Source organism: Adiantum capillus-veneris, chromosome 19 (genome assembly GCF_014529385.1).
Source record: "Adiantum capillus-veneris isolate H3 chromosome 19, ASM1452938v2, whole genome shotgun sequence".
NCBI lineage: Eukaryota > Viridiplantae > Streptophyta > Polypodiopsida > Polypodiales > Pteridaceae > Adiantum > Adiantum capillus-veneris.
This window is the reverse complement of record NC_140949.1, coordinates 150782099-150926277: the sequence shown is the minus strand read 5'-3', so window position 1 is coordinate 150926277 and position 144179 is coordinate 150782099. Positions and strand designations below refer to the sequence as shown.

General features: G+C 43.1%; 1 protein-coding gene across 1 annotated transcript; it reads right to left on the bottom strand.

Moving 5' to 3' along the window:
• Window positions 1–62065: 62065 nt before the first annotated feature.
• Window positions 62066–124026, bottom strand: LOC147435075 (uncharacterized). The gene is made up of 8 exons (XM_086491438.1): window positions 121888–124026; window positions 94297–94371; window positions 94038–94109; window positions 93867–93947; window positions 63201–63298; window positions 62975–63100; window positions 62828–62882; window positions 62066–62488 (listed from the first exon to the last, which is right to left on the bottom strand). Exons 1-8 carry the CDS (start codon window positions 123949–123951, stop codon window positions 62318–62320), a joined length of 2742 nt encoding a protein of 913 aa, XP_086347564.1. The 5' UTR covers window positions 123952–124026; the 3' UTR covers window positions 62066–62317.
• Between the last annotated feature and the right edge of the window lie 20153 nt (window positions 124027–144179).

The window sequence follows — 144179 nt, the reverse complement described above, 5'->3', positions numbered from 1 at the left end:
TCGGAGGAGGAATCACTAGCGGCTATTTTAGGGTCTTGGGTGGTGCTACCTTGTGTCCCCGCTGAGGGTCTAGAGCTTATCGTGGATGGGTAATGGGTGTCCGTATGAACAGAGGCACCCTCAATATGCTCGTGTTCTAGCACCCGCCCAGAGCGTAAGTGCATGTGCTTTTGATACCCTAAGGTGTCAAAAAGCTGCTCTAGGAGGCCTTGTGACTAGTTTTTAGCGTGTTTTTTGTTTGTTTTTTTTGCTAGATTTTTTTTAGAGCGTGTCGTGGAATGGGCCGTGTGATAGCTCGAAACGAGCGTATCGGTCAGAGGGTCGTGCCGTGCTTTACAGCCCTCCGTTTGGTCACTCTATGCCCTCGGAATCCCTAAAACTGTCAATTTCCAGTAGGGAACTAGGCCCAAACTAGAAAGTCTAAGGGTGCAAGTGGGAAGAGAAAGGAGGAGAGTGGAGGACTTGTCCCACATGCTCTCATTCTCTCTTGAGGGAGTAGGGTATATATATAAGAGTGAGTCTAGTATATATCATAAGACTGAAGACTGAGGCTTGAGCTTGGGCTTGGGCTTGTTAAGAGTCACGTTTTTTATTTTCGAAAAATTTCGCCGCCCGCTCACTCGCGTTTTTTTATTTTCGAATTTTTATTTTCTTTTTTTTTATTTTCAAATTTTTTTTATTTTATTTTTTTTTGTGAGAAAAAATAAAAAACTTTTTTTTTTTTGTGCAGAAAATACAGAAATTGAAAACGCAGGTATGCAGAAATTGCAGAAATTGCAGGAGAAAACGCAGAAATTGCAGAAATTGCAGGAAAAAACGCAGAAATTGCAGAAAATTAAAAAAACGCAGAAATGCAGAAAATTACAGAAATTGAAGACGGCGAACTTGAAAATGCAGAAATTGCGGAAATTGAAAAACGCAGACAATAGCAGAAATTGGAACTTGACAGCAATTGCAGAAAACGCAAAAAACAGAAATCTCCACACACTCCTTCCCTGCCTTTCCTATGATAGAAATTGCACCACAAGGAAGCGTAAAGTGCTAACCGAGCTTAGTGTAGGGCATATCCCCGGCAGCGGCGCCAAAAATGTGCGCTCCTTGCCGCACTGTCGAAGCAAGGGACTTGCCAATACACCGTATGCGAGCCACAAACGGCTCCAAGCACACAACAAGCCTAAACTAGCAAGCTCAAGAAAACAAAGGGTGTGTCACTCACCGCTCTACGCTCGCCTTCGTGGTGGATTCCTCGCCGCGATGAAGAAGAAGCTGCAGTCGTGCCGTGCTCAACCGCTTCGCCGCCGCCGTGCCTTCGTAATGCTCGATCGCACACACACTCTCCCTCTCTCTCTCTCTCTCTCTCACACACACACACACAAGGAGGTGAAGAAGAAGAAGATGGAGATGGAGCAAGAGCACTCTTCAATTGCACAAATGAGAGAATGAGTAAAAATTAGGTTTAGTTGGCTTTTATAGGAGCTCACCCCATTCACACTTGGGCGCCCATGCTTAACCAACTAATCCCTTGAATGTCCAAGTTAAAGTGCGCCTCTCATCGGCGATCACTCTACCTTTCCCTATTGGTCCGACAAGCCCGGTACCTGACTCTAAATCATACATAATACACGTCCGTCGTAGGTGATGGGGTGTCCGTGAGCCGTGAGGGTTAACAGAGAGTGTGTGTTTGTGTGTGTGTGTGTGTGTGTGTGTGTGTGTGTGTGTGTGTGTGTGTGAGAGAGAGAGAGAGAGAGACAGAGAAAGTGTGTGTGTGTGTGTGTGTGTGTGTGTGTGTGTGTGAGAGAGAGAGAGAGAGACGTACATGCCATCACCGCTACAAGCGGCACCTAAAAATTAATCTTTAATAAAGCACGTCAAATTTTTTTGGCACGCTACTCTCAATGATTTGGAAAGCATTATAAAATAGCCTTGCACCTCCATCCAATGAAAACAACAAATAGATTCTTTGCTCTACCACGTTGAAGATACCCTCCCTACAACAAGTTCATTCCAAGAGGCAAGATCGCATGTTTAAGACTCTTGAGTGACTCTCTAGGGTTTCTTTACTGAGCGGGTGTAGGGAGCAGGGGTGGGGCAAGTAGAGGCCCTTGTAATAGAGAGGGACCCTAGCTGAGCAACCATGGGCTCCCTTATTCTTCTCTCATGCAAGTACCTATGTGAACTCGATAAGATGAAACAAGATAAGCAGTCAGTTCACAACCTATGTGGAAAAGCTTAAAGAATTTACAAGACAACTGAATGAACTGCCCTCAAAAAAGCAAATGCAGGCTTGGTTTTTGAGTGGTTTCAAAAGTAAGAAGATCAGGGAATAGGAGGTACTAGCACCAACATATAAATTCAATAATCTGGTGCAAAGAGCTTTTAAGTTGGAGTGACATTCCAAGAAGGGGAAATCTCATAACGGAAGAAGGGACTCGAGTGATAGTGAGTCCTCACCAGAGGAGTTAGAGTCTAGATCTAGTTCAAGCTTATCTAAGAGTGACTCAAATGATCAGACAAAGAACAAGAGGAAAGGGTCTTGGACAAGGAAAATGGAAGCAATGTCAAAACAAATAGCAAAAATGTCAAAAATTAGGCCAACAATAGAAAAAGTAGAGACCTGGTGCACAAAATGCAAGTCAAAGGAACACAGGTCCAATGAGTGTTGCCAATGTACATACTACAAAGCATTCGGCCATCTATGGAACAAGTCCAAGATTCAAATTCATCATTTTAAGAAAGGCAAGGAAGTCTCAATGATAGAAAGTACCAAAACAGGAGGGAATGATGGGTGCTAGAGACAATTTTGCCATTACTAGCAATGGGCTGGGAAAAGGAAGGTAATACAATACTAATGGTTTTGGAAGGAAAAATTTCAGCTGTTGCACTTGCGAAAAATATGGACGCTTTGCAACCCAATGTCTTGAAAAAATGAAGTCTTATGCATCTGAAGGGAAAGCGGCAGATCCAATTCCGGTGCATGCGATAATCAAGGGCATTGGAGTTGTGACTGAAACAAAACAAATCAAAGAGGTTCATAGATGGGAGAAGTAGAAGAACACCTAAAAAGTGAAGGAGGTCAACGAGTGGCAATAGGAGAGGGATCTCGTAGCCAAGATCATGAAGGATCTGGCTAAGAAGATGCTAGAGTATGCTGAGTGCTCAAAATCCAAGACCAAAGGCTTTCACCAGAGCTTCTAAAGGTTCTGGAGAGGAACCTCTGAGAAAGTGAATCTTCTAAGTATGAAGCTAAAAAGAAATATGAAGAATCACTCAAGGCCTCATAAGAGTGCCTAGAAGAAGAGGTCAAGTAGGCCAGGGTACACTTGATTGAGGCTGAGAAAACATAGATTTGAGGATGAAAATGATTAGTAGTAGCAATCTGATTCTTCACCAAAGGATCAATCAGTCGGAAGGCATACAAGGCCAACAAAGGCATGTCCATGCAACGATATTCATTTGAAGGGGAGATCCTCCAACTCAAAAAGCAGCTCTGGGAATGAGCAGAATGAAATCTATGTTAAGGTATATGAAAGAGTTCATAAGCTAACTATAGAGTTAAATGACATCAGATAGACCTCACTAGAGGTTGCAAAATTTATCAAGAACTAGATAAAGAAAGCATCAAAAGTCATGGCCGTGGATTTATTAGGGATAAAAGATGATAAATTTCAAATCATTCAAATCAACTACAAGCTAAGGAAACAATGGGGACCACTGTCAAGTCTCATACTAGATGGCGGGGCAGGTGTGAACATCCTCAAGAAAAGGGGACTTACGAAATAAAACCAGTTCCATTCAGGATAAGGATGGATGATCAAAGAGTGGTCTAGACCAATGGATTAGTAGATCAGAGTAGGAAAGGAGAAGCTCAAGGCCATCTATCTAGTACTACATGTTCAAGGAGCTTATAGTATGTTATTGGGTCAGCCTTGGCTCACCACTGCAAGAGCCATCCATGATTATGAAGGCCATACATTAACAACTTAGGGACCCAATAGAAGCATTTAGGTAGAAACAAACAACACCAAAGTTGGAAGAAGGCAATGCGACTAGAGACATTGTGCATGATATATGGTATGAAAAAGATCAAGTGGATGCTAGCACTGATGAATATATTTTCTATAGAAAAAATTGACCTGAATGTGGTGCATGTGGATCAAGAGAGAGCAGATCAATAGAGGCAACAATATCCAAAAAAAATTAGTAAGTCTAACCCAGGAGTTAGAGCCTCTTGCATTGCCTTTCCCTTCTCCAATTATTGTTGCATCACCTTCACCTTTCCCAAGTGTGGTCGCGCACCTCGACACACCTACTTGTTCATGATTTACATCACCATCTTCATCAGGAGAGTTTTTTTTAACACAAAGCTCTGTCATGGGCAAAAGAGGAACACCATTGTCTCAAGCCATGAAGACCAACATTAACAAGAAGGCAACAAAACTTGAAGAGCTACTACAAGTAGCGTTATGTGCCTCATCAAAACATCAGTAAGTAGTTTAACCCTCTCTTTGCTCATGTAGTTATTCTCTACTACTCTCCTCCATGTATCTTCATGCTCCACCTAGGAACTTCAACATGGCATATAGCCTTGAGGACTTTACTTTCAAGTATGTATTCAAAAAGAATCTCATAAGGAACAACCTCATAGACCAAGACTATGGTTTTAGTAAATGACCACTATTGCTATCGATCAATCTAAATTTGTTCACTTTTGAGTACCAAAGGCATTTAATTGTTAGCGATGAGCATATGCAATGTACATCTTAGGCCAACTAAAAAGTTCTTTTGACTTTTGTAACAATAAACAAATTGTGATGCAATATATAGACAAGGGAAGGAAATTTTGGAGGTCATGACTCATGTGAGAGCAAAAAAAAGGAAGAAAAGGGGAGGAGGGGAAATAACAAATGAATGCAATCTTTTCATGTTTCTCTTTGTCTCACTTTCAAAATAAAACTAAGGGTGGGTGCATCCCATTTTCATATGACAAATAGATGAATAAAAAGAAGTGATGAAATCATGAGACCCCCACTTTGGAGGTAGTAGTGTTAGAGAGAGAGAGAGAGAAGGAGAGCACGTGCACCCATGCGCACACAAAATTCAGATGGACATTGATAACAAAAACAAATTGGACCCTCAATTGCCCTCAACAATGAAGATCTTCCTATGGAAGCTTTTATGGGGAGCCATGCCTACCATTTTCAAAATACAAGCCACAGGGATTCGCTCTCATAGATGATCAGGTTGCAAAGGGGCTAGCAAGGATCCCCCTAAATTTTTTTTCAAATGTCCATCTACAATAGGCCTTGCGGGTAAAATATGTAAATGGATACAAAAAGCTAGAAGATCCCTTTCTTCAAGAACGATTTACTCATGGGAGGAAAGATTTGAATAAATCAAGCCATCCTCATTTGCACACAAATTGTCCGATTCTGTTACTTTATTCACTTTTGTTACTTCAAGCAAGTCTACAAATCTAGGGATTGACGTGCCTTCAAAAACAACCACTTGGTGGCCTGTTTCAAGGAGATAATTTGAGAAAGCAGGGAAGAAACAACAAGAACTTTGAAGAATGGGCTCAAGCAATCCAAGCCATCACGGTTTTGGTATCAACCAGTCCACAAAATGTATCTAGAATGAGCTAGTCACTTTTGATAACTATTCTAGGTTGGAGATTTAGAGTTAGATGTCAGATGAGATAGAGAATCCGATTCAAACCTTAGACAACATGGAACTCAGATATAGACAATAGTTAAAGTACAAAATCAAAAGCTAGACACAAGAGTTGGAACTGGTATATTCGAATGCCAAAAAAAAGAGTGCAATTGGCACCAGGTGCCAATATAATAGAGTTGAATGATAATAGGATCAATGACTCAATGATTTCAAAGACTCTTTGTAGTCTACAGAGTGACGCTCCTTAAAATGAAGTAGCAGATCCTATTTATAGGTATCTAGATTGGACTCTAATTGATTGTAAAATGCTATTGTGGTATTTACTAGGTTTGACTATGTAACTTGACTATGAGCAAGCACCTGACTAAGGCTCGTTCCCTCCATCTACATTCCTCATCCCTTTTTTGAATTTTGGTGTATTCCAAAATTCTAGATACACATATGATTTCATAATACTTATAAGTGGAATCCTGATTAATCCAATATGAGTTGAGCATTCTCAATCCACCCAATTACATTCTAGCTTAGTCTTCTGTGTCTAATCTCCGACATCAATGCTTTCACTTCCACTAATGTGGAGCCTTCTTTAGTGTTGTCTGTTGAATATTTTGGAGTGGTACCTCAAGTGTCCCAAGTTGACTCATTCCTTGAGCACTTGAGCCAGCATTCTCCTTTTGGATGAGCTTGTATAATGCCTCTTGCTCTACCTACTCCATACTGTCAATCATCTACTTATCCAAAATGGACTGCTTCAAAACTATATGTGTATCTTTAAGTCTGTTCACTTCTACCATCTTCTGATCCGATTGCATCGTGTGAGCATTACAATCTTTGATCAACTTCCACTTATTTGCATTAAGGTTCGAGTTTTGGTTTTTCAATAGTGTTACTTGTTGTTAAAGTGCTTTGATGGCCCTTTTTCCACTTGTTTGCATTAAGGTTCGAGTTTTGGTTTTTCAATAGTGTTACTTGTTGTTAAAGTGCTTTGATGGCCCTTTTTTCCTCCTCTTGTCTACATCCTAGATTGAGAAAAATGACTTTGATGCCCCAATCCTCTTTGTGTTTCTCTTCAAACCTGACAATCTCTCTTTCAAGCTCCAACTCCAAAAGAGTGATGTCAGATTGCTTGACAAAGCTTTGAACATCCATCATCTAACTGATGGAATTGATGATGTTGTTCCACTCCACCTCAACACACCCTTCAGCCACCATTTATGTCTCTATCCAATCAATCCGATAGGTAAGTACACGCATTTTATATGGGCAATGTAACTTTACAAATGTGTCCATAACTAAAGTGCCCACCATTGTGTTCCTTTGCAAAGCCTGCCATCTATTCACTGATCTTTTCAAAATCAAAGATGTTACCACAATGGTTTCTTCAAAAGTAGATTCCTGATCAAAACTCTTTGGCACTTTAGTGGTAGTCTCTAGTGGGGTGTCTGGAAGCAAATGGATTTATTTACTGAAGTCCTAGTGTTTTACCAGCTACAAACTCTATGGTTTTTTGAATAGTAGTTGTAGGAACAGCATGCTTACTATGTGCCTTGAGCTAGTCCCAAAATTCCTTTGTCAAATTTTGCTTTTTGGATGTTGGCTCAAATGTTGTGGCCTCTGTCTGTGCCAAGTCTCTCTTCATGTTGACTATCACAAGAGCAGTCTGGGCTTCTTGGGATTCCAAACCAATAGTCTTGTCCTTGGGTGTGTACCTCCACTAATCTTCAACAAAGCATTCTGAACATTCACATGCACTAGTATGATGGTTGCCTCTCATAGAACAATTGCCAAACGTACCATGATTTGAACAGATGTTGGGTTTGTACCTTCGTTATTTGGGGCATTACTTGTTGAATAGAATTGAACTCAAATTTATCCCTACCTTGGTGTTCATTGTTCATGTCAATAACATATTGAATAGCTTCTTAGATGTTGGGATTGTGGCCTTTGGCCTATACGACAACTGGTGTGAGAACCATCTCTTGTATAGCCAACAGTCTAGTAAGCATGTAAGCATGTGAGGGGACATGGTCTAGCACGTGTAGCAGGTAAGTTTCACAAAATTCCAAAAAGGTATCCCAATCATCCTAGCTTTCCTCAATCTGTGGAGCCACTCTTGACCTTTGGGAGTTTCCCCTTGTCCCTTGGGAAAAGGTACCTATGTGACCCTTAAGAGGTGCACCTAGCCATATGAGCTACTATATAAGTAGCAAGTTCCTATACACACTTTCCAACCTAATCCAACCAATGCATGCACGTTGTTATTCAATTAATCAAGTTATCATTTGGAGTCTAATATCTCTCTCTCTCTCTCTCTCTCTCTGTGTGTGTGTGTGTGTGTGTGTGTGTGTGTGTGTGTGTGTGTGTGTGTGTGTGTACCTACTAGCATAATTATCAAGTATGCAATCATGAATACTAGTCTTGTTGATCCACCCTAACTCAAAAATTGGTATGAAAGCTTTGGCGTGTCCAGTATTCCCTAACCTCTCTCTTAATTACACACTTGATCCCATTCTTTATCAAGTGTTAGTAGCAAATAAGCTACACATTTCCGTTGTGACCCTCATTGATTTTGGTCACGTTCATTGCAAGCCACTACCCTCATCTATGAGAAGAACACATGATTAGTATCATTTAGTGTGTGCACTAGTCTGCATTTTGATTTAGGTTTGATTAGCATGCAATTAGGCACTTGCATTTGGTGATTGGAAGCATAAAAAAAGCCTCAATTTTGCATACTTTGCAATTTCAATTAATCTTGCTCCAAGCTCTCTTTGACAAGTCCCTAAGCTAGCTCTCTTTGACAAGTCCCTAAGCTCCCCAATCTGATAATTTTTTCTTATCCAATTAAATTTCCAAGAATATGTGTGTGTGGGTTGGGGGGGGGGGGGGGGGGGGGGGGGGGGGGGGAATTTTTTATGTGTATCTGCACTTCTGTTGGGTTGGACATAAAAAACGAATTTTAGGCAACCCCCTTGCGCGGAAGCATATTTGGAATAGTGGCATAGCTCACTATTATTAGGTGCATTGATCGTAGGTCATGGGCTCAAGGCTCGTGGATCTTTTGGGAAAAAGAGACATCTCTATACTATCTGATGCACCTGGAGGCCGCTTCCATGTGGCATAAGGAGAGGGATTGGATGGGAGAGTGCAAGACAAGGCAATGAAAGACAGAGAGGGAGGCCTTAACGCGGGATTTTAGAGTAAGAAAAGGGGGTCCCTCCCTCTCTCTCTCTCTCTCTCTCTCTCTCTCTCTCTCTCTCTCACACACACACACACACACATACACACACACACGTGTGCATGCGCATAAGGGGAGCTCCCCGTGTCCATAGGACAGGTCACACACTCGTTTGATTAAATATTTGAGAGTAATTATACATAGACTTATGATGTCCAACCATCACTAAGTGCATGTAATTTTAACCATTAAGTTTGTGCATGGTTTAAGAGTATGCCTGATTTTCCCAACAATCCCCACTATCTAGTGTTATTCACTTTTGATTTGGTGGCTTCATATGCACTTTAGTGGCTTACACAAATTTCAAGTCCTTAGAGTGATATCTCTTTTTTCATGGATTAATTTTACTACGAAAGCTTTACCAGATTATTCTAAGAGATTACACTATAGAGATGGATCTACAAACATTATTAAAGTGTGTATGCCATGCAATTAAGGGGATCTTAGTCCATCGTGGAGCTAGTGTCTACCATTTTACAATTACTTATGCAAAAATAAGAAAAGAATCTAAAAGCGATATGTCAAAATTAGCAAAATTCGCTACAACACCAAGCAATGTAACACTTGGATCATTATCTTCATCATCCTTAACCCAAGTAACCTGTGGTCTGTTGTTTTAAAATAGGCATTCATTATCTGCATAGTGGGTCTATTCGACCATTCATTAATTAATTTGTTTAGAAGATTCTCATACACATTAGCGACCAAATACGGTCTCTCAGTTGCAGCCGATGCACACGCGCATAGGCGATCCGCCCCCTTTCCTCTGCCTCAGGTTCCTGTAACTAAGAGTCGTCTGGAATGACAAATACTGTGAGCACCCTCTGCCAATGCCTTGCAGGCAACACTACTGTGCACCTCCCGCAATGGGGCTCCGACCTTGCGAACTTTACCACATCGTGCTGAGCACCTACGCCTCGTCCCGAGTGCCTTGCGACTCCACCCTTTTACTTTCCAATTCCCATGCAGTGCTATCAAGAAACGCAGTAACGAGCGGGTACCCTTCTTCACCATAGTCTACGCGTGCGCAGCTTCGTCTCGCCATGGCATTCACGATCAAAGAGGGACGAAAGCGAGAGACAACAGATATTTTCTCCTCAGGTGACATGAGGAGAGCCGCAGGATGTGTGTGTGTGTGTGTGTGTGTGTGTGTGTGTGTGTGTGTGTGTGAGAGAGAGAGAGAGAGAGAGAGAGAGAGAGACCTTCAGTGCACGATAGGCCACTGAAACAGATAGAGAAAGAGAGAAAGAGAGTTATCTACGTCTCCTCGCATCGTTGCCACCCTCCCTTGCTCTATCTACTCTTCGTGTACCTGCCTCCATCACCCTCCCGCGAGTCCCTGCAGCACTCGAGCTCGTGCTCCTTACGCCTATGATACAAATGTGCCAAAAATCTACCCCCCTCTCTTATCCTCTGTGCCACATTTCTCCTTTTTTCTTGCTATAGACATGAGAGCATCTCCCTCAGATTCCTATTAATTCACCAACTTCCCAAAATTAAAGGGACATATTCATTACTTTTTCCACACAAATGGAACATTTGACTTAAGGTTTACCTTGACCACAATTGAACATACACTTCTTCCAAAGACTCAATCCTATTGAAATTCACATGTTATTGTTCTTGTAACGAAGCAATCACACCTAAAAACTTAAGGCCATTGAGATTCTTCAAGGTAGTGACTTTCTTCTTGTATTTGTAAAAATCTTGGACACTCTTATAAAGAACTATAATAGCATCATCTTCTTCAACTTTGGCATCGATTCCAATAAATGCAACATAAGAATGTGCATGCTATTAATATGATTCTTAAAACTTGTACCTCTATTCATGACAAAGGGAAAAAACAAAAGCTTCACAACAAATTTTGTGTTCTTCATATGGACGCTAAATAGCTTGTCCCCAACTCTTTCCATACAACCACGGACATGGTCATCCATGGAGTATGATAGCTTGAAGTTATCAATAAGTGATAAGGAAAATGCTTACCTATTCTATTTAAGCCAATTTAAACCAACATCATGCACTGAAGATCGTTGCTATGTTTTATTGACAATATTCAACAATTATTGTGCATAAGATGACACTTCAATTTTACCTGTCAAGTTTAAAAATTGAAACCGTTGCATTTATCTACTTTTAGCCTCAAAGATGCAATTTGATCCTCATGACCGAATTGTTAGACAAGGGGAACTAGAACATAAGAGTCCACCTCCCAACCACCCACTATATAGCATGGCTCTTGGCCCTTTGTTTTAGTTGGACTCCCTTTCCACACTACCTACCCCGGCCTTACCTTTGTCCTGACATTACTCTCCCCTTAAAGAAGAGTTTTTGTCCTCGAAAACAAAAATGGAGAACTTTTTCTTAAGAGCACTAATGTTTTCTCAAGTGGCACCTTCCTCAGGTCAATCTTTCCACTTGATTAAGGCTTGTTGACGTACATGATGACGCGTACGTAAATCATGATAGTCGAGAATGCGTTCAGGTTCACGCGGTAAGGTAGGAGGTTCAATGAAATCAACCAAAATCTACTGGTCAATGATATTGTCGTCCACATGTAACCGCTTACGTAAATGGCTTACATGAAACACCGGATGAATACGAAAATGTGTAGGCAGCAATAATTTGTAGGCACAATCATCTACTCGCTTGAGTATTTTGAAAGGCCCACAATATCGTGGAGATAATTTAGGTGTTGGCTTAGTTTTCAAAATTTCTGAATGTTCTGACACACGTAAAAATACTTCCTCCCCTTCCTCAAAGGTAACTTTCAAAACGAATGGTTTCAAAAGATCTACAATAGCTAGTATGGGAGTTATAGCTAATGCATCCTTGAGCGTATCAAAATTGTGTTATTGAGCGGGTCCTCACTGAAAAGCTTTGCCTTTGCCTTTCAGTTGATCCATCATGGGAACAACAATATTAGCATAGTTCTTAACGAACCTTCGATAAAAACCTGCAAATTCTAAAAAAATGTGTAACTTCTCCAGATTTTTAGGAGAAGGCCACTGCCACATTGTATCCACTTTGGATTGATCCATATATAGCCCATTAGCTGAAATAACATGTCCAAGATAGTGAATTTCTTCTTTCAAAAAATCACACTTAGATTCCTTGGCATATAATTTATTTGTTCTTAACAATTCGAACACCTGCCTCAGATGTTGTAAGTGTTCTTCTTCTGAAGCACTGTAGACTAGAATGTCATCGAGAAAAACGATGACAAATTTGTCCAAATACAGCTTCAAGACACTATCCATAAGTGTCATGAATGTTACGGGCGCATTGGTTAACCCAAAGGGCATAACCAAAAACTCGTAGTGTCCAAAACTTGTTCGGAATGCAGTTTTAGGTATATCAGCCAGTCGAATACAGACTTGGTGATAGCCTGACCACCGCAAGTCTATTTTTGTAAAAATACGAGCATGAGTGAATTTGTCAAACAACTCATCCACGCATGGCAATGGGTACTTGTTTTTAACAGTAATCGCATTTAAGCCACGGTAGTTTACGCACATGCGCATATTGCCATCTTTTCTTCACTAATAGGATAGGAGAATCCCATGGTGAAGAACTAGGTTGGATAAACCCTCTGCTAAGGTAGTCAGCAAGCTGGCGTTCCACCTCAGCAGCTTCATAGTAACTCATACGGTAGTGCGGTTTACTGACAGGTTTACTGCCTACAACCACATTGATGCTATGTTGCACCGATCGTGCTGGCAGTAATCTTGGTGGCAAATCATTAGGAAAAACATTGTGAAATTCCTTTAATAAATTTTGTAACTCACTAGCAACTTTTGCTTATTTGGAAGTAGCCATTGGTGGAAGAGATGAGAGAGAAGCATGCGGCGTTGAGGAATGTTCAACAGATTCAATGTTAAAGAGAAAATGAGACAATGAGTAACACAATAAAACTTGATCTATTTCATTATCAGAAACAAGTTACATAAGCTCAACTGTATATATCAATGGTGAAGAAGGTACACCCTTCTCTCCTAACAACAACACATGTGCGCCATGGGATTCGAACATCAAGCTTTTGTGCTCATAGCTACGCTTCAGTGATGGTCCTAGGCTATGCAACCATTCCCTACCAAGGACCACGTCTGCCCTCTCCATGTTCATAACTTGACAATCCAAGGATGTGGAGTAACCGTGTACTTCCAACGGAACAGCTCGGACTTGAGTATACTAGATTTCGGTATCATGTCCATTCATTTTTTTTTTATTGTGTCCATACTGTGTGCGTGTATTACCATGTGTATTAGCAAGCACGTGATTATGATGTGATCTGGATCATCGTAAATATGTGCTTTCACTATGGCTTCCTCAAGTGTTTTAGGGTCTTGGGTCTTGACGTGCTTCTTAAGCTCTGGTGTCAGACCATGTATAAACCCCCATACTTGCTGAAAGGTATCTAATCCTTCCAACTTGTAGATAACATCCCGATAGTGAGATATATATTCAGGTAATGATGGATATTGGCGCATGCAACACATGTCCCAAGCCGTCCAATTCTGATCTGCCTCATTTGTAGGCAAGAATTCTTTGCGAAACATAGTTTATAAAGCTGCCCAACTGTGTGGTACAATATTCTTCTCCTTGAGAGACATCCACCATTTGTAGGCCTTGCCTTCATGAGTTAAAGTTGTTTGCAGTGCTCTGGCTGCGTCCCGAGTACGCTATAAGGCGTGAATTCCATCCCACTTGCTAAGAAAGATATTCACTGCATCCTTATTGCGGTCTCGATCTTTGCCTTTAAAAGTCGGTGGTTTGGTGTTTTTCAACAACTCATCCACCTCTTTTGTAGTGATGTTAACCCTCACGGCTCACGGACACCCTATCACCTACGATGGACGTTGTATTATTTACTTGTAGAGTCAGGTACGGGCTTGTCGATCCAATAGGAAAAGGGTAAGAGTGATCACCGATAAGAGACGCACTCTAACTGGAACATTCAAGGGATTAGTTGGCTAAGCATGGGCACCCAAGTGTGAATGGGGTGAGCTCATATAAAAGTCAACTAAACCTAAAATTCACTCATTCTCTCATTTGTGCAATTGAAGAGTGCTCTTGCTCCATCTCCATCTTCTTCTTCTTCATCTCCTTGTGTGTGTGTATGTGTGAGAGAGTGAGAGAGGAAGAGAGAGGGAGTGTGTGTGCGATCAAGCATTACGAAGGTACGACAGCGGCGAAGCGATTGAGCGCGGCGTAGCGGCGTCTCCCTCTTCTTCGTGGCGAGGAATCCTCCACGAAGCAAGCATAGAGCAGTGAGTGACACACCGTCGTCATCTTTGAGCTTACTAGTTTAGGCTTGTTGTGTTCTTAGAGCCATTTGTGGCTCGCACACGTTGTATCGGCAAGTTCCTTGCATTGACAGAGGCGGCATATGCGCACATTTTTGGCGCCGCTGCTGGGGATTGCCATACACTAAGCTTGAATGGCACTCTGTGCTTCTTTTGTGGTGTAATTCAATTGTAGGAAAGATAAGGAAGGAGGGTGTGTGTGTTGAGAAGAGGGATTTGGTGATATACTGTGTGTTTTTTTTGTTAATGGAGTTTTCAAAGGTACTGTGTTTATTCTCTGTGTATTAAGGTTGTTAGTTTTCTTTGTTAATGGAGTTTTCAAAGGTACTGTGTTTATTCTCTGTGTACTAAGGTTGTTATTTTTCTGTGTACAGTAAGTAGGAAGTAGATCTGTGAGAGTTAATAGAGTGTGTTAGTGTGTAACAGTAGGTGTATTAGTTAGAAGTAGGTAGATAGAGTGTGTGTGTGCTCTCGCGCAGGCCGCGGCGACCTTATCTTTTTTCTTTTTTTTTTTAAACTTAAAGGTAGGACCGGGATCGGGAATATCTCCCAGACCCAAGCCCAAACCCAAGCCCAAGCTCACGCTCAGGCCTAGGCCTCAATCACCTTTTAAAATTACGAATTTTAGCTTCACACGTAGCTAAAAATTGATTTTTTGAGGACAACGGAACTTCAGATGCCCAAAAATTGTGCTGTAAAGCACACAGCAACCCTCTAAGTGATACGCTTGTTTCAAGCTATCACACACTTTAATCAAAAAATCCAAACATTAAAAAACATTAAAAAAGTAAAAAACACGAGTGAAAACGGACGCTTAAAAAAGGTAAGCGGTTAACCTTCGAGGTTATTGGCCGACGCTTGTAGGGTGCCAAAGGCACATGCATATGCGCTCTGGTCATGTGCTAGACACGGAGCAACTAGAGAGAATTTCGACTCGCGAGTTCTCAGTATCCACCTACTTTAGGTTTTAGGCCCTCGGCGGGGACCCAAGGTAGTATAAACCAAGACCCGAACATAGCGGCTAGTGACTCTTCCTCTGACTACGATGTCATAAAGGGTTTCCCAATGCCTAATCCAGATAGCTCAAGCCAAGACATGTATGCCATGGGTCCACGGTTCGGGCCGAGCATGCTTATCCGCCTGAAGGAAACCTTTAGTAGAGCCACTCGCTCCGAACATGGAGCTAATGATGTAAATGAGGGGGGCGGGGAAGTAAATTCTCCATTCGTGACCAACGTAGACCCTATACCGTTAGAGAATGTGCACGTTAGAGAACGGTCATATTACCCGATGGTAGAAGCCTTGCCGAAGTGCAAGAGGTTGAGCGATATATCCTTGCAACGAGGGAAAAGGAAGTTGAGAGCTTACGTAAGGTGGAGCAATGAAGAGAGTGAAAAGCGAAAGCCCCTATATCAATATCATTGCTAAGAGAGCAATCGAGTGCTTCTGACTTAGCAACCGCTAAGGGCCAATCCTTAGAAAGCAACATTGCATCTAGCTCAAAGGACACCCCTAGCACCTCAATCCTAGATGGAGTGTTCCTAAATGAGAACTGGGAGTACGAACTACAAACGGAAACTCTGACCGACCTATACACAGGTCACATCTATCACGTGGGTTGGTTAGATGTCCTACAATCCACAATGGGTGCTACTAGTGTGGAGGATCAACAACAAAGAGTTTGTACGGTCATCCATAGGTTGATTGAGTTAGAGAGACAGAACAAGGGGATCAACATGCCTTCAACGGGTCTCATGAGATTCTTGGATACAGGAAAGGCTAAACAACCGACCTTATCGCAAATGGAGATGCCCTCCGTAAGTCTGATGGATCCTCCATATGTTGTTTCTCCAGGGGTCTCAGTGCAATCTAAGCCCACAAGTGATAGCTTCACCTTTCCAAGTCTAGCTCATCTTTCCCTTGATGACACCACGGCTACCATGCCTACCCCAATGATGGGCATCCTGAGGAACACGCCATGGACCTCATTTGTTAGTAAAGCACCGCTACATGGTAGCTCAATGCCTGCAACAGTACCTACAAGTGTATACCAATCGTATACACCCATGGGTTCTCGTACTCATGTAGTCCCTACTCCTCCCATTATTTCAACTACCTATGCTCCACAACCACAACACCCAAGTTCTTATTTCCATGGGACTATACCGGCTAGCATTAGCATGTCACATCCGACGTCTGCTATGCCTAGGGCCACACATATGAACTTTGGACCACGACCTGGCACAACATCGTACCCAACGTGGAACCCAAGGGCTTCCTATGGGCCAAACCCGATGCCAATACCTACTCCACATGTAGTCTCTGGAGCGCCTTCACCCACGGTGCCTGCTCACTTAGGTGACTTGGCAACATTTGCTCAAGCTATTGGTCGATCTATTGCTGAGAATATGCGTAACGCGCCTGATAGAGAGCCTAGAAGTAAGGCAGTACAAATAGCCAAGCTCACACAAAAATTTAGTGGAAACGGGGATGTGAGAAAGCATATCGAAGTGTTTGAACAAATATGTGATTCTCTAGGAGAACACAATGACCTGCATAAGAGTAATGCTTTAAGCCTAACCTTAAGTGGGAAGGCAAGGGATTGGTATAGAACCCTAAGGGTGGAAGAAAAAACGATTTACCCTACTCTTAGGAGACTGTTCTTAAAAGAATACATACGAGAGGGAGTACTTTGGGGTGTAGCCTCTCAACTCCAGAAAGCCCAACGAGAGGAAGTAGAGTCGGTGAGAGACTTTATTAGTTGCTTGAAGCATTTGAATTCTTGATGTAATCCAAATGAGCGCTTCAACAATAACCAATTGCTTGATAGATTCATTAGGGGATTACAACATGAGGATATCTACAATGGCCTATTCATTAGAGGTATCACCACTTGGGAAGCAGTCACCACCAATGCAATCCAATTGGAGGATAATTTAATGATTCAAGGAGAAAGAGTGTCTAATGAGCCTAAATCTATTAGCTCGCAAGCATCAGGGCATCAGCCAATGACCCTAAAGCCTATTGCTAAGGAGCCAAAGATATCTGAGATGACTTTAGCGGATCTCACCAAGGCTATTCAAGAGAGTCTTAGAGACAATCGTGCTCCGCAAAACAATCATATGTATCCAAGAAGGGAGCAACAATTGTGCTGAGTATGCTATGGACCACATAGTACCAGTGAATGCCCTACTTTTAGAGTAAAATTCAATGGGAACTGCAATGCATGGGGAAGGTATGGTCATCAAGCTAAGGATTGCATAGTATTTAAGCATGTGATGGCCAATAGACCAACCTTAGCATAGACAGACACACCTCGAGTGCCTGCATTGATGCCGGCCCCACCTCTTGAACAAACAGCACAACACATGGTCCCTAGGGCCCAAAATGTTGTCCAAACAACACCCTTACCACCTCCAGTGCTAGGACCGCAACCACCACAGCCGAGAATCACTTCTGTGAATCAAGTGGGTTGTGATTATGCGTTTGATTATATTGCAATTTAATGTTTATTGCTGACAAAAGGTTTAAAATTCTCTTACAAATAAAATTGTCTGTCCACAACTACATATGCTTTTTAATTGCTTATGAGAATGCAATTATTGTGCCAATGTTGTTTGATTTTGCAGTGACTGTAGGAGGCTAAGGACATTCATCTCAAATGCTCTTCCACCTCAATGACGAGCTTCAACTCAATAGCTTCCGAGGACGGAATCTACATCAGGAAGGGGGGCATGTTAACCCTCACGGCTCACGGACACCCTATCACCTACGACAGACGTTGTATTTATTTAATTGTAGAGTCAGGTACCGAGCTTGTCGGTCCAGTAGGAAAAGGGTAAGAGTGATCGCCGATGAGAGGCGCACTCTAACTCGAACATTCAAGGGATTAGTTGGCTAAGCATGGGCACCCAAGTGTGAATGGGGTGAGCTCATATAAAAGTCAACTAAACCTAAAATTCACTCATTCTCTCAATTGTGCAATTGAAGAGTGCTCTTGCTCCATCTCCATCTTCTTCTTCTTCATCTCCTTGTGTGTGTGTGTGTATGTTTGAGAGAGTGAGAGAGGGAGAGAGAGGGAGTGTGTGTGCGATCGAGCATTACGAAGGCACGATGGCGGCGAAGTAGTTGAGCGCGACGTAGTGGCGTCTCCCTCTTCTTTGCGGCGAGGAATCCTCCACGAAGCAAGCGTAGAGCGGTGAGTGACACACCATCGTCATCTTTGAGCTTACTAGTTTAGGCTTGTTGTGTGCTTGGAGCTATTTGTGGCTCGCACACGGTGTATCGGCAAGTTCCTTGCATTGACACATGCGACATACGCGCACAAGTGAGAGTGTGCAAACCATCGATAGATGGACCTTGTCCATGATCAGAAGGTACTTACCCCTGTGTAGCAACGTTCTCATGCATGTGCGTGTTAGCAGGACCCTTGGACTGCTGTTGCATTAACTGGATCACTAACGTGGATAATTTAGTGACGTTTTCATTTAAAGGTTTAAAATTTCCTTCCATGACTGATATGCGTGTCTAAAGTGCACGAAATTCTTGAATATCGAGCAGTTCATAAGTGTCGTCACCTGTCGTAGTGTCGCGGGTACTCTCCGTGAGAGCATCTGGCCGTGAGCCATCATGGGCAGGATCAGGCATATTTTGTTCGAAATCAAAAGTCATATTGATATCTGAATCCATGGTGACACAGTGCAGTGCAAGGAATAGTAAGAAAAATACTTGATGTACCGCAATTGGTAAATAGCGATAAAGAATCCCGTTGATATCGGTAAGTAGCCTTGCTAATTTCATTCGTGCTCCAATTTCCATTGAGGATGTAATCTTGCTCCGAGTTCCAAGAAAACAATCCGACAGTGTAGGCGTGTTTGCCTTGAGCACCCGTACTACACTGGTCTTTGTATTTTGAATAACTTGAAGACGACTTAAATGAACTTTTGAAAAAATTATATGCAGTATCCATTGCAAAACATGAACTTTTGCTTGGTATTTCTCGGCCTTGCCCTTGCTTGGCCCTGTCAGTATGCCAAACTTCGCCCGAAGATTCACAAGAGGGAGGGGGGGGGGGGTACCCTGTTGTGGGTACCGTCCCTTGTTTGTGAAAAAACTTAGGGTGCCCACTAACCCAAAGGGTTGGGCGCCCACTGAGTATGAAAAAAAACTCAACACAGGCGATGGCGACTCACAGGTAGCGCAAGGTGCGAGCTTTTGCTCACCCCGCCTTGGGTGGTGGTCGAAAGCACCTGCCATAGGCACAAGAAGTGCTCAGAGGGGCCGCGCGATGCCGTCAAGCCCGAGAGGGGGAGCTTTGGTGCAGGAAGAATTTCAGCCCATCTCCTCGCAAGCAGGGTTTCCCATGGAGTCTCTTCATCGTCCTCTTCACAGGGGATGAGCTCCACGGGGTTTCCCATGGAGTCTCTTCATCATCCTCTTCACAGGGGATGAGCTCCACGGTGCTCTTGACCCCAACATGCAAAGTTTTGTGTGGCTCTCAAACAGCACGTCTATCCTTTCTAAAAAATAGGAACCTTGCTCTTGATACCAATGTTAGACAAGGGGAACTAGAACCTAGGATTCCACCTCCCAACCACCCACTATATAGCATGGCTCCTAGCCCATTGCCCTAGTTGGACTCCTTTTCCACATTGCCTAGCCCGGCCTTGCCCTTGTCTAGTGCGGCCTTGCCGTTGTCCTGACACGAATCTAAGAATCTATAGAGTTTGAATAGATTGTGTAGCCTAAGCCAAGATCTAGAAAGCTCCAAAAAATAATTTCGGGATGAATATCCAGATATATAAAATACTAAGTCTCTTTTTTTATATAAAACAAAAAATAGCCCTATTGAAAATGAAATGAAGAGCATCAAGTGCTTAAGATGTCGGTAAATATTTTGGGAGAAACTCTGTGTTAGGTCAAAAAATCCTCTTAGGGTTTTTTAAAACAAGATGGCCAACTCTAAAATTGGTGCGAACACATGAAAAAAAGGCTATGAAGGTTCTCAAAAAGTAGCGTGCAATCAACAAAATGACCTCGTTTTTTCTTATAGCGAGTAGTAGAAGCCAATTTGGGAGGCTTGTCTATGTCAAAAGTTTCTTAGTATACTGACTTTATGGATGCCATCTTTGATCAGTTTTGAGCAAGCATCCTTGATCACTTTTGAGCAAGTCAATTGTACAGGCCTCCTCGTTGCAGGTGTTCTTTTCTATGTGGGCTACCTTGCAGTGCTATGGCTGGTTAAGGCTCTTAGAGCTCTGATATCATGTTAAGCTAGAGTTCATAGGTTAAGCAAGAAGAGACATCAAGGAGAGTAGTAGAGAATAAGTACATGAGCAGAGACGAGAAGATACTATGTTGACATACATATCAAGGGAAGAGATATCTAATTAAATCTGAGAGTACATATATATAGACTTATGATTTCCAATCACCACTAAATGCATGTAATTCTAAGCACTCACTTTGTGCATGGTTTAAGGGGTTGAATCCATAGTATGGATGCAGCTTGACTTCCCCAACATATGCCATATAGAATGATTTAAACCATTTGATGGGATTGACGGTGTGGAACTAGGGTGCGAGCTGAGAGAGGATCTCCATCATCCACATGGCAGGGGTTGTGGGTGCCTAGGTTTACAAAAAACTAAAGAGTAAGTGGCGGGGTGTGCACATTGCTAATGTGTGATTCAGCCTAAGCTTATGTGTACCACCTCTTGTCTACTAGGATGCATAGGTGGCATGGAACCATGTAGTAGCATGTGGAAAATGCACATAAGGGGTGTAGGTACCCATGGGGGCCTTTACTAAAGTAAGTAAGAATCAATCTAATCTTGAAAAGAGAGGGAAGCATTATATCTATCTTTTTTATCTAAATCAAGTGCAATTGGGAGATACTAACTACGCATGTGTATGGCTCTGATACCAATTATAAAGTTTAGGGAGGGTAGATTAGAGAGACATTCATGGCATTCACATGATAAAATGCATAATACTTAAGCACACAATGAAAATAGAGTAGAGCGTAGACACAAAATGTTAAGTATAAAGCTTGATTTACCCCTTGTAATTTTTTGTATTAAAAACGGACATTTGTAAGGGCCCCGTTATGAGGAGAAGCCATCATGCGTGAAGAAAAATCACTCATCGAAAACCAAAATTTTCACGTCCAATCTCGAGCCCAAGCTCGAGACTGGCTTCACCAGAATATTCCTTTTCCCTGGAATATTATGGTCGGACGACGGCTGGAAAGTGGTCGGAAAAAGACCGGTCAGTTGGTCGGTTGGTCGGTTGGCCGGTGGTTGGAAGTCAATGGCCGGTGGCCGGTGGCCAAATTCAAAAGCAGACTTGTCTTCTCAAGGGCAGCACACATGGACGGATTGGAGGGTCCCATTTGGACTTATCTACACAAGGGCGGCTACACATGGCTGCCTCTCATGAGAGAGGGCAGCTCTTTTGGCCTATAAAAGGAGGCCTCCTCTACACACAAAAACGGATTTTGAAGCATTATGGTACATTGTGAATTTGGTGTGAGGTGGTGAGAGTGAAGCAAGGCGGGAGCTCTATTAAGGGTGTAATCCCGTTGTAGCCTACTTCTTGTTTGAAGTACTAAAGCCATTAAGTGGTTGCTTTCCCGTGGATGTAGCCCACATTGGGTGAACCACGTATATCGTGTACTCTCTCTCTCTCTCTCTCTCTCTCTCTCTCTCTCTCTCTCTCTCTCTACTCTACAATCTCTTGTGTGTGAAAATTATCTCTCTCCATCAAGTAATCTACTCAATTATCTACTTAGCTACGTCATATTTCCTAACAACTGGTATCAGAGCAAGGTTTGCTTGTAGCTAAATTATCTCAAGGAAAGGATTCCTTGAATTGAGTGGAGTAATGGCGGAGGAAGGGAAGCTCAAGATCAAGAAGTTCAACGGCAAAAACAACCAACATTGGAAGATGCAGATTGAAAACTATCTCTACCAGAAGGACCTCTATTTTTCACTAGGCGGTCTTGCAAAGAAGCCCGCAACGATGGCAGATTGAAGACTATCTCTACCAGAAGGACCTCTATTTGCCACTAGGCGGTCTTGCAAAAAGCCCGCAATGATGACAGATGAAGAATGGATTGTCCTTGATTGAAAGACACTAGAAACAATCCGATTAAGCTTGGCATCAACGGTGACCTTCAACATTTTGGAGATGAAGACCACAGAGGACTTAATGAAGTCACTTGATGACTTCTATGAGAAACCATCGGCATCCAATAAGGTATTTCTCATGAAGTGCTTGTGCAACATTTCCAAGATTACACCAAAGGTAATTTTGGGTATGTATACTTGGGAGATGATGAAGCTTGTGAAATTGTCGGCAAAGGTACATTTTGTGTCAGAACTACTAACGAAAATGAATGGAAGCTTAAAGATGTTAGGCATGTTCCTTCTCTTCACAAAAATTTAATCTCTACAGGACAATTGGACAATGAAGGTCACAATATTGCATTTAGAAGCAAACGGTGGAAGATCTCAAAGAGATCTTTGTTTGTTTGCCAAAGGAGAAAAGGTTGGTACACTTTACTTGTGTATTGTTAGCACGCAACCTTCAACTTGTGCAGCAACTACAGAAGTCGACAGTGCGGTGTGGCACTATCGGCTTGGGCATACAAGTGCCAAAGGAATGCAAATCCTTCAAACAAAGAAGCTTCTACCAGGTTTCAAAGAAGTGGACTTAGAGTTCTGTGAAGATTGTGTTTATGGTAAACAAAAGAGGGTAAAATTCAAAATTCTAGAAATGAAAGAAAAATCAAAAACTTGAGTTGGTTCATTCTGACGTTTGGGGTCCTGCAAGTACACCATCACTTGGTGGCTCATTGTATTATGTAACATTCATAGACGATACAACTAGGAAAACATGGGTTTATGTAATGAAGAATAAATCCGATGTGTTTTCTATATTTCAAAGGTGGAAAGCCTTTATGGAGAACGAAATAGGTACTAAGGTTAAATGCCTCACATCCGACAATGGAGGCGAATATTGCAGCCAAGCTTTTAAAAGCTTTTGTGCTAGCAATGGCATTCGGAGGCAAAGAACAACCCCAAGGACACCTCAACAAAATGGCATTTCTAAAAGGATGAACAGAAAAATCTAGAGCGAGCACGAAGCATGCGGCTACATGCAGGCCTACCGCTTGAGCTTTGGGCAGAAGTTGTAAGTACGTCTGTGTACTTAATCAATCGGTCACCCTCAATGGCAGTGGATGGGGGAGTTCTAGAAGAGGCATGGACAGGTAAACCAGTGATTTTATGCATTTCTCAAAGTGTTTGGGTGTGAGGCTTTCATGCACATACATAGAAGCATAAGATCAAGGCTAGATGCAAAGTCCAAAAAGTGTTTCTTCATTGGCTATGGAGAAGGTGACTTTGGGTATTGCCTATGGAATCTTGAAGATGGTAAAATCTTAAGGAGTAGGGATGTGATTTTTGACGAACAAAATATGTACAAAGATTACTTGGAAAGAAAACAAACAAAAGAAACAGGTGATGAGTACATGGAGCTTGAGGACGGTGAAGACTCAAAGACTACAAACGGTGACAATGTGCAACAACGTCAACCAAATGAGTAGCTTCAACCTATTCTCCAAAGATCTACAAGAGCAAGTAGACCTCCAGAAAGGTTTGTTCCTTCCTTCAACCATCTCTTGATCTCAGATTCTGGAGAGCCAAAATCATACAAAGAAGCTATGCAACACGAATCCAAAGAAGAATGGATGAAGAGCATGCAAGTGGAGATGGACTCAATACATCACAATCAAACATGGGAGTTGGTTGAGTTGCCTAAAGGTAAGCGGGCACTTTAGAACAAATGGGTGTATCAGTTGAAAGAAGAAGAGGGTGGGAAGAAAAGGTACAAGTTTAGACTTGTGGTAAAGGGTTTTCTCAAAAGAAAGGTATTGACTTCAATGAAATATTTTCTTCTGTTGTAAAAATGAACTCAATTAGGCTTGTCTTAAGCCTTGTGACTGCTCATGATCTAAATCTTGAGCAAATGGATGTTAATACGGCATTCCTAACGATGACTTAGAGGAGGAAATTTACATGCTTCAACCAAAGGGGTATGAAGTAAAAGGTAAGGAGAAAATGGTTTGCAGATTAAAGAAAATCTTGTATGGTTTAAAGCAAGCATCAAGACAATGGTACTTGAAGTTTGATCGATGGATGTTGAATCATGGATTCACAAGATAAAACTCAGATCATTGCGTCTACACGAAGAATTTGGAAGATGGGAAGTTCATCATCCTAATGTTGTATGTTGATAACATGCTAATTGCAAGTGCTAACATGCAGGATATCAAAGGCCTAAAAGAGGAGCTATTTAAATCTTTTTCAATGAAAGATTTAGGTGTTGCAAAGAGGATACTTGGTATGAAGATATCAAGGGAAAGGACGAAGAAGGAAATAAAGCTATCTCAAGAGGATTACATCAAGAAGGTACTAGAAAGGTTTGCAATGCAAAATGCAAAAACGGTTTCTACACCTTTGGCTGGTCACTTTCAACTAACCAAGGATATGTGTCCAAAGACACAAGAGAAGATAGCCCATATGTCTAAAGTTCCATATGCTACAGTGGTAGGTTCTCTTATGTATGCTATGGTCTGGACAAGGCCAGAAATTGCACATGCAATGGGAGTTGTAAGTAGGTTCATGGACAACCCAAGTAAAGAGCATTGGCAAGCTGCAAAGTGGATACTTAGGTATCTAAAAGGGACAACAACAAATGCTTTGTATTTTGGAGGAGCTGATATTTTTTTAGAAGACTATGCTGATGCAGACATGGCAGGTGACAAAGATACTTGAAGGAGCACTATTGGCCATGTCTTCATGGTTGGAGGCATAGCAGTAAGCTGGGCTTCAAAGCTGCAGAAAGTGGTCTCACTTTCTACCATAGAAGCAGAGTATGTAACAATGACGGAGGTAAGCAAAAAAATTATGTCGCTTCACAGATTCTTAGAAGAGCTTGGATTCAAACAAGACAATTGTGTCTTGTACAGTGATAGCCAAAGCGCTATCCATCTTGCAAAGAACTCATCCTTTCATTCAAGGACAAAGAACATTGAGGTGAGATATCACTTCATACGCACTCTTTTGGAAGAGGGACACCTAACCTAGGAAAGGTACATACAAGTGAAAATCCTGCAGACATGTTTACAAAGGTCGTCAACAAGGAGAAGTTGAGCTTTTGCTCATCTTCAATCGGCATTTAAGGATAAAAAGCCAGGATGGAAATCAATCATAGGTTTGGTTTGGAGATCAGTCTCCAAGTGGGAGATTGTTAAGTATGGAGCTTGATTTACCCCTTGTAATTTTTTGTATTAAAAACGCACATTTATAAGGCCCCCGTTATGAGGAGAAGCCATCGTGCGTAAAGAAAAATCACTCGCTGGAAACCAAAATTTTCACGCCCAGTCTTGAGCCCAACCTCGAGACTGGCTTCGCTAGAATATTCCTTTTTACCAAAATAATATGGCCGAACGACGGTCGAAAATTGATCAAAAAAAGACCGGTCGGTTGGTCGGTTGGCCAATGGCCGATAGTCAATGGTCGGTGGCCGGTGGCCGAATTCAAAAATGGACTTGTCTTCTCAAGGGCGGCCACACATGAGCGGATTGGAGCGTCTGATTTGGACTTATCTACACAAGGGCGGCTACACATGGCTGTCTCTCATGAGAGAGGGCAGCTCTTTTGGCCTATAAAAGGAGGCCTCTTCTACACACAAAAACGGATTTTGAAGCATTGTGGTGCATTGTGAATTTGGTGTGAGGTGGTGAGAGTCAAGCAAGGCGGGAGCTCTATTAAGGGTGTAATCCCTTTGTAGCCTACTTCTTGTTTGAAGTACTAAAGCCAATAAGTGGCTGCTTTCCCGTAGATGTAGCCCACATTGGGTGAACCACGTATATCATGTGTACTCTCTCTCTCTCTCTCTCTCTCTCTCTCTCTCTCTCTCTCTCCCCTTCCTTCCTTCTCTACAATCTCTTGTGTGTGAAAATTATCTCTCTCCATTAAGTAATCTACTCAATTATCTACTTAGCTATGTCATATTTCCTAACACAAAATTGATTGTTTCTAGATTGAACTAAAAGTGAGTACAAAGAGTCTCACTATATAAAGTAGGCATCTCATTTGGCATCATCCATGACATCATATGGAAACTCCAAATGTTTTACTTATTTATTATGGATTAGCTTGATGCTAAATAGACTATTTCATTAGCCTCAGATACATCTATATGGCCACTTTCCTTGATAATGGCATACCTAATTGGATTAAGAATTAAGTGTTTTCTTCATATTTTAGGCATGTTTCTCCTTGAGTTTCAATTGCCCTCACACTTCTCACTTCAATTGAGAATTTCACTACTAAAGAGGCCTTTGCACCTACTCCAATTGGAGCCCTTAAACTTTGGAAATTGAGGTGATTAGCACATCTTAATTATGCTTGAAATTATGTGTGTGTTGAAAGAGCTAAGGTGGATTAGTCAATGAGGCATTCATGGCTAATACATGGATTAGCAAGACTAATAGGAGTAGCACAAGATTAATCCACTAGAGAAAGAGTCTTGATGCAAAATAGAGAGTAGATTACTTGCATAAGATATGTGTACAATGGATGCTCTTTAGTGGATCCAAAGATGTAGTATCTCTAACATCATAAGATCTTCCACATAGGATGTTGACTAAGCTTTCCAAATCACATGTGACACATGGATTCACATGGGTTGTCACACATGGTAGTCTACATGGTTAGAGGGTTTCCTTATGGTGCAATTAATCTTGCATCCCAGCAACCCTCATCGTGTTGGTTTTTTTCCCAATCACACAAGAGTCTCCCCTCAAAACACGCATAGGTGGAGCTACACAAAATCACAAAAGAGTATGACACACACATTCTCCCCTAAAACAAAATTCTCCCTTGAACACACGAACACACACGCGCGCGCACACACACAAAGGGTAGATATACAATGAGGTATGGAACACAATAATCCCCCAAACACAAGGTGGGATACACAAATCCTTCCCTGCAACAAAAGTGAGGGTTTGTTTCCACAAAGAGTGCTCACACAAATTTTCACAAAACAAGTTAATTTTGGTAATGTGGAGGATTTTCTCCCCCACAAGATGTTTTTTGTCATTGTTGTTGTTGCTGCCATGTTGTTGTCAATGTTTGTTTGTTGTTGTTCTTCTTCTTCATTTATTTTTGTTGTTCTTTTGATGTAGATGTCCTAGCCATATGTGGTACAACATGATAGATGATTCCATGGTGGTAGATGTGGCATGCATATCTTTGGTGTACATGTAGATGGCCCTTGAGGAAGGTCTTATTGTTGTGAAGACAGTGATACCTATTCCCCTTAAAATGATGGGCATAAGTGCATATTCATAGATGTATACATACATTTCTTCTGGTGTATGAGGCCAAAGTTATGAACAAACTTTAAACGAACAAAGATCATGTGGGTCTTTTACAAATAGGCACACTTTTCTTTTTGTACTTGGCTTGAGAACATCATCAATGCTTGTTAAAATTGATGTGGAGTATTCTTGCAAAATAGTGCTTGTTTGTGTGCGAAGAACCTCTTGATAATGACATTTTATGTGAAGCATTGAAGCACTACTGTGGGAATAGCGGGCCTCTTGGGTGTACATTTTTCAGTATCTTTTCTAGAGAGGAAAAATGGGATCCATGTATAGGAGATGTCAAATGTAAATAAAATGCTTCCAAAAGGGGTGACAACACATTGATAGGGCAAGTGATGTGACGCAACAACGAGTTGGAGCATTGCAAGTGTGCCGACAGGATGAAATGTCACCTGTGATGCACGCCTATAGACCTATAGCGATTTGTGCCTGATTAGCAGTCGGGGTCAAGTTTGATATAGGTGAAAGTTGACCCTATGGGGCTAGAGGGTCATGGCTAGAGGTGCAACAAATCCTACACCCCAACATATGTTTGTATCTATTGTGCTCGGTCGAGTTCATGTGGAGACCTCACACAACCAAACGTGGAGGGTTATGTGGTTATCTCACTAAAAGTGGAAGTCATTGCTCTAGAGGATACATGGTCAAACCCCATGGACTATTTTTGGTAAAACCAACGAATGTCAAAACATCCATGAAATTGGCTTTACAAGCCAAGTCGGGTCCGCATGAGACACATCACTTGCAAGGTTTTTGAAGCCATAGCAAAATACGAAGAATCCTTCAACCTTCACTTTAAAATCAAGTGAGAAGGATCTTGTTCCCACGGCAGCTAAGGAAGAGGAGTCCCTAAGGCCTATAAAGTCCAAGCTCTTTCTTAGGTCCCACTCCCACCGGCTTAAACCCACCTTCCATCTTAGGGCTTCCCTCTATTAAGGGGCATTTTTTGTAGGCTAGCAAAGCCTTGAGACTCGAAGGCACACTTACAAGATCACATCACACGAACATCAAAGCTTCAAATGAATGCACACTTGAAGGATCAAAGGGACTTCAAAGCTTCAAAAGAATTTTGAGCAAGGCAAAGGGTAAAAGAGGCATTCTCACTACTCCTTCATGAAGGGTGATTTCACTTAACAGTGAAGAGGTACTTCATAAAAGAAGTAAAAGGAAAATTCTTACTACCCCATAGTTGAAGAAGTGCTAGACACTTACTCTGACTCTAGTGCAGTAAGTCTTCCTTTTCTACTCAATCGGGTATTGGGACCTCACTCAAGTTCAAGAATATCTTGACCTTCTATAAGACCAACAAACATGGGACTCATATTTATCTGGATCCGAATGAGGAGTATGTGGTTGGAGTCAATGACCACAATGTAGAATTTAAAGAGGAGGTAAGAGCCAACAAATAGGAAACCTTCTACATGGACCAAAGTAGAGTGCAATATGTAAAGATAGGAGATCTTGACACTGTGGAAAATTGGGGCTTGAAAGTTGATATGTTGATTCCAAATATGACCACCATGTAGGGACCATCAATGTTAGAAGGGTATGATCACATTGATGCCAAACCTCTAAAGGACATACCAACTAATAACCCAAGACTAGGAATTTATTACTGGGAGGACAATAATGTAGTATATTTTTTGTGGATAGCGCTAAACTAGGGCAATTAACACCCTTGAAAATCATATACATTTTCAAGATCAGGGAGAAAGGTACAACATACCTTCTTGTACTCCTCTTTAGAGATTTCTATAGCAATAGCTTTATTAGGATGACTCCAAAAGAGGTTGAACAAGCCAAACATCAGGGCTACTCAATCAGAGATATGATCATGAAAAAGGAACTTGATATGGACAAAAAGTTTGGACCAACAGAAATATCTTTTGGTAGCATGGCCAATCAATGGGATAGGGATAATCAATGGGATAGGGATTCTCAGAAACCAACACAGTGATGAGAATTGGGTGAGAGGTGTGAAGACAATTGCAAACCAAGGAAGATTGAGTGACACTAGGACTAGAAGAGGTACAAATGAGTCACCATTACCAAGAAACTAGTTTGAAGGCCTAGATAGAGGACCACCACCTAGAAGAGCTTTAAATTGTACTTGGGTTAAATTTCACTATGTTTATCTATATCCTCACCCATTCTCATGCCTACGTTTACCTATTTGGTTTTGTTTCATTTGTACTCTATGAAACACAATAGGGAGGAAGTACATTTACTTTTACCAAATACTAGGTCCATGGACATTTGCTAGATAGCACATGTTATTTTCCTTTTCCTTTATTTGAAAATATGACTTTCCATAAATATATATAGGGCCTCTTTATTTGAAAAAAGGAAATGATCAATTACTATGCACGACTTCCTCCCATGTCTTTCACTTACGAATGTGGGGGGACCTCCCATTCTTTCTCTCTAGGCTCCCCCCAATTGATGCAATTGTTGTGGGAGGTTTGGAGAGATTCTTCCTCGTAAGCTCTCTCTCTCCTTGCAGAAAACTTATGTTTGCTATTATGGACATCTCTCTCTCTCTCTCTCTCTCTCTCTCTCTCTCTCTCACGCATGTGTGTGTGTGTGTGTGTGTGTGTGTGTGTGTGTGTGTGTGTGTGTGTACACTTGAGGAGAAGCTAAAGGTTCTATTAATGACAACGAGGGTGCCTTCACGAAACTAATGGAAGAAGGTTCTATAAGACCCAAGCTTTTAATCCATTATGCCCATTGGGAGAAGCAGCTTGAATCATGTAATGTCATCAAGGAGTACAAGGCCTTAAAGAAGAAAGAATGTTGGGAGTGCAGCAAGCACAATAACCGTGAAAGGTTGATGGACCGAGTGGCTTTCTCCAATTGTAATCGTGGAAAAAAAAGAATAAGCAGCTTTGTATCTATGTTGAAAATAAATAGTTGAATAAAGCTACATTGAAATACCACTACCCTTTGCCCTTCATTGACCAAATTTTGGATTCATTAGCAGTAAGGTAGATATATGCATTCATGGATTGTTTTTCAAGATATAATCAGGTGGCCATAGTGATGACAATCTTATAACCACTTTTATCACCATTTTTTGGGACTTACGCATATCATGAGCTAGCACATAGGTAAGTGTGCTTGACCACTATAAACTAACTACCATATTAACGTTAGCATGGACCAATATTTGTGTTAGTGTAAGTCAGTGAGATTGGTATACATGTTTGAGTGAATAATTTGTAGCATACATGTTAGTGAGTGATAACGAGCACACTGCACTCCATTAATCTTACACTTTTGCAATGTTAGCCACAGAAACAAGACATGCTTTTTAGAGACCCTCAACTACAAAAGTACAAAACAATTGTTTACTTGTATTACAAAACAATAGTTTTGATTATAGAAGCACTTGTCAGCAAAATCATCAACAATAAAAGTTTTTTGAGCATTGTACTGCTTTTCTTTATCCCAAAAATTAGATAGGTGCTTGTAAAAAACGGGCTTGTCGGTTCTAGGAATGACTACAGTGGGACCAAGACAAAAGCCGCCCATCAAATCTTTTGAAAAAATCAAGAAACACTCTACAAAGCAGGTTAGAACCATGCAATTGCTATGCACAAGTCCATATATACACAATGAAATTATCCAAGCACCACACCCGGAAGCAAAGGGCTCCAGGATGGATAAAAGCCCCCAGCGGCTTTGTTCATACGACACCCCTTTCATGCTCTTTGTTTATGGTGGGATCACCTCACCTTCCCTAAAATGTGACACCAACACTCCATTCAGGTTAAGAATATGAACCCTTGGATCCTTCTCTAGGCAAGGAGGAGCCTGGTTTAAGTCAGGATAGTCAATCCACAAGGGTGGTGGTATGCGATCATATGAATTCCTCTACTGGGAGGACTACTACTTGTCGGTGCACCCTTTTATGTTTCTTCAATGGTGGTAGTTGATGCAAACTAATCAAAGAATTCCTCATTTTCAATTATTATTGATAGGTTCTCTTAAGTAAAGCATGCCAACATTTGCAAAAGTGATTGGGGATGGGACGCACCAAACTGCACCAAACAAATGGCAAACTTTTGATAGCCACACCGACATATGAGGTTTCATCTTAATTAAAGTTTAGCCAATAGGAAGAGGGTGGTAGATACACTCTATAAAAAAGTAGTTGGACAAGGTAGCCTTACACCTCTTAATTTTCTCTTACCTAGAGAGAAGGTAGGGGAGGTGATTAGGGAAAAGGGATGGGTTGTAGGGGGTGGGGGGGAACCATTTTGTCCTTCTTCCACCCCTTTTGGACTTGGATTAAGAAATACACTAGAGATTTGAAATTTTCAAAAAAAGAATCAAAACTCATATTTTCCCTTCTTAAAAGCCCCTTAAACCTATTTTATGGCCAAAAAAATGTTACCCAATTTCTTATTTTTTTCAAAACATCACTTTCCACCCTTCAAAGTCTCCCAACCTATTCTATAGCTAAAAAGTGATTTTCTCTCTCTGTAACCCATTTTCCAAGCTCTCTATTGCAAACACTTGCACCCATTAGTTTAACATTTTCTCTCTACTAGCTTTCTCCCTCTTCCATTGTAGCACCAAGCAAGCTCCTCCCCCTTCTCTCCTCCCTATCCCATCACATATTTTCTTACCAAGCTAGCTCTTCTCTCTTCTCTTGCCCCCATTGCAACACAAAACAAACTCCTCCTTCTACTTCTTTCATTCGCTTGTACTGCATGCAAATTTGTACTCTCCAATGTGGCAAAAGGATGACCTCAAGGGACTTGTATGCCACAACAATAGGAGGTGTAAATGGTGACTCGTCATTGTAAGGGTTCACCTCCAACATAAGGATTGAAACAATCCTTGTAACTTACATTTAGAGCTTGACATCATCTACATTTCTAAGTTTATTATGCTGGAGACAATTAGCCTCTTTATGGATTTCAATGCCCAGGCTTCACACCTCTGTCATAAAATCTAATATCTAACCAACCCAAATGATTTTCTCATATTAAACTGATTATTTAATGTGGGAGAATAGACGGGAACAAGGGTTAGAATATAGACATGTGTTTATGGGTCTATCTCAACACGGAGCCAATGGTAGGGGTCCAAATGAGAGATGATATGTCAAAGAGCAAGGCTAGCCAATGGAGCTTAAATACCTTAGGGTTAGCTTCATTGAAGACCTCCAAAGGTTAGTGTTAAAAAGTCCTTTGACCTTAGGCAAGCTAGGACTATGCTTGAGTGGTTTCTTGACCTTTCTCTCACCCAAAGGGCACCCCTTGCTCAAGAGGCAAGTAGGACACATATCAAGCCCCTAGCTAGGTTGCCCTAAAGGAGTGTCCAAATCCTATTGGTTGATACCTAGAAAGGTCCAATGATAATTTAGTTAATTTAATTAATTTTTTTGCATTTACCAAGTCCTCTCTCTCAAAGGGGAAAGGGGAACGCTTGTCCCAGGGCTACCCTTGTTGCTTGATATGCACCCAGCTTGTGATTGGCTAGGCTTGGAAAGGCCAATGAGCTTTCATCTAGAGCTAGAAGAGGGGGTCGACCCAAGCAAGGAGGCGGCTTGCTTGCAGGATATACTCTCCCACACACACACACTCTCTCTCTCTCTCTCTCTCATTGTGTGAAGTTCAAAGTGTAAGACCTCCATCTCCTTCTCCAAGCTAGTAGGGAAGTTGAGAAACTAAACCAATACTCTTGGCTACTTGGCTATGGAATGAAAATCCAACCAAGAGCCATGTTTCAATGCTTAAGCTTGCCATCTTCATTACTATGCTATTATATATGCTAGCAAGAAGAGTGATGACAAGTGAGGAACTATTTCTTTCTCCTATGAATGTTTCTTCTTTCCCTTCCCTACCCTCATTCCCCGCTAGCTGTTTGCGGGTTGCCGCGACGGACGTCCATAGCATAGCTCTCAAGCATCAACATATTTATCAATACAAGGGAAGCGACTCGGATGAGGCACGGGAACTCACTAGGGTGTCAATCCTAATGAAGTGAACTCGAAGAGATGTAACTTACTAACTCTACAAGCAAATCAAACGCATTACCACCAAGTAATCTGCCTATGTCCTCCTACACCGTTCTTCAGTCATCACGCCCGTTTACCATGCAAATCATATCGGAATCGCACGAAACTTGAAGGGAAGCTATAGGGGATTATCAGGATCATATCCTATCACTGTCACAGCATTCTGGAGAGGTACAACGATCGCAATCGTTTGTCCCAAAGTCAGCAAAAACAGTGAACAGAGGATCCTAATGGGTCTTTTTAGGGTCCCTAAAGCCTCTCCTAGGGTCAAAACAATATAAAACACGCATATAGACACTCAAAACAGCGATTTAAGGCCTCAAACTCGTAGTTGAAAACCTACACCGAATCTTGAATGATTACACTTGAATGAAAGAGCAAGACGAGAGGAACACAATGCAATAATCAAATCTGAGTTTGGATTACTGTAGCTGTAATGGCGAAGATTACAAGTTTGAACAAGAAGGAGCTTTCAAACGTACGTTGTCTTCTCAGTTCTCCATTCAAAAGATTATCTTCAAACTTACAAAAAATGACCTTTATAGATTAGGTCTTTACAAAATGGCTTGTCCGGCCATAAGCCCCTAATCTTAAAACTGGCTCTCTAATATGCAATTGCTCCCATAAGAATAATCATACATCCTTGACAATTTCTCTGCTTAGAGATACTTCTTTACAAAAGAATTTTTACAATGATTTCTCAAAAAAATATGGTCCTTCTGGCCACAGCCGCTTGTTGCTTCGTCCGCCAAACACTCCCCCCTTCCTTATCCTTGCACACCCTCGTGCATGTTCAGTGCTTTGGCCGTTGATGTGGCTCTAAGGAAGCGAGTGTCGCTGAAAAACTTCTTGTTCGCAGGACGGCTTCGAGGGCTTCTTGATGCTGTCTCAATGGATTTTCAGATAAGGTGTGTTGGTATGCCACGTACCTTGCCTTGAGGTCCTTCGCCATGGGATGGAAAATTCTTGAATCCATTTCGAAGAATCGTGTGATGACGAAGGCCTCTTCAAATGTCTGCAAGTAGTGTGATGGCAGGTACATAGCCTTGAGTACATGGCCATCAAGATGTGACGTGGCGGTGAATCTTGTAGATTCCAACAGATGCCTCTGTGTCCTTCCAAGAACAGATTCCATGGATGATCGTCGCCTTCAGTGTCTTTAAACACCTGGATGCAGGTGATGATCATCCGGGCTATCTTTACTACTAACATCTGGCACTCCAAATCAGGGACATCCCGCAGCAAAGTGACTGTTGAGTTCAGTGTGTTGACCATGTAGGCCACCGTAGGGGGTTGCTGTGCTGTCAGAACCGGGTAATTTAGCTTGTGCGGCCTTCACCCCTTCCATGTGGTGAAATCTTTCCAAGTGCGTCTTTGAGGGACGGGGCAGAATGTAGGATCTATTTGTATATGTTGAGGAGCGTTGTGGTAATTTGTTAGATCCTATGGCCTTTTGTCCAACCACTTCTGCCTCCACTTGGGGTGGTCATCGACAAGCACCTGAGCTTCTTCCACTGTGAGTGCAATGCCTTCGTAACCCCCTTCTTTGTTTCATGGCAAGGCTGGCCACATCTTTTCTTTCCACAAAATTTCTTCATGGCATAGCAGAGGAAACGGGAGGTATTCGTGGCCAAATCCTTCCACCTGCTCTTCTGGTTGTAAGTATGCCAGGGCTGTTGACTCTAGTATCTTCTTTTCATAGAGAATATACTCCTTGGTTGGCCCCTCTGGCATGTCCTGAATGCTTTCATTGAGTTCATCTCTTATGTCCAGATCGGGCCCTTCAAATTCCTGCTCTTGTTGCCCTTGGTGTGATGTTCCAGGAAAATCTGGCGCTTGTTGTCCAAGCAGCAGTTGCGGTTGAGTCTGGGATTTGTCTACTTTGATCTGCTGTTGAAAAATCAGATCTTCTTTTTCCTTTAGCAGCATGTCACCGATCTGTTTCTGAATCTGTAGTTCAGCGCTTGCTTGAGCTAGTTGCTGCTCCATTTCTTTTAACTTTAGTTCATTTTCCGCTGTCTGGGCCACCATCCGTGATACGAGCAGTTGTCTTTGAAGCTTTTCTTGCTCTAGCTCTGCTTTTAGCGCTACTATAGTGTTCACTGTTGTGGCATCGTCAGCTGTGGAGACCAATGCCCCAGCAGGTTCCTAATTCGCCATTAAAGTCGTCAGAGTGCCTTTGACAGTGCTGTAGGAACTGCTAAGTCTTTGGAATCTTGCACTCTCGTAGGCAAGCTACTCTGTTGCTTTCTGGACTCTTGCCGTCAGCTCTTGGCACTCTTTCTCTTTGGTGGTCAAGTCTGTCCTAACGTCCACCAAATCTTTGATCAGAGACTGAGCCTGTTGTCGCTCAAGGTCTCTTTCCTCCATTGTGCGATCTAGCTGCGTCCTCAGGCTCTCTAACTCTTCTTGCCTTGATGCTTGCTTTTGTTGGGCTTCCTGTACCTGTCTTTCCTTCTCACTCAGCACCTCATGCTGACACTGAAATTGCCGTTCTAATTCCCGTAGAGTTTGCTTGTAATCAAATCTAGCCACTGCTTGGCAAGCTTCTTGGTATCCGATGGATTCTATAGGCGGTATAACTTCCTTTTGCGAGGTTGAAGGCGGAGGAGTTGGCTGTTTTTTGTTCAATGGAGAAGGGGGAGGAGATTTTGGTGAGGGAGGAGGCGATTTTCTAGGCTCTTCTCCTCGTTGCGAAGCAGATGCTTCCGCTTTTCTTTTCTTTAAAATCATGATTATTCTTTGGCCGGTGAGATCCGCCGCCCATCGCGCTTCCAGATTCCTATCTCTCTGGATCTTCTTAAGCTGTTCCGCCTGATTTTTCTCATTAGCCACGTCTTTCTCCTTCGTTCCTTCAGTGGATTGCGAAGAAACGTCCACTTCCGCAGCCTTCTGTTCTGCTTCTAACCTTTGCTTCTCAGCCCGTAGGCGAGTTGCATTTTCTATCCTTTCTTGCCTTTCCCTTTCGAATCTTCTTTTTTGTGCCTGTTGTGGTTCAGCCGCTCGAGCCTGTCTGTCAGCTCGTAATTTGGTTTGTCTTTCCTCGACTCTTTTTTGAGGTTCTACATATGCTTTTTGCAGGTCCGACTGCGGTACTGCACTTCTCTCCCCTCTTTTTCTCTCGAGCGGCTTTGTTGAATCTTCCTCCTCACTTTCCTCAAACTCTGAAGGCACTTTGTCTTTAGAATCTTGAAACTTTCCTTCGTCATCTGTCTCCGTTTTTTCTTCATCACTTGAACTTTTATTGGTGGCCTTTGTTGAGCACGATGATGTCGCGCCAAGGGTCGTCCTTACGGAGTGAGCAACTAGCTTGGCTTTCTGGATCAAGGCCGTTTGAGAGCTGGCAACTGGCAAATCTTCGATCATTCCCAAAGCCTGGTATGCTATTCTGGTTAGCATCGGCCCTGCACTCATGTAGGTTTTGTTTTTTGCCGAGCTTTTCAAATTTGCTTCAATCAGATTATCCAGAATGTAAGAACCGTAGTCGCAGCGAATGGTTTTATTTTCTGTCGTCGCTAGAGCCATGACTACGGCAATGCATTAGGAAAAATATGGACTCTCCATGGGCCTTGTAAGAATCCCTAATTTTAAGGAAGTATGTTGTGATTAAGGGATACAAAGGAAATGATGGGGGCTATTTTGGTAGGTCATTTTCTAGCCTTCAAGCCTAGAAAAGGTGGGGTAAGTAGTGACTAGGAGGCTACCTTCTCTCTCTAGCTTTTCAGCATCTCCTAGAGAAAAGGGGGTGTCATAAAGAGGGAGAGGGACCCTTGTACAAAAAGAGAACCCCATCTTTCATTTTCTTCTAAAAACTCGGCCAAAAATAAACCCTAGAAATTTGAAATTTATTGAAATTTTCAAAAGTAGTCATTTCCCCCCAAAAAGTGACCCCAAACCTATTCTAATATCAAACAATCATTTTTTGCCTCCAAAATCCCTTTCTCTCTCCATGTCTCCTCTTTGTCTCTCTCACTCCCCTTCCTCAAAGTAGCCATGCCCACCATAGCTAGGACCTGCTGCATCTCTCTCTTCATCTAAATGCTAAATCCTCCTTCTCACTCTTACAGAATTTTGCATCTCCCTCTCCATCTACCTGCTAAACCCTCCCTCTCATTCTCACACACTCTTGGATCTGCCTCTTCATCTACCTGCTAAACACTTCCTCTCACTGTCACATTCCTCTCTCCTCTCTTCTTTCTATCCTTCTACCCTCTTCCATTGTTCACTGTCCTCCCTCAAAAATACCAAGTCTACCGTAAGCCAAGATCTACAGCAGCTACCTCTTCATCTACCTCCTCAATCTTCCATTTCAATGTCAACATCCCCTCCCCTGACCCTAACCATTCCCTCCCACTCAACTTACCCTATCAACCAAGCCCACCCTGATTACAAGCTAATGTAGTTGTCTGCACATCCACCTTTGCCTCTATTGCATCCCACAACACTAATACCCAACTTCTACAAGCTATGGAAAAGACTCTAGCATACCCAACTTCTTGCAAGCTATGGAATGGAATATTTATTTTTCATGTAAGGTGGAGTCACATCACAAACTTTCTAGTTGGAAGGACACAGAAGGGTGCCCCTGGACCACAGGTGGAAACTCCATAGCCATGAGACAGAGATGGATTCCAAGCATAAGAAGGTCAAGTATGTCAAGCAATGGCGATGTTACTTTACACAAGGGCACTGTTTTCAAACCTGAGTGTATTTGAGGCAACATTTGAAGATTTTAGATCTGTACTCTATACATGTCGATCATGTATCCATAATGCCCAAAGCTATCGACATAGCTTTTACTTTGTAATCTCATAAAATCATGTTTGAGGTGGTTTGCAATGGACATGGTTTTTTAACAACAAGTGCTATGGCTTTAATATATGAAATCTTTGATCTTGCAAATTAGTTTCCATGTAGCAATTTCTTTGAAGAATTGATTCTTACTGAGGGGTTTGATGCTTATACAAGTGTGTCACATGAATATGGTAAACTATTGGTGAATACTAGGGGTTCATAACTAATATAAAAAGTATTGAACCAATGTTGAGAATTATGCTAGTGGGGAGGATTACCCATCACTCATAAGCCTGCATCAAGATGGGCCATGTAATTGCATCATGGTAGCATTTCTGAGGCTGCAAAACTATATCAACCAATGCTTCAAAGGTAGGGGCTAGTTGGTTAGTTTAGGAGAGGAGGCCGCAAGGGTGCCTATTCATGCATTGGATGGAAAAGAGGCATGGGATGGGTTTAGAAAACCTTTATTATCTCTCTCTCTCTCTCTCTCTCTCTCTCTCTCTCTCTCTCTCTCTCTCTCTCTCTCTCTCTCTCTCTCTCTTTGCTTTCAGCTAGCTAGCCATGTATGATCAATTATTTTTTGCATAAACTTATAGAGTAGCGTTTTGTATTAATAGAATATTGGCTCCTTTATGGGTAGCTTCTTTAAGAATCAATTATCTCTCTCTGTATCTCTCCTTTTTGTGCATGTTATGGCTATTTGCTTCAGCTCTCTTTCACTAGTAGGCCTTTGTGAGACTAAAAAGTGTCTTGTACAACCAAGAAAAGAATCCCCTTTTTCTTTAGAGACGAGAACTAGAGCATACACACTATGGGGCACTATCCTGAAAATCAAAGGAGGCCTTGCAAAGCGCCATGGTATGAGATAGCTATTATTGCATGGTTGAGTGAAGTTTGAACATCCTGTAGGACCATGTCAACCATGCCAAAGCAAGCTGGCACAGATAGCAGGCAAGGCAAGTGATGCATAGGCCTTGGGAGGCCCAAAAAAAGCCTGCCACAAGGGAGCGCATTTGGGCCTTCCATAGGTCTATGGAAGGCCCAAATGCGCTCCCTTGTGGCAGGGGTTCATAGACCTATGGAAGGCCCAAATGCGCTCCCTTGTGGCAGGCTTTTTTTGGGCCTCCCAAGGCCTATGCACCCCCTGCCTTGCCTCCTACTCTTTGTGCTTGCTTAGTTTTGGGCATGGTGGCCTTGGGCCTACAGGATAACCCCATGAACATCCATCCAAAGAAGCATTTTACAAAACTATAGCTCATATGATATATCTAGAAAAAGAAAAAGCATCCTCTACTACAAATGGATATAGATGGTCACCATGTGCATGATGCATTCTCTGCTATACAAATGGCTCAAAGTATACATGATGCATACTCAATTAGCAAGCAATCCAAGGAGTAACTTGTCTTGGGTTTGATCCATGTATCATGTCATTTATCCATCATAAGAGTGTATCCTCAATAAAGGGGCAAGGCCCTTGAGTTCCAAAAGGGTCTCTCTCTCTCTCTCTCTCTCTCTCTCTCTCTCTCTCTCTCTCCCTCTCTCTCTCTCTCTCTCTCTCTCTATCCCTAGTTATCTATCTATTTATCTATCTTTGTGTTTTAATCTACATGTGTATCTATCTATCTATTTATGTATCTATCTATCAAATTATCTATCCATCTATCTATCTATCTATCTATTAATGCATTTATCTATATCTATTTGTCTGTTTGTCTATTTATCCTCCATCTATCTATGTAGAATATATATATGTATATCCCCTATCTCTATCTTGTTTGTTCGCTCTCTTTTCTTTATTTTGATTTCATAGTCTGTGTTCCTTGGGGATTTCAAAGAACACAAGCTTATGGTTGAACTTACACAAATTCATATCAAATACAACATAATAGCATGCCATTGCATTATTCATGGCAAAGGTAGAACGAAGTGTTTGCACAATGCCAAGAGGGGATTCATGTGTGTGTGCTTGCAAACATGAGGGAATATGATTGCTGTATCTTTCTTGGATTAGGTTTGAGTGTGTTCTTTCAAAAATTTGAAGCCTGTCAAATCTATTGAGATAAACTCTAAGTGCTCATGAACTAAATGTTTGTTCAATGCCAAAGGAGGTTCATGTCTATGCCTGCAACACGGGAAATATGATTGCTCTATCTTGCTTAGATTAGTCTTGAGTATGGGATTCTTCTAAGAATTTAAAGCTTGCCACCATTTTGAGATAAACTTTAAGTGCTCATACAACAGAAAATGAATCAAAACTGACCTTTGAGATTAGATGGCTTACTAGATCTACATGCAGGCACATTGAAAAGGTGTAGTTGCTACCAAAAAATCAATTTACTTGATCAATTCACTTATGAGCACCAAAAATTTGGCAGGAAGCACAATACCCATACAAGATTAGATGAAACAAAAATTGATCACCATCACAACATCATATAGTTGAAGATTAACTAGAGTGGACAAAAATGTAATGAAACAAGAGTGCTTTCTATTCAAGTAGTTTCATTACAAAGTTTGTAGCTTGGCTACAATAACAGCTTGGGATGTTATGTACTAGATCAAATACATTGAATGGAATATAGATTGAGGCAATTGCTATGCTCTTAGCAGATTTCATGTTTCGTTTTTGCGCGTAGATTGATGTAACGGCTCTCAATCTAGTTTCATCCAGTTTTTCCAAGACGTCTACCTGATTGGATAATTCATGACCCATCCATTCTAATTGTTTAGCGACTCGAAGCGTGGGGATAAGGAACTCAAGTGGCAAAATTGCTTGAATTCCGTAAACCATGTTGAATGGAGTCGTTCCGATCGATGTTTTGTAAGCTACTCGATATGCCCATAAAGCTGAATGCAGCTTTTGATCCCAGTCAGCTCTCGATTCTCCAACAATTTTGGTGAGAATTGTCACCAAAATTTTATTCGTACTTTCTTCTTGGCCGTTCGCTTGTGGGTGATAGGGGGAGGACTTCCTGTGAATTACCATGAATTCGTCCAATAGGAATTCGATCACTTCATTGATGAAGTGAGTGCCTCTATCGCTCACGAGCTCAATTGGTAAGCCATATCTTGTGAAAATGTTTTCATACAAAAACTGTGCTGTCGTTTTTGCATCATTTCTGGCTGTTGCTTTAGCTTCGACCCATTTTGTTAGATAATCTGTTGCCACAATAATATATTGAGCATGCGTTTTATATCCCAGAGGCGCTATCAGTCCTACAAAATCTATTCCCAATTTCGCAAACGCTCTTGCCCCCATCATTGGCCTTAAGGGCATATCATCTCGTGCTCTAGGAATTTTTGTTTTCTGGCAATCGTCATATCATTTCACAAACTCTTCAGCGTCCATGAATAGTGTAGGCCACCATATGCCTGCAATAAGAATTGCTTTGGCCATTTTGTCAGCTGAGAAATGTCCACCAGCTTGTCCGCCGTGTGCTTGCTCTAAGATAGGAATGTATTCCTCTTCAGTCGCGCACATTCTCAATTGATTGTCTTTTCCCCTCTTGTAAAGAGTGTCCTCAATCAGTACATAGTTTTCTGCCTCTTTCATGATCGTTTTGATTCGTGATCTACTCATCCCCTCAGGCAGTATCCTGGTGGTGAGGTATTCAACAATATAGTTACTCCATCGGGGTGCTACAGATAATCTGAATAGAGTCGCGTGCTCTATTGGCTTTTGAAGCGTGCATTTAACACAAGTTTTGGCATGCATATGAGCACTATGTCGCATTTTCGGCCAATACATACCCATTCTCATCAATCTTTGATACATCTGTGCATGCCCATTGTGAATCCCCGTTGTTTGTACATGAGCTTGATTTAGGTACAATTCCCGTTCACTCGATTCAACACAAAGCCTAAGGATTTGATCCGATCCTTGTTTGTATAGCCTACCTGCCAACATTACCAATGATCTGGATGCTGCAATGGTAGATGGTTGTCTTGTCACATTCATTGACCCGATAGTCAGCAAAGGAATTACATTCTCGCTCCATCTTGGAACCATTTCTATGTTGAAAAGATATGCATCTGAAAAATCATCATCAACTCCTACAGGGTTTTCTCCATGCATCATTCTAGATAAATGATCCGCTCTTTGGTGTGTAGTTCCTTTCTTGACTACTACCGTGAAGTCAAACTCAAGCAGTATGATGAACCATCGAACAATTCTCCCCGTACTGCGAGGTTTGTTTACTAAGTACAGCAGTGCTTGGTGATCAACGAAGAATACAAATTTATTGGAAAGTAAGTAGTGTCTAAACTTTTTCACCGCATAGACCATACCCAATCCCTCCCTCTCAGTGGTTGTGTAATTCTTCTCTGCATTGTTTAGTTGTCTACTAGAGTAACTTATTGGAAAATCCATGTTGTTCTCTCCAGGTTGTGCAAGTATGCATCCTATTGCATACGTTGATGCATCTACGTGGATGTGAAAGATCTTCTCCCAATCCGGAGCCTTCAAAATTGGAGCAGAAATTAATCTTTGCTTCAATGTTTGAAAAGCTTCCTTGCACTCCTCTGTCCACTCAAATTTAGTTATCACCACGTAAAGTGGTTTTGCAATTATAGCATATGAGTAGATAAATCTGCAATAATATCCACAATGGCCCATAAATGCCTGTATCTCTTTCACCTTTACTGGTCGTGGTAGATCAACAATGACGCTGATCTTCTCCATGTCTGTCGAAATACCATTTTTGGACACTATATGTCCCAATATTTTGCCCTGTCTTACCATGAAGACACATTTCTCCGGATTCAGGCAAATCCGATACAGTCTACATTTTTCGAACACCTTGGTCAAGTGCTCTATATGCTCCAATCTTACAAGGGAGTGAACACACAGGTCATCCATGTAAATTTCTAAGAAATGTTTTAGATATTCTTTAAAAGCATGACCCATCAGCCTTTGAAACATGGCTGGTGTATTTGTTAAGCCAAAAGCCATTACCCGGAATGCAAAAATATCCCATTCAGTTGCGAAAGCCGTTTTGTGCTGATCCTCTGGCTTTATTGCGAGTTGGTTGTAACCCGAAAAGTCATCTAAGAAGCTATAAGCCTCTTTGCCTGCCACCCTTTCTATTACATGATCAGTAATGGGTAGGGGATAGTTGTCTCGAATTGTAGCAGCGTTTACTTTCTTGAGATTGACGCACACTCTTAACTTTCCGTTTTTCTTCGGGACCACCACAATCAGTGAAACCCAATCGGTTTGCTCAGTTTTGTAAATAAACTCTGCCTCCTTAAGTTTATCTATCTCCTCCTTGATCTTTTTCGCAAACGTTTCATTGTAAGTATAGGGACGTTGTCTGTTGGGTTTGGCGTCATTCTTAAGGGGTATTGTGTGTTGACAGATACTTGGATCCACACCCTTAAGATCTTTGTATGACCATGCAAACACATCTCTATACTGTTTAAGAGTAGCTACCAAAAGCTTTTCCTCTTCTTCAGTAAGATCCGTGGCAATATATGCAGATTTTGGATCTTCTCCTGGCTCTGCTAGATCTATTCGTTTGGCTTTCTCAGGACCGTCGTACGATGTACCCGGTTCCTTCAATTCTCTCATTGGTTGTTACACTATGATTTTCCTATCTTGTATGGTATATTTCTTATAGTGGGACGGTGCATCCATCTTGTCAGAATTGGTGTCCTCATTTGTTTCAAAGTCAGTCGTCCATATGTCTTTGAGGGTTCGCTTGAGCTTATTGTACTCTGTTTTTCTCTCTGTTTTGGTCATTCCAGACTTTGTTTTACCCCCTTTCTGCGACTTAGTCGTTTGCTTCTCGTTTCTGTTCTTCTTGTTGTTTTCCCGCAGTTTAGTTTTGATAAACCGGCCAGTGACCTCGTCTTTGACACAATCATCAGCTTTGACAAGCTTTAGATATCCCGTTCTATCATCGACAAGAGGCATCGGATTATGCTTATTCGCCCTTGATTTTTTAGTTCTCTTGGTTTTATATCGCTCCTACCGACTAGGTTTTTGGTTAGGAAACTCGTAAAACCTGTCCTGTCTCGACCTGTATTTCCTATTCGTCTCTGATGCACTTGATCTTTCATCATCAGCCACTATCAGTTGGATTTCATCGTTCAGTGATGGAAGGTCACAGCTTAGTGAATCCATGAATTCCTCCTCTGTTCGATTCCTATCGTTCACTACAGATATCTCATCAATTATTCTTTTACACTCGGTCTCACGTGGTAGTTCTTCTTGTTCCTCGCTCTCTGATCCTGACTCAAGGATGACGCTAGCCATTTGCAACGTTACTAGGTCGTATCCTTCTTCATCACAAAATTTCGTAGGTGTACATTCGTTAACACATATGTCCAAGGTTGACAATATTTGAGTCCACCCGAATGGCTCAAATAAATGTTTAGAAAAAGGTTCTGGGAAATAAGCTTTGTCTTCTACGGATCTTTCCAAAACGCATTCCTCTTTGATTATCTCTCCACAATCAGATGCTCTACACATCCAGACATGCGCTTTTGTTTGCATCCATGCAGGTATTTCTTTTTCATTTACAGTGGTTGAATTAAATTCTTGCACTGGTGTTTTTGCAATGTCTCTATAGCTGTGATCCTTCATGTTGATCTTCGTTATTAGCTCTTTGTGCCTTAGGTAGATTTGGTCGTAACCCCAATCTTGTATCATTTTGAGTTGACGCATAAAAGGTCGTCCCAAAATAATGTCAAAGTTGTTCGTTTTTCCGAAATCCACCACAGCAAAGGTGTGCTCATAGTTAATTCCACACGAAGTTACAACTATTTGGTCCAGGATTCCCAATGGTATCTCTACATACCCATCTGCGAGTTGCAGTTTCAGTCTCGTTTTCCTGAGAGCTAGACGGCCCCACTTCTCCCAGATTTTCTTCGTAGCAATCGCCACTCCCGCTCCACTGTCTAGGATAGCTATCGTTTTTATATCCTGATATTCCACAGGTAGGGTTGTATTCCCCTCCTCGCCTTCACAGTAATCTCTGACCTTGTTTATGGGCACTGGTTGGGCTTTGGGTTGATTTTCCCGTTTGTTTTCTTCTCCCGCAGGGTTTGTCGGAAGAGGAATCTTTACTCCCTTGTGCTCCAAATGTTTCCCCATGTCTTCCCATAAGTGTGGTCTGACTCTCAAGAGTTCGGACAGCGTGACTGTGCATGTTACAGATATCGACAACATATCTTGAAGACTTTTTGAGTCAACCATATGTGGAATAGTTCTTATCTGGGATGGAACTAACCTTATCTCCGATTGTGCCTCATGTTTACCAATAAATGAAGGCAGGGTTTTCAAGGATTGGGCTTTGCTTTCCACCGAAATCTCAGTTCCCGCATTCCCATACAGTGATTGTATATGGACTGGATAAAATCCGTTATCCAGGTTAATCTCAGGAATTGGAGCAGACTGTAAGGTCGCGCTCCCGTTCTTTCTGTTTCTAATGGTTTCCCATAAGTGTTGTGGCCATTGTTCTTCAACTTCTGGAATTGGCATTATCGTCATTGACTTAGCGTCATCAGTCGTGTTTGGCACCACTCGATGATTCAGTGACAATATTGTTTCAGGCCTGGGTTCGTTTACTTGTTTTGGATCATCGGTTTTTAGTTTTTCTCGCTCTTTATGAATCAACACTTCTTATTCTGGGGTTCTAACTATCTTAGGTTCAATCAATGCGTGGGCTGTCTCAATGAGGTGTTTACACATTTCCAAACGCTTCGTTTCCACTTTTGGTTGAGGATAAGTTAACCATCTTTGCTCTAAAGTTTGGTTTGTTTTTAGCCTTTCTTCATACGCTTGTAATAGAGCATCTAACGGCTCTAGCACTTTGTCAACCAAGACCGATCCTCCTGAGGACGCTTTCCTCGGCTTGTTGTTAACCTCAGCAGCTTTACTCTCTCGCTCTTGTTTGAGTTGCTCCTTCGTTTCATGCAATTCGTTTTGCAGGGCAATTTGGTTGTTCACCCTTCTTGTTTTCATCCTGTTTCGTTTCGCCTTCCAGGATTTCCATTGGGCTCTCACGGATAAGCTCTCATTTTCTGTGGGTATCGGCAACTCGACCTTTTCCCCCATAGACTCGTTTTTTCTTAAGTCCTTGGCTTGGGCTCTGGTTATCGCATTGATCTGGATCATTGGATCAGTTTTCGATCCACTGCTTGCACTCGGTATCACCCCCACTATATTCATAGTTGCTTTTCCCTTGTTGTCCGGATTTTTTAGGCAATCTGGCAATATGTGATTCACACCACATCCATCACAAAACCCAAAAATTTTCACTCTTTCGCCTTTGAAAGGACAGTTACGCTCCCAATGATCCGTACTTCCACAGCTATAGCACTGTCCAATTGGTGTTTGATTTTGAGGAGGTGGTCCCATAGGTTGTCCTGCTCTATTAGGATATCCTCTTGGTTTGTAATTCTGGTTCGCAATGAACATGAACGTTCTTTCGTCTACCAAATATTGATCTCTCAAAGGTTGTGCTACATACGTTGGTGGTGCCATACCCTCGCTATTTTCCCATGATTGATATGCTTTGTCTGCGTACATTTGTGATTCAGATTCTGTTGCGTAATGCTCATTCGGTTCCTCATAATAAGAAACTTGAAGTGTACTATTTGTTCCTGGTGATGCTTCACAAGGTTAAGCATACCTAACGATGGCCCTACTCTCCTGTGGTAATGGAGGTTGTTGACCCAACACAAGTTGAGGTCTGTCTGCTCCTGCTACCAGATTCATATTCGGTCCAACTTGATATCTTGGAGGAGGTGGTTGGGATGGTCCTGTTGGAGGCCCATACGGTCTTTCCCTCACATAGTTTTTGTTATAAAAACACTCTTCCGTGCTATGATTCGTCCATTCGCAACTGGTGCTTTCGGCTGTTGTGTGCACCACGGCGTTGGATGATCCCCCCCACATGTGTCACACTTCCTCGTCTGAGACTGTCTCATCACCAGATTTGATCTTATATGTTGTTGCATTCTCTTCGTTACCTCCTTTATCAATTGATCAGCTGTCGGCATCAAGGTTGCCTGGGCATCTTTCTTGGTAGAGGGTTCGCTTTTAATTGACGAAGAGCCACTGGTTACTGAATCAGTATCCTCTGACACTTCCCCATATGCTTTGCAGTTATCGACAAGATACAACGCTTCCCTTGTAACCTATTGAAACGTACTACAGGCCTTCAGGTGAAGGTCCTTTTTCAAGGTTTCATTCCTAAGTCCTTCAACGAAGAGCACAGACAATCTCTCGTCCTGCGGTAATTCCCTCCTGGGGCACCTTTCAATGTATTGCTTGAATCTCAAGGTTTCTTCCTTCACTTTTTCATTCTCCCTTTGTTTAAAAGCGTATATCTGAGATACAGTATTATGCTTTATACCCCGTTTTGAGAATTCTTCTGCGAACTCGCGCAATACATGTTCAATATTCGGACAAGTTTCAGGGTTTAAAGGTTGAAACCACGTTAAGGCCGTCCCTTCCAAGGTCAGCCCGAATCCCTCATATTGAGTATGGAAATCAGTGATCTGTTCTGCTCTTAAGACTTGCTTGAAGAGCGATACATGGGCATATGGATCCCCCGATCCGCTATACTTCTTTGGCATGCACTTCGCTACTTGGGATGGCCTGATCCGTCTATGGTCTACGATCAATCTCATTGCTCCCATGTCTCGACTTAATCGTTCTCGTGCATCGGGGAGGTCATAGGTTGCTCTCGTTGGCTCCCCCGCCCCAAATCTACTACTAGGAGGCAAATGTGATGGGATGGTTACAATTGTCGGACCTACAGCCGTGTGTGTAGAGATAGGAACCGCACTACCTCGATTAGTAGCCATAGATTCTCTGGAATGTAACGTTCCCATGGGGCTTGGCATCGAATAATGAGGTCGACTGAAAGAATCAGCTACATGAATCCTCCCTCCTCCTGTGGTCAACAGTTCTGGCACGACAGTTGTAGCGGCTAGTCTTAGAGGGCTTGGAGTGACATAGTACTGGTGAAGTGATCCCCCAAAGTACGTATATCCTTCCAATTCTTTATTATCGATTGTTGCATATCATCTTCCATACTTGTCGTATGCTGCAATTTTCGTTTCCGCTCCCTCTGTGTAGGTGAAGACATAAAGTCTTTTCCGCTCAGTCATCTCCCCGACGTAGGGTTCCTCGCATCTATAATAGAGATCTTGCTCTCCATTATTATACTTGTATAACCCCAAGTATACATTATCCGTGTTGATTCTCAACGTTTCGTTTTCTCTCCTTAATCTCGCATTAGGTAAGCTCATTGTTGGAGCCCTTTCCTCATGTTCCTCGTCTATTTTGGCTTTTGTGCCCATCAATCCCTACTTGTCTACAATGTTAGGATTCAGGACTACCAAGTACATGATACCCTCGTCATCTAGGTACATGTCTCCACTATAGCTCACAGGCACTAAGTCCATGAACTCACTTGATCTCTCTTCTATTTTCACACAGTAGCGGTCCATACCATCTTTGTATATCTTGGCACCTTGCTTGTTGTCATATTGATACTTGATGAACAATAGCTATAGTGTGGCCGAGGGGTCCGATGGTCCTGCTGCCATGTTTTCTCTCCCGTTTAGTTTTATTTGTCCCAAGTGTTCTGTGAAATACTCGGAAGATCTCTCTGAAGAAGTATCGGAGATGACTTCTTCAAGGATCGGTTCTAACGGGTGCACTATCCCTTGGTTTACACTCTCCTCCATTGATGCAACACTCGTTTGATCCGCTAAATTTAGGTGTCTGGTGTTGATTTGTTTTCCTGATCTCAAAAACATGAAGAAAGTGAGATTTACTGACTGAATCCAAACCTCTTACCTAGAGATGGAAAGATCTTCCAATTCCAGCGACTGCATGGACTGTTACTTGACCGATCTCTGCAAATGAATACACTGGAGATCACTGTATCATTCCAACTGTCAGCAAATTCAACACTTCAAAATGATCTCAACACAATTTTGCTTGCAGATTATTGACAGTATGTCCAATTTGAGTTTTGACAACTCCTGGTATCTTGTATAACCTAGGTCTATGAGCAGGTCAAAATTGAGCTGGATCTGGGCTAGAGGTACACCGATCGCGATCGTACTTCTGAGCCCAAATCAGCTGAAACTTCACCAGCTTATTCACTAGGCTATTTTAAGACTACCTGCCAGACACTTTTGTATTTAGACTAAAAAAAGTCAAGTTTTTACCAATTCTTGATTGGATGTGCTTGTTTTCCCAAATTTATCAGTTTGACTGGATTTTGATGTTTGATTTTGGATTTGAGAGATACATGGGGTTGTCCTGTGTACATGCTATCCCTCTGTATGGTTCCTTCCCAGTTTTGATGTGTTTTGGTCTACTGAAAGTCACTTTCTAAGTCCGTTTAGCAATTTTTGACTTGGATCTGTGTTTCGATGGTTTGACAGGTATTTTGAGGTTTCTGGCTCTAGGTCCTTTAAACTTTTATGTTTATATACACCTGGGGATCCCACATATGAAATCTGATCCAATTCTGGCACTTAGGTACACCAATCGCGATCGTATTTCTGAGCCCAAATCAAACCAAACTTGGCATGCTTGTAGACACTAATGTTTTAAGGCTATCCCCAAAGTCTTTTTGCATTTGGATCACCAAAAGTCAAGATTTTGCACTTTCTGGGTCTGTCAGGGTAGTTTTACCCAAGTGGCCTGATTTTCTTGGTTTTTGATGTTTTTGGGTGTAGTTGCTTTAGACAAAGTTGTTTAGAATCTTATCAAGAAGGCACATGTCAAATTTGGTTCAATTCTGGCACTTAGGTACACCAATCGCGATCATAGTACTTGGGCCAAATCTGATGAAATTTTGTGTGCTCCCTCTGACAAGTGTTTCCTAGTGTTCTGTGCTACCACTTTGTGATTTGAATCAATATCAATCCTGTTTGGTCATATTTTCAGAATTTCAGAGTCTTATGGCTTTTTTGGCGAAAGTTATGGTTTTCTAGTTTCTCGACTCTAACTTTTTCCCCAAATCTGATTGGAATGTGATTTGCTTATCCTATTCCTAAGTACATAACTGAAAAAACATAAGAAAATGAATCAAACAAAACAAACACAACGGATTTCGGGTGAGATTTCAGTACTCAATCGAATTAGAGAAATTGAAGAGCAAAAATGCTTTAACACATTCACTCACAGCTCCCTAAATCTCCTAAGAGAGGATCTAGCCGGTCCACTGGCTCTAGACTCCAATAGGCTTTAAACCCTTGTCTAGCAGCCTAACTAAGGTGTAAAATGGATTTGTGGATTGATCTTTTTTAAGGAGTCTAACTGTGCACTCGGTCACTCATCACCTAAGGTGCATTCCCCAGCAGCGGCGCCAATGTTTGCGGGTCGCCGCGACGGACGTCCATAGCATAGCTCTCAAGCATCAACATATTTATCAATACAGAGGAAGCGACTCGGATGAGGCATGGGAACTCACTAGGGTGTCAATCCTAATGAAGTGAACTCGAAGAGATGCAACTTACTAACTCTACAAGCAAATCAAGCGCATTACCGCCAAGTAATCTGCCTATGTCCTCCTACACCGTTCTTCAGTCATCACGCTCGTTTACCATGCAAATCATATCGGAATCACACGAAACTTGAAGGGAAGCTACAGGGGATTATCATGATCATATCATATCACTGTCACAGCATTCTGGAGAGGTACAACGATCGCAATCGTTCGTCCCAAAGTCAGTAAAAACAGCAAACAGAGGATCCTAATGGGTCGTTTTAGGGTCCCTAAAGCCTCTCATAGGGTCAAAACAATATAAAACACGCATATAGACACTCAAAACAACGATTTAAGGCCTCAAACTCGTAGTTAAAAACCTACACCGAATCTTGAATGATTACACTTGAATGAAAGAGCAAGACGAGAGGAACACAATGCAATAATCAAATCTGAGTTTGGATTACCGTAGCCGCAATGGCGAAGATTACAAGTTTGAACAAGAAGGAGCTTTCAAACGTACGTTGTCTTCTCAGTTCTCCATTCAAAAGATTATCTTCAAACTTACAAAAAATGACCTTTATAGATTAGGTCTTTACAAAATGGCTTGTCCGGCCATAAGCCCCTAATCTTAAAACTGGCTCTCTAATATACAATTGCTCCCATAAGAATAATCATACATCCTTGACAATTTCTCGGCTTAGAGATACTTCTTTACAAAAGAATTTTCACAATGATTTCTCAGAAAAATATGGTCCTTCTGGCCACGGCCGCTTGTTGCTTCGTCCGCCAAACACTAGCTCTCTCCACCTTTGAAGGTGTTTGAGGCCTTGGGACTGAGGCTGGGGATAGTTAACGCTTTTTGCAAAGTCTATGTTATTCTCATTATGCATGAAGTTTCCATCTTCATTGCATCACCTAGGTCACAAGGAACACAAAGATTGTATTGTGCCAAGTCTCTCTTGATGGGAGAACCTATAATACAAAAGCCTATTGAAGGGGGGACCGGCTCCACATAAATCCGGTCCTCAACTGTTGTCAAGTTCTCTAAACTCTCTCTCTCTTGCACAAGTATTGTTCATGCCAAGTTAATTAAGTACTATGATTATGTTGCTACTGTCAATTAAGTTCACCCTCTATGTTCTCAAAGTAGCCTCTCAAAAATGCTTTCTTTAATTCTCCTAATTCTGCTATTCTCGAAGTTCATAGGCCATTTCCATTACAGCTCTGTCATCAAAAGTAGGCAAAGCTTCTCACATCATTGGGTGTGATGTCTTGTTGGTGCTTTTGGTGCACCATCTAGTGCTACTTAGCATGGCATTGAGTCTCACAATGTAAGTAAGTTAAATTATCTATGGAGAGTTGTCAAAGCTTCTCCCTCTAATTTCTTCTTTGTATAGTTGTCATTGAATGATATCAAATTCTACTTTATCCCAATGTGCTCATAAAATTTTGTGTTTACTTATAGAGCCAGCTTGTATTGATGGGACATGAGCAAGCAACCGCATCCAAAGATAAAAAACAGTCTATTCTTGGTCCTTGAGGAACCTTACAATACCATGTTAAATGCTTTTGATAAGCATAGTAGGATTTGTGTAGAATCTTGAGCCAATAGCTACTCTTTGAGATCTCCTAGAGAAGCCCTTCATAACAACGTACTACAATCTTCCCTAGTGTCATAGATACACAAAGACTCAAGTGTATCTCAATTTCTAGCTTAAGAAGACAAATACTCATAATAGAAGCCTGGCAACAATAACATTTTCTCCCTTTGTAAATTTTTGCATGAGATTGAAAACCTCGATAAACTCTTTTGTATTTATACCCATTTTGGTGCAATATAAGCCTGATTTATTGAAAAAATGGTGTCGTGTTGAATGAGATAATTTAATTTAGAATACTAGAGTTTCATACAAATTTGAGAAACATTGTTGACCTTTATGGGTATTCCAATTTTTTAGTATTGGTTGCCTCTAAGATGTTTCATAATCTCAAGTCTTGATCACTCCACCATGAAGAAATTCAAGCAAATATCTTCAGCTAGAGATTAGTGGTTATTCTTATTAATGCGAATAATAAATTAAAAAGATGGCAGTATTTGGGGATGTTGTTGAACATATCATGGTTCATTAGCAACATTTAGAGTTTGATGGTTATTCTTATTAATGTGAGTCATAACCTTTGTGAAGATGACATTATTTGGGGATGTTGTTGAATATATCATGGTTCGTTAGCAACATTGAGAAGTTAAGAAATCTAAGTTCTTGCTTTCAAACATGACCTATGGGCACTTGTTGTTGCGCGGTTACTTGCAAGTGTGGGGAGCCCTACATTTTGAGAAAACTTTGCTCTACTTCGAGGCCCAAGCTTTTCCTGCTCTCCCTCATGCCTTCATAGTGTACTCGAGACAAGGGTGGTGCTCGCACATTGGTATAGATGTTTCTTCAAAGAGGTGGGACAATGGTATCATGCATGCAGACTCCAATCTGCCTTCATCATTGAGCTTACTGCTTGAAATTTCCAAATATTTTCTACATCACATAAAATCAACTCGAGAATTGCTAGCAAGAGTACCCCTTTGTGGGTAAAATCATGGTAACGCGACATGCTTTTGGTGCTAGTTAGCATATTCAAATTACCACATCTAAAAAACCTTGGGCACACGATAAAATTTTTACAAAAATAATATCAAAATTTATCTGAGTTTTTACATTTGGATTCCTTCTTTCAGGATCTTTCTAATGATATCATGTGTCATAGATCTTAGAGATCTAACTCGTCTTATTGTACTAGCTAGCATATGTCAAAACTGTGATAATTATTAGCACTGTCTGGGACAACTTAAACCATGTCACTTTAACATTCTTTCACCCTTGTATATGTCAGATAACATAAATAATATATTATGTTAACGTGTTTCCACCCAACATTATGGAAGTGACAATATGCAAAAAAATGCATCCTTCGTGTGAGAAGTACTAGAGATATCTCTCTTTCATGCCTATGTAAAAGTTCCATTGTTAATATATGCCTTATGTAATTACCCAGTGCATGATGTACTAGAGGACCTCTCTTTCATGCCTAGGTAAAACTCTTATTGTATGCACTTTTCTTAATTCACTAGACATCCTTTCTTATTTGTCTTGAGCTTGTTTAGACTATGTAACATTTGGGTTGAAGAAGGGTATTGGTTTACCTATGCAAATTTATTCTCTTGCAAACTTGCTTCTCAATGTTTGCATGCTTTAGGGAGAGTTCATAAACAGTTTGATGTGCTCAGTTCAATTACGTAATATTTGCATGAGTTTCAATGGGATCATAGCCCATTCATCCCTTCAATGTAACCTCATTGCCATCCTTAGGTAATAGCTCCATATTTTGATCAATTTCTATTCTAGCCTATCTTTATAGGCCATTAGCCTTTGGTTTCATGAGTTTTATAATCAAGTACTACCCATCCTACTACAGTTCTTAGAAGGTGTCACAATGCTCACACTACCTCTGCTTAGATACTATAGATCATGCATTAGTATACACCTTTAGGGCCATTCAACTCTCCTAGGAGTTCTTGGAATTTATGCAAGGGACTAGGTTTACTACATATTGATCTTCCTTGCCAACTTCTTTTTGAGGACATAGTAAAAAACGTGTAAACCAGGACACATCTATAAATCTAGACATCATTTATAGATAAACGTGAACTATAGCATGTCTAAACATGTAAACCCAAACATGTGTAGACCTGAGCATGTGTATGAAAACATATAAACCTAGGAAAACATTATACATCATGAAATGCACCAAATTAGTTATAATTTATTTGTAGACACATAATAACCCCAATCACACACCAAAATATGATTTAGTCCTAAATAGAGCATAAGCAAAAGCATGCTCTCTAATGAACTTGTCGATATGATTAGCATCTATTAAAGACAGTCTCACTCACTACACTTTTTCAAAGTCTTTGAGAAGTAAATTCAAAGTGGGCAGCTCATGGAACCCAAGTAATCTCAGGATACTTGTTTTTATTGCACATCCTACACCTTTGTAGTTAAATGCATTGTCTATGACAATGGTAGTAATATTTTTCGACCCACCAGCTTTTTGAATTTCACGCTCATATATGCCTGCTAGAAAAGTTTTTTTATGTCAAGGATATATCTATTGCTTCAATGAAAATGGATCCCCTCGGACAATCAGCATCACATTTATCAAGGGCCTTTATTTTAACAATTCATCCAACCATCAAGAGCAATTGTACATCCATATTGTGGCACGTACTCAAGAACTATGTGCTTCAAAATACTCTCTAATGAAGATTTCACTTTATCTAGATATTATGTACATGTCTTGTTGTAATCAAATGCCACAAATGTTTTCTTCGTTGTGCTCCTCAAAGCATCCTTGAAAATAGGATTATGGATTACATTAAAGGGGATTTCGGAATTGACAAAAGCTTGGGTCCACTTGAGATGTAACTCAAGAAACCATTGCTTATCAAATGCTTGATGCAAAGCAAAACCACTATGTGCCTGTTGACCACCAACCAATGCTACACCACATCCTTTTAAATGACAATTAGAATGTATGGTGTTTGATTCACCAAACGCTTGATTGTATGCAGTAGTAGTGAGGGAGCATTGTTCACCCCCTTGTATATGCGCGGGGTGGCTTACTTCATCTTCAAAAGTCATCTCCACATCCCTCTCAGTCAGTGAACTAATTACTTTTGGACCGACCTTCTTTTTTCCTTTGCCAAGTATTCTCTTTGCCTTAAGCGCCTATCCAAGAAATTTTTTTGAATACCTTCAGGAGGGTTTTTGCAAACTATTCCAGATATTTTGAACACATGTTCTTTTATCCTGTGTGCATTCTCGCTAAAATTATGGCCACAAGATTTACACATCAACCTCCATGAGATCTTTTCTGCTATTAATTCATCTATGTAGCTCCACTCATATCCTTTCACCATATTGTAAAGGGGTTTGTAAACATCAACAAAACTATATATCAACATCATATCTCAAATTGGTTTCAATCTATACAAATCATTTATACGCTACTAAAAAATCAAATCATTACCATTACAACCTTATTTAAAAATCAACAACCATTTACAATACATAGGTATTAACAATTCTATTATTTCTTAAATTTTAAATCTTCATTCTTGAGTCTTAATTTATAATATATTGTTATTTAAATCTAAAAATTCACCTTTGGTGTGATATGTCACTCTGCACATGACAAGGAATCACCTAATTTATATCTACATAGCCCTCAAGTGTGAGTAAACTCTAGACATGGCAAGCAATCTCCTAAACCTACTTAAACCTTCAAGTGTGAGTCAAGTTCTACACATGACAGATAATTTCTTTACCTTACCTAAATCACTTCCAAATGTGAGTCAAACTCTACACAAAGCAAGAGATTACTATTCTACCTACTAAATCACCTCCAATGTGAGTATTGCTCTACACTTGGCAGGAAACCACAAACTAAGTCTACCTAAGTTACTTTAAGTGTGAGCATGGCTCTACACAAAGAAGTAACTATTAATTTAAGTTAAATCAAATCACTTTCAAGTGCGAATTTTTCATGCACATGGTAAGCAATCACTAAATTTACTCGAACTAACTTACTTCCAGGTGTGAGTAAAAGTCTACACAAGATGTATTAACTAAATTTTATATTCATTACTTTATTTTTAAATATCACGCTCTAAAATGAATTTTAAACTTTTTATTATTTACTAAAATAAACTTTATTTCTAATTAAGAGCTCAATGAACAAAAAGATTTTTTTATAATCCCTTTTAAGGTTTTAGAGTTCACCTTTGGATTGAACTCAAGGCAAACCTTTCAAAAAAGATACCCGCAATGGTAAAAGGCTCGCGGATAACTCTAATATAGTACAATTTATTTCAAACAAAACAAACTATATTTCGATCGAATTGCTAGGAAATTATACAAAACGATGCTTTTGCTCATGTAGTACCGTGTAATGTGTCCATAACTTACAATGCAACTTAGAACCTAGTACACTTGCATATAAGTCCATTTGGAGGGTCAAAACAGTCCCCAAAAAGGTGCATATGAGTTATGCACATGATCCTCTCCAGTTGGGCTGATTTAAGAGTCTCTCATACCTCACAGATGATGTAAGCAAGATATCTCCTCCTTCTCCTCTATAAGGAGCTCATTTGTACTCATTTAATGATGAATTAAGAAGCTACATTATGCACATTTCAATTATAAATGGCTCACTTGTGTTTCCGCCATAACTCTATAGAATGGACTAGCTTTAGGCATCCTTGTCACTTCTACTAATAATTGATATTGTCTTCTTATACAAATTCCAATCATTGCTATCATTTTAGACCACTTACATCAACAATGTATGCAATATTTATGAGCTAGACACTTCCAAGGTTCCCTTCCTTTGGTAAAACCTCTCCTAGCGCACATACCAGTCACCATCACCCTCTTGCACACATGGCAAAGAAGTCATTATGGCTATGGTTTTCAAACATTGCAAGTGAAATTGAAGGGCATCTTATGAAGAAGGGTCTTTGGGGGGCTTATCAAGCCTACACCACAAGAGGAGATATCACACTTGCATAGACACATACACATATTCATATTTGCATACACGATTAAGTAATGGCCTCCTGAAAAAAGGAGCTAAAATCAAGGGTATTACTCTTCTTGAAAAATATTCTCTTGGACTAGCATTGGTTGAATACCCCTAGCAGTGGCAAGATCCCTAACATCAAAGAACTTATAGGTTGAGTTGAGGACCATGACTCGTTGCCACTATTAATGTCATCCATACCAACTACAACAAAAGGGCATATACAAACATGCATATCAATTGCACATGTTGGTACTTGCAAAATAGGTTTAGATTATAGATCTTATGATCGTAAAAAAGAGTAGAGAGGGAAGAAAGCAAGGCTGGGTGCAACACTATTATGGATAGGAAGATTTTTTTAGAAATCCAAATTAATACCTTTTTTATAGCCACAAAAGTAAAAAGAAGATATCTCAAAACGCATAAATTGAAAGATCTAAAGTGTCGGCGCGGTATAACCAAGCAAGGCTATTGAACCTATACAAGGTTAGTTCACTTACTCTTACTTTGATACCTTCTGAAAATTTTGTTTATCCAAGTTCAAGAACATCTTACAGTCCATGTTTTTTAAGAAAGGTTTCAAAAGAAAAAGCCAAAAAGAAAAAAAAGAGAAAAAGTGGCATGTGCTTCAATAGGCTTTCTTCAAGCCGTACAACTATCAAGGAAACATATGTATGAGTCTGTATTTTGATTGTGTAAAAAAGGCTTGTTAGTGAGCACTTGCTTTATCACTAAGGTCTAAGCTTTTTCTTGAACATGTCAGGTGGATACTACCTCTATTCAAATAGTTGTATTACCTTAAGAGATTTCCATAGCTATTACAATTTTATCTTGGTGGGGATTGGCTTAACATAAGGACTGGTTATATATGTTTCCAGTGTTTCAAACAATAGGAGAAAAAGCAAAGCTTTTTAACATTCCTCCGAAGGCTTACTACAATTTTATGATTCTGTAGCAAAACATTCCTCTGAATGGGGAGTGTCATGCATGTTATCTAAGCCCTTCTCATTTGAGAATTGTAAATCGGCAATACCATACACATAATGTCAAGGTTGCTCGTTCTAGGCTAGTATGAAAAATGAATTAAAAAGGGAAAGTTCTTACTCAAAAATCGTGGACAAATGTGAGGTGCTTGGATTGGACATTTTTGGCATGTTAAATCATGCCCTGAGGAGAAGCGAGAAGGTATTTTGTCTTGTGCTTCTATTGAGGAATTGAATGGGTATCTTCATTAAATGGCCACATTGGTTTTGTTTACACTTTATTTTAAAGTGCCTTCATAAGGCTTCTCCTTGTTATACATTGTGGACTGGACAAAACATATATGGTTGAATGTCGACCCAACTTGAGATTTCCAACACCTCAAGTGGGTGGAGCGCTAGGAGGTCATCTTCCTCCAAGATTTGGAATTCGAGGAGGTTTTGTTAGGGTGTGAACTTCTCCTATTTCTATGTTCCCTCCCTCTGGTTTTAGTGTGACCCTACGGATATGGTCATTCCTTTGCCCTTTTGTGAGCTTGCTTGTTCCCAGTTGTGGGACAAGTTTACTACCTCTTGAAGCTTGTCAATACAACTTGTTGGATAGGTTTGCAACCTTCTATGGGCGGTTTTCTTCATGTTTTACGGCACATTTGTCAAGATCCTTTGGATGAGAAGTTTGCATGCAGAGTCGATAGTTGGTGGGCACATCTAGTTCCTACTCATGCAGTCAACAATATTTGGATGCTTCTGCCCAATCCAATCAACAATTTTTGGATGCTTCTTCCATATATTCCTTTAGAGAGCTCCGACCTTGGGGACACTCCCTTGAGTGCAGATCTAGCTACAACTAGCAGGTGTCATGGATTTTTTTCCCTAACAGTGTTTTGCTAGCTTTCTAGTATATGTTGTCGGTATATTCTCTTCAACACAAGTACAAAGGACAATTTTGGTGAAGATTTTAAGGGAGCAAGTTACAACAATGGGAGTATATGTGCTCTCCCAAGTCCATATGCAGTTTGGCATATTATATTGGATTGTACCTACAAGTTTGATTTTAGCAGATGCAAAGAGGTGGCAGACATTTGGTTTGATCTCAAGGAGTTTGCTTAAGTAGCTAGATTATTTTTGGACCTCGACTGCTTCTTTGGCAAACATGATCCTCAACGCCCTTTCAGGTCTTCCTAACCTTAGCAATCCGAGTTTACCAATGGTGTGATTCTCTTGGAGTCTCGAGTTCCTTGAGATTCAATTTATGCTATTCAGTTATAGAGGAAGCAGGGTTCAATCTAGGTGCTCTACGATTTCTTTCTGGTGGTACTTATTCTCTATTCCCAAGATTGAGCAAGAAGCAAGCTTTCTATCTTGGGGGAATTCTCGGCTTTAGCTCCAAAGCTTCTAGCAACAATGTTTGCTCTGCTCCGACGTGGGGTTGTTGCCTTAGAGTGTATTTTTGAGTGGGCTTTCAGGTTATTTAGTCGACATCGGAGTGCCATACACAATGTCTTCTAGTCCTTGTTTCCTTGCCCATTTCTTGTGGTTGTGGATGGTGTGCTTTAGCCCATAGTGCAATTAGTACCGAAGCGGATGTTTTCTTGAGCCATTTCGACGATCGCTTCGTCTTTCAGATTTGTGGTGTGACGACTGCTCTTCTTAATACATCCAAGCAGTAGTTACTATGTTTTGTCTTCCAAATTGATCCCTAGAGATTGTACCATTCAAGGCAAACCTACTTTCCTTATCCTTAGACTAGACTGTTGCTACGTATAGATGGATAATGGTCCTTCTTGGACTAGGAACCAATTACCATTACCTCACGCATTCTTCAGAATGGAGAGATGGTCTTCTCAATTCTCCCGAATTTGGCTCTAGGTTCCACATGTATTTTTCTTTCGCATTCACCTACCTCTACTAATCCAATCACACAAATAGAAACAATTGGAGAGTTATGGAAAACATTCATGGTCCCAATGTTCTCCCTTCAAGTCAAGATGTGGAACCAGATTGGGAGTCAGGTCCCTGTACTACTACATTACAATTTTAGTGATTTCATATGTATCAAACAGGATTGGCATCTATAAAGACGTTTTCTGTAACACCTTGTTCTTCTCCTATAGAGCTTGGGTACAAGGTCTCTTATTCTTGCAATATTAGCTACAATTGCAACATTGATGTGTATTCTTTCTATTGCATGTTTGTTCCCAACGCACTTTGAGAGTGGCGTGATATTCTCTGAAGATGTGTTCCAAAGAGTTGACGATCGATGATAGTTCTCTCAATTCTAATGAAATTCTTCGGATAGAGTATGCAATTCATCATTATTTTTGGTGCTTGGTGCACTACATTGATTCTTCACCATCATACATTTACCATTGCTCACTCCAACTTCCTCATCCCTCTTCCTTTCCAAAAGCTGAAAGGGGGTGTTGAGCACCAACTGTTTAAGAGCAGCACCACGTATTTGGCAAGCAGTAATTGTTGTGCATGAAGATCCTAACGGTGCAACATCTCCTCAAGGCAGCCTTTCACAAGCTTGCTAATCATGCACTAACAATGTTTCTCATTCAAGATCCAAACCCGCATCTAGACCTGGTGAGGAGCTGATGCACACGAGTTCTATGCTTTCAAAGCATGTAGAAGGTGGTAACCGTATGGCCACTTGAGTTAGTGGTCTTGTGCACAGTAACAATTGGCAGAGGTAATAGCAACATCACTTGAGTGTACCTCAAGTCTAGCAGCATCACTTGAGTGTACCTCCAGTCTATCCAGTCAAGCATGCCAGTTTTTCGATGGATCACCCTTGCTCACTTGTAAAAGCCACTTGTTATCAACATGGAGAACCTTTCCTAGATCTCTCTCATTCTCTGATGTCTTCTCTTCTCTACAGGTGATGGGTTCATGTATGAGGCATTGCAAGTGTTCTAGATCAGAGTCGAGATGTCCATCGATCGCAGGCGAGTTTGTCTTCATTGCATTTTCTGCGGTCGCACCTGGCAAAATGCTACCAATACCTGACCCAGAAAAATGTGAGTATGACTAGGATTGCTGCCACCATGATAGGGGGAAGCGTACATGTAACATGAAATGTTTGCAACTGGTCAAGAGCTGGCAGGGCGTTGGTGTGGAGAGCTTCTAATTCACACGTTTGTAAAGCTACCCTCATATGTCCACCAGTCTACAGGCATTGAGAGTCATTTTCAGCTCAACAGAGCGTGTAATACTGTGCACACGTGCGTCCAGGGGAGGTTCTATGTTATTTCTCATTATCGGTAGCATGAGAGAGAGAGAGAGAGAGAGAGAGAGAGGCCATGGGGCAGGACAGCTCTTATACAAAATTTAGAAAGCACAGCTACATTGTGGGCTACACATATTACTGCTTGGAAAGAACCGGACAATAGGGTCACTAAATTCCTGCCAACGAGACTGCATCTGTATTGTCGAATTGACAGCCCATACACACAATTGAGCCCTTACAAATAAATCCAATGCATACCCACCTGCTTGAATCTTCTGAGAAGGACCTGTCCCTAAAAACACGCTCAGATTTACAGAAGTTAAGAATCATGTCCTTCCAATCTCAGCTTCAGCCATGCTAGTGTACTGGGCTCATAATTTACAGCCACACCATCGAGGGCGGTCTTGAGCACCGTAAAAGCACGAGGCAAGCACCCTACCTCATGAAGAGATCATCATAACTGCCTCTTTGGTCCCTGTATCATTGTGTGTTCTGTGATCAAGATGAATTTCTCAAGTTTTCTAGTTGCAGCCAGGGAAGATTGGCAATTCCACTCCGAAGAGTGACACTTGTGGCAGCTGTTGGCATGGCAAAAACTCTCCGCTCCTCCAGCGGCAATTGGTACTCGTAAGAACTCTTCGCTATTTCCTCTGCACCATAATAGACCGTCTGCAACAAGAGAACAAAGACATTCATGCTAGCTGAAGGCAAACGAGCAACGGTTCAAATCTGTGCAACATAACTTTAGCTTGCAGGCTCTGAAAGCTCCTCCCGAAGAACACCCTCGAAAACCTTGCTATATCTCTCTACAGCTTTTGTCAAACTCTCTCTCTACAACAGAGCTGATTTTTTCTGGAAGTGAAATACTGTTTTTTCATCTCTTGACAAAAAGCGCTCGCTTTCGCATTTCCCCAAACCCCACTTGCTTTTTGCTTTTTCTTGAAAACCACTAGTCATCAAAAGCACTCAGTAAAACTTTCCTTGCACACAATCCACAAGTATGAATACCTCTTTGTCGCGTAAAACTAATCCCTCTTCATTAGGAGGTTCCAATGCTTCAATGCTGCAGGATTCCATAATCAAATGTGAAATTTAAGAAAAACACACAACATTTCTGCAGTGACCAAATTTTGCGAGGCATCAAGGCGTCCTTACCTAAAGGAAAGTTGGCCAGGTTTTTTCCCTTTAATCACCATGCCTTTGATCTGCTCACCCTCCGTAAAAAATGTGGCAAGGGAGGTGACATAACCCCTTGAAATGCTTGAGATATGTATAAAACCTCTGATAGAATCAATCATACAACCAGTGAGAAAAGGGTTTTCACCTACTCCAAACCAAAGGAACCCCTACCATGCAGGACCCTTGGCAAAGACCTACGCACCTGATCCTTGTGCCAATAACTTCGACCTGCATCCCGTAAGGATACAACCTCGTGATGACCAAGTCATGCACAGTTCCAAGTAGTAAGTTCTCGCTCATCTGGTCAATCAAACAAGAACCAGACAATATGTTAAAATTCCTAAATATATTTACATGTTAGTGTCAACTGGCACTTTTACAGAAACCTCAATAGGCTGGCTTGAAGATGGGTAAAATAATCCAAAATTTACAATAGGCCACTTATAGCATATGATGAGATAACAAAATTATATAACCCCTGCGCCATTTCAAATGCACCCTAGTTTCAGAGCATTTTTAGAAACATTTTCTAGCCATTGAATTTTGAAATAGAACATTTGCAAGCAAGCAGTCTTTTCATGACAACATAACATTATGCAGTTGTGAATCAATAAGGAAACCCTATTTAGAGTCGACTTTGAAACCCAATTTCATACTGCAATTTTCAAGCTTTTCCATTGTCCAACAATTATTTCAAACGTGTTGAATGAAACTATGGCTGCTTGCCACTGCCTTTCTGCTGACAGTGTCAGTGGCTGCTTCACAACTACTGGCGCAAGGTCACCCTTGCTGCTTGCTATCTCCAACAAGGTTCTCACCTGCAGTGCGTTTAAGCCCTAAATTCAGAGCACTACGCCAGTGTACCTGCCTTTGCAAGTGCTGCCCACAGATGCCCCGTGCACCAGTTCTTGATTTGGTTGTGGGCAAAAGTGCATAGTCATTGTTAAGCTGGTAGCAGCTCTTTCCCCAACACAACCTCCTTACCCGGGTGTTATTGGGAGAGGGTTGGGGGGGGGGGGGGGGGGGCGGAAAGAGAGTCATCTTCTGGGACTTCCCAGCCCCGTCGGCATCCCTCCTTCGGGTCATTTTCCATGATGGCCACCACACCAGTTGCATGCACTGCTACGGTTGCTCCTGAACCATTCACCTGGACTTGTGATCTTACGACACAGGATATTGGCAGTATCGAGACTTCTACTCTAACATTACCTTGGACAAACTCTTGTTGGCCGCATAGTGGGGCACTCTCTTTCGCTGCCAGTGCGTGGCTGCAGTGTGAGGGTAAGAAACAGGCAAGGGCAGACACAGGAGCTAGGAGCCTGGGAAGTATAATAGCCTATGTGGGGCTATATAAGGGAGGTTGGGTGGATAATCCATAAGAGACAAGCAAGGGCCGACACGTGAGCTAAGGGCTTAGGGCCTAGGAAAGGGGCCTTCTATAGCCTATGTGGGGCTACATAAGCAAGGATGGGTGGATAATCCATAGGCCATTCCCTCTCATGCAGTCTGCACTTGGGAGGCTCCAAGAGTAGTATTCTTGAGCTCCGTATGCTGGGCCCCGGTATCTTCTTCGCCAAGCTTTTGGATGAGTGCTACGAGTCTCTCTCACCTATTCTCTCATAGACCCGTTTGTTGGTACTGAAGCGCTGGACTCCAGAAGTTGATATGAATGAGTTTAATCGCCAACAACAGATTCCTCATTCTCCAGTCACCCTGTCTTTTCCCTCTCTCCATGCCCACCTGTCAAGTTGCATTCTTAGCAAAGGCGCAACAGGGGGCGAAGACCGGAGAGGAAGACCTAAAAAGATACAATGGCAGCATCTCCTAAAATTTAGGGAACTCCTATTTTGGACCTGAAAATGTGTTCGCGTCATCCGCTCTGGAATGACAAGAGGAACATTTTATTGCTCTGCTGCAAAGTCAATTGATGCACCAGTTGAGATATTTTTAGCCGGGAATGCCCAAAGTCAGAAAGTGTGCCTTGTGGCACTCCGTGAGCATTCTGCTACTCTTGGCCAGAGAGGGGCGCCTAAAGTGAGAGAGGAGACTCATTTGCAGCTTTGTCACAGGTTAAGACCTATGGAGTGCTTCCTTTCCCTCTTATGTACAGTGCGGTGCAAGAGTGATGCCCTACACGCTACCCACTGCTCTCTCTCTCCCCTATGAGCAGTATGTTATGCCCCTCTAGTGGGCTTTTCATTTGACCCATGTACTATTATGTGGGTTCATGCGCGATTGCCGAGGCAAGAGCCTCTTGCATAGGTACTGGACTAGCTAGCGGCTAATACCCCGCAGGTACAGGTGAATTTGGAGAGGTTTCACGTGCGAAATCCCGTCCGATTCACAAGGCAAGTAGCCCTACAGGTGCGGGAGCTCGAGGACTTGCTACAGATGCGACCAGCACACGAAACGGAGCCCGAAACAGTGAATTACAGCCTGCTGTGTATTTTTGCAGGTTTAGGGTTTCGGCCCTAAACGGACCCTAATACCCCAAGGAGGTTCAGAGACGCGAGTGGACCACTGTACAGGTGATCTGGGGTATTTTTGGGGCAGAAAACAGAGAATTCAGCGTTCTGCAGATTCTCGCCAGGTTTTGCAACGTGTCCGTATGCGTCGGGAAAGTCATCTAATGCGTGGGGATACTGACTGTGAAGGGTACTAGTACAGTTATGCTGTCGAAATCGGGCCAAAACAGATGAAATTCAGCCTAGATTATGCGGGGCAGCTTGTAGGGAACCGCAGCTTTTATTCCCTCTTTTAAAGAATAAAGAAATACCGAAAGGGGCGCCTATTTAGGGGCCAATCTGGTGTCGATCTTTTCATACAAGTGCAATCTAGCAACCTGTATCTCTTTCCCCTTTGTTATGTCTTGAAAGTACAGGTAAAGTGGGCGACAAATTAAATGGGTGAAAGAAAATAAAGTTTAAGTGTAAGGTCTACCGCTGGTGATTCATACTGCAGAATCAATGGAAACACCTGTAAACTTGACGGAGACCATGCAGTCTCCAAAACCTGAGCCTAAGGTGCAAGAACAGGTGGCTGAAACGCCAGTCTTTCAAGCTGTACCAGTTCAGCCAGCCACCTTTCAGCAATCTATAGCTGGTTCTAATGGGCAGGGAAGCAACCTACAGGCTATGCAACAAGTCTTCCCACCACCTTCAGTACACCCTGGCTATTTTGGAGGTGGATCAGTATTCCCGAGCATGGCTGGTCATGCCCCTAGAAATCAGTTTTACACGCCAGGAACAGTGTTCGGGGGGGCTCAAACGATGATGCCTAACCCCATGTATGGTGGCATGGGCATGCAACCAGAGTTTCAAAGCACTCAGGGCCAATTTGGGATGCCACAGGCAAATTTTGGCATGGCTGGAACTACAAATCAACAGCCAAATATGGCATCTCCAAGTCAACTTAATAGCGGCCAAGGAACACAAATAAACCCTAACAGTGTTCCCATGTTTCAGTCACTTCCATATGACAAATTAACGCCGCTGGAGAAGCCAACTCCGTACAAAGAAGGTGGCAAAGGTGTGACATTTACGACCTTTACAGCGTTTGATGACAGGAAGAAGGCTCTCTCATTCCTCCAGCAATTTGACAAGGCCAATGCAAGAGGAAACTTTACAGAGGCTTCAAAGGTCCGCAAGGCAGCCACCTTCTTGACAGGGAATGCGGGACAATGGTGGACAACTTTATTGCTTCAAGGGCAAGCTCCGTCCACATGGATTTACTTCAAGCAGATTTTTGCATCAGCATGGTTATCTGATGACTTTGAAGCAGATGTCATGACAAAATGGCACCAGCTTAATGCTGCTACTTGCAAGAATCTGGATGACTTCAACCGGAAGTTTTGGAAAGCTCTACTTCCAGTAACTTCTTACAGGTTTGTGCCATTGACAGAACAAATTGAAAAATATTGTTGTGGCCCACCCAAAGGATTGAGAAAGTACTGCACGAAGACCAAAGTTACCACTTTGACGCAACTCATCGAGGTAGCAAAGACTGGCAATGGTTTGCTCAAGGGAGAAGATTGTGAATTCAATACTGGCGTCAAGGAAGGATCAGCCAAGAAAAATTCAGCGAAGAAGTACGTTCTCAATGAGGTTCCTAGAGCGACTCAGGAGCCAACCAAAGCATGGAAAGGCAAAGCCACGGCTGAACCAGCAAAGGGACCAGCAAAGAAATGGAAAATACCTTTTCCTCGCACGTCGGAAGAGCAAAGGAAGGTCCTAAGGTCAGAGAACAAATGCTTTATCTGTGAGCAGCCTGGCCACATTGCTCAGAATTGTCCTCAAAAGAAAAGGCCAACTGATTCTGAAGACAAGGAAGACAAGAAAGGAAAGAGGCCCATGGCTGGTCTAGTGCCAGATATGATGGGCCACAAGCCATATTCAGATGCAAGTGAGCTTTGCAGAGCATGGAGAAAGGTTAGGCAGTGCTTATCTTCTTTGATCCAGGTGCCAAAGCCAACTTCATTACCCCAAAATTGGCTTCAAAGTTGGGAATCACACCTGAAGAGATGGGGTATACAGCAGAGGCAGGTTTGGCATGTCCTGGCCATACAGAGGCTGTGAAAACCATCATCAGAAAGTTGCGCCCACATATCCAGTCCTATGTAGATGCTAAAGAATTTTACATCATGCCACTGGATGGATGTGATGTGTTGCTAGGCATTCCTTGGTTGTTTCGTGTACAGGGAATCATGGATGCCTACAACAAAAAGATCATTGTACAGAGCAGGGAAAAGACTCACATTCTGGATGTAAAGCTTAAAGGGGAGTATATTCCCACTGTATCAGCTTCTGCTATTACTTCTATGATAAAAAAGCATCTTTCTGCGTACTTGGTTTTTGCACGTGAAGTGTCAGATTGTGATGAATCAAATTTATCTGTGTTAGATAAAGAAAGGTCAATGTTTTTACAACAATATAGTGATTGTTTTTCCGATTCATTACCGTCTCAATTACCGCCAGAGAGACCCGAGGACCATGCGATAGATTTGGTGCCAGGCAGTAGCCCACCAAATAGGCCTCCGTACAGGGTTAGTGCGGCTCAGCAGAAAGAGATAATGAGCCAAGTACAGGAGCTGTTAGAAAGGGGCTGATTCAGCCCAGTTCATCTCCATTCTGTTCTCCAGTGCTGGTGGTGCAGAAAAAGGATGGCTCATGGCGTATGTGCATCGACTACCGTGCACTGAACAAGAATACCATCAAGAATAGGTTCCCTGTACCTAGAATTGAGGATATTCTGGAGAAATTAGGAGCAGCTATGTTTGGTAGGATAGATCTAAAAAGTGGGTACCATCAGATCCGCATTAGATCAGAGGATGTGCACGAGACTGCTTTTAGAACAAAGTTTGGCCTTTACGAATTTTTAGTGATGCCCTTTGGTCTCACAAATGCTCTTGCTACGTTCAATAGGATGATGGACAGAATTTTCCGTCCACACCAGCAGTTTGTTGGTACATCTTTAACGACATGATAGTCTACTCAAAGAATGAAGAGGAGCATAGGCATCACTTAGCCATTGTGTTCAAAGAGCTACGCAGCCATAGGTTGCTCATCAATGCAAAGAAAATTGATTTTTTTTTTGAAAGAGATTCACTTTCTGGGACACATTGTCTCCAAGGATGGTGTCAGAATGGATCCTGCTAAAGTTGAAGCGATCAAGTTATGGCCAGATTTGAAGACGGTGCACGATGTCCGAAGCTTCTTGGGACTATGCTCCTAGGTTTATCCGAAATTTCGTTGAGATTGCTTCACCTTTACATGCTCTTCAAAAGAAGGCAGTCACCTTCAAATGGACACAAAAAGAGATTTCAGCTTTTAATCTCTTAAAGGAAAAGATGACTTCAGACCCAGTCATTGTGTTGCCAGATCTTAGGAAGTCATTTGTGGTCCAGTGTGACGCCTGTAGTAGTAGCATTGGTGCAGTGCTAATGCAAGATGGCAGGGTAGTAGCCTATGAGAGTAGAATCTTGCAAGGGCAAGAAAAGACTATGCAAGTCTATGAAAAAAAACTGCAGGCCGTGATTCATGCGCTCTTAAGTTGGAAACACTACTTGCTAGGTGCAGATTTCGTTGTCCAAACGGATCATCAGACCTTGCGATACTTCTTGACACAGGCAAAGTTATCTGAGAAGCATATGCGACGGGCAAATATCTTGTCCATGTGGAAGGCAAGAAGAACGTTGTGGCTGATGCCTTGTCAAGGAAGCCACAAATTTCAGTTGTCAATTCCTTATCATCATGAGCTCGATGATATGAGGGAACAGTATGCAAAATATGAAGATTTTGCAAGGGTCTTCGAGCAGATAATGGATGGACAACGTCATAAACACTATCTTCTCAAGGATGGCTTTATGATGATGCATGGTAGATTGTGTGTCACAAAGCCATTGCGACGCAAGGTTATGGAAGAGAGTCATGTCCCACCGTATGCAGGGCATCGTGGTATTGATGCTACACTTAAAGCGGTTGAGACATTCTTCTACTGGCCTACATTGAGAAGAGATGTGGATGCCTTTGTGCGAGAATGCCTAATATGCCAGAAGGTTAAGATATTTGAAGCATACAAAGGACAAGATATTTGAAGCAGATAAGTATGTTCAGGACATGGATGAAATGTACAAGAAGGTCAAAGTGGCCTTAGAAAAGACTCAAGCAAAGCAAAAGAAAGCAATTGATCGTCACCGTCGTGAAGTGGTATTTTCACTTGGTGATTGGGTGCTTCTACGCTTTGAAAAGTCAAGGTTAAAGAAGATGAAGGGCACGGAAAGACTGTTTCCAAAGCTCAGCATGCGTTACTATGGGCCTTTTCAAATATGCGACATAATCAATGATGTTGCATATAGGCTGAAATTGCCTGAGAGTTGGAAGATTCACAATGCGTTTCATGTGAGTCTTCTCAAACCCTATGTGGGTGATGTGCCAGAAGATATGCCAGCTGAAGATCAGCCGAGAGTCGAGAAACTTCACGAGATCTTGGTCCCGAAACAGATTTTAGCACATACAGAAAGAAAAGTGAAAGGCAAGGTTGCTAGGCGTTACTTGGTGAAGTTCAGAAACTATCCACCAATAGATGCTAAGTGGATGGAAGAAGGTGAACTTGCAGAGTCACCAACTGTGTAATCACTTTACCTTGAAGCCTTTGATTTGCAACCTACCTTGACCCCTTGAGTTTCAGAGCTACATGGATTGTAATTGTGACAATGGCTTCTGAAAGAAATGATGTACATATTATTTAAAGTGAGCTCAAATGAAGTACATGTTACATGAATGTTAGAGCTGTATAGATTGTCAGTTTGGCAATTGCTCTTATGCAATGTCCAAAAGTTAGGTTAGTGCTATAGAAGTGAGTATTTCTTGTCAATTTGTCAAGGATACAGTAATTGCTTCTATTAAAGAGTACATGTGTAACTGCATTCTTAAACTGTCGATTTGGGTATGCTCGAAAGTGTTACTGGATCCAACGTATACTAAAAGACAGTGGCAAAATGCATGGCTACCATTTTGTCATTGAAAAGTTATTGACTCAAAGCAATGGCAGAGTGCCAAGCTACCACTATGTCATTGAGAAAAGGTTCACACGCAAGCAATACATGTGTCAACGAGGTGTTGAATACACCAGGGTTGACAATGAGCATGTATGTGTCGTACATGTGTCGACAGGTGTGCGCACACCCGAGTGTTGACTGTGAGCATGTACGACATAGATGCAAACGAGGACGTTTAACTGCCCTACATTGCATAGCTAGTGTGGAACTGTTCAGAGGGAGTCGAGGCCTGAGGGCAAGAGAGCACTAAGGTTGGACAAGGACTATGGTTAGCCAAAGTGGCGTCATTGACTAGCCAAAGTGGAATCCTTTGCTACATAGGCTACATTTCAGTTCTTGGTGTGGCTATAGTGTACAAAGAGGGTTAGATGACCTAAAAAGATACAATGGCAACATCTCCTAAAATTTAGGGAACTGCTATTTTGGACCTGAAAATGTGTTCCCGTTAGCTCTGGAATGACAAGAGCAACATTTTATTGCTCTGCTGCAAAGTCAACTGATGCACCAGTTGAGATATTTTTAGCCGAGAATGCCCAAAGTCGAAAAGTGTGCCATGTGGCACTCCGTGAGCATTCTGCTACTCTTGGCCAGAGAGGGTCGCCTAAAATGAGAGAGGAGACTCATTTGCAGCTTTGTTACAGGTTAAGAGCTACGGAGTGCTTCCTTTTCCTCTTATGTACAGTGCGGTGCCAGGAGTGATGCCCTGCACGCTATGCAATGCTCTTTCTCTCCCCTATGAGCAGTATGTTATGCCCCTCTAGTGGGATTTCCATTTAACCAATGTACAGTCATGTGGGTTCATGCGCGATTGCCGAGGCAAGAGCCTCTTACACAGGTACTAGTTTAGCTAGCAGCTAATCCCCCACAGGTACAAGTGAATTTGGAGAGGTTTCACGTGTGAAATCCCGTCCAATTCAAAGGGCAAGTAGCCCTACAGGTGCGGGAGCTCAACGACTTGCTACGGATGCGACCGGCAAGCGAAACGGAGCCCGAAACAGTGAATTACAGCCTGCTGTGTATTTTTGCAGGTTTAGGGTTTCGGCCCTAAACGGACCCTAATACCCCCAGGAGGTTCGGGGACATGAGGGCACCACTGTACAGGTGATCTGGCGCATTTTCGGGGCAGAAAACAGAGAATTCAGCGTGCTGCAGATTCTCGCCAGGTTTTGCAACGTGTCCGTATGCATCGGGAAAGTCATCCAATGCGTGGGGATCCTGACTGTGGAGGGTCCTAGTACACTTATGCTGCCGAAATCGGGCCAGAACAGATGAAATTCGGCCTAGATTATGCGGGGCAGCTTGTAGGGAACCACAGCTTTTATTCCCTCTTTTAAAGAAAAAAGAAATACCGAAAGGGGCGCCTATTTAAGGGCCAATCTGGTGTCGGTCTTTTCATACAGGTGCAATCTAGCAACCTCTATCCCTTTCACCTTTGTTATGTCTTGAAAGTACAGGTAACGTGGGCGACAAATTAAATGGGTGAAAGCAAATAAAGTTTAAGTGTAAGGTCTACCGCCGTTTTTGGATCATACAAGCCGGTTTCAGAAAGCCTTAGGATATCGGTGTGTGTGTGCCTTAGGATACCGGTGTGTGTGTGTGTGTGTGTGTGTGTGTGTGTGTGTGTGTGTGAGAGAGAGAGAGAGAGAGAGAGAGAGAGAGAGAGAGAGAGATGAAATGAAATGAAATGATATGATATATTAATGTCTTCAAAGGGCCAAAATGACCTATGAGACCAATCTGTTACATACTTATTAATCTGATACCATGTGTACAAAAAAAGAGATACTAAATTGAATCTAGAAGTGTTACTAGCTAGAATTATGTGGGGTATGTGTGATCACTGATACAATGGGTGATGAATCCATCCTCAACTGTGCTGTGTATGTCGAGATAGTATGGCTCGAACCCTCTGTTGTAGTCTTCCTTGATGTTGTGAAGCTCCTCTCCTCAATCGTGGGTGTCTCGATCTCCCTAGCTGCAATGCTCAGTCAATGAGAGGACCGTGGGTATGAGTATGAGTTGAGCTTTGCAATGGTGGCTGCTCCTCTATCGTTCCGGTGTCTGGTGTGAAGAAAACAGTGTCTCTGGGATTGTCTCTCTTCACATCTCCTCAGTAAACTATCTCTGTGTCTGTGTAACTCAAGTAGATACAGTCCAAGACATCTCTGGTCCTGATTATAACAAGACGGGCACCTCATGCCAATAGAAAAGAACAGACTTGTAGCACTTCAATAACAATTGAAACTAAAAGAGAAAGAGCACACGCAACACGGAGTGGCGGAATTCCACCCCAGAAAGAATTGGCCCCAAACCTTGGCGCCTCTTTCGGTATTTCTTTATATTACTTGAAGTCAGTACAATGCCGGTACTCGCGCTCTACGCCTTCTCACTGAAGCGTGCCAAAGACTGAGCCCTCTGCACTTATTTAAAGGCCCTTCGCCTTGAAAACCAATTTACATAAAAATCTTGAAACTCAAAAGCACTAGCGCCAAAAGCTGCCAGGCATTTGGAGAAAATCGGTATCGTTGCCACGTCAGCACTCTCAACGCGTTTGCGAAAATCCGTAATATTGTTGCCACGTCAGCACTATTAGCGCGAATTGCAGAAATCCGTACTATTGCCGCCACATCAACAACTCCACGCAAATCTTTGTGTGCGTGTCCTGCTTTATTTCTTTCTTAAGTCCCATGGGCCCCATCGGAAGGGGTCCCAATAGTTGGTAGGAACTCTTCTTTAAAAATAGGCCACTCGGCAAGACTTTGTAAGTTGGTAAAATTTCTTCTTCCTATGTTGCTTCTGCTTCTTAGGGATTACGCCCCTCGGTCGAGATCTGCAAGTTGACTCCGTTCTTCAGTGGCTTGACACATCAGCAGTTTGTGACATCCCTACTTCTTGAAAGAAAGTAATCGTCCGCGATTACAGCATATCTGCAAAAACAACTCAAGTTAGCTGGGAAGAAAATTCCAGGGACATTCTGAGGGACAATCAGTTTGCTCTTGTTGTTAAGGAGTTGGCTTCTCCTTTCAGCTCTTTTAATCAAGGAGTTGACTTCTCTTTTTGTCCAAATCGGAACTCTTGATATTCCGGCATAGTAAAATTAGCCATCACACCCAGACCGCACTTATCTTCCACGGGTGTCTTGATGCACTAGAATTACATACCCAGGCAATCTCATCCAATTAGGAATATTCAGTGGTCGGCAAATCATAATGCAACATAAATGCTCACATATGCATGTTACAAGACATAAAAACATAAAGATGAACACTCCCCCCGCAAATACCCATCCAGGTCCCGACCATGAGCTGTTCAACGACTCCTTGCCCACTCCTCCCGCAAATAATCTAAAAAGGTCAGAGCCATGAGATATAGAGGCCTTTTACAACCAAACGCCCTCAAGACAGCAGTCTACGTCGTTTGGAGGTGTTGAGAGTAACGACTGCTCAAACTTCTTAATACTCCCCCCATAAATAACCATCCACCTCCGTGCCATGAGTAGAAACAACACTTTTCAATCATTCAATACTCCCCCCGTAAATAACCACAAGCGTCCGGGCCATGAGTATGAATGAGCAAGCATTCTCAAACATCATTTGTCACTACTCCAATCGGGAGTAAAAAATCACCAATCATTGAAACCAATATTAAAACCAGAGTCAGACAATTCAAACCGGCACCTAGACAAGTTTAAAACAGATACCATCCATCTCAAACAAATTCCAAACAGGATCACCAAATAAGTTCTCAAACGAATTCTCAAACTTAAAAAGCAATCTCGACATCAGTCGAGCTCGAAAAGTCGACTGACTTTCCATCAAGAAACCTGCACCAAAAATTAGGGTTAGGTTCCTTCCATAAGGTCGTAGCAGACCACAAAATGGTCCATCAGCTTTGGACAGAGTGTTCCTCTGGCAACGATGGTAGTCCCAAGACATAGCAATCACATTGGACCTCTAAGGTCATCAGCTCGAGAAGAGACACCTACTGAGAGATGTAAAGAAATTTTCAGTTATAACCGGCTAGGGTTTCCATGGCAAGCATTTCAAGATACCCACTCTGCCAAAAGTTGCACACCGAAGGAAGATGTCAGAAACCATATAACTTCGGGCAAAAAATTTCTTGAAAGCTTGCCAAGTCCTTCGAGTGTGTGGCTTGGTAGCTATAGACTTCCAGCACTGCATGGCATTGCCTCTGAGAAAACCAACAGCTCGAAACAAATACTGGATCCTTCTCTTGCAAGTGATCTTTATCGCTTATTCCCTTTAAGACATGAGCGGTGAAGACGGGAGCGCGCCTGATGCACAATGAAGGAAGGGTGGGAGTGGTTAATAAGTCCGCGGTCGGTACCTGAGGATACTTCAAATAAGATTCCAATAAACTATGGAAGCGCCGATTTGCTCTGTCTATTCTTTTGTAGGATCGGTATGCTTTCAGAAAAGCACACGCCTGATGCTCTGATACCACTGTCACAAGACGGGCACAACGTGCCAATAGAAATGAACAGACTGAACAGACTTTTAGCACTTCAAAAACAACTAAAACTAATAGAGAGAGAGGGCACACGCGACACAGAGTGGCGGAATTCCACCCCAGAAAGTATTGGCCCCAAACCTTGGCGCCTCTTTCGGTATTTCTTTATATTACTTGAAGTCAATACAATGCCGGTACTTGCGCTCTGCACCTTCTCTGAAGCGTGCCAAAGACTGAGCCCTCTGCACTTACTTAAAGACCCTTGGCCTTGAAAAGCAATTAATATGAAAAGCTTGAAACTCAAAAGCAACAGGCTCAACAGCACTAGCGCGAAAAGCTGTGAACGCGTTTTGCGAAAATCCGTACTGCTGCCACGTCAACATTGTCAGCAGGAAATTGCGGAAATTCGTATTGTTGCTGCCACGTCAGCACGATGAGCGCGAATTGCAAAAATCTGTATTGTTGTTGCCACGTCATCAGCTCGTAGCAAATCTGTGTGTGTGTGTGTGTGTGTGTGTGTATGTGTGTGTGTCCTGCTTTATTTATTCTTTAAGTCCCATGGGCCCCATCAGACGAGATCCCAAAAGTTGGTAGAAACTCTTCTTTTAAAATAGGCCACTCGGCAAGACTTTGTAAGTTGGTAAAACTTCTTCTTCTTATGTTGCTTCTCCTTCTTAGGGTTTAAGCCCCTCAATCGAGATCTCCAAGTTGGCTCCGTTCTTTAGTGGCTTGACACGTCAGCAATTTATGACACTAATAGCTCATGACTCTGGAGAGGGTCCGAAGCCTTCTCTGAATAGAGAGTGGAAGCAACCCCATATCTTGTAATACATTGTGCACTAACATATATAATGCATCTCCGTCTCTAGCTCTATATATGGCATAGGCGACATCCTGTTAGCTACTTGTATTACTATGAATCTACCAATCTCAATCTCAAGCTGGTGTGCAGATGTCTGTATCCAACCAATGGCTGTTAGACTTGCACCACTCTGCTTCTTCACAGGTATAGGGCATGCATGTACGGCTAGTGTGCCTCTGGGCTGGCCACCCTTTGCATATGCATTTAGAGTGCATCACTGTCCAGCCGCCCACTCTGGGCCGGCCGTCCACTTTGTCCGGGTGCCCTCATATATTTCATTTTTTTGTTAGGTAGTGGGGATTTTTATCGGGCCTTGCCCTACCTCCCCTTGGGCACCTATATATGGGGCCATGGGGGTATCCACTTCCACATCTCATCGCATGGAGACCATCTAATGTATTGACAGGGTCTTCTACTCATGGTAGTCATGGGGGGCTGATCACCCCCTCTTCACCATCACTGGCGTTTGTGTCTACTGTCTCTCTCCTCTCCTCTCTCACGCTTCCGCACACGTGCACTCACATGGTATCAGTCGCTCGCCAATGTTGAGGGGACCATCAACAAGAGGTTCTTCTCCCAAGGGCTGAATCACCCAGCGTTTTTGCAATAGCCAGAAGATCAGCCAACGTTTCTGCAAATCTGCCAACAAGAGGGGGGGCGCCAACATGTGGACAGCTTCCATCGCGAAGGAATGCTTTCGCACCTGCGTTTTTGCAAAACACCATCAGATCTACTGTTTCTATTGCCAACGCTACACTTTATGGCATTTTGTCACCGGAAAACCCCTCCAATCCATCAGCGTTTATGTTCCCTCTTGCACTTTTGCGTTTTTTGGGATCTGCTGCGTTTTCAGCATGGAGGGGCAGTGCTCAGCTTCCAACCCAGTGGATCTTGCTTTCCCACACGGGTTCGGATCCAGTGTGTCGCCATCAAAAATCCTCTCCATTTCCACCAGATTTTAGCCATATACCACTGCTGTTTTCTCTGTTTTCAGCCCACCAAGGGTTGTGACATTGATTCGCCACCCTCCCCTACCCTCTGCATCACTCCAGACCATGCCGGGAGCGTACAAGCACGCTGAAAATCGCTGGAGGCAGCGTTTTCATCACCTCGTAGTTGCGGTTTTGGGTGGACAGCAGCCACATGGCTTGTGTTTTTCACAGAGGATGATCCTGCCACGACACCATCCGGTGGTGGTCCATGCGGTCTCTCAGTGACTATTGCAGTACACCGTATCTTCAACATCGGCTTGATCATCTACGGGCGTACGATCCTTGGGAGATCCATTCTTTCCAGCCATCGTTCGGCGGTTGCGCACTCTAGAGGGGTCGTGACTTGTAGTTTACTATGGACACACCTATGCACTCATCAGAGGAGTTCACACGAGATTTGGCCATGCCCATGCCATATGGGATCACAGCATTCCCAGAAAGGACACCACCATCTTGGGTGGACCAACACTTACAACTTGACCTCGACACGTCAGATCACTTGCTTACACGGGAGCATCTACATGGACTTAAGGAGAGGATCTCAGATCTCTTCTTGCACAGGTTCATTGCTTGGATCTACAGACTGGAGAGGGACTTCAGTGCTTTGGACTCTCTTGGAGAGTTCACACGCGAGATGCAGAAGATTAGGCATCCCGTGACTACATTGAGAGTCACCAGGAGCTTGGTTTGGATGGTAGTGCAATTGCTCTTCTATGCTCCTATTGTCACAAGACGAGCACCACGTGCCAATAGAAAAGAACAAACTTAACAGACTTCAATAACAACTGAACTGAAAGAGAGACGACACGCGACACGCAGTGGCGGAATTCCACCCGAGAGTATTGGCCCCAAACCTTGCCACCCCTTTCGATATTTCTTTATATTGCATCAACACAGTACAAGCCAGTACTCCAAACTCTGCACCTTCTCCAAGAAGCATGCCAGAGAATGAGCCTTCAAAGTTCAAAATCAAAAGCATCTGGTCCAAAAGCAATGCCCAAAGATCTGCCAGCGTAATTTACGGAAATCCGTCAACCTCTGCCACGTCATCATGTCAACGCAAAACGCAAAAACCGGACGACCTACCACGTCAATACTGGCAGCGTAATTTCTAGGGCGTCTGTACTGTGGCCACGTCATCAATTGTGTGTATGTGAATTGGTCCTGCTTTATTTTAATTCCTTTATGTCACTTAGGACCCCATCGAACAGGGTCCCCATAAGTAGGTAGGACTTATTCTTCTGTTACTTGTTCTTCTTAGGGTTTAGGCCCCTCGGCCAGCATCTAGAAGTTGGCTCCATTCTTCAGGGCTTTGACACGTCAACAGTTTGTGACATCACCCTGTCACAAAGTGATGACGTGGCGGACAGCAGAAACCCTAATTTCTGCCAGAAACCCTAAAATTCCTGCAAACCCTAATTTTCGGAAATTGCGGAGACTGAAATTAAATAAATAAAAAAATTTTGGAAAATGATGAGCGACGCAAATTTCGCTTTTTCTCTACTTAAATGAGAAAGAGAGAGAATGCTTTTGCTTTCATGTTTTGACTCTCTGTGAGAGAGAGAGAGAGAGCAATTGCTTTTGATTTGAAGCTTTTGGGGCTCTGCTTTTGGGCATCCCTTGTAACCTTTAAATTACTGGTGAGGGCCTCACTTCTCAGGGCATCTGGACGCAGAGTCTGAGAGTGAAACCCTAACCGCTCTCTTGTACTTTGATGATTGATTAATACAAAAAGAAATACCGAAAGGGGCGCCAGTCTTTGGGGCCAATATCTCTAGGCACGGAACTCCGCCTGGCCAGTGCAAATCTATTGTGATCTGTGAATTGTTTTGAAGTGGTTATTTGGTGCTGTCGCGGTTGATTCTTGACTTGTAGTGTCCAAGTCTGTTACAGTGGTATCAGAGCACGGCCGATTTCTCCTCTACAGGAAATCCGATCTCCGAAATTTTTTTTCCGCGGCACCTATGGCTTCAGGCAATGATCAGTCGACTCCCTCTGCATCTGGAGATGCGGGCTGGGATCACAACGAAGATTCAGGCAGAGAGTATGGCCCGCCTTGGCCTACTTAGGCGGAGCGGCGAGAGATAGAGCGTCGCCAGTTGATCAGCGATGCAACAATGATGATGCTCAATTTTGCCAAGGACCCGAAGATGGAAAAATATATGAACCAGACCTCTTTGGAAGAGGTACAGATGGAGTGGCAGAGAACCACAACACCACTCCCGAAACCCGCTCTCAAGAAACCTTCTGCCTCCAAGAAATATACGGAGAAGGAACTGGAGAATGTGGTTGATGCACGGATTGCTCAGCTTTTTGACACGCAAAAGAAAGCCAAAAAGCACGGCAAAAAGCAGAAGAAAGGCACTGACTTCCCGGGATATTTAGGTCGTTGGTCGACATTTGACAAGGCAAAGAAATTGAAGAAGCGCGTCAAGTTTGAAGACCTACCCAGTTCTTCTTCTTCTTCTTCTGACAGTTCTTCTAGCTCCTCGGATTCGAGCGAAGAAGACAGAAAAGGTAAAAAGCGAAGCAAGAAGCAACGCTTTGGAAAGGGCAAGAGAAAGGCAAAGAAGGCTAAATCTCGCCCAGAGACTCACAGTTCTATTGAGGACTCGTCTACAGACAGCTCAGGTTCAGATGACGGAAAGTTTTATACAAGAAGAATTTTTACAAAGCCAACTAGTATGACTTTCTCGAAGATAATAGCAAGAAAGTCCGAGAGTTTAAGGAAGGTGGCCACTCGATCAAGTTTGATACTTTTCAGGATACTCAGATGCTTCGAAGGCTTTGTCTTTTATACAGCAGTTTGACATCGCTTTCGGGGGAGGACGCTATTCAGAGCACTCCAAGATTCGGAGAGATGCCTCTTACTTTAAGGGGAATGCTCGTACTTGGTGGTCCACGCTTCTATTAAGCAAGATTGTGCCAGTTACATGGCTGAAATTCAAGAGGCTTTTTATTTCTTCTTGGTTGACTCAAGAGTTTGAGCGAGATATACGAGCTGCTTGGAACCATCTCCAGATGACCAAGAGCGATACAGTGAATTCTTATTGTGAAAGATTCTGGAGCTCTTTTCTACCCGCCTCTTCATTCAAGAAGATCTCGTTCAGAGAACAGATTGAGCGGTTTACCTTGGGTCTACCTACAGAGATCCGAGATCACTGCTTGGAAAACGGCTAGATGTATGCTCAAGGCTAAGAGTTTGCCTCATAAGCTATGGATGGAGGCAGTTGCTTGTGCAGCACATGTTTTGAACAGGTGTCCTACTCGTGCCTTGAAGACCATTACTCCATATGAAGCTTGGTATGACAGAAAACCTTCAGTCAGTTATCTTCGTGTTTTTGGTTGTCTTGCTTATGCTCACATCCCTCAGCAGTTACGTGGGAAGCTTGATGATAAGGCAATCAAATGTATATTTGTGGGGTACAATAGTGGAAGTAAAGGTTATAGATCTATTCAGGAGTTGATGAGTCATGCGAAGCGGGGCTTTGCCATTCACTCTGGCAGTCTGACCTACCGCACAGATGAGGCCATGACACAACGAGCCGAACAGACTTCTGGGAATGAAAGTAGAATGAAAAAGAGCAACCCAGAGAAAAAAAAGGATGCACGACCCAAGCTTACTCCTGAGGAGAGAGCTCGCTTCATCAGAGAGGGGAAGTGCTTTGGATGCGGGGAACATGGACATATTTCCGCAAAGTGCCCTGATAAGGTACAGAAAGAACAGAATGATAAAGACGATGACAGGTCTGAGAGTTCGAGAGCAGCTGAGGAATGTGGCAGAAAAGGCAGATAGAAAAGCAGAACTAGTACCACATGGCATGGGACCTGCACCGAATCTAATGAATGAAAGTACAAACTTTGCCGCTTTCGGGGCAAAGCGAAGGATCAGGAAGCTTTTTTGAAGGAGCCAAGGCCAACTTCTTTTCACTTGGAATTGGCGGCTCGATTTGGAACTACGCCCGACAGACTGACGCCATAGGCGGAGGTAGTTCGACTGGCACCCGGATGGGATGTTGCCATTACACCGAGCATTGGCAAACTTCGTTTGCAATGACAGGGGTATTCAGGGCACGTGAGTGACGTTCTACTCGGGATCCCTTGGTACCACAAGAACTACGCCGTGGTTGACTATCGGGCCGAGAAAGCGACTTTGATAAATAAAGGGCTTAGAGATTGTACTTGATGAACTTCAGTTTTCTTACTCATTCTTTTGGGAGAACTGAACGATGGATAAAAGTTGAATATGTTTTGACCTGAAGAAAAGAACGCCAAGATTTTTTTTCTCTACGCTCATGCCGATTGCTTTTGAGAGGGCCTGAAGATCATACCATTGATCTGATATCTGGAAGCACGCCACCGAATCGGCCACCTTATCGTGTGAGCCGAGTACAGAATGAAAAGATTATGAACCCAGTGAAAGACCTCTTGGAAAAGGGTCTTGTCCAGCCTAGTACTTCACCGTATTGCTCTCCAGTGTTGTTGGTTTTTGAAGAAAGACGCATCTTGGAGAATGTGCATTGATTATAGCACTCTCAACGAAATCACCATCAAGAATAGATTTCTGATTCCTAGGATCGATGATATACTCGACAAGTTACAGGGATCCTCGTGCTTTAGCAGGATTGACTTGAAGAGTGGATATCATCAGATCAAAATAGCGTCAAGACATGTCTACAAGGCAGCTTTTCGGACGACTTTTGGGTTATTTGAGTTTTTGGTGATGCCTTTTGGCTTAACCAATGCTCCTGCGACATTTAACCGGATGATGGAGAAATGGATTTCATTTTTTTTTTATCTCTCGAGAATACAGAATGATCACGATGATTTTCCGATTACATGGCACGCTTGAGACGATTGTCTCCGACAGAGACCCCAGATTTATGAGTTTGTTTTGGAAGGCAATTTGGGAGAACATTGACACGCGGTTGCAGTTCTCGTCATCGTTCCACTTGCAGACTGACAGGCAATCTGAGATTGCCAATTCAGTGATTTTAGATTTATTGAAGTCTTGTATCTCGCATCAGAAGACTCAATGGGAAAAGAACTTACCTTTGGTGGAATTTGCCTACAATAACACGATACACTCTTCGACGGGGAAGACGCCATGTGAGATTGTTGAAACTGCTGCGAAGGTTCCATCCTTCTTGAGCAAGAAAGATTAGAAATTTGAAGCGGATGAATATTCGCGAGATTTGGATACAGCTTTTGCCAAGGTTCGCGAGACTTTGCAGGAGTCTCAAGAACGACAGAAAAAGGCAACGGATCGCCATCGTCGCGACTGGAAACTGAAGGAGGATGATTGGGTGCTCTTACTTTTGAGAAGGCACGCCTAAGAAAGAAAAAAGGAAAGGAGAGGCTTTTTCCAAAGCTTAATATGTGATACTACGGACCTTTCCAGATTACTGACAAGATAAATGATGTCTCCTTCCGATTGAAACTACCAGATACTTGGAGGATTCACAATGCATTGCATGTGAGTCTCTTGAACCCTGTTAAGGGTGATGTGCCTAATGATGGGGAGCCTGATGAGCAACCCAAAGTGGAAGAAAACGAGCAGATCCTTGTTCCTGAACAGATTTTGGCACATAATGATACGAAGAAAGGTAAAGTCCGAAGGCGGGTTCTTGGTTAAGTTCAAGAACTTTCCTGCATTTGATGCGAAGTGGATGGAGGAGGAGGAGGACCTAGCAGATACTCCTCGGATTGTGAAACTTTACCTCGATGTTTTGGTTTAGCATAGTCTACTCCAAACGGAACCCAGAAACTCAGCTTGGCCGAAGATCTGGTGCAGTGGGATGCACAAGAGGGGAGTTACTCCGCTCCTTTGTCAACAGATGCCTCGATTTTGAAACTAAAGTCACTGATGTCTCTTTGAGCTTCAGGGATACTGAGAGCTGACAGTATTCTGCTGGATGACTTTATCAAATGGAATTCCTGATTATGATACTGATTTGTTCTCGACTTCTTGTGAGTGCAGAAACTGATAGCCGAAATGACTGCAGCATTTTGGTCTACTTGATCTCGAATAGACATGGTTGCAATAGGGGTTAGTCAATCGGACATCGATGAGGTCCCGATTGGACCTAGATGTGATTGCTAGCTACATTGCTGATAAATCATGGTCTAAGATCCGAATGAATGTTGAATGTCATGTGATGTCCTGTGATGTCTGGTGATGTCCAGTGATGTCGTGTGATGTGACTGTCGATTTTGTACATGTGCTAGATGTGTGTTCCTAGTACGTAGGTACTAACAGTTAGTGTCTGCTAAGACGGTTTATGGCTTTTGTGGGTTTTGCAGGCGTAATCGCGGTCGATTACAATGCTTTCAAGAGGGGGGTATGTCACAAAGTGATGACGTGGCGGACAGCAAAAACCCTAATTTCTGCCAGAAACCCTAAAATTCCTGCAAACCCTAATTTCCAAAAATTGCGGAGATTGAAATTAAAAAAAATTAAAAAATTTTGGAAAATGATGAGCGACGCAAATTTCGCTTTTTCTCTACTTAAATGAGAAAGAGAGAGAATGCTTTTGCTTTCATGTTTTGACTCTCTGTGAGAGAGAGAGAGAGCAATTGCTTTTGATTTGAAGCTTTTGGGGCTCTGCTTTTGGGCATCCCTTGTAACCTTTAAATTAGTGGTGAGGGCCTCACTTCTCAGGGCATCTGGACGCAGAGTCTGAGAGTGAAACCCTAACCGCTCTCTTGTACTTTGATGATTGATTAATACAAAAAGAAATACCGAAAGGGGCGCCAGTCTTTGGGGCCAATATCTCTAGGCACGGAACTCCGCCTGGCCAGTGCAAATCTATTGTGATATGTGAATTGTTTTGAAGTGGTTATTTGGTGCTGTCGCGGTTGATTCTTGACTTGGAGTGTCCAAGTCTGTTACACACCCCTTCTTGAAAGAGAGTAATCGTCCGCGATTACAGCATATCTGCAAAACAACTCAAGTTAGCTCAAAAAAATTCTGAGCGTCATTCCGAGGGACAATCAGTTTGCTCTTTTTGTTAAGGAGTTAGCTTCTCCTTTCGGCTCTTTTGATCAAGGAGTTAGCTTCTCCTTTTGTCAAGATCGGAACTCTTGATATTCCGGCGTAGTAAAATTAGCCATCACACCCAGACCAGACTGATCTTCCACGGGTGTCTTGATGCACTAAAATTACATACCCAAGCAATCTCATCCAATTAGGAATATTCAGTGGTTGGCACATCACAATGCAACACAAATGCTCACATATGCATGTTACAAGACATAGAAACATAAAGTCACCGATGAACACTCCTCCCGCATAACCTAACAAGGTCCGGGCCAAGAGATATTCAATGACTCCCTCATCACTCCTCCCGCAAATAACCTAAAAAGGTCCGGGCCATGAGATATAGAGGCCTTTTACAACCAAACACCCCCCCCAGACCACAGCCTGCGCCGTTTGGAGGTGCTGAGAGTAACCATTGCTCACGCTTCTTAATGCCCCCCCCCCCCCCCCCCCCCGTAAATAACCATGCAGGTTCGGGCCATGAGTAACAACAACAATACTCCCCACGTAAATAACCACAAGGGTCCGGGCCATGAGTAACAACAACAATACTCTCCCCGTAAATAATCACAAGGGTCCGGGCCATCATCCATGAGTATAAACAACACTTTTCAATCATTCAATACTCCCCCCGCAAATAACCACAAGGGCCTGGGCCATGAGTATGAACAAGCATTCTCAAACATCATTTCTCGCCCTCCACCCGGGAGTAAAATCAACAATCATTGAAACCAATATTAAAACCAGAGTCAAAACATTTCAAATCGGCACCAAGACAGGTTTAAAACAGATACCATCCATTTCAAACAAATTTCAAACAGGATCAACAAACAAGTTCTCAAACAGAACTCAAACAAAATTCAAACTTAAAGTGCAATCTGGATATTGGGCGAGCTTTGAAAAGTCGACTAACTTTCCATCCTGAAACCTGCACCAAAAACTAGGGTTAGGTTCATTCCATAAGGTCGTAGTCGAGCACGGTCCATTAGCTCCTGGACAGACACTGTTTTCTATGGCAGCCATGGCAGTCTCAAGATAGCAATCGCACTAGACCTCCGAGATTATCAACAAGAGATACCTGCTGAGAGATGTCTAGAAATTTCAAGTTATAATCTGCTAGGGTTTCCATGGCAAGCATTTCAGAATACCCCACTCTGCCAGAACTTGCATTTCAAAGGAAGATGTCAGAAACCATGTAAGTTCGGGCAAAAAAAAAATTGATAGCTTGCCAAGTCCTTGGAAGTGTGCGGCTTGGTAGCTATAGACATCAACATCTGCATGGCACTGCCTCTGAGAAAAACAACAGCTCGAAACAAATCTGGGATCCTTCTCTTGCAAGTGATCTTTATGGCTTATGCCCTGTAGGACACGAGCGGTGAAGACGGGAGTGCGCGCGATGCGCAATTAAGTAAGGGTTGGAGTGGCTAATAAGTCCGGAGTCGGAGCACGAAGCTAGAATTTCCAATGAACTACGGAAGTGCGATCTTACTCTGTCTGCTCTTTGGTAGGACCGGTATGCTTTCAGAAAAGCACACGCATGATGCTCTGATACCACTATCACGAGACGAGCACCACGTGCCAATAGAAAAGAACAAATTGAACGGACTTTTAGCACTTCAATAACAACTGAATTGAAAGAGAGAGACATGCGACACGGAGTGGCGGAATTCCACCCCAGAGAGTATTGGCCCCAAACCTTGGCGCCCCTTTCGGTATTTCTTTATATTGCATCAACACAGTACAAGCCGGTACTCCAGACTCTGCCCCTTCTCCATGAAGCATGCCAGAGAATGAGCCATGGCCTCATATTTAAAGGCCCTAGACCCCAAAGCAGTTTACATGAAAAGCCTTCAAACTCAAAAGCATCTGGTCCAAAAGCAATGCCCAAAAATCTGCCAACGTAATTTACGAAAATCCGTACAACCTGCCATGTCATCATGTCAACGCAAAACGCGGAAATCCGTATGTCACGCACATGAGCACTGTCGGCTTAATTTCTGGGGCGTCCGTATTGCTGCCACGTAGTCAATTGCATGTATGTGGGTTAGTTTTGCTTTCTTTTAATTCCTTTATGTCACTTAGGGCCCTATCGGACGGGGTCTCTTTAAGTCGGTAGGACTTCTTCTTCTATTACTTGTTCTTCTTAGGGTTTAGGCCCCTCGGCCAGCATCTGCAAGTTGGCTCCATTCTTTAGGGCTTTGACACGTCAGCAGTTTGTGACACCTATTGCTACCTTCTAAGTTGCTTACACTCACCCTCGATAACCTTACAGCAGACTCATCCCCCAACCTGGGCAGTAGGCCACTCCCAGCTCATTCACATTGAGAGCCACACCGAGATGCGGTTTGGTGGCATTGTTGGCGCGGATTTTGTTTTGTTGACACCAGAGGATTGGAGGCAGGAGATACAAACAAGACGGCACAGACAAATTGGTCTTGCCTTTCCTCTTCTCAAAGGATCTTCATAACGCAGACTGCTCGGTCTTGCTTCCCTACTTCTACAGGATGATCACGGTGTCGACAGCTTGGTCTCACAACACCTCTTCTCAGAGGCCCTTCACAACGCAAATAGTTGAGTCTGGCTTTCCCCTCATCTTAGATTATCCTAACTACTAAGAGGACACCATCCGGTGTTGGTCCATGCGGTCTCTTGATGACTGCTGCAACTTACGGTAGCTTCTACAGTGTAGACTGTTTAGTTTGGCTTTCCTTGATTCAGAGGACGTTAACAACGCACATTGCTACATCTAGCCTTCCTAGAGTTTTTCACAACTAAGCCACCTCGCCACACTGGGTTACAGGTTCATGCATTGACGAGCTTTTTGTTTTGTTTTAGGAGTCGGGTTGGGCACTCTTGGCCACTCCCCTTATACACCAAAAAAGTGCACAAGAAGAACGACCAAGACTATGCACCCAGGCTCCTAGGGTAGACGCTTTTGTCACTAGTTTTCTCTGGACTACGTGAGGCCAAAATTATCTACACTCTTAGAGCCGAGCCGAGCCCTTGAGAGACCCATCTTATTGACTAGTCATGGGCGTGACAACGACCAAGTACCTTTGTTCAGAGGCCCACGTACTGCGGGACTTGCTTCGGTCTTCCCTTTGGAGTTGCCTCCTCCAGGTAACTTATTGCTCACCTCACTAAACTACCCTTGTAACTCGACGGTTTTCCCCTAGGAAATGCCGTACCCGCTTGGTACCTGAGGTTGGTGGTCTCCCTTTGCACCTCCCAACCCCTCTTAGGTGAGATTGACCCCCCAGGGAGGCAAGGCACTTGGGCGCTCTTGTAGCTCATTTGGCTTCGCTTGGGGAGAATGACGTCATTTCCCACAAAAGGGATCAGATATAAAGAATAAAGCATAGGAAGAGGGGCATTATTCCCCCATCCGCCTATGCAGAGCACCCAAGTACCCGAGTATAACCTCACCGAGGAACTTTGCCACAGACACGTGCCCTACGGCTCCATTCCTCGAGTGTGGATCACAGCGTACCCAGAAGGGCAGCCTCTTCTCGCGAGCCTCCCCACCAAGGAGGATAACGATCCTTTCTTCAGGGTCCAACAGCGGGTCGAAATCGTTGAAGGTGGAGTTGAATCAATTTAGCCAACACCCCCTAGAATCATCAATCCCCCAACAAGACACCAGCAAATGCGAAAGCGAACGACCCTCTAGCTAGGAGCAGAGTGAGCAAATATTGTATCCGCGCCTCCAACTATCAGCCAATTTTAGTCCGCCTACTCTCGCGAGAGCCAATACTCTCTCTTCTTTCCTATTCATGATAGTGCTCCTATTGAGCTGCAGCGGATATCCATGTGTTTGTTCAAAGCCGGCCGTCTTATAGGGCTCCAATGCCAGGCACGAATGCCTCTAATCCCACTTGTCCCAGCGTGGTAGCAAACTAAGCGAACTGTGGGTCATTCTCATGACCGTTCTTGGGTTTCTCCAAACGTTTTGACTACAAACACCACAGATCCTATTGGGCAAGACACTTGCAGGTCTATTGGCAATTCTTTCACGACAAGGAGTTGTTTTCACACAGTTCGGGACCTTGACGCAATATCTTCACCATGTATCAACGGAATATAGAAGTTTGCTACGCTGCTCGTGACGGCACTTTACCACAAAGATTTCTCGGCCACAGGAACTCTTGATGCGCACACGACGGTTCCATTGAATCGTTCGTAATTCAATTATAAAATTCATTCAAGAGCTGTCTTTGCTCGAAAATCATCGTCTTAATTCTGTTCTTTGTTCAGAAATAGCTGATTCTTTCATTAGTTCTATTCAAAACTCAAAATCATCTTCCAAAAAGTCTTATTTCCTAAATTCATAAAGAAAAATAATGGTGGTTCATCTATAATTTTCTATCTAAAATCTGTCCTCGAACGAGTATCGCCTCGTCCTGCTGTCCTTTCAATCTGTCAGTCGTCCTGATTCTTGTGCCTTTTTGGGGCACCGTGTAGCGATATGTCCTTGTTCTCCTCATTCAAAACACTTTCCTGCTTTGAAATATTCATCTATATGGTCTTCTATCAGTGAAGGTCGTCTATCTCTTTGTCAATTCTTTCCACTACGACTTGTTGAAGGTTCTTCTGATGGGTAAGTTGTTGGGTGCAACGGAATGATTGTTGCGCTTTGCTCAAGATGAGTGCTCCAAATTGTGCTCAAGGTTCCTTTTAGTTCTTATGGAAGGGAGAGCCTTCCGTTCTTAATGGAAAGTGCTATGATCACAAACAAAGTGAATGGACACTGTGCGTGCAAGTGAATGAGACTGAGAGATAGAGAGAGAAGAGAGAGACGACACCAGAGACGTAAAACCCTCCTCCGAAGGCCCCACTCTCGTCGGCGAGAGTGGTCTACTTATGATTGCACAAAGTGGTACAATGACGATGCAATGGACTGATGCAATCTGGGACTATGCCGATGACAATGACGGTGATGACGACGACGACTTTAGGGCTGAAATCTGTGGTCTTCTATCTGCTGAATTTCGGGGTTGTTTCGGTGGCTGAAAATGACTGTTTTGGCTGCGTTTTTATGGGCTGAAAATGGGGGATATCTGCAACCAACTAGGGCTGAATCTGCTACCGTCTTCAAAGCTGAAAACTCTGCTGCATCTGCTGCGGTAAGGGCTGAAAACCAAAAACGCTGATGGCTGTGGTAGCGTTAGTAAAACACTGGCCTCCTGCTGCACATAGGGCTGAAAATAGAAAACGCTGCCGGCCTTCCTAGCGTTAGTGAAATGCTAAGGTTCTGAGGATGATGGCGATGCCAAACTGGAAACGCTAGGGTTAACTGTTGATGGCTATCAAGTAGGACTGAAAACGCCAAGTGGGGGAAAAGTCTGGCGATGAAGGGAATCTGCAAACGCCAAGGTCCTGCGGGGGTTCTTGCTGAGAAGGTGCCTGTTGAGCAGGAAGCTCTTGCTACCTCTTCTGCCATTGAGTGCTAACTTGGGTTTGCTTATATATTTTCTTAGCAAAATTGCCCTACCTACTTTTGTTGGGAAGTCACTTAAAAATAATAAGTGAAAAATACCAAAAATAGGGAAAATAGGCTAAATGCACTGGAAAATTCCCCTGACTGAATCTGATGGGATTCTGAAGGGAATACTGATGATCATGCTGTGTGCAACCAGAGGATATGCATCTATGCTAAGTGATTGGGCATGCACGGTCTACGAATAGACTCACAAAAGTGCTAGATCACTTCTAAATCTAGACTAACTGAACCTTGACCATGCTGTAGCTTGTCCACGGACACATAGGGTTGGATGTGTCACATGACATAAGTCAAGTTACCCGAATGTATAGTAAATCCCCGCTTCGCATGTCCCATCAACTGTTGTACAGACTCGGACTTCCTTTCAAGACAAAAGTCTCGAATTTCTTTGGGAAGTCCACAACAAAACCGCTCAATCTGCTCCTTAAAACTGATCTTCTTAAAGAATGAAAGAGGTAGAAAAGTTTCCCAAAATATTTCACAGTAAGATCCAAAGATTCAATCTTGATCATCCAAATATGGTTCCAATCAGTAATCACGTCTCGTTCGTGTTCTTGTGTGAGCCATGAAGAAATAAAGAGTTTCTTAAATTTCAACCACTTTGTCGGCACTTGTTTCCTTAACAACAAAGTGGACCACCAAGTCCATGCATTGCCTTTCAAAAAGGATGAGGCCCGTCTGATCTTGGAGTGCTCTGTATAGCGGCCTCCGGAAAATGCTATGTCAAACCATCGGACAAAGGCTAAAGCCTTGGGAGCATCTCGAAACCTTGAAAAGTGCTCAAAATTTAGTAAATGTCCTCCCTCTTTGAATTCTTTGGGCTTTTTGCCCTTATCGTCGAACAAATTGATTGGCACTGTAAAAGTGCTTTCTTTTTGCATTAAACATATGATTTTTCCGTCGTTTCTTTCCCTTTCTATCCTTATCACTCGAGTCAGAAGAAGATGAGTTGTCCGAGCTGTCAGAAGAAGACGAGGACGAACTGGGCAATCCTTCGAAGCGTACACACTTCTTTTGCTTTCTTGCGGTTTCAAAAGTGGATTTTTGACCCAAGTAACCGGGGAAATTAGTTCCCTAGTTACATTTCTTCAGTTGCTTTTCTGACGGCTTCTTCGTGTCCAGAAGCTGATTGATTGGGCCTCGACCGCATCACGGAGTTCCTTCTTCAGTAAACATTTTCGGAGTAAGAGGCTTCTTGATTGCCAATTTGATTGGTGGCTCGATGAATTTCAACCACTAAGTATGCACTTCAACCATCAACTATTGGGTCAAAAATTTTGCAAATTGGGGATCTTTAGCAAACTGAAGCATCTGCTTTGTGCACTCGTCTACCTGCTATTGACGCTGCATCTCCAAGAGTTCATACTGTGTGCGCCGGGTGGCCCGTACTCATCTTTTGCTAAGTCGCTTGAATTTTTCGTATTGCCTCCTTTTAAATCAACGGTGGCAAAGGATGGCAAAGGAGGTCAACTGATTCTTTTCGAAATCCATAGGTGTTGCAAGGAGAAGGATCAGATTTCTCGGTAGAAGAGAAATCGGTTGTGCTCTGATACCACTGTAACAAACTTGGACACCCTAAGTCTAGAATCTGTCGTGACACGAGAGACATAGCTACAAGGACTGGCCATTTTCATGTCCCCGTTCCCCATTCCCATCCCAATTCCTTGTTCCGGATCCATGTTCCATGTTTAGGACGTGCTTATCCGTAACAGGGAATGGTATTTCATGCATGTTGTCGTTCCCCGTTCCGATTTCCCATTCCGGGTAACTATGACGAGAGAGAATCACTTCAAATACTTCACAACTTTAAAATCACAATTCAATTTGGTCGACACAGCCTAGAGAGATCCTCCCCAAAGACCGGCGCCCCTTACAGTATTTCTTTTATATTAATCTTTGAGAAAAGTACAACTCCATGCAGGTGCTGGCTCTCGTACTCTGTGTCCAGATGCTCTGAGAAGTGAGACCCTTGGGTTTCTTTTATTCTTACAAGGGATGTCAATAGCAAAGCCCAAAAGCAATTAAAACTCAAAAGCAATTGGTTCTTAAAAGCAATGATCCCAAAAGCAACTTGTTCCAAAAAGCAGTTGCCCCAAAATTTGCTAGCAAAAAAGCACCAACGCAATTTGCAAAAGTCCGTTCAGGCTGCCACATCAGCACTGTCAGTGCAAATCTCAGAAATCTGTTTTGTCTTGCCAAATCAGCGTCCGTACAGTTTGCCTGCTTGTGTGTCCGAGCAGAACTGCCACGTCATCAATTTGTGACATCACATCTTCGGCTTCATGCGGTTGTTCAACATCAGGTACTGAGAGGGGGTGTTAGACTTACACCACTCTGCTCCTTCACAAGTCTAGGGCATGCATGTACGGTTAGTGTGCCTCCCGGCTCGCCACCCTATGCATATGCATTTAGAGTGCATCATTGTCCATCATTGTCCGGCCACCCACTCTGGGCCGATCTCCCACTTCGTCTAGGCGCCCTCATATATTTCATTTATTTGGTTTGTCGTGGGGATTTTTATCAGGCCTTGCCCTACCTCCTTTTGGGCACCTATATTTGGGGCCACGGGGGTACCCACTTCCACATCTCATCATACGGAGATCATTTGACGTATTGACAGGGTCTTCTACTCACGGTAGTCATAGGGGACGATCTTCACCATCTCTTGCATTTGTGTCTACTATCTCTCTCGCTCCTCTCCTCTCTCATGCTTCCGCACACGCGCACTCTCACAATGGTACACCATAACCCATGAGATAGATGTGTACTTCTCCTGATGTGTGGGGTCAGTATGCAACATCCTTATATACGGTCCCTGGACAAACACCCTTTCCAGATCCTCTTGAGCCATGCCCATCTACGAGTACCTTCTTTACCACTGAGATGGTAAAGACGGCCATTGACATGATGAGGACCAAAAGAGCATATGATCATGATGGTCTAGTAGCAGAGCACTTTATACATGCTAGAGATATGCTAGTAGAGGTTCTTGCAGTTCTATTTAACTGTGTCATGTGTGAGGGTCTACCTTAGACTTGGAGATTGTCTACAATAGTGCCTATCTTCAAGGCAGGTGATCCTACGGAGCCAAGAAACTACCATACTATTATGATTGGACATGCATTGGCACGTTTATGCCTCTATCCTTGAGCAGCACTCGAGGAGATGGGCAGAGAGTGAGGGCATACGGGTAGCGGGACAGGCCGGTTTTGGGAGAGGCTTCTCCATTCTTGACCATATTCTGACACTCAGAGCCATAATTGAGGAGGGTAGGGCACATGGGAGACGGATTTATTATAGCTTTGTGTATTTCCGCAAAGCATTTGACATGGTGCCCAGAGCGAGATTGATGCGTAGACTACAGGAGATGAGAGTGCCCATTGAGTTGATTTTGGGGATCATGGCTCTATACAGATCAATGGTGGGACATGTACTCACTCCAAAGGGGAGTGAAACAAGGTTGCCGAGAGAGAGAGAGAGAGAGAGATGAAGAAATGTAATGTTATATTGACGTCTTCAAGAGGCCAAGGTGATCTATGAGAGCAAAAAGTTACAATTGGTGAATCTGATACAATGCCTGAGTACAGAAAGTACAAAGAACTGAAAAAACTGAAGCTGAAACGAAATAGGCGGGGAAGGGTGATGGGGTGGGGGCTGATATAACGGGTTAGCTGATACAAAGCTAATACAAAGATGCATACAAATCACTAGTGATACAAATGAGAGAGAGGAGCTCGGATGTAAGATCTGCTCCATCGGAGTCAGAGGAGCCAATGCCTGCTGCAGTGCTGTTCAGAAAGGTACCGATCCTACTCCCTCCGTCCTGTGTGCGCAGTTGCTATCTCATCTACCCGTCTGATGGTCCACTGCCTATGTCGTGGGCCTGGTATCCAAATCTGTCATCATGCTTGGGCCCTCTCCACCTCCCTAAGAGTGAAACCCCCTACATGCACGATGCTGTGTCACTAGAGGTCTCAGAGCTGCTGATGTGGTAATGGTGGTAGTGTGAGTACTCCGACGCTGTCTGACCTCTTGTGTGTCACCCCCACTATGGAAGCCATATGAGAATACATTGAAGGTATAGAGATTGTGGGGACGTAGTCTGTGTCAGAGAGAGGCTAGAGCTGTATTAGTAAAGCCAAGACAATCGATAACAAAAACCAGTTTACTCTTTTTAATGTCACAAGGGAACGCACTTTGGAATGCACAGAACCAGTTCCCTTGTGAAAACACAGGTACGGAACGTCTAAAAGAGAGAAGTGAGGAACAGGTTCCCCATTCAGGAAAAGTAATTCCTCCATCCCAAGCCTTCATTCCTTGTGTTCCCGTTGCTATGCAAGCCAGGTTGAGCAAAAATTGATCGGCTTCAAAGCACCGACACCCACAGGTACTGTAAATAAGTGCATTGTACTTCTAATAACTAGAGAGCTTACAAGCAAAAGAAGTATACCCAAAGTTTAGCTTCACTTATGATGACATTTGAAGAGTACTCCTCTGCCTGTAATATTGCCACCCTCAGTGTCTTTCCAATCTGAATAAAACCACAAAGTAAATGATAATTTGATATATCACACAAACACACTCAGCCAACCAAGTGAATGAAACTGAAGAATTGGCATACATAGTCTTGCAGCGCAGCACTGCTCTCTGGCCTTCTGAGAAGCTCTGATCTGGGAAGAAAAGCTCGCACACCCTATGTTGGACAGTGTAAAAATCTCTTGAAATATAGCCAGAACAAACAAAAGGACTACACATTGCATAAGTCAACTGAAAAATGGAGAGCCAAGATTGCAGTCCAAGCAGACGATAGCTTTGACCTTAATTCAAAACTATCCAATGCTAACAGGCAGGTAATCATCAATCCAGAGCTGTCACAATACCTCCACATAACCCTGGAGACCTCCATCATTGCTCTGATTGATCTCCATCTGAATGGGCTCCCCAGTTCTCATTATCTGTATTTAATGTAACCAAAAAAGTTAGAAAACATCAGCAATTTAATATTAGCCAGATGACTCATCTGCAAGCAAAATAACTGCTTGAACACACGAATAAGCCATAAGATTGCAGTTTTTGTATGTTCTGCAATAGCGCATATGCAGTATTATCCTTCACACGGAGAGAAGTCCCCAGGGTAAAGATCTTGGAATTTTACAAATTATCCCAAGCCTTGGCAAATATTCTCACTTTCACTTAGGCCTAGTAATTTTGATGTATGTAAACCCAAAAAAACAGAAACCCATCACTAGCCACCTGGCCACTAAAAAATTTAGTACAATTTACGTTGACATACAATATGACATTGCATAATCTCAACTTTTGGGAACATGCAACCAAGAGTATCGAATTACAACCAAGCATATGTTTACATGTAGCTCAGAGCATGTAGAAGCCATGTCTATCATTATCGACGATTGGAAAAGTAATGCGTAATTGTGTGCTCCAAAGTGCTAACCTTTATGCAGATGTCTCCGATGCACAACAAGCATTATCGTAACCACTCATCTCAGCGTTTAACCAGCCCTTTAGCCTTCAAACCACCCCACCCCCTCTTCCCCTCCTAGAGCAGCTCACATGTCACAAGTTGGTGACATGGCATGCCCAACCTGAGGAAATGGCCCAGAGGACAAGGGGTTAGAGTTTAAACAAAAGAACTTGAAGATATGGCCAAGAGGCCTAGAGAGTGGTTTACGGTTTTCAAAACCTAACCCGACCAACTTATGGAGTACCAGCCAAGGAGTCTCAATCCTAAAAAGTCATAAGCGTAGAGGGTGCTGCAGATTTCCATAATATGCTGACGTTGCAGGCTGCACAGAATTCCATAATTTGCGATTGCAAATTTTGGGCAATTTTGCACATGCTTGGCAACACATGCTTTTGGGGGTCAGTGCTTTTGGACAAGAGATTTTGGGCATCCCTTGTTCTGTATATAAGGGCCCAAAGGGCAAGTCTTTGGAGAGAATCTAGACGTAGAGCCTAGGAGAGAACAAGACCCTCTTGAGCTGTTGTGAGCAATAATAAAAAAATACCGGAAAAAACAGTCTTTGGGGCCAGTTGTCATAAACTTCTAACGTGTCAAGCCACTAAAGACCAAGAGAGTTGGGAGGAGAAGAAATAGAAGCGCAAAGAAGGTTGACCAACTTACAAATCCTCGCCGAGTGGCCCAAATAATAAATGGGTTAGGATTGAAAATCCTAACCCTCGACAATTTAACGTAACCGACTGAGGCTCTGCCGCGGCCTGGAAACTACAGATGATCGCGAGAAGTCGACGTACGGAGATTGCTTTTTTGTACTAGGAGCGATAGGTGAAGCTTGTGATTACGCTCTACAAGTTGCAGGTACTCCATCGCAGAGGAGGAGCAAAAAGGCTTCAACCTGCGCTAGGGGATTCTGCAAACGAAATCCGGAACGGTCTTCGAAGCTTTATGCTCCGAGTACAGACAGAAAAGGAATTGAGAGCTCGTCTCTCAGATTTCCCTAACAAGAAGGAAGCGACCATCAAGTCTAAGAGCTTGAACGCAGGGGTTTTCTCTAGTTCTTGTGCTTGTTAAAAGATTCTCCCTGATTAAAGATTCTCTTTGGAGAGGGGGGAGCAGTCCATCTTCTGGTCCCCAAAATTGTGTCGACCTTCTCCTTCGTCTCTTTTGATCAATATTCCATCTAATTTCAGCTTATTGATTATTCGTATGCATCCCATTTGAGACAATTTCGCCCTCAAGGAAGCCCATTCCAAGGGCTGAGCTAGGAGATCACATATGCCGAGGTCGAAGGATGTTTATGTTGTATGGTTATGGAGGGTGAGTGTAAACAACTCTAAAGGTAGCAAGCTTAGTGATCACGACTCAGAGAGAGAGAGAGAGAGAGAGAGAGAGAGAGAGAGAGAGAGCAATTGTACTGCCAACCAACTTATCAAGAGGTCAAAACCTGTATGATCCCTAAACTCACCAAGGAAGTCATTGGAATTAAAGCTCCACTCCAACCTCTAAATCAAGGTCAAGAGATTGCTTCTCCATAGGTAATGTACCTATCATACCAAGGTCCAATACTAAGCCTCTATCCACCGAGTGTCTTCTCTGAAAAGTCAAAGTTCCATTAGGCCATGAGCACTGCCATCTCTCTCGCAAATCCAATTGTAAGGTATGAACGAATCAAAGCACAAGTCGTACCCCTCTAGAGTCGCAAATAGCGATGTTGAATTGAGATGAAAGGGGCTCTACGCTCGAAGGCAAGATCAAGCAGAAGTAGAGGCTACCAAAAGCTACAGCAATCACCGAGAGACCGCACATACCACCACCAAACGGTGTCTTGCCAATGGGTTGCCTTAGGAGAGGCAAAGAGGTGCATATCCAGCCTGCTGTCCACGCAAAAACACACCTCCTAGGAGCTGAAAACCCTGTTGATAGCAGAATTTAGTGTGCTCTTATGCACCCGGCACGGATTGAAGTGGTTCAGAAGATCTCTATGTGCACAACAGTCGAATGGCTCGAAACAAAGAAAATTCACCGTAGAGGCTAGAAAGCATTACCATAATGCCATCATTGACGTGGAACAGTTAGCGGTGTAGTCTGAGATCCAAAAGGCAAAATCAGCAAACAATGAGAGGCTATTGCACCCCCCCCCCCTCTTCCTGTGGGTCGGGCTGCCCCATGACTGCAACACAGGCAAGCACCAAGATCCGCAATCAAAAAAAATCTCCCCTTGATGAGGGTGAACCAACAAAGAAAATGAGCTTGGGTATTCCAAGCGCGTATTTATTTGTCTTTCCATACCGTACCAATATTCAATACTTTACATACTCGTCGTTATTTATTCGCATACATACATGCACCCATGTATCTAGGGTTGTGTACATATGATGTATGCATAAATGTACGTGAGTGTAGTATATACATGCATGTATGTATGTATACATGCATTTACATGTATGCAAGCATGCCTAAGTAGACATGTACATCTATTTGTATTCAATACCGAAAGAGTTTTTCATACTCGTATGATTACCCATACTACACAACGATTATTAACGTTTTTTTCATGCGAAGGGAGGGGGGGGGGGGGGGGGGGGGGTAGGACCAATACGTACGTATGGATCCGTACCGTACCGTACATAACGTACATTGTACGTACGAAACGTTCCGTACGCACGTCGTTTTTTTTATTAAAAAAATTGGGGATTTATCCACCCGTTTGTATTCGCTTGAGACCCAGACGTTCATGCTTGCCCTAAATTAGCCTACCTTAGGCCTGAATTCCGAAACGCCTAAATTTTTAAGAACCAGAGTAAAGAGAAACTGTTACAGAGAGTGAGAAAAAGCTCTGCACAGGCTTACACAATTAAAGTGTTCATTGTCTTGTAACTGTCCAGTTGTCTTAACTCATAATTGTCTTGCTCTTTTGATGTCATGACTCATGATAGCAGTCTATAAGTGATGAGTCTAATAGGTAAACAGGTACACCGTACAAGTTCAAACTTCAGTGCCCGCAGGCGCATATCGCATGTCAGGTATGTGATTCTTGAGTCTCTAGCTGTTGTATATAGAATTTAGACATAATCAAAGCTGTAAAACATCAAATTGACAAATTCTATAGCTTCGTCTCTGAAACTGACAGTTATTTTTTGTGGTTTCTATTCTATTTTACCAATGCCACATATTTTTCCGTACATAAAAAATTTTACCCATACGAGACTACGTACAGTACGTACTTCCACGTACCGTACAACACGTATGGTTCCACCTGGGGGGGGGGGGGGGGGGGGGGGAGGGGAAGCGGATGATTTTGGAGGTATTGCCTAGGTTCACCACTTGATTAGAGTATCTTTATCCCTAGATATATCCGGTGGTTTGATATGGGATTTTTTCCCATAATCTCATTTGTATATCTTTCAAGGTTTTTCCTATACTTCGTGTATATAGATGTAAGGTGCAACGGAAGTGAATGTTCAACTTTGCTCAAGAGAGTGCTCCGAACTGTGCTTAAAGGGTTCCTTTTACTTATGGAAGGGAGAGCCTTCCGTTCTTTAATGAGAGAGTGGACACAAACAAAGTGGATAAACACTGTGAATGAAGGTGCATGAGACTGAGAGATAGAGAGAGAAGAATACGACACCAAAATGCTGTCAAACCCTACTCCGAGGCCCCACTCTCTATGGCGAGTGGTCTACTTATGATTGCACAAATCTCTACAATGCTTTGGACTTGCCGACGACGATGAGGACGACGACGAGACAGCCTGAAATCTGAAAACGCTAAGGGCTGAAATCTGCAAATCTTTATCTACTGAATTCTGACTCTATGTCGACGATGACGACGATGCAACGACAACCCGCTGAAACCGCAAATGCTGAAATCTGCGTTTTCCGGGCTGAAACTGCAAACTTCGCGGGATCTAACCGTGCGGCGAGGATCTGCTGCGGGAAGGTGAGATCTGCGAGGTTCGGGGGTTCTACTGCGGAAACAGACTGCTGAAAACTTAAAACGCTGAGTCTAGGGCTGATTCCGTCGCGAAGATCTGCAAAAATGTTGAGGTTGATCTGCAAACCAAAAACGCGAGGGCTGAAAATGGGTCCTGCTGCAAACACGCTGTGGATCTGCCGGTGCAAACCACTAGCGCTAGTGTTGATCTGTCCTTTGCTGTCGCTAGGCTGATGTAGATGAAAAAACACTGGCTGATCTGGGTTCTTGTCCAAAAACGCTAGCTCTATTGCTGTGATGCAAAAACGCTAGAAAAACTTGGTGTCCTGCTGAGAAGTTACCTGTGAGCAAGCACTCATGTTGCCTCTTCTGCTAGAAAGTGCTAGCGCTAGGTTTGTATATATACAAACTTAGCAAAATTGCCCTACTTAGTTTCCAACAAAAGTCACTTAAAAATAAAAAGTGAAAAAAATGTCAAAAATGGGAAAAATAGGTTTAATACACAGAAACTGATCCTAATGGAATCTGATGGGAATGTTGATGATCATGCTATGTGCAACCAGAGGATATGCATTCTAATCTAAGTGTCTAGACATGCACGGTCTGCGAACAGACTCACAAAAGTGCCAGATCACTCCCTATTCTAGATTGACTTGACTAAACTGAACCCTTGTCATGTTGTAGCTTGTCCACGGACACATAGGGTTGGATGTGTCACGTGACATCCCCTCCTTTTCAAAGTGAGGTACAAGTACCGAATTGTATGGCGTCGAGGGAGATCGTCAATAGCATCCGGAATCCTGGAAAGGACTCTTCGCCGGCACACTCTGATGTATGGATCATGCGATACTTGAACTTCATAAATGTCTGCAACGCTTGATTCTTTGGGCCGCGCCGATAGCGACACAAAGTCTTATGTGGCTCCTTCAATGCTTCCACTTCTTCTATGGACGTAGGTCCACCTTCTTTAAGAATCTCCGAGGTTGAAAATTCCTGAAACCACTTCCAACACAAAAACATGAACATACCCATTCCATGTAAAGTGACTGGAAAAATACTATTCCTTCGAAAAAACTGTGCACGCAATGTAAATGAACAAATAGACGGAGTGCCAACCCGTTCACCACACACACGCAAACAATGAGATCGAATCTTGTGTGTTTGATCTAAATCAATCAACTGTGGCAAAACACAATGGAAATGCCTATGCTTGATGCTCAATCCTTCTTGAGCTCTTTCTACGACTTTGTCATGCCAAGGGAGAGACATGGAATGTGACTTCCTTGAATGCATACTTTTCAGCTTTTCATGAGAAATCCGCATACATCCGTGCTCATCCATGAGTGAATCATGCTCACGTACAATATGTCATGCCTATGAAAAGGAATCACATAAGGACGGTGACTAAAATACAAGAAACGATCACGAATGAAACACTCAAACAATGCGTGCTGACCAATCATTCGAATGTACTTCCTGTGAGGGTTCTTTGGACCTAGGCTCGAGAGACAAGATCGGTTCTTCGTGCGGGATTGAGTGTGCGTGTGGGGGTGTTGTGGACCTCGACTCGAGAGCCAAGATGATTCTTCGTGATTGATCGAATCTGCAACGAGGTTAGCTTCGCTAAAAAAAGCATCAACTAAACCATCATCCTTGTAAACTTTGATCATACAAACCATCATGCTCGAGAGAAATCACATTGCGATCATCATGCAAATCATCATGCTTGTCATTGTCATTCAAATCATCATGCTTATCATTATCAAGCAATTCATTATGCTTATCATCATGCAAATCCTGTGTGTCATACTTTGGAGAAGACGAGACTAAGAGAGTCTCCTTCTCCTCATTCTGTGCAAACTGCACCTGCACAATAGAAAAAAGTCGCCACAACTCTTTCATGTGTTGGTCACCCTTCTCTTGTCTTGCATTGTTCTCGCGATCAAATGCTACTTGTCTTTCTTTGTTCTCGCGATCAAATTTTGCTTCTCTTTCGTCGCGCTCACGCGCTATGGCTGCCATTTTGCCTTGGTACTTACGCTCTATGGCTGTCATTATTTCGTCGCTTTCTAACTTCCGGCCCATCATCATCTTGTCGAAAGCTGCCATAGGATCTGGTGCAATCTTTGGCGTAGATGGGGAAGGGTGGGAAAAACCTCCTGGTGAGAAAAACTCTTCTTCGCCACTCCCATGCTCACCACCTTCATGCGAAGTATCCATTCTGCTTCGGGTGATGACCATCCACTGAAGTCTTGGGTTCTTAAGTTCACTAGGAACTGTGGTTCTTGTGGGTCTTGGGTTGTTGGGTTCTTGAGGTTCTCGAGGGTCTTGAGGTGCTTGGGGTTCTTGAGGTTCTTCTTTCGCTTGCAGTCTGTGTCAGAGACAGATCTTCTTTTCACCCGAGTTCTGTTCTTTTCCGCGGGCGCACCCCTTAGCGGCCTTGCGCTCACACCAAGGTTGCTTTCTCCCACCTCACGTCGATTGGCCGGCCGCTAAGTGCACGGTCCGCTCTCAACGAGTGAAAAGAGGCACAAGGGGAGGCTGGACAAGCCCTTCTTTCTTGGGTTTCCTGTCACTCTTCAAAAACACGAATGGGAATGACACGCCCAAGAGGTCTTGGGTTACGTGCAACCGCAACAAGCAAAAAAAAAAATTGTGGTTCTTTCCTTGAGTGATACAGAAACTGGCCAAAGCTCTGATACCAATGTAAGGTGGAGCGGGAGTGAATATTGAACTTTGCTCAAGATGAGTGCTCCGAACTGTGCTCAAGGGTTCCTTTTACTTACGGAAGGGAGAGCCTTCCGTTCTTTAATGAGAGAGTGCAATGGACACAAACAAAGTGAATAAACACTGTGAATGAAGGTGCATGAGACTGAGAGATAGAGAAAAGAATACGACACCAGAATGTTGTCAAACCCTCCTCCGAAGGCCCCACTCTCTATGGCGAGAGTGGTCTACTTATGATTGCACAAATCTCTACAATGCTTTGAACTTGCCGACGACGTCGACGACAATGAGGACGATGACGAGACGGGCTGAAATCTGAAAACGCCAAGGGCTGAAATCTGCAAATCTTTATCTGCTGAATTTTGACTCTATGTCGACGATGATGACGACGCAACGAGGACGCGTTGAAAACGCAGATGCTGAAATCTGCGTTCTCCGGGCTGAATCTGCAAACTTCGCGGGATCTAACCATGCGGCGAGGATCCGCTACGGGAAGGTGAGATCTACGAGGTTCGGGGGTTCTACTGCGGAAACTGACTGCTGAAAACTGAAATCGCTGAGTCTAGGGCTGATTCCATCGCGAAGATCTGCAAAAATGTTGAGGTTGATCTGCAAACCAAAAACGCTAGGGCTGAAAATGGGTCCTGCTGCAAACACGTTGTGGATCTGCCGGTGCAAACAACTAACGCTAGTGTTGATCTGTCCTTTGCTGTCACCAGGTTGATGCAAATGCAAAAACCAGGTTGATGCAAATGCAAAAACGCTGGCTGATCTGGGTTCTTGTCCAAAAACGCTAGCTCTTCTGTTGTGATGCAAAGACGCTAGAGAAACTTGGAGTCCTGCTGAGAAGTTGCCTATGAGCAAGCGCTCCTGTTGCCTCTTCTCCTAGAAAGTGCTAGCGCTAGGTTTCTATATATACAAACTTAGCAAAATTACCCTACCTAGTTTCCAACAAAAGTCGCTTAAAAATAATAAGTGAAAAATGTCAAAAATATGGAAAATAGGTTTGATGCAATAAAAACTGATCCGGATGGAATCTGATGCGAATGTTGATGATCATGTTGTGTGCAACCAGAGGATATGCATTTAAATTAAGTGTCTGGACATGCACGGTCTGCAAACAGACTCACAAAAGTGCCAGATCACTTCTTATTCTAGACTGACTTGACTGAACTGAACCTTGGCCATGTTGTAGCTTGTCCACAGACACATAGGGTTGGATGTGTCACGTGACAATAGACCTATGTTCAAGTTTACGTAATGGCCCCACTTCTATTGGGGGAAAAAAAGGGGGGGGGGGGGGGGGAGAGAGAGAGAGAGAGAGAGAGAGAGAACTCGGGACATGGAGAAAAAATGTCCGAGAGAGAATGAAGGGCTACATGCCCATGCTAAGCATGACAAAGGGAGAGCAACCCCAAATGTGGGGACGTCCTATTACATTCTCAGTCAGCCAGCCTACATAAAACCCCATAACACCATGAGAAGGAAAATGGGAAAAACCTCGAAGTGTGGGGAAGGGACAAAAAGATGTCCAACATGCCAAAGTTGCATGGCCCAGATCACGTGCAACTAGGATGCCATGCAAGTGGATGGCCAGCCCAGGAGCACACTAGCCATACAAGTATGCCTTAACCCTAGATGATGCAACAAATTGGTGCAACTCTACCATGACATTAGAGATTCTTCAGTGGAGTTTTCGGCTTCTTGATTGCAAATGTCGGTTGGTCTATTTTCCTTGTAGGTCTTTTTTTTGTCACAAAAAGTGGTATATTGTGTACAAAGTGACCGTTGCGGATTCTCAAAGACCTATCACCCAAAGGATGTACACGAGAGGGGGTGTAAAGTGACTACGATGTGTACATCAAGGTGACACATATGAAGAATGCAAAATGAACCACTCAAGAGCTGTGTAGTGCCATGTAATGTGTCCATGGTCCAAACTAAAAGAGCAAAGGATCTCGCCCATGGCTTGAGAAAAGAGTATCTAGATTCTACACCTCTCCGCCGCCTTGGAGGAGCCTACTAGGGTATTCCACTAAATGCGAAGAGTCTGCAACAGCTCAATCCAAATAGCTGTCAAAGTGGTCAATGTTGGGGAGGACTATGACCCAAAAATGTGAGCACAACCAGCCTTCCACATGATCCATTAAAGTGATGCTATAGATTGTAGTAAAAATCGTCTCTCTCTGAGAGAAGTCCGATTGAAGGACAATATCTAGAATCATCTGTAGAGTGCCCAATCTATATCCCAATGATGTAAGCATGAGGGTCGGATCTACCGGGGAGCCCTGAAAAAAGAGTGTGTGACCCCAAAAATCGCAAAAGCCATGCACCTACCCCCACGTCACAAATCCATCATGAACTCCCACTCTGATCAGCAACAAACCGCTCTCCACACTCGCTGAGGATGTCGACATCCCAAAAAAATTAGCCTCAAGGACGCATGTTGCAAAGTACATCTCTAGCAAGTCAGAGCATGACAAGTAATCTCAGCCCAAGTGCCAACAAGCAATCCTACTTGTGCATCATCCACATGTAGGCAGCTGCTCCCACTGCATGACCAAAACTCTCACTCAAAGGCTAGAGAGATGCAATGATCTCACCATACCTCTAACTGACATGGACGGTGAGTTGGTGTAAGGTGCAACGGAAGTGAATGTTGAACTTTGCTCAAGATGAGTGCTCCGAACTGTGCTAAAGGGTTCTTTTTCACTTACGAAAGGGAGAGCCTTCCGCTCCTTTAGTGAGAGAGTGCAAGTGTTCACAAACAAAGTGGACAAACATTGTGAATGAAGGTGCTCAGACTGAGAGATAGAGAGAGAGAGAAGAATACGACACCAGAATGTTGTCGAACCCTCCTCCGAAGGCCCCACTCTCTATGGCAAGAGCGGTCTACTATTGATTGCACAATTGACTTGCCGACGATGTCAAGACGATGAGGACGATGACGAGACGGGGCTGAAAACTTAAAAACGCTAAAGGCTGAAATCTGCAAACCTTGTATCTGCTGAATTCCGACTTTATGTTGTTGACGACGACGGTGCGACGACGACGCGGTGAAAACACAGATGCTGAAATCTGCGTTTTCCGGGCTGAATCTGCAAACTTCGGTGGATCTGACCGTGCGGCGAGAATCTGTGTTGCAGGAAGGAGAATCAATCACGACAGCACCAAATAACCACTTCAAAACAATTCACAGTTCACAATAGATTTGCACTAGCCCGGCGGAGTTCCGTGCCTAGAGATATCGGCCCCAAAGACCGGCACCCCTTTTGGTATTTCTTTATGTATTAATCAGTGTTCAAAGTACAAGAGTGGGTCGTGTCTCACTCTCAGACTTTGCGTCCAGATGCTCTGTAGAGTGGGAGCCCGACTCACATGTTTATTTTACAAGGGATGCCAAAAGCAGAGCCCCAAAAGCTTAAAATCAAAAGCCTCAAAAATAAAGCAAAGGCTCTTTCTCTCACAAGCTCTCTTAAGCTTCAGCAAATAAAGCAAAAACTCTCTCTCTCTCTCTCTCTCTCTCTCTCTCTCTCTCTCTCTCTCTCTCTCTCTCTCTCTCTCTCTCTCTGTCTCTCTCTCTCTCATAATTTGCGTAGATTCAAAAGCTGGCCACGCAAATTCAGCAAAAAAGCAGCTCCGCAATTTCCGAAAAATTCGGTACAGTGCCACGTCATCATGTCAGCACTTTTTTCGGGATTTCAGTCTGCTGCCCTTTTAGGGTTAGGGTTAGGGTTAGGGTTTTTGTTGTTTTTAGGATTTCTGGCAAATTTATGGTTTGCAGGTTTTAGGGTTAGGGTTTCCAGAAATAGGGTTTTTAGCAGCAATCAGGGATAGGGTTTCCATGCTCTCGGACAGACACGTCATCACTTTGTAACATACACTCCTCTTGAAAGCATTGTAATCGCCCTTGATTACGCCTGCAAAACAGACAAAGGCCATAAACCGTCTTAGCAGACACTGACTGTTAGTACCTACGTACAAGGAACACACATCTAGCACATGTACCAATCAACAGTCACATCACACGACATCTGTAACAAACTTGGACACTCCAAGTCAAGAATCAACCGCGACAGCACCAAATAACCACTTCAAAACAATTCACAGATCACAATAGATTTGCACTGGCCCGGCGGAGTTCCGTGCCTAGAGATATTGGCCCCAAAGACTGGCGCCCCTTTCGGTATTTCTTTTTGTATTAATCAATCATCAAAGTACAAGAGAGCGGTTAGGGTTTCACTCTCAGACTCTGCGTCCAGATGCTCTGAGAAGTGAGGCCCTCACCACTAATTTAAAGGTTACAAGGGATGCCCAAAAGCAGAGCCCCAAAAGCTTTTAAAATCAAAAGCATCAGTTCTCTCTCTCTCTTAGAGAGTCTTTTCTCTTTTTTTTTTTAGAAAAAAGCAAAAGCAAAATTCGCGTCGCTCATCATTTTCCAAAAAAAAAAATTATTTTTTTTTAAATTTTTTTTTTAATAATCCGCCTCCGCGATTTCCGGAATTTAGGGTTTTTGGCAAAAATTAGGGTTTGCAGGAATTTTAGGGTTTCTGGCAGAAATTAGGGTTTTTGCTGTCCGCCACGTCATCACTTTGTGACATACCCCCCTCTTGAAAGCATTGTAATCGACCGCGATTACGCCTGCAAAACCGACAAAAGCCATAAACCGTCTTAGCAGACACTGACTGTTAGTACCTACGTACTAGGAACACACATCTAGCACATGTACAAAATCGACAGTCACATCACATGACATCACAGGACATCACCAGACATCACAGGACATCACATGACATTCAACATTCATTCGGATCTTAGACCATGATTTATCGGCAATGTAGCTAGCAATCACATCTAGGTCCAATCGGGACCTCATCGATGTCCGATTGACTAACCCCTATTGCAACCATGTCTATTCGAGATCAATCAGACCAAAATGCTGCAGTCATTTCGTCTATCAGTTCCTGTACTCACAAGAAGTCAAGAACAAATCAGTATCATAATCAGGAATTCCATTTCATAAAGTCATCCAGCAGAATACTGTCAGCTCTCAGTATCCCTGAAGCTCAAAGAGACATCAGTGACTTTAGTATCAAAATCGAGGCATCTGTTGACAAAGGAGTGGAGCGACTCCCCTCTTGTGCATCCCACTGCACCAGATCTTCGGCCAAGCTGAGTTTTTGGGTTCCGTTTGGAGTAGACTATGCTAAACCAAAACATCGAGGTAAAGTTTCACAATCCGAGGAGTATCTGCTAGGTCCTCCTCCTCCATCCACTTCGCATCAAATGCAGGAAAGTTCTTGAACTTGACCAAGAACCGCCTTCGGACTTTACCTTTCTTCGTATCATTATGTGCCAAAATCTGTTCAGGAACAAGGATCTGCTCGTTTTCTTCCACTTTGGGTTGCTCATCAGGCTCCCCATCATTAGGCACATCACCCTTAACAGGGTTCAAGAGACTCACATGCAATGCATTGTGAATCCTCCAAGTATCTGGCAGTTTCAATCGGAAGGAGACATCATTTATCTTGTCAGTAATCTGGAAAGGTCCGTAGTATCACATATTAAGCTTTGGAAAAAGCCTCTCCTTTCCTTTTTTCTTTCTTAGGCGTGCCTTCTCAAAAGTAAGAGCACCCAATCATCCTCCTTCAGTTTCCAGTCGCGACGATGGCGATCCGCTGCCTTTTTCTGTCGTTCTTGAGACTTCTGTAAAGTCTCGTGAACCTTGGCAAAAGCCGTATCCAAATCTCGCGAATATTCATCCGCTTCAAATTTCTAATCTTTCGTGCTCAGGAAGGATGGAACCTTCGCAGCAGTTTCAACAATCTCTCATGGCGTCTTCCCCGTCGAAGAGTGTATCGTGTTATTGTAGGCAAATTCCACCAAAGGTAAGTTCTTTTCCCATTGAGTCTTCTGATGCGAGATACAAGACTTCAATAAATCTAAAATCACTGAATTGGCAATCTCAAATTGCCCGTCAGTCTGCAAGTGGAACGATGACGAGAACTGCAACCGCGTCCCAATGTTCTCCCAAATTGCCTTCCAAAACAAACTCATAAATCTGGGGTCTCTGTCGGAGACAATCGTCTCAGGCGTGCCATGTAATCGGAAAATCATCGTGATCATTCTGTATTCTCGGGAGATAAAAAAAAAATGAAATCCATTTCAATATTTTCCCAAGGGGGGGTGGGTGGGTATGGGTAAAGGCTGTAACAATCCCTGTGCCTTATGCCTGTCAAACTTGACCTTCTAGCATACCAAGCAACTGCGCACAAACTCTTCCACATCCTTTTTCAGTCTCCGCCAAAAGAAATCTCTCTCTACCCCTTTCATGGTGGTAGCAATGCTGCGGTGACCCGTAAAAGGTGGACAGTGGCAATCAGTCATAACCTTTTCCCTCAACGGCTGTGTAACGCACAACATAGTCTTTTTCATCAAGTAGCCTTCTCGAAGGGAGTATCCAGCTACTGTCTCCCCATCCCGTATCCGTGTGAAAATATCTGCAAAATCTGTATCTGTGGCACACTGATCGACCATATCCTCGAAGCTCCTATGATGTATCGCGGAAATAGCCAGAACCAACGGTTTCCGAGACAAAGCATCTGCCACCACATTCTTCTGTCCCTGCACATGGACAATCTGGAAGTGAAACTGTGACAAGATGTTCGCCCACCGCATCTGCTTTTCCGAAAGCTGCTTCTATGACAAGAAGTAGCGCAAACTCTGATGGTCTGTAAAGACAATAAAATCCGCTCCGAGTAGGTAATGCCGCCACTGAGTAAGAGCATGGATAACCGCCAAAAGCTCTTTCTCATAAATCTGTGCTGTCATCTCCGGCTTAGAGAACAAACGGCTCTCGTAAGCTATGACATGGCCTTCTTGCATCAAGACCGCACCCAGACTACGACCACAAGCATCACAATATACTTCGAATGACTTTTGCAAGTCCGGCAAAGTCAAAATAGGTTCCGTAGTCAATTTCTCTTTCAATGTCTGAAAGGCAGTCACCTCTGTGGGTCCCCACGAAAAAGGTACTCCTTTCTGTGTCAAGATATGCAAAGGGGAAGCAACCTCAAACTTTCGTATGAACCGCCTGTAGTACGAACACAGTCCCAAGAAGGTTCTAACTTCATGGACATTCCTCAAATCGGGCCAATCACGGATAGTCTCTATCTTGGCCGGGTCCATTTGCACTCCTGTTGTGTTGCTGACACAATGTGTCCCAAAAAGTGTATTCATGGTAGGAAAAAATTCACTTTTCTTTGCATTAATCACTAGCGTGTGATCTCGTAATGCCTAAAAGACTTGAAGCAGATGATCTCTGTGTTCTGCCTCATTCTTCTAGAAAACAATGATGTCGTCAAAGAAAGTGCCAACAAATAGCCTGTACTCTCGAAAAATCCTGTCCATCATCCGGTTAAATGTCGCAGGAGCATTGGTTAAGCCAAAAGGCATCACCAAAAACTCAAATAACCCAAAAGTCGTCCGAAAAGCTGTCTTGTAGACATCTCCTGGCGCTATCCTGATCTGATGATATCCACTCTTCAAGTCAATCCTGCTAAAGCACGAGGATCCCTGTAACCTGTCGAGTATATCATCGATCCTAGGAATCGGAAATCTGTTCTTGATGGTGATTTCGTTGAGAATGCTATAATCGATGCACATTCTCCAAGATCTGTCTTTCTTCAAAATCAACAACACCGGAGAGCAATACGGTGAAGTACTAAGTTGGACAAGACCCTTTTCCAAGAGGTCTTTCACTGAGTTCATAATCTTTTCATTCTGTACTCGGCTCACACAATAAGGTGGCCGATTCGGTGGTGTGCTTCCAGATATCAGATCAATGGTATGATCTTCAGGCCCTCTCAAAAGCAATCGGCATGAGCGTGGAGAAAAAAAAATCTTGGCGTTCTTTTCTTCAGGTCAAAACATATTCAACTTTTATCCATGGTTCAGTTCTCCCAAAAGAATGAGTAAGAAAACTGAAGTTCATCAAGTACAATCTCTAAGCCCTTCATTTATCAAAGTCACTTTCTCGGCCCGGTAGTAAACCACGGCGTAGTTCTTGTGGTACCAAGGGATCCCGAGTAGAACGTCACTCACGTGCCCTGAACACCCCTGTCATTGCAAACGAAGTTTGCCAATGCTCGGTGTAATGGCAACATCCCATCCGGGTGCCAGTCGAACTACCTCCGCCAGTGGCGTCAGTCTGTCGGGCGCAGTTCTAAGTCGAGCCGCCAATTCCAAGTGAAAAGAAGTTGGCCTTGGCTTCTTCAAAAGAGCTTCCTGATCCTTCGCTTTGCCCCGAAAGCGGCAAAGTTTGTACTTTCATTCATTAGATTCGGTGCAGGTCCCACGCCATGTGGTACCAGTTCTGCTTTTCTATCTGCCTTTTCTGCCACATTCCTCAGCTGCTCTCGAACTCTCAGACCTGTCGTCGTCTTTATCATGCTGTTCTTTCTGTGCCTTATCAGGGCACTTTGCGGAAATATGTCCATGTTTCCCGCATCCAAAGCACTTCCCCTCTCTGATGAAGCGAGCTCTCTCCTCAGGAGTAAGCTTGGGTCGTGCATCCTTTTTTTTTCTCTGGGTTGCTCTTTTTCATTCTACTTTCATTCCCAGAAGTCTGTTCGGCTCGTTGTGTCATGGCCTCATCTGTGCGGTAGGTCAGACTGCCAGAGTGAATGGCAAAGCCGCGCTTCGCATGACTCATCAACTCCTGAATAGAAGCCGACTTCTGTTCCAAGCAGTGATTTCGGATCTCTGTAGGTAGACCCAAGGTAAACCGCTTAATCTGTTCTCTGAACGAGATCTTCTTGAATGAAGAGGCGGGTAGAAAAGAGCTCCAGAATCTTTCACAATAAGAATTCACTGTATCGCTCTTGGTCATCCGGAGATGGTTCCAAGCAGCTCGTATATCTCGCTCAAACTCTTGAGTCAACCAAGAAGAAATAAAAAAGCCTCTTGAATTTCAGCCATGTAACTGGCACAGTCTTGCTTAATAGAAGCGTGGACCACCAAGTACGAGCATTCCCCTCAGAGTAAGAGGCAGCTCTCCGAATCTTGGAGTGCTCTGAATAGCGTCCTCCCGCGAAAGCGATGTCAAACTGCTGTATAAGAGACAAAGCCTTCGAAGCATCTGAGTATCCTGAAAAGTATCAAACTTGATCGAGTGGCCACCTTCCTTAAACTCTCGGACTTTCTTGCTGTTATCTTCGAGAAAGTCATACTGGTTGGCTTTGTAAAAATTCTTCTTGTTCGCATAAAACTTTCCGTCATCGGAATCTGAGCTGTCTGTAGACGAGTCCTCAGTAGAACTGTCAGTCTCTGGGCGAGATGTAGCCTTCTTTGCCTTTTTCTTGCCCGTTCCGAAGCTTTGTGTCTTGCTTCGCTTTTTGCTTTTTTTTCTGTCTTCTTCGCTCTAATCCGAGGAGCTAGAAGAACTGTCAGAAGAAGAAGAAGAAGAACTGGGTACTCCTTCAAATCGAACACGCTTCTTCCGTTTCTTTACTTTGTCGAATGTCGACTGACGACCCAAATATCCCGGGAAGTCAGTACCTTTGTTCTGCTTTTTGCCGTGCTTTTTGCCTTTCTTTTGCACGTCGAAAAGTTGAGCAATCCGTGCATCAACCACGTTCTCCAGTTCCTTCTCCGTATATTTCTTGGAGGTAGAAGGTTTCTTGAGAGCGGGTTTCGGGAGTGGTGTTGTGGTTCTCTGCCACTCCATCTGTACCTCTTTCAAAGAGGCCTGGTTCATATATTTTGCCATCTTCGGGTCCTTGGCAAAATTGAGCATCATCTTTGTTGCATCACCAATCAATTGACGACGCTCCATCTCTCTTTGCTCCGCCTGAGTAGGCCGAGGCGGGCCATACTCTCTGTCTGAATCTTCGTTGTGATCCCAGCCCGCATCTCCAGATGCAGAGGGAGTCGACTGATCATTGCCTGAAGCCATAGGTGCCGCGGAAAAAAAAATTCGGAGATCGGATTTCCCGTAGAAGAGAAATCGGCCGTGCTCTGATACCATTGTAACAAACTTGGACACTCCAAGTCAAGAATCAACCGCGACAGCACCAAATAACCACTTCAAAACAATTCACAGATCACAATAGATTTGCACTGGCCCGGCGGAGTTCCGTGCCTAGAGATATTGGCCCCAAAGACTGGCGCCCCTTTCGGTATTTCTTTTTGTATTAATCAATCATCAAAGTACAAGAGAGCGGTTAGGGTTTCACTCTCAGACTCTGCGTCCAGATGCTCTGAGAAGTGAGGCCCTCACCACTAATTTAAAGGTTACAAGGGATGCCCAAAAGCAGAGCCCCAAAAGCTTTTAAAATCAAAAGCATCAATTCTCTCTCTCTCTTAGAGAGTCTTTTCTCTTTTTTTTTTATAAAAAAAAAAGCAAAAGCAAAATTCGCGTCGCTCATCATTTTCCAAAAAAAAAAATTATTTTTTTTTATTTTTTTTTTTAATAATCCGCCTCCGCGATTTCCGGAATTTAGGGTTTTTGGCAAAAATTAGGGTTTGCAGGAATTTTAGGGTTTCTGGCAGAAATTAGGGTTTTTGCTGTCCGCCACGTCATCACTTTGTGACAACATCACTAGACATCACATGACATTCAACATTCATTCGGATCTTAGACCATGGTTTATCGGCAATGTAGCTAGCAATCGCATCTAGATCCAATCGGGACCTCATCGATGTCCGATTGACTAACCCGTATTGCAATCATCATGTCTATTCGGGATCAATCAGACCAAAATGCTGCAGACATTTCGTCTATCAGTTCCTGCACTTAAAATAGTCAAGAACAAGACAGTACCATAATCAAGAATTCCATTTCATAAAGTCGTCCAGCAGAATATTGTCAGCTCTCAGTATCCCTGAAGCTCAAAGAGACATCAATGACTTTAGTATCAAAATCAAGGCATCTGTTGACAAAGGAGCAGTGACTCCCCTCTTGTGCATCCCACTACACCAGATCTCCGGCCAAGCTGAATTCTAGTTCCATTTGGAGTAGACTATGCTAAACCAAAAGCATCGAGGTAAAGTTTCACAATCTGAGTAATATCTGCTAAGTCCTCCTCCTCCATCCACTTCGCATCCAATGCGGGATAGTTCTTGAACTTAACCAAGAACCGCCTTCGGACTTCACCTTAAATCTTCGTATCCTTATGTGCCAAAATCTGTTCATGAACAAGGATCTCCTCGTTTTCTTCCACTTCGGGTTGCTCATCAGGCTCCCCCAGCATCAGGCACATCACCTTTAAAAGGTTTCAAGAGACTCACATGAAATGCATTGTGAATCCTCCAAGTATCGGGCAGTTTCAATCGGAAGGAGACATCATTTATCTTTTCAGTGATCTGGAAAGGTCCGTAGTATCACATACTAAGCTTTGGAAAAAGCCTCTCCTTTCCGGTGGAACGATGACGAGAACTGCAACCGCGTGGCAATGTTCTCCCAAATTGCCTTCCAAAACAAACTCGTAAATTTGGGGTCCCTAACGGAGACTATTGTCTTAGCCATGCCATGTAATCTGAAGATCTGGGCCACAAACAGTCTCGCTAAGTGATCCGGCTTGACTGTTTTCTTCCTTGGAATGAAATGAGCCTGTTTGCTAAATCTGTCAATAACAGTCCAAATACCATCGTGACCACTCGGTGTTTTCGGGAGATCAAAAATGAAATCCATTGCAATACTTTCCCAGGGGCGGGTGGGTATGGATAAAGGCTGTAACAATCCCTGTGCTTTATGCCTGTTTGACCTGACCTTTTGGCATACTAAGCAATTGCGTACAAACTCTTTCACATCCTTCTTGAGTCTCCGCCAAAAGTATCTCTCTACCCCTTTCATGGTGGTAGCAATGCCGCGGTGACCCGTAAAAGGTGGACAGTGGCATTCAGAATAACCTTTTCGCTCAACGGTTGTGTAACGCACAACATGGTTTTTCTCATCAAGTAGCCATCCCGAATGGAATATCTCGGTATTGTCTCCCCATCCCATATCTGTGTGAAAACGTATACAAAATCTGTATCTGTGGCATACTGATCGACCATATCCTCAAAGCAACTATGATGTATAGAGGAAATAGCCAGAACCAACGGCTTCCAGACAAAGCATTTGCCACCACATTCTTTTGTCCCTGCACATGGACAATCTAGAAGTGAAACTGTGACAAGATGTTCGCCCACCGCATCTGCTTTTCCGAAAGTTGCTTCTATGACAAGAAGTAGCGCAAACTCTGATGGTCTGTAAAGACAAAAATCCGCTCCGAGTAGGTAATGCCGCCACTGAGTAAGAGCATCGATAACCGGCAAAAGCTCTTTCTCATAAATTTGTGTTGTCATTTCTAGCCTTGAGAACAATCGGCTCTCGTAAGCAATGACATGGCCTTCTTGCATTAAGACCGCACCCAGACTACGACCACAAGCATCACAATATACTTCAAATGACTTCTGTAAGTCTGGCAAAGTCAAAACTGGTCCCGTAGTCAATTTCTCTTTCAATGTCTAACAGGTAGTCACCTCTGTGGGTCCCCACGAGAAAGGGACTCCTTTCTATGTCAACATATGCAAAGGGAAAGCAACCTCTGCAAACTTCCGAATGAACCGCCTGTAGTACGAACACAGTCCCAAGAAGCTTCTAACTTCATAGACATTCTTCAAATCGGGCCAATCACAGATAGTGTCTATCTTGGCCGGATCCATTTGCACTCTTGCTGCTGAGACAATGTGTCCCAAAAAGTGAATCTCTGAAGAAGATGATCTCTGTGTTTTGCCTCATTCTTAGAGAAAACAATGATATCGTCAAAAAAGTGCCAACAAATAGCCTGTACTCTCGAAAAATCCTGTCGATCATCCGGTTAAATGTTGCAGGAGCATTGGTTAAGTCAAAAGGCATCACCAAAAACTCAAATAACCCAAAAGTCGTCCGAAAAGCTGTCTTGTAGACGTCTCCCAGCGCGATTCTGATTTGATGATATCCACTCTTCAAATTAATCCTGCTCAAGCAGAGGATTCCTGTAACCTGTCGAGTATATCATTGATCCTAGGAATTGGAAATCTATTCTTGATGGTGATTTCGTTGAGAGCTCTATAATCGATGCACATTCTCCAAGATCCGTCTTTCTTCAAAACCAACAACTCTGGAGAGCAATACCGTGAAGTACTAGGCTGGACAAGACCCTTTTCCAAGAGGTCTTTCACTTGGTTCATAGTCTCTTCATTCCGTGCTCGGCTCCCACGGTAAGGTGGCCGGTTCGGTGGTGTGCTTCCAGGTATCAGATCAATGGTATGATCTTCAGGCCCTCTAAAAAGCAATCGGCATGAGTGTGGAGAAAAATCTTGGCGTTCTTTTGTTCAGGTCAAAACATATTCGATCTTTATCCATCGTTCAATTTTCTCCCAAAAGAATGAGTAAAGAAACTGAAGTTCATTGATACAATCTCTGAGCCCTTCATTTGTCAAAGTCGATTTCTTGGCCAAGTAGTCAACCACGACGTAGTTCTTGTGGTACCAAGGGATTTCGAGTAGAACGTCACTCGCATGCCCTGAACACCCATGTCATTGCAAACGACGTTTGCCAATGCTCCGTGTAATGGCAACATCCCGTCCGGGTGCCACTCGAACTACCCCCGCTTGTGGCCTCAGCCTGTTGAGCGTAGTTGAAAATCGAGCCGCCAATTCCAAGTGAAAAGAAGTTGGCATTGGCTCCTTCAAAAGAGCTTCCTAATCCTTCACTTTGCCCCAAAAAAAAAAAACGGCAAAGTTTGTACTTTCATTCATTTGATTCGGTTCAGGTCCCACGCCATGTGGTACCAGTTCTGCTTTTTATCTGCCTTTTCTGCCACGTCTCTCAGCTGCTTTAGAACTTTCTGGCCTTTCTTCATCTTGTTCATTCGGTGCCTTGTTGGGGCATTTCGCGGAGATATGTCCATGTTCCCCGCATCCAAAGCACTTCCCCTCCCTGATGAAGCAAGCTCTCTCCTCAGGAGTAAGCTTGGGTCGTGCATCCTTCTTTTCTGAGTTGCTCTTTCATTCTACTTTCATTTGTTGAAGTCTGTTCGGCTCGTTGTGTCATGATCTCATCGGTGGGGTAGGTCAGACTGCCAGAGTGAATGGCAAAACCCCGCTTCGCATGACTCATCAACTCTTGAATAGAAGCAGATTTCTGTTCCAAACAGTGATCTTGGATCTCTGTAGGTAGACCCAGGTAAACAGCTCAATCTGCTCTGTGAATGAGATCTTCTTGAATGAAGAGGTGGGTAGAAAAGAGCTCCAGAATCTCTCGCAATAAGTATCCACTATATCTCTCTTGGTCATCCGAAGATGGTTCCAAGCAGCTTGTATATCGCGTTCATACTCTTGAGTCAACCAAGAAGAAATAAAAAGCTTCTTAAATTTCATCCATTTAACTCGCGCAGTCTTGTTTAAAAGAAGTGTGGACCACCAAGTTCGAGCATTCCCCGTAAAATAAGAGGCAGGTCTCCGAATCTTGGAGTGCTTTGAGTAGCGTCCTCCCGCGAAAGCGATGTCAAACTGCTGTATAAAAGACAAAGCCTTCGAAGCATCTTTGTATTCTGAAAAAGTGTCAAATTTGATCGACTGTCCACCTTCCTTAAACTCTCGAACTTTCCTACTTTTATCTTCCAGAAAGTCATACTGGTTGGCTTTATAAAAATTCTTCTTGTTCGCATAAAAGTTGCCATCATCAGAGTCTGAACTCTGTAGACGAGTCCTCTGTAGAATTGTCACTCACTGGGCGAGATTTAGACTTCTTTGCCTTTTTCTTGCCCTTTCCGAAGCGTTGTTTCTTGCTTCGCTTTTTGCCTTTTCTGTCTTCTTCGCTCGAATCCGAAGAGCTAGAAGAACTGTCAGAAGAAGAAGAAGAAGAACTAGGTACTCCTTCAAATCGAACACGCTTCTTCTGTTTCTTTGCCTTATCAAATGTCTACTGACGACCCAAATAACCCGGGAAATTAGTGCCTTTCTTTTGCTTTTTGCCGCACTTTTTAGCTTTATTCTGCGCATCAAAAAGCTGAGCAATCCGTGCATCAACCACCTCTTCTAATTCCTTCTCTGAATATTTCTTGTGAGCAGAAGATTTCTTGAGAGCGGGTTTCGGGAGTGGGGTTGTGCTTTTCTGCCACTGCTCGTAAACTTCCTGGAAAGAAGTCTCGCTCTCATATATTTTGTCAATTTCGGGTCCTTCGCAAAACTGAGTATCATCTTTATTGCATCGCCGATCAATTGACGACGCTTCATCTCTCGTTGCTCCGCCTGAGTAGGCCGAGGCGGGCCATACTCTCTGCCGGAATCTTCGTTGTGATCCCTGCCCGGATCTCCGGATGTAGAGGGAGTTGACTGATCCTTGCGTGAAGCCATAGGTGCCGCGGAAAAAAAATTGGGGATCGGATTTCCCGTAGAAGAGAAATTGACCGTGCTCTGATACCACTGTAATTGACTTGGACACTCCAAGTCAAGAATCAATCACGACAGCACCAAATAACCACTTCAAAACAATTCACAGTTCACAATAGATTTGCACTGGCCCCGCGGAGTTTCGTGCCTAGAGATATTGGCCCCAGAGACTGGAGCCCCCTTTCGGTATTTCTTTATGTATTAATCAGTGTTCAAAGTACAAGAATGGGTCGGGTCTCACTCTCAGACTCTTAGTCCGGATGCTCTGCAGAGTGAGAGCCCGACTCACATGTTTATTTTACAAGGGATGCCAAAAGCGGAGCCCCAAAAGCTTAAAATCAAAAGCCTGAAAAATAAAGCAAGGGCTCTTTCTCTCACAAGCTCTCTTGAGCTTCAACAAATAAAGCAAAAACTTCCTCTCTCTCTTTCTCATAATTTGCGTAGATTCAAAAGCTGGCCACGCAAATTCAGCCAAAAAGCAGCTCCGTACTTTGCGGAAAATTCCGTACGGTGCCACGTCATCATGTCAGCGCTTTTTCCGAGATTTCAGCCTGCTGCCCTTTTAGGGTTAGGGTTAGGGTTAGGGTTAGGGTTAGGGTTTCTACTGTTTTTAGTATTTCTGGCAGATTTTAGGATTTCCAGAATTAGGGTTTTCAACAACATTCAGGGTTAGGGTTTCCGCATGCTCTCAGGCAAACACGTCATCACTTTGTGACAGAACCTGCAAAACGCTAGGGGTGCTTGCTGATCCCAAAAACGCTAGGGCTGATCTGGAGACAGCTGCAAAAACGCTATGCTTCTGCTTGATCCTGATGTTGCCGGTGCTTGAGGTGCTTGTCGTGCTTGACGACAAGCAACTAAGGTGCTTGAGGTGATTCATGACTAAGGTTCTTGAGGTGTTTCAGAGTCAAACTTGACTCCTACATAGGAGGGGACGAGCCCTAAGAGTAGGGGATGAGAGAGAACACACGCGCACTCTCTCAAGGTAAGCCCGAGACTCAAGAGGCATTAAGGACACATGTCAAGCACCTACCCATGTTGCCTTGATGTTGTGCCTAAAGCCTATTGGATGGCATTTAAAGGGGTCCAATGAGAATTTATTTTAATTAATTAATTATTCAAGCCCTCTCTCTCAAAGAGGAAAGGAGGACACTTGTCCAAATGCTACCTCTATTGTTGCTGCAACTGCAAAACGTTGGCTGATCTGCAATGCTGAAAACACTAGGCTTTGGGTGCTTGCTGATCCCAAAAACGCTAGGGCTGATATGGAGACTACAGCAAAAACGCTATGCTTCTGCTTGGTCCTGATGTCACCAGGCTGCTGCAATTGCAAAACGTTGGCTTATCTACAATGCTGAAAACGCTCGGCTTTGTCTTGGCTGAAAATGCTAGGTGATCATGCCGGGGGGTCTTGCTGAGAAGGTGCACTAATGCCGGATGTCTGGTCCCTGTTGCCTCTTCTGCCAAAAAGTGCTAGTGCTAGGTTTTCTTATATAGATCCTTACTCATTTTGCCCTACCCAGTTTCCCAACAAAAGTCACTTAAAAATAATAAGTGAAAATTGGCTAAAATAGGGAAAATAGGTCTATGCACTGTAAAAATGCTCCCGATGGGTTCTGACTGAAAATCTAATGGTCATGTTGTGTGCAACCAGAGGATATGCATCTACTCTAAGTGTCTAGACATGCATGGTCTACGAACAAACTCACAAAAGTGCCAGAACACTTCCTAAGCTAGACTGACTGAACTAAACTGAATTGATCCCTAGTCATGAAGTAGCTTGTCCACGTACACATAGGGTAATTGTGCACGTGACAGTTCGGTATCGTGCATAGTAACAGGGGACGGAGCCTAGGGATGGTGGACGGACGAGACCGGGATGGGGATGGGTGGGGACGGACGGCAAACGGCTTGCCAAGTGGGAATGCAGTCAAAACATCCCGGTGACACAGCAGGGGGACGGCAGGGAACGGCAGGGGTTGGCACAGAACTTTTTTGTGGCTAGTTTCTCTCCAACAGCCATATGTTTGAACTTTGAAGCACCCCAATGGCTATAATAGCCACCCTTTGGGTCCTCATTTCTCGATGTCTTATTAGCACATTTGCGTCTATATGACTAATGTTCTTTGGTCTATTCAGTGTAAATTTGTGGTCAAAGTGATGCTCTATGTGTATGGCATGTGTGTAGGTCAAAAAATGCCAAAAAAAACTCTTCTTTTTTTTTTGCCGTTCCGACCACCGTCCCCGTTTCCTGACTTTTGCCGTCCCGTCCCCGTCCTTGTCCCTGTTCCCAACCCCAACCCGCCGTCCCATGTAACTATGGTATCGTGTCCTCAAGATGATCCTCCTCCGAAGGGATAGAGTGTACTCAAGATAGGAAAGAGGTGCCCAATTAGCCTCTAAAGAAGGCCATTGTCACTCAACAGAAACCCAATCCAACTCAACCAGTGGTCGTCCCGGCCAAATCCACACCCTCCAAAACAGTGACTCGTTTGCTCTGAAAACAAAGTCAGCACAAAAGCGCCTCCCCACCAAGCCCACCGATCTAACAAGCTCCCAATTAGCATCTAATCGGTGATCGAGATAGACCTTACCCTCACAAGCGAGTCTAATGTGATAGCCATGATGGCCAATCTCTGCAATGTCAAAACACCTATGTCCCATGCTTCACAACGATTGGGTGTCTTGAGTGAGGATGAAAAAACACCCACTAGCCTTGATGAGAGGGTAAAAAAGTATGACCCCCAATGAGGCCATGCTAGTCAACAAGAATAGCCACATCAATCTCTCGCATGTGTGTTGCAACCCCTCTCCTAATCCCATAGGTAGCTCCAATGTCTTTGCACCAACCAAGGAAGCTTTGACCCATAAAGTAAGGATGCTATCAAACCATCCTCCCATCTAGCCCGATCAATGTGGGTCCTCTCTCCTAGTTTTCGCCCCCTCTACATATGTGCCATATGCATTCCAAATAAGTGGTTGCTTTCTTACTCCTCCCAACAACAAGGTATGTGTCGAATCAAAGCAGGACGCAGATCCATCCAAATCCTCAGCAAGCAACACATAAATGGAGACAAATGTGATATCCAAAGGTGCATCTGTAAAATTGAAACAAATGGTCGAGCACCAAGCGCCATCACTATCCATGTCACGAGCGCATTGCACTGGAGCCACATGGACAAGCTACTGCTATAGTTTAGCATCAGTCTTAGTTAGCTTAGGATCTAGTATGGCACTTTGTGAGAAGGATGTGCATGATGAAGCAGGTCATAGTTGCATACCCTCACTTGCACAGCATAGTCCCTTAGACATTTAGGCATATGAACAGTCAATTAAGTCATCTATTAATATATGGTAAATCACGAAAGCACCTATACAAGCAACCCCTTGGTCCCCATTGGGAGCATCATAAGATCAGTACCCAATACCCAACAATATCCTAGCGTTTTCCTTCAGCATCCATCCGTGTTTCCATCACCAACACCTTCGGCATCAGCAGACCCGCCCAAGTGTTTTGCATTTTCAGCCCTTAGCCACATAGAACCAAGCATCTACAGCAAGATCCCATCAGCACCTCAACGTCTAGGACTATTGTAATAGCATTGTGCGATCTGAAGCAAATACCTCTCTAGCGATAGAGAGAGGGGCCCTTGGAGCGGTTTGGGACCCATCTAGTGTTAAGTCTTCTCTCTCTCTCTATCACTCACAGAACCTTCACTCACAGTACCATTCTCTCCTCTCTAGTCTTTACACATCTTAATGAAGTAAAAGGAACTCTCTCATTCAGAAAAAGGGACCTTGAGTACGCATTGAGCGCTCATCTTGAGCATTCACCGTAAATCATTGCCGCTGCGCATTACAATCCATGAACGCAAAACGAGGAGAGGCACATGACAAAGCATGGTATAAAATTTGCTTCCAAGGCTCACCCCTACGAAACAATCCTTTACCTTCTTACTCCACTCGCTTTGCCATTCAGCTCTTAGATTGTATATCCCTATGGTGTGCCTTAGCATCCCTAGTAATTTTCCCTATGGTCTATGCCCATATTGTATTCCGAGTTTTTTTCAATGCCAATTTGTCTGTGATGCCTACAAGCTTTTTGTAATGCCTTTCGGCTCTCGGGTAACTTTGCTTATGTAATACAAAGGATCAAGCCCTCCAAACGAAAAAAAAACATTACTGCCATGCTAGGGAGAATTCTGTCTTTGACCAAGGGATTAGAATGGACCACCTTTCTAGAGAAAGAGTATCTGCACCTGGCTGGACAATGAAAATGATCAGACGCACAAACTTTCTTAGTAGAACTCTAGAGAAACTTGACATGTAGCAAAAGACCTTTGGTCTCAGTAGAATCTTCGGTAAGAATAATGTGTTCGCCAAGTAGAACATTTCATGATTTTAAAGATCCTGAAATCCATTTGAATGCTCTACTCTATCCTTAGTAATACATGATGGGGTGACAAAAAGACCACATTCTGAATGGCAAAATATTGGTTTAACCTTTTTTCCAAAAAACTTTAGCATGTAGAATTGACCTTGAGAAGTCACCCAGACAGTTCGTATTAAGTACTACGAACAAGCACAAAGTTTCCTTGTCAGCTCAGTGACCTCTCGAACCTAGCATCTCTAAGAACCCCATTCAAGTGCGAACAAAAAGCACCTTTACCTCTAATGTAAGAGTGAAAATAGTCCCTAGTGACTAAACCCCAAAGAAGAACTAATCCTTCCTATTCAGGGTAAGGTGTGGCCTGGATGTGCAGCCAGTCTTACCATGCCCTCTCTAACTGAAGTACCTCAGGGATGGCAGTGGCGAGACGGTCTGGCTTTCAGACAAAGAAGCATATTCACAACCACGTCGCAAAAACGAAGGCTGACTATTCCATTCAGATGAGGCAAAGCAGCAAACCTGTTCAACTCGTACAAATGCAAGACTCCGTGCCAATCTTCTACAAGTCAGAACGGGTCTGCCTTCCACCAGTGCTCTGCTTTGGACTTCAGCAACAACAATGGTACCCATGTTGACATTCTCACCACGATAAATGCCATCATTGGCTGCTTTGTCTTCAACCAGTAAAACTTTCCCCTGAGGCAGTGCCTCAGAACCTTCAACATTCTCACTGCTGTCATCATCTGGAATTTTGAAGAAAGAATCGGCTCCAATCTCTGTAAATGGTTGGAAGTCTCTCATAGTCATAATTGCAGGAACCCTGCCTCCAATTTCTAAGCTCAATTCATCTTCATCTGCGTAAGTGACCACACCCAGAACAATATCTCCCTCCTGGGGCTCATAGTACTCTGAAGTCCGTACCAATTGTCCAGGGCCATCGTGAATCATTCCAAAAGCTTGTCGGGACAGCCCCTGATTAGACTCAACATTCCTGTTGAGAGGGATCGATGGAGAAGCTGCCATAGCAGTACTGAGCGGTTCTGCTGCTGGCTGACCTGGCGAGAAGGTAGCACTTGATTCGAAGGGCCTAGTTTGTGGAAAAGCCGAAGTGCCACTTCCATTAATGACATTTGAAGGTCTTCCTGGAGAGGAAATCATAGGATAACTAGGACCAGGTGGCCTGCTTGCCTCCGTACTACTTCTTTGAAAGATAAATGGCTTCTCCCCCTTACCTTCATCCAATGGCCTGCTTTCCTCAATTGGTTTGCTTGTAGAAGAAGTGGGCTCGTTAGTCACTAGCCTTGAATCACTACTGGCAGGTCTAGTCTGTGGAAATAGAGATCCACTTGCATCAGCGGGGGCTTCAAATGGTCTTGTTGATGGGAAAAGGGGCTTGCTGGAGGTTTCTTCAAATGGTCTTGTGGATGGAGACAAGACCCTAGCATCAGAACTATCTCCTGTGGACCTTAACTGGGGTGATAAGGTTCTTCCACCAAAGCTTGGCTCCTCGGTATGGGTGGCAGGAGTAGAAAATGCACTTCCCAAAGGTGGAGGGGAAGGAGAACCATCTGAAGCCAATGGCCTTCCATCAGAAGATGATGACAAGGAGCCAACAGACGTTGATGGCTGGTCTGCTGTGCCTGTAGGTGAAAATTCTTCAACACCTACTGGCTGAATGGGTCTGGCAGCTGCCTGTGACAAAGCATCCTCCTTGTCGATGGGTGTTGTCGTCGTCGACTCTGTTGGCTGTGGCTGTGGCTGTGGCTTTGGCTTTCTGGGAGGCATAGGCGAGAATATTCTCTTCGGAGTGGTATTGACATTTGGATCCAATGAAGGAGGTACATAGTCACGAGGTACATGTGCAGGCTGTATAGGCCTTGGTATGGTGAATAACGGCTTGCTACCTTCAAAGAGATGCTTGTTGGGTTTCGGGTTGAACGGTGGCCTGGAAGGGTCCTTCTCTCTGAGTTTGGCCTCCTCCTCTGCTCTCTTTTCATTCAAGCTTTCTAGGAACATGAGGAAGCTACTGGTGGGCTTCTCCTGTTTGGGTACGTAGTCGACACCAACATACTCATCGTAGTAGTCTTCAAAGGGACCACCAAAAGGAATGCGGGGAGGGGGCGGAGGCTCATAGCGTATCATGGTATTAGCAGCATAAACCTGATAATCAAATTCAGGGCCAAAATCAGGCCCTGAGTCTGCAGCGGGACTGGGACTGGGGCTGGCGCTACCATTAGAATCTGTAGAGCTTGCATCCAAAAGAGGCTGTGTTTCAACAAGCGGATTGCTGAACGTTGCGCTGACATTTGCATCAGCTACTGCATTTGCTTGCCCTGTGAAGTTACCTTGAGAGAGAATCACTCCACTGAATCGTGCAGTCGAGGACGTGAGCTTAACCGAGAGTAGAGAGAAGTCGCTACGCAGACTACAGTCGCGAGGGCAGGACAGGATAAGAGTTGGGCGCAGCACAGCCCTTCTTCTGCCCCGCAGACCATTGCAGCAACAAACTCTGTCTTCGGAAGACGGTGTTGGATATAGGAGGTGTGAAGTGCATAGAGGACGCAATATGTACGAGGTCGCCATGGCCACACAGGCTTGAACCTGGAGGATAGGTGTGGAAGCTTGTCCTCCCTGTGTGTAAAGGATCTCCTCGAGGTTTAGCCTAGGTTTAAGTAGCACCTTATCTTTCACATGAAGATATATTTTACTCCCTCACCCTTAACAATGGTTAAAATGGATAAACAGTTTAAAGAACTCAGGTAGACATTATAGTTAGCACATAGTTGTTATCTAGATGTTTGAGACAAGTCCTATTTAATGAAGCCTCCTCGCTTGCTAGCCAAAATAGCCCAATTCTGAGCTTTTCCGACCAGCACTCGTGTTCATGGTTGCACCAGTCAACTCTATTCTTACCAACTATAGATGCCACTCATCGAGAAACTACGACACAATTGTGGTAGGTCCTAGTGCTCAACATATAGCTCTCTAGCATGCCAGCCTTCCTCCTCAATCCCTATCAAATAGGTGACCATAGCTAGGTTGGTAAGGTGCTTGAATACCAATTGATGCCACGTTCGAAAGAGGTGTGGTGTACGTGAGTGGGTGTGTCCTCTTGCTGTTAAATGAAAAAGAACAAAAAAAAAAATCAAATTATTTGTGTCCTCTCTTGGATTACTAAAGTAAAATTGCATGTAAATTTTTTCTACAGGTTTAATAAAAATATGAAGTTTCTTTTATGAGAGAGAAAGAAAGAGGAAAGAGAGAGGAGAGAGTGTTTTCCCTAAAGGTCAAGCCGCTTGTGCGTAGCAAGTTGCCTAACCCAAAATTGGGCATACAAGCAATCTTCATTGATTACTATGATAATCAAATTAGGTCTCCCTAATCTTAGAAAAATTAAAATTCTCTCAAAACATATCAAGTGCATAAGTGAAGGGTGAGTTTATGAAATGAAAAGACAGATGAAAGTGGAAAGTCAACAGACATATGAAGGTGGAAAGTCAAAAGACGCATGAAGATGGAAGTCAAAAGAGGTATGAAGATAGAAAATCAAAATACCTTTTGTGTCCATATAAATAGGTGTTTCTCTTCTCCTTTATTTTTCTTTTAGCGTTTTCTTCTCTTCTCTCTCTCTCTCTCTCTCTCTCTCTCTCTCTCTCTCTCAATGTTGCATCCGTCTTTTATAGCTAACAATATTGCAAGTCTACATGCTTCGTCGTTGCCGGTGGCTATGTGCTAGTCTATGTTATTAATGATGGAATCTTTGAATTAGGAATACCTTTTAATTTTTTTGAAGCCATTAGTAATACTCCGATAATCAATGAAGTAACATGCCATGCAAGCAATCTTGACTAAAAATTGGGCATCGTTTTATTTGGAAGGCACCTACAGTGGAATAAACATGCTACACATGCACTCACACCGATGCCAAACGCTTAGTTCACAATGCCACAACAATGACTTCTCTCTCTCTCACACACACACACACACATACTTGCTCGACCAACTTTTTTTACTCTTTCACTCATTTTTTAAGAGACATGCACTCACCTCCCTCTCTCACACAAATACACATGCTCCATCTCCTGCTCACACTCTCACATTAGCGTTTTGTCATACCTCGTTCTCTGTGCCAACTCACATTCTGAAAATGGAATGTTGGAAACCTCCTCTACACTCTAATTACGCACAAGTTCCTCTCAACTTTCATTCTCTCTCTCCTCTGTCATAAAATCTAATATCTAACCAACCCAAATGATTTTCTCATATTAAACTGATCATTTAATGTGGGAGAATAAATGGGAACTAGTATGCCTTGATTGCTTCATTATGTATATGATTGCCCTCAAGGTACGTAATAGGTTATTGCATCTCGAGAGAGGCTCTTTTCGCTTTGAAAATCGTTCAAAGCTTCTTTGCCATTCCGATGTTTAGCAGGATACACTCAAGTGAGCACATGGTTTAAACATTGATGGGTTGTAGGCTTTCCTACTCTACTACACGTTATGGAGTCTAGAGTGCTTCTTGCTCCAAATACACAGGAGGCACTCATGGAGCCTACAAGAATAGTTTGAGAGTGGCAGACAATTACAACTCAAGGATCGAGAGTCCCAAGACTACACCGCATATAGTTTCGATACTACAAGGGCTCTTAGGAGAGACACACCTAGATGATACACACCCCGGTCCACCTGTTTTGTCCCATAGCCTGACCTCGCATCTATCTCTCAAGTGAACTTGTTCTCTTTAAAGGTTACCTACAAAGGCCGTGTTCACCCTCCTCATCCAAGGATCTTTTCATCAGAAGACAATCGTGCCTTGTTGTTTGGTCCACATCTCTCATGAAAAGGATAATTTAATTCCTTGGTTTGTGCTTGCCACCTATTGTGTCCTGCTTAGAACCTAAATAAACAAAAGCTAGGTTGATAATCAGATCAAGAACACCAGCGTCTTGCATGATGCCACTTGCTTCAAAATGTAAGCAGGCGAAAGAATAGTTGACTGAAGTTGGAGAGATGCACTCGCTAAAAAAAACCTAGATCTTTATTTGATTCACTCTAGATATGGTGTGAATTAAAGAAAAGGAACAATGTTGTACCTTTTGCCTCATATCATCTCTTATTGTGGAGGCGGCGTAGCATCTCTCCTCAAACTCAAAACTTTTACCAAAAGCTCCACGACCTCGCAAGACAAATGAAATTTGACAACGAATATGTGGAGGAGAAAATTTGTAAACATTAAATTTAACAAATGGAAGAAGATGCATTTCGTGCATTGGGATGCTTATGCCCAATTTAAAAATAAAAAAAACCATACATACGTATGGTGTGGAGTTGGCACCATTCTCCACATGTATAATAATACCGTAGGGAATGTGCCCTTCCCCCGCCACTTTTATCCCCTCTAGTGTTGAAGAGGGACTTATGCTTCTCTGCCAGTGTTGGAAGGACTTTCTTATCTCAAAAATCTTGCAAATGCACGAGGGAGAACTCATTACCGTTGATATAGTTGGCTGCGATATTCTGATTGTCACACCGTGGTCCACTCTCTAAGTGTCCCTTCGTTCGACGTCTAAGAATTTCTTCAATCCTTATCACGTTCATCTACAAACTTTTCAATAAATCTGATGTGGATCGACTGTCAAATGTTCCTTTCGTTGTTCCACCACCAAGTCGATAGTACTTGCGTTGATGATATAATGTGTTCCTCAACAAATGAGATGTTCCTCTCATTTTCTTGCATGGGATATTCCCAAGGAAGATTTAGATTATTTGGGATGAAATCAAGCATGTCTTTTATTGCTGCTTTTGCACTTCTCTCCTCTCTTTGGGTGAAGCTGCAAAGAATCCTAGACCATAGTCGATTCGCATCTGCTGAAAACATCCTAGAGATTTCTAGCCCTACTCCTATTGTGTGTATCTCGTAATCAGTACATTCCAAGAGACTATTTGTGCTTTCTCAAGTGCACCACATTGGGCATACACATCGACCAAGGCAGTGTCGAGCACGACATCTCTTTTCAATGGCATCCAAGTAACAAGATCATCGTGAATTTTTCTGTCCATATTAGCATCTTGCATAGAGCCACATGCCTTTAAGATATAAGCATAGGTGATTGCGTATGGAGAGAGCCCTCGCTACGCATCTGCTAAAAACATCGCACAGTTTCCTAGCCATGTCCTTGTTGGGCATATCCTGCAACCAATGCATTCCACAAGACGACATTCCTCACAATAAGATTGTCAAAGACTTGTTGCGCATTGACAGGTGTACCGCACTTGACATACATACTGACTAGCATTTTCCCAAGTATGCGTTCTTTTCAAGTAACCCACTATCGCAAGTATCAGCATGAATTCGATACAAAACCTTCTGCTTAACACAGTCTTTAAGTGAGCTCACAAAAGATTTACTCTTTCTCTTGCTCTCCATTTTTGTTTTTGTAGCCTTTTTTGCTGATTGCTTGGCGGTGTTGCGAGAGAAAATGAATGTGTGTGGACCAAGGCATTACCAAGCACGACATTTTTTGCAACAGCCCTTGGCTGACAATAGAAGATCGAATATTTAATCCCATATCAACATGTTGGTTAGAGCCGCATGCCTTCAAGATGCATGCATAGGTGATTGCATGTGGACAGGGGCCCTCACTTTGCATCCGCTAAAAACAGCCTAGAGCATTCTCGCCTTGCTCGTCTTGTGCATATCCTACAATCAGTGCATTCCAAGAGACGCCGCTCTAAACAATAAGCTCCTCAAGGACGTTTTGTGCTTTCTCAAGTGCACCACATTTGGTATACATGCCAAGGTAGTACCAAGTATCTTGGCTTTTTCCAACAGCCTCTGGCTAACAATATCACTGTGAACTCTTTTGCCCATACCAACATTTGGCTTAATGCCACATGCCTTCAAGATACAAGCGTAGGTGATTGCATTTGGGGAGCTGCCCTCTCTTTGCATCTGCTGAAAATAGCCCAGCGCTTCCTATCCCTACCTCTGTTGGTGGACATATCCCACGATCAGAGCATTCCAAGAGACGGTATTCCAGACAGGAAGCTCATCGAGTACTTTTTGTGCTTTATGAAGTACACTGCATGATGTGTGTGGACCAAGGCATTACCAGGCATGATATTTTTTGTAAGAGCCCTTCGTTGACAATATAAGATCGAATATTTAAGCTCATATCAGCATGTTGGGTAGAGCTACATGCCTTCAAGGTGCATGCGTAGGTGATTGCATCTGGACAGAGGCCCTCACTTTGCATCTGCTGAAAACGGCCTAGAGCTTTCTCACCCTGCTCCTCTTGTGCATATCCTTCAATTAGTGCAGTCCAAGAGACGCGGCTCTGAACAGTAAGCTCCTCAAGCACTTTTTGTGCTTTCTCAAGTGTACCACATTTGGCATACATGCCAAGGCAGTGTCAAGTACCTCATTTTTTTCCCACAGCCCCTAGCTAACAATATCATCGTGAATTCTCTTGCCCATATCAGCATCTTGCATAATTCCATATGCCTTCAAGATACAAGCATATGTGATTGCATTTGGAGAGCTACTCTCTCTTTGCATCTGCTGAAAACAACCTAGCGCTCTTCCTGGGCCACTACAAGAGGTACTTCACATTAGCGACGCTCGCAGTGCGACGTTCAAAAGTGAAAATTCACAGCGTCGCTAGTTCATTTGTAACATAGCGACGCTCATAGCGACGACCATAGCGACGTCGACATGGGTAAAAAATAAACCGAGAGCACCCAAAAACTCAGATCTCAGATCTGAGTTTTGGGTGCTCAAGCAAAGAGGTAACCCGCGCTCTCCCTCTCTCTCTCTTTCTTCTCCACACACACATATACGAGGAGAGGAAGGAGAGCCAGGTATGCTCCATCCCTCTCCTCTCTCTCATGTTCCCTTCCCCTCTTTCTCTCTCTCTCCCTCTCTTTCACACACACACATTGTGTTTTTGAGAGAGAGAGAGAGAGGGAGAGGAGAAAACAAAGAGAAAGAGAGAGAGAGAGAGAGAGAGAATAAAAAATCAAAGAGAGAGAGAGAGGGGGAGAAAATGAAAGGGAGAGGTAAGGGGAGAAAACAAAGAGAGAAAGAGATTATGTTAAAATTTAAATTAGATTAGGTTAGATTACATTCAGATTTATGTTTATGTTGAGTTTAAAATTAAGTTAGATTTAGATTTACGTTAGATTAGATTTAAGGTTATTTAGGTTAGATTAGATTAAATTTAAATTTATTTTGAATTAGATTAGATTTATGTTTATTTTGAGTTTATGATTAGATTAGATTAGATTTAAGTTTATTTTGAGTTAGATTTACGTTAGATTAGATTAGACTTAAGTTTATTTTGAGTTTAAGATTAAATTAGATCTAAATTTATATTCGATGGACTATATTTTTTAAGATTTATGTTAGATTTTAGTGCATGTCAATGAAGGTGCGCTTTGCCTAAAGAGCAAACACTAGATACACAACAATATGTATATTCCCATCAGAATCTGACACCTATTAACTCACACACTAACCATATTCAATTAGCCACGAATCACCACATGTTCAATTAGGTTAGATTTTGGATTGAGTTTTTATATTAGAGTTTATCTTCGAGATTACGGTGAAAAAATTAGAGTTAGACGAACGGTGATCCCTCTCTTCCTCTCTACGGATGCCACCTTAAGCTAGAAAGCTTTCAACGGCATGATACTCAGATTGGAGACCAACATGTAATGTATTAAGTAATCCCTCGAACAAAGATCTACTGTGAAAAGATGTTAAGATGCTGTGAAATGCTACAGGTAGAGAAGAGGCAAAGGGGTTTTGTCCACTACATGCACTATCATGTAGACGTGGGTGTGTAGATTTCTTGTACCCACAAATATAGGCATTGACCAATAAAGATGAGATTATAACTCGGTGGTTCTGATCTCCGTGCACCTCTAAACCGAGGTGTGCGGGGATTGGACATGACTAGAGAATGTAGGTAGTTTACAGTGTGAACAAAGAGAGAGAGAGAGAGAGAGAGAGAGAGAGAGAGAGAGAGAGAGATAAGACGGAATTTGTTGTCTAGGTTATAAGGTTTCTACCCTATTATGAGTAGTGACGAGGATGTGGGGTCGTCCAACCGAAACATCTATCTCTCAACGAGGATCTTATGTCCTTGTAATCAATGCAAGCATGTTGTGCGATGGACAAGATGCGTTTCTTTGCAACACGTTCGCGAATTTGGCGAGTTCGATCCATCTATTATAGATTGATTTGTTGCCAATTATAACTCGTCGGACTCTGACACTGGCCAACAGGCAGCAATCTTGCAACCCAATAGACGTATTCGCAGGCGCTTTGGTCAAGTAGCATATGTGAGGCCACAAGATGTAGCCTCTGATAGCTCGGGGAATGATCATGCAGAACACATTCCCAACGAGGCAATGTTTGAGCCTGAGATCGATGAAATGATTGCGACGATCATGGATTCAGAAAGGCTTATCTATGATTATATGAAAAGTGAAGCCGATACGCCATTGTATGATTGAGCACGTGTGTCTAGATTGAAGGCGCTTTTGGTTCTTCTCAATATGCAGACAAAGTTTGGATGGAGTGACACTAGCGTTACAACGCTTTTCAAGTGATCTATGACAATGTGTTTACTTTAATAAAAAACTCTAGATGTATAATGATCTGATAGATTTTTACACAATTGTATCGTATTTTTTTCGTTATGTAGATTGCTCAAAGAGCACATACTGCCAGTTGATAATGTGATGCCAGATTCTAGAGAGGAAGCAAGAAAGATCTTGTGAAACTTGGGGATGGATTACAATTCGATCCACGCTTGTCCTAACGACTGCATTCTTTTCAGAGGGGAATACATAGACATGGAGAAGTGTCCGAAATGTGATTTCGAGAGATATCGAGTAGATCTCCACGGAACAAAAATTCCACAAAAGGTTTTGCGACATTTTCCTTTGCTTCCTCGCATCAAGCATTTCTTCGAATGTAAGTCCATGGCCGCCCTAGCATCATGGCATGAGGAGAATAAATCTTCGGATGGTGTGCTACGGATTCCTGCAGATTGCATAGCCTGGAAACATATAGATGAAACATGGTCGAATTTTGCCAGGGAAGCTCAAAATTTGCGCCTAGGCCTGGCTATGGATGGCGTAAATCCATTTGGTCAAAGATCAACATCTTACAGTGTATGGCCTGGCCCGTTGTCATCGTCAACTACAACATTCCCCTGTGGTTGACTATGAAGAAGGGGCACCTATGGCTAAGCTTGATTGTGCCGGGGCGGTATAAAGTGAAGAATATGGATGTGTATCGTCGTCCACTATTGGAAGAGCTACAACAATTGTGGATTGGCATAGAAGTGGTGGATATGAGCCGACACACAGGTTGACGGAATGCTTTGGTCAAAGGCATTCTAATGTGGACCATGCATGACTATCCCGGACTAACAGAATGCTCAGGTGATTTACACTTAAACTCAAACACTGTAAATATTGGTTTATTTCAAGCTTATCTATTATCATGTGTATACATGCAGGGCTTCAAACAAGCGGATACAGAGTATGTGTCAAATGTGGACCTAGACTGAATGCATGTTGGGCGCCCTCATCGAAGAAGCAAATCTATGAAGGTCATCAAGCGTATCTTCCAGAGAATCATGTGTTACACAACAGCTTTTTGGGAAGAGAGCCACCAAGGATGTCTGCACAAGCATGGTTAGAGCAGAAGGAGATATGTGATGACGGTTTGCCCCCAGGGATGAAGAGACTCTCTCTATGGTACGAGTTACCATATTGGCCCCGACTCATGATCAATCACTTGCTCAATCCAATGCACATATTCAAGAATGTGGGTAATCTGCTATGGGACCATCTGACCGGCAAGAAAGATACTTTGGGATCCAGGGTTGACCTTAGAAATGTGGATCATATGCAACAATATTGGCCACAAACAGCATCAGATGGATCGATAAAACTCCCTAAAGCGCCATGGATTTTCAATGGAGCCCAAGAACGCAAAGTAAAAGAGACCATTCGATCTGTGCAGACCCCCATTGGCGTAATACACTCGCTTCGAACGTGTTTTACTAAAGAAGGAAAGCTTACCGGTTTGAAGTCACACGATTGGCATAAAATGTGTCAGGTATGTTCATAGTGGAATATATAAGAGTGGGAATAAAATTCGTGTGTGGACTTTGATATCATTGTTGCACGTGTTTTGTAGTTTATTTTACCGGTGGCCATTGAGGGATGTTTGTCTCTTGACGTCCGTAACACAATCTACAAACTTGCGAAGTTGGTGCAATGGATCTCACAAAAGGAGATCAATGTAGACTCCATACCATTCGCCAAACTAAACGCTGCGGAGGTTGTGCGCATGTTAGAGAAACACTTTTCTACTACCATTCTAACCATTCAGGTGCATCTTCTTGTTCACATAGTTGATGAGGTGGGAATAGCTAGCACAATACATTCCAGATGGATGTTCTTTGTAGAACGTTTCATGAAACGCTCAAGGGATATGTGCGTCAGAAGGCACATCCGGAGGATAGCATGGCAAAAGGTCGGCTGGTATCAGAGTCCCTAGTGTACATTGGAGAGTGGCTAAATGGATTTGATAAAGCCCAGGCACGCTATGGCGAACCATAGATGATGAGCGCATATTTGGGATTGTCATGTGCAATCTCGGTGTTGAGTAGAAGATGATGTAAGATCTAGAGGCTAAAATCAAGCGATTTTGCATGCTTCACAATCCAGTGATGCAAAAGTGGATTTCACAATATGAGGATGCAAAGCAAGAGCAACAAAGGGCACGAATCGAGTGGAGACGGGGAAGACAACCACCGATACACTATCCGACGGGTCTGGAGAGCCTACCAACATTCATGAGCTTAAGATGGTTGCACAACCAATTGAAAAGCGCACAACAGTGCGATGAAGAAGTGATTGAGGAGGAGTGGGAGTACTCTCAGGGTTGCGCAACCAAGGTAAGTTTGCAATGTACGACTAGTGACTTTCTAGATGTTTGAACGGCCACTCAAAATATTTGTTGGTTGTAGTATAAGTCATACACAATAGCATGGTGTAAAGGTCGACATTTTAGGGTGGAACGGATTGACAAAAAGCGTTTTACTCAAGATTGTAGAATCATGGCAAAATTTGAACAGTCTAGTTGACGACGGTCCTTTGATGCAGATCCTGTGGTGGCGGAACTCACTTACTTCGGCACGCTACAAGAGATTTTGAGGATCGATTATAGAGGATTTTTTGTCGACTTGTTCGACGTGCAATGGTTCAAGATAATCATGGAGGGTCGCAACGCTACTGTGCGTAGAGGAGAGTCTGGTTTCCTTGAGGTGGATTCAACTAAGAAATGGACTGACGTAAGAGACACTTTTGTACTACCCGAGCATTGTGAACAAGTAAGTATGTAAATAGTTAACATCCAATTTTAGAAGTTATGTGCTTGGAAGCTCTCATGTAAGTTATGTGGCTCTGGAAGGTGATATTTTATCCTACAAGTCTGCATCAAACTGGTGGTATGTCATAGAGGTAGCCCCTCGTAGTGCACGGACGTATGAAGGCTACCATGTGCCAATCACAGTGGCATCAATGGAGGAGATTGCAGAAGATGCTCAGTCAGAAGCCGCTGAGGTGCTGCTAGACGAGCATCAAGTTGTTGCTCTCTATGGGGTGCATGTAGAGGATCTACAAAATGAAACGGAGGACATCTGTTTAAACGGAGAGCTCTATATAGATATAGGAAGTTATGCTGAGCTTTGTGAGGATGAGAGAGAGAGAGACCTCTTAAAGCCATAAATATTGTATTTGAACAATTTTGCTCCGTTTTATAATATATATTGTATTCACGTGGCTTTTTGTCCATTTCTGTTTATATGCATCATTGCGTCATTGTATTTAATGGTCTTTGTGTCCACTCCAGGTACATATGCTCTAGGTATGTTCTCACAAGCAGGGACGACGAGCATTGCGCTCCGAGTGCGATGGAAACTGAAGCTGCAATCGCGAAGGTCTACTCAATATAGATGCTGCTCGTCCCACTTCTAGATCTAGTTGATCGGGTGAAAGAGACACTAAGAAGCACTACTACTGCTTCTCAGCGTCTCTTTCACCCGATCAATTAGATTTAGTTGTGGGGCAAGCAACTTCTATGAGCAGACCAGACCTTTGCGATGCAGCTTCAGTCTCCATCGCACCCGGAGCGCAGCGCTTTTACAAATTCACATAAATCCAATGAAATCTCTCTATACAAGAATCCCTCCCCCTTTATGAGTCCTCTCTCTCTCTCTCTCTCTCTCTCTCTCTCTCTCTCTCTCTCTCTCTCTCTCTCTCTCTCTCTCTCTTTCCACTTGTCCATGTCTTCTTCTCCATTCATTCAATATTAAGATTAAATGTTCGTGTGTTTAATGCAGGTATGGATGATGATGAGTTTCTTTCTTCTTTGTCACCCCAGCATAGACGGTGGTACGTGGAGCGTCATCGCTCTGAAGCACCATTACGCGTTCCTACTCCTTTAGCGTCTCCCTCTATTTCGGAGCATTCAGCGCGCTCCGAAGCTTCGGTGTCTATGAGACGATCTTCACACTCATCTAGGCACCGACGCTCTAGTGGTCGCAGCGGTTGTTGTGGGGATGCCGCCGCTAATGCCTCAACACCGCCTCGTGTTCAACGAGGCTCTTTACCCTCCCCTTCTTTGCCCGCCCCCACACCAGCCACGGCATCGCCATCTACACCAGGTTTTGTACGGCTGACGGCCGTTCCTAGCAACTACACACCACTAGCTACTCCTCCAGGAGTCACTCCAGTCGACACTCCTCGCTTCAGGGCCGAGACTCCAGTGGAGACACCTGACGTCTGTACCCCCATCGACACGCCGCTAGAGGCCCCTGCTGGACACCCAGGTTCACGCGTCACCGACGAGAGGGCTTGCATTACTCCGTCAACTTCAGCAGCGGCATCATCTTGGGTAATGAAGGCAAGAAGGTGATCTCGCGCATGCGCGGTTGTTAACCCTCACGCACATTCCTATCACCTACGATGGACATTGTAATATTTATTTGGTAGAGTCAGGTACCGGGCTTGTCGGTCCAATAGGAAAAGGGTAAGAGTGATCGCCGCGATGAGAGGCACACTCTAACTGGATCATTCAAGGGATTAGTTGGCTAAGCCTGGGCGCCCAAGTGTGAATGAAAAAAGCTCATATAGAAGTCAACTAAACCTAAAATTCACTCATTCTCTCATTTGTGCAATTGAAGAGTGCTCTTGCTCCATCTCCATCTTCTTCTTCTTCATCTCCTTGTGTGTGTATGTATGCGTGAGAGAGAGAGAGAGAGAGAGAGAGAGAATGCGATCGAGCATTGCAACGATGGCATGATGGCGACGAAGCGGTTGAGCGCGGTGCAGCGGCGGCGACTTCTTCTTCGCGGCGAGGAATCCTCCACGATAGCAAGCGTAGGCGGTGAGTGAAAACCATCGCCATCTTTGAGCTTACTAGTTTAGGCTTGTTGTGTGCTTGGAGCCATTTGTGGCTCGCACACAGTGTATCGGCAAGTTCCTTGCATTGACACGTGCGACATACGCGCACATTTTTGGCGCCGCTACCGGGGAATGCCATACACTAAGCTTGAATGGCACTCCGTGCTTCTTTTGTGGTGCAATTTCAATTGTAAGAAGGGTAGGGAAGGAAGGTGTGTGTGTTGAGAAGGAGGATTTTGTTTTTGCTACTGTGTATTTCTTTGTTGATGGAGTTTTCAAAGGTATTGTGTTTTTTCTTTGTGTAAAGTGTTAGTATTAAGGTTGTTAGTTCTGTGTAATATAAAGTACAGTAAGTAGGAAGTAGATCTGTGTGAGCTAATGAAGTGTGTTAGTGTGTAACAGTAGGTGTATTGGTTGTAAGTAGGTAGGTAGAGTGTGTGTGCGTGCTCACGCGCAGGCCGCGGTGACCTTATCTTTTTTTTTTTAATAAAAAAAATAAAAAAATAAAAAAATAAAGATAGGATCGGGATCGGGAATACCTCCCAGACCCAAGACCAGACTCTAGCCCAAGCTCACGCTCAGGCTCAGGCCTTAGTCGCCCTTTGAAATTACGTATTTTAGCTTCACACGTAGCTAAAAATCGACTTTTTTGAGGACCAACGGAGCTTCAGGTGATCGAACGTTGTGCTATAAAGCACACCGCAACCCTCTAAGTGATACGCTCGTTTTGAGCTATCACACACTTTAATAAAAAAAAAGATCATTAAAAAACATAAAAAAATGAGTGAAAACGGACGCCTAAAAAAGTAAGCGGTTAACCTTCGAGGTTATTCGTCGACGCTTGTAGGGTGCAAAGGCACATGCATCTGCGCTTTGGTCGTGTGCTAGAGATGGAGCAACTAGAGAGAATTTCGACTTACGCGAGTTCTCAATATCCACCTACCTTAGGTTTCGGGTCCTCGACGGGGATCCAAGGTAGTACAAACCAAGACCCGAACATAGCGGCTAGTGACTCTTCCTTTGACTACGACGCCATGGAGGGTTTCCCAATGCGTAATCCTGATAGCTCAAGCCAAGACATGCATTCCATGGGCCCGCGGTCCGGGCCGAGCGTGCTTAGCCACTTGAAGGAAACCTTTAGTAGAGCCACTCGCTCCGAACATGGAGCTAATGATGTAAATGAGGGGGGTGGGGAAGTAAATTCTCCATTCGTGACCAACGTAGACCCTATGACCTTAGAGAATGTGCACGTGAATACTTCATTCACCGTACCTCATGACTCTTCATAGCTATTCCCCTCCGAGGTCATATTACCCATGGTAGAAGCCTTGCCGAAGTGCAAGAGGTTGAGCGATATATCCTTGCAGCAAGGGAAAAGGAAATCGAGAGCTTACGTAAGGTGGAACAACGAACAGAGTTAAAAGCGAAAGTCCCTATGTCAATATCCTTGCTAAGAGAGCAATCGAGTGCTCCTGACTTAGCAAACGCTAAGGGCCAACCCCTAGAAAGCAACATTGCATCTAGCTCAAGGGACACCCCTAGCACCTCAATTCTAAATGGAGCGTTCTTAAATGAGAACTGGGAGTACAAACTACAAATGGAAACTCTAACCGACCTATACACATGTCACGCCTATCACGTGGGTTGGTTAGATGTCCTACAATCCACAATGGGTGCTACTAGTGTGGAGGATCAACAACAAAGAGTTTGTGAGGTCATCCATAGGGTCATTGAGTTAGAGAGACATAACAAGGGGATCAACATGCCTTCAACGGGTCTCATGAGATTCTTGGATACAAGAAAGGCTAAACAACCGACCTTATCGCAAATGGAGACTCCCTTGGTAAGTCCAATGGATCCTCTATATGTTGTTTCTCCAGGGGTCTCAGTGCAATCTGAGCCCACAAGTGATAGCTTTACCTTTCCAAGTCTAGCTCATCTTTCCCTTGATGACACCACGGCTACCATGCCTACCTCAATGATGGGCATGCCAAGAAACACGCCATGGACCTCATTTGTTAGTAAGGCACCACTACATGGTAGCTCAATGCCTGCAACAGTACCTACAAGTGTGTACCAATCATATACACCCATGGGTCCTCATACTCATGTAGTCCCTACCCCTCCCATTGTTTCAACTACCTATGCTCCACAACCACAACACCCAAGCTCTTATTTCCATGGGACCATACCGGCTAGCATTAGCATGTCACATTCGACGTCTGCTATGCCTAGGGCCACACATATGAACTATGGACCACCACATGGCACAAAGTCGTACCCAATGTGGAACCCAAGGGCTTCCTATGTGCCAAGCCCGATGCCAATACCTACTCCACATGCAGTCTCTGGAGCACCTCCACCCATGGGTCCTGCTCACTTAGGTGACTTGGCAACATTTGCTCAAGCTATTGGTCGATCTATTGCTGAGAATATGCGTAACACGCCTGATAGAAAGCCTAGAAATAATGCAGTACAAATAGCCAAGCTCACACAAAAATTTAGTGGAGACGGGGATGTGAGAAAACATATCGAAGTGTTTAAACAAATATGCAATTCTCTAGGAGAACACAATGATCTACATAAGAGTAATGCTTTAAGCCTAACCTTAAGTGGAAAGACTGGGGATTGGTATAGAACCCTAAGGGTGGAAGAAAAAATGATTTACCCTACTCTTAGGATACTGTTCTTGAAAGAATACATACAAGAGGGAGTACTTTGGGGTGTAGCCTCTTAGCTCCAGAAAGCCCAACGAGAGGAAGGAGAGTCGGTGAGAGACTTTATTAGTTGCTTGAAGCATTTGATAATGGCCTAGTCATTAGAGGTATCACCTCTTGGGAAGCAGTCACCACCAATGCGATCCAATTGGAGGATAATTTAATGATTCAAGGAGAAAGAGTGTCTGTTGAGCCTAAATCTATTAGCTCGCAAGCATCAGGGCGTCAGCCAATGACCCTAAAGCCTATTGCTAAAGAGCCAAAGATATCTGAGATGACTTAGCAGATCTCAGCAAGGCCATTCAAGAGAGTCTTAGAGATAATCATGCTCCGCAAAACAATCATATGTATCCAAGAAGGGAGCAACAATGGTGCTCAATATGCTATGGACCGCATAGTACCAGTGAATCCCTACGTTTAGAGTAAAATTCAATGGAAACTGCAATGCCTATGAAACGTATGGTCATCAAGCTAAGGATTGCATAGTATTTAAGCGCGCGATGGCCAGTAGACCAACCTTAGCATGGACAGACACACCTGGAGTGCTTGCATTGATGCCGGCCCCACCTCTTGAACAAACAACACAACACATGGTCCCTAGTGCCCAAATGTTGTTCAAACAACACCCTTACCCCCTCCAGTGCTAGGACCACAACCACCACATCCAAGAATCACTTATGTGAATCAAGTGGGTTGTGAGTCATCTATTGCTTGTTTGGAAGGCTACGAGGAAGATATAGATCCTAATATTTCCTATAGGATGGACGTGCTTGAAGAAAGTCCACAATACTACATGGAGGACTATTGGGGACAAGTCAAACCTGTATATCAAGTAGCTGCTCTTGCTGCAAGAGGCCAAAATATCAATTACACTACTAAGAGACCACCTCTTCAATGCTATGAGTGTGGAGGTCCACATCGTGTAGCCGAGTGTCCTATTAGGCTACAAAAGAACGCCACACTAATGCAAACCAATCAAGCGAGCACGTCTACAATGCCAATACTCATGTGTAATCGATGTGGCATAGATCATTTGATTGCCCAATATCCAAATAATCCAAATGCATTGAAGATCACGCCATTAAACTTGATTGAAGTTACCGAGGAGCCATCACAAAGTACACCTGTGGTACCAGTAAACATACTCACATGATCGATGCTCCAAAAACAAAATTATATTCTTGAGGAAAGAGACACGGCATCAATTGCCCAATCTCAGAAAGAAGAAAACACAAAGGAAGAGATCGCAAAAAGCAGCGAAGTTAGACCCCAGTTCAAATACCAACATAGGGACTGGTGACGACCCAGTATATATGAACGACGCTGAAGAGGATTCTGATTCAGGTGAAACCATGGAGACCAAAACGACCACTAAGATAGAAACCAACAAGGAAGATCTTCATGAGCCACATTGGCCAGGATCCAAGAAGAAGATATGAACTTATCCAAACCCTACAGAGGAGATTGAGCGAGTCAAGCAATTAAGGAGTTTGGTAGAAGATACCCAAAGGGATCTAGAACCAGCACCTAGGCAGATCCAGATTACAGACACCGTGTTACCTACGCAACAACAACCTCACCAAGTCCATAGACCCTTAGCCATACCTAATGTCATCCAAGAAGAAAGTGACTTAAAGTCATGGGAAAGTGGGTGTACTCACTTCTTGATGGAAAGAATGTTTACAGAGGGACTACATGATCCTATCAAAGAAACGGAGATCCCATCTTCCCCACGTCAAGGGATTGAAGTCCAAAAGGTGCCGTTAAACATTGCCAAATTGATGGATTTCATGTCTTCAGAAGTTAGAACCACCATCATGTCCAAACTATATAAAGACCCTGAGCTAGTCTCAGCTCTTCGAGCCTTCCTCAATGGAGAACTAAAGTTTGGGCTACCACAATTTTCACAGATGGATGGAGCTGGGGAGATGTCAATAGAGGAGGAACACGTAGATCCACAACCCAACCTAGATGAGAACCTTGTTACAGAAATACCTGTTAACAAGTTGGGACAATACTTTGAGGGTGATGAATCCAATGCGACCATACCAATCACTACTAAGGGATTAACTGTGAAGGGAATCCTTGATGGTGGCGCTGGGGTTATCATTGTGACTAAAAATTGTTGGGAAACTATGGGAAGACCTCACCTTGCGACCACAACCATATTAGTGAAGATGGCCAATGGGTCTATTGTTAAACCTATTGGGATGCTAGAAGATCTCAAGATCAAGGTCTTTGGTGGACATAAAATAAGAATTACCTTCATTGTTATGGATTTCTCCAAACACACTATGGCATCGGAGATGATCTTAGGGCGTCCTTTCATGAGGGAAGCAAAAATGGTGCATGACTGGTCTAAAAACCATGTCTACCTGCAGTTCCAAGATTATGTCATTAGAATGGATCTTGTAACTAGTCGAGCACATCCTCTAGGAAATAGGTTCATAATTGATCATAGATCTGACACCACAGTTCACTCGGCCCCATTGCAGTATTGTTACACGTGTAAAGCTGACATTGATGTGGGGAAGATTCTCCTTATATGGATGTACTACCTAGGATGACTGAGTCGGACAATGTGGATTGGGTCCACCTAGCAGCAACCATAGAAACTTGGGGAAATAGGGGGACAACTTGGGTAACACATGAGGGGGATGAAATGCCCGTACCCTTAAATATGCTAGAAGCACTGCATATAGCTTCTGACAAGACTCATCCTAATATAACAAAGAAAACATACAAGTGGGTCCCTAAAGCTTCTTTAGCGACCATAGTTAGTGCTAAAAAAAAGAAGCCTTGTAAGAAACGTCCCACTCGCTCCAAGAAAAGTAAGAAAACATGGCGGTGGATTCCTAAACGACTATTGGAAGCCCAAGGCTACTATCAAGGAAATGATCAAATATGGGTGCCAAAACGTAGATTGTGTTCTTACTTGTCACCTGACCCATGTGCGCCCAATCCTATAGCTCCAAAACGAATTGACGATCGTGGAAAGAAAAAAATCACAGAATGCTACACACCCGCTCCAGAGCTAGTTTGGGTACCGAAGAAAGAACAATTTGTTCCACCTAGCTCAGGAAGGGGGGAGTCCCATGAAGCTTCTAGCTCCTCATGCATCCATAGAGGTAAAAGATTCTTCACAGCCTCCACCTACAATAGTGGACCTCCATAAAGCTACAAAAGAATCCACACCTCCCAGTGTTCAAGAATCACCTGATGAACCACTTCAAGTTCGATCCTGGGAGAGTACCTTACGATCCTTGCAACTCGATGAAGCACCTAAGGTAATAGAAAACTAATGGCAAAAATCCTCACCTATTACCAACTGGAACAATTGGTTTCAAAGGGTAACGAGCACATTTCTAACGGTATGATCTACCCAAGGAAGGGGGGAGTGTTTGTTGATAGTCAACATTCACTCACTCCCCTCTCAACCTTCCTCCCTGACCTCTCAATCTCCCAATCTTAGGGAATGTATATATAAAGCCTTATACTCACCAAAAAAAATAAAAATAAAGAGCAAGAGCAATTAGCAAACGAGTATGCACAATAAAAGTCAAAACATTGACTTAGACCTACACATTCGCATCAGGTACACTGAAACGGAAACCTATGCCATAAAACACCCTTGATCTTCATCACTCATCACTCGAGTGATGGAGGGTAGGTAGAATTACTACAATAGGAGTGTTTCTGTTTTAGAGTTGAGTGATTAGTAAAGTTCCTTTTTCCCACTGATGTGCTTCCTAGAGGTATTCTTGTGTTTCCTAGTGTGTACAGGAACGTGTTGCTGTTGTTAGGATTTGGACCTTCATGGGTCTCTCGTTCACACTTCAAAGCAAGCGCGACCATCAACATAAACAGGTGTTTCTTGTCCATTAGCATGGCCCCTTATCTTTTTTGCATCTATGTTTCTCTGCTTTAATTGTGATTGGTAGCATAATATTCAACACATTTGCTTAGTATCAAACATTAAATTCAATGTAGTTTTTTGTCATAATCACTTGTCTAGCTTTCAAAATCAAGTAGACTGACTAAGCTAGTTTGACCAAGCTAGGTGTTACAGATCTTCTCTTAATACCATGGGGAATGCCTTCCTAATAATCAATGGTTACTTAGGTTCTTAATCCGATTTAGGTAGCATTGAGGTACTAGGGCTTTCTAGTGGGCTTAGTCCCTATTGACCTTTAGCTTAAGTATTATAAAGGGAGTTTACTAATGTGATGAGCCTGGGGAGGGTAACAGTTTTATATGACCCCCCAAAGTTACAAAATTAAAATGTTGAAAACGAATAAACAAAATCAAAGTGCCACAATGTAAAATCTTAAGTTGGAAGAGAAATCTCAGCTTGATTTGGTACTTCACTCACATGTATCGCCTATGGTACTAGAGCCCTAGAGGTTCCCAGTGTGGGCACTTTTCCTTGAAAAGCAAAAAACCCAAGGCATACAAAATAATCACACACATCAAAATTGAATCACTGTGAAAAGACTTTGGGGGATCAAAGAAAAGGTAATCTATCAGGCGACGATTTCATGAGAAATTTCTTTTATCGTAGCTTAACTACAAGGTCTTCTATGTATAGCCTCTAGTCAGCCCTCAGACATGAAATACTTGGCTCTCGCGATTAAACAACTTAATTGACCAGAGAAAATTAAGAAGCTTACCCATGGTATTAATAGTCGATCTTTAGTGCCTTTCAACCGTTAAATTAGCGACCCTAGACTTGTTTAATTTTTTACCTTTACAACTGTTTATGCGTTTGATTATATTGCAATTTAATGTTTATTGCTAACAAATGGTTTAGAATTATGCTACCAATCAAATTGTCTACCTACAACTGCATATGCTTTTTAATTGTATATGAGAATGCAATTACTGTGCCAATGTTGTTTGATTTTGCAGTGACTCAAGAAGGCTAAGGACATTCATCTCAAATGCTCTTCCACCTCGATGAACGAGCTTCAACTCAATAGCTTTCGAGGACGGAATCTACATCAGGAAGGGGGGCATGTTAACCCTCAGCACATTCCTATCACCTACGATGGACATTGTATTATTTATTTGGTAGAGTCAGGTATTGGGCTTGTCGGTCCAATAGGAAAAGGGTAAGAGTGATCACCAATGAGAGGCGCACTCTAACTGGAACATTCAAGGGATTAGTTGGCTAAGCATGGGCGCCCAAGTGTGAATGGGGCAAGCTCATATAAAAGTCAACTAAACCTAAAATTCACTCATTCTCTCATTTGTGCAATTGAAGAGTGCTCTTGCTCCATCTCCATCTTCTTCTTCTTCATCTCCTTGTGTGTGTGTGCGTATGCGTATGCGAGAGAGAGAGAGAGAGAGAGAGAGAGAGAGAGTGCGATCGAGCATTGTGACAATGGCACGGCGATGGCGAAGCGGTTGAGCGTGGCACAGCGGCGGCTCCTTCTTCTTCGCGGCGAGGAATCCTCCACGACAGCAAGCGTAGAGCGGTGAGTGACACACCATCGCCATCTTTGAGCTTACTAGTTTAGGCTTGTTGTGTGCTTGGAGCCATTTGTGGCTCGCACACAGTGTATCTGCAAGTTCCTTGCATTGACATTGTGACATATGC

What these genes read in the sequence shown, in the direction of transcription:
- LOC147435075 (XM_086491438.1), bottom strand. Translation starts at nt 123,951, where the DNA reads ATGGCGACCTCGTACATATTGCGTCCTCTATGCACTTCACACCTCCTA. An exon ending in GTCTCCAGGGTTATGTGGAG is followed by an intron (nt 94,110 to 94,296) that starts GTATTGTGACAG and finishes TGTCCAACATAG; the next exon opens with GGTGTGCGAGCTTTTCTTCC. An exon ending in CCTGGCCAACTTTCCTTTAG is followed by an intron (nt 62,883 to 62,974) that starts GTAAGGACGCCT and finishes GGAATCCTGCAG; the next exon opens with CATTGAAGCATTGGAACCTC.